Raw genomic sequence first — 128103 nt, forward strand, 5'->3', positions numbered from 1 at the left:
AATTTGCTTCTTTTTTTTTCTGTTGTAAAATAATTTTCGCATATGCAGCACTTGTACAAAAATTTTACACGAAATTTTTTACATAAGACATAAGATCAAACTACTCTAAATAGAGCAGTCATTCATGTAAATTATACAAAAATATTTCTACACGAAAATGTTTGCACAAAAATAAAGTGAATTAGCTATGGGATACTTATTTATTTTGGCAAGAAAGCAAAAAGCCTGTATACTTACATACTCATTATACAAAATAGTACATATTATCTGTCCAATGTGTATCCAGTTTGGCCTTGAAGTTGTTTAAGGCACGTACTTTTTTTTCTTTCTGTGAATGCTATCCCACTAGGGACCTGTGTGTACTTCAATAACATGTTGTGGTAAATTGTTCCATGCATTCACTACATAGTACTGAAGAGAAAAAATTACTTCGTAACAAACAAGAGGAACCGAGAGAGGAACGGTACTTAATTCATGTCCTCTGGTAATTCCTGATGATTGTGTAAATAAATCATTGACATCAATGTCCACTAAGCTGTTGAATGTCTGACATAGGTATATCATATCACCACACCGATGACAATAATTAAGTGAAGGCTCTGCAAGTCTTGTGCCATAGTCACTGATCAATTTAGTTGCTCTACATTGAATGTCTATTAAGTAGTGAGGTCCCCATATTATGTTACTATACTTATTATAGTGCTAAACAGTACTGACCGTATATATAACTGATGATAATAAAAATAACAGATGGTACTTGCAACATGTATTATTCATTTCTTTATAGGGTCCCCCAAAGTGACGGACTCTGTCCATAATGCTACAATTAAAACCACCATAGAAACACAACCCACAACAAAAATCACTTTTCACGATCTTCAAATCCATGCAGCATTAAAAGCCAGGAAATTAATTTTTAAAAACTATCACTAAAACCAGGTTTTTTGAGTAATTTTTATTTATTTATTTTGACTTTACAGCATACAGAATTACAGTGATACATGGTTACAACAAATTAGTAGCTACAGGTATGCTGAAGGTCCACTGGCAACTTGTGCCAGTGGCCTAAAATACTGCCATCATTTCACTGTACAATAACAAACTCACTGGTGACATGTGTCCTTCTGGTTATAGCTACAAGGGCTTCATTATGGATTCTCTGGGTATAATATGTCATGTTCTGAGCTGTCTGAAAATCAAGTTTTAAAAGCAACAGTTTATACTTTTACTCTCCATCAGTATACCATTCACAGTATAATAATATGAATCTTATAAATACGTATACAACACTACATTTATCATTGCACATTAACAATAGTTATCAGACATTTCCATTATTAAATTCTGTAGTAACATGATCATTACATCTGATAGTTCCACCTGGAGTCAAATGTTGAATATTGCACTAATCATTGTGGACAAATCAAATGTCTTGGACTTACCAACGAATTCACTAGCATGAAATTTAGTCAAGTACAAAGTAGTGTGTTTCTACATTAAAACAATGTAAGTAGTAATACACTAAGGAGTAGATGATGAGCATTGTCTTACTGAGGGAGGTGACGGCTTCTTCTTTTCTTCACGGCAAAAGAATTTACGCAGCTGCTGTTTAACCTGTGTGCACAGGTTCATGGATATTTCATATGTGTTGAAAAGCACTAACTTACCTTCTCTTGTCTCAGTATGTATAAGAAAAATATACAGATACCCTACAGTAATAACAGAGTACAGGGGGGTTATTTAGAAGTGCCAAGTGCACAAACCTGTGAGGTATTAAAGACGATAAACAACCATGCAAATACACTTAGATAGTGATGGAATACCAGCAGTCCAAACGTCCATGTTATGCCAAACAGTGGTAATAACAGTATTGTGTCTCTTGCTAAGCCTCTGAAAATCAATGCATGTGATTGTGAATTTCATTTTGTTTTTACTTGGCAATATTAAATTTGCTTATTTCTTCACCAGTTGCTGTAGCTTTTGATCTACGTCCTTTGGTAATAGCTCGTACCCCCAGTATTAAGAATACAATATTTACCTGTATAATTATATGATTATAATTATGAATAACAAGTGCTAAATATAATCGAGATACATGCATTTAGGGAGTGTAGCAACATAAAGATGATGAATATACTAATCACGATCAAAAACAAATGACACTTAATCTAATCTACAGAACATTTTTACTGGTTATACAGTATACACCAACAATATTGTATTATTGAATATATAGTTGCAAGATCCACCCAAAACAGCCTAAATAGAGTCTAAGTTGTCAGACCTTCAGTGCTGGTCACTGTAAAGTAGTAATAATAACAAACACTTAGGTTTAAAAAAGAAAATCTTGGAGGAAAACTGAGTGTGGCCAATGAGCAGCCTGCAGTTCAAATTCTGGGATTGGAGGGTTTTTTCTCTCCTTTCTTTGGCCCATTTCTTTTCACATTATTAGCCATGTTTATTAATGTCAAAGTTGTTAAGTCCTGTTTAGAAGGCTGCAGCACAAGTTGTTGTCAGACTTTCAGTGCTGCATGATCTCTGCAAAGCAGTAATAAAAAAATAATGATTATAATAATAACATTTTCAACAGATAGCACAATAGCTATCATGGGCAAGTATTCTTTTGACTATTTAAGTGTCAGACAAACACAGAGTTTGCTCTAAAATTGAGTTTTGAAAGCTGGTGAAATAGTGATCAGTGCTACCTTAGCTTGTGTAAAAAACAACTGCTAGTTCTCCTGTTTTTCACCATAGTTTCAACTTAGATGGCATGGTGGCATGCATAATCATAAATAATTATGTGTAGTTTACAATATGTCATGATCAATTGGCAGTCTTAATTATCAAGGACATTGCATGTTAGTGTGTAGTTTTGCAAAAGTATAAAAGAATTGAGGACAGATGAAAATCTGATCACTTAATTTGTCTTAAGTAAACAGGATGATTAGATGTTGGACTGTAAAGAAAATCTGTATTATCAGTTGTCAATACAGTGCATTCAGTTGCACTTCCCCATTGTACATGCTTTATAGTACACAACTACACAAGCTTCATATTAGATAACTTACAACAATGATTGCAAGAACTGGAACAACAAAACCCCAAATGGATCCTTCTTCATTTGACAGCCAACAACTACATAAGCACAACATGTGTATGAAATGTGTGTGTTGTCATTACACTGTTAAAACTACAAAGAGTATTCAAAACATCCTGCACATTTCCATGTATTGCAGAAACCTGTGTACCAATTTTCAGACTTACTGGGTGCTTTGTCTTGACACAGCAGCCTTCCAAAGATTGGTTTGATTGTTGGCTACTTTCTAAATAAATATTTTCAATTGTGTGTTACATATCAAAGAAAACTGGCCGTCACTGGACCAATAGTTGGATTAGGTGATTTATAATTTATCGCTTAAATCATATTAGTATTAAAGATGACAAATTCAAATTCAACGCCTGTTGGACTGCAGCAGGGTCGAAAAACTCTAATAGGAGAGTCAAACACTTTTTAAAAAGAGTCAGTCATTTCCATAATTTGTAAATTTTAAACATATTTTTACTTTTGATAAATTTCTGTGGCTGTTACACTAGATTATTTGACTGCTCTTTTAGAGTTTTGGATCCTGCTGCATTATTTTAAGGCTGGCAACAGTAATCTGACAACTTAGGGCTAAACACAATTATCCTTTTTACTTGTTTTAAGTTATAAACAAAGTTGTGTATTCTGATTCTTGACAGTTTGTTTCAACTTACAATTAAAGTTGATAATTATTTAGAAAGTATTTGAGTAGCCCTACAATTTGAAGGGATGCAAATGTTGAATTGGATGCAAGTGTGGTCTGTGAACAGAGGCTGTCTGAGAATTGATCTTTTCCAATCATGTGTATTAATCTTTGGAGGGCTGCTGTATCAAGACAAAGAACCCAGAAAGTCTGACTCTTGGTACAAAAGCTCTGTTACATTGACCTACCTGGAGGTGTGTAGGATGTTTGAATATTCTTTGTACCTTGAGGGAAATCGCATCTGATTGTGGAAACCATACGGTAATAGGTGAATTACTCTAAAAGGCTACAAGGCAAGGTAACTAATGAATTATGAAAGGTTGATGAGAATACAGTCAATAGCAAACTAAGCAATTATTATTATTTGTCTGTAATTATAACAAACTAGCTATGAATTTATAAGGAAATAATCCACTTTAAACCACAATTTATGCACAGAAGCATCTTCACAACTGTTTTATAGTTTGTCTATTGCCATTATCCAATGCAATTTCTTTAAAGCCTCAAGAATTAGTTTCATTCACATACCAAGGGATACCCCCTTTAACTCAAAAGGATGCATTTTCTAGTAGCTTACAAGGCTGGCTATCATGAACCATGATAGTGGGTTCATAATAGTGGAATTTTTGAAAATCCTAATAGAACAGTCACCTAAAACCAGCCTTAGAAAGCAGACTCGAGCATAAAACAACCCTCAGAAGGCTTATTATCAAACACTGAACTCAGAAAATTTGTGATATAGCAGTAAAAATGGTCTACACGAAATTTGAAAACATTCAAAAATTGCGAATTTTACGCGAATTGTTCATATCATGAACCACGATAGTGGGTTCATAATAGGGATCGCCTATGTTTTTTGCAAAAATCCTAATATAATGCACACCTAAAAACCACCTTGAAAAGCATCCTTCAACTCAAAACAACCCTCTGGTGGTTCTTTGCAATGAGTATAGGTCCACTAGTAAGTATCAAGTGAAAAGGAAACAGTATGTGTATTTCAGACAACACTGAAATTTGCCAGTTTGTTCATATTATTTTTAAATATACACACAGCAATGCTGGAATTACAACTAGATGTAAATAAGTTATATCCCACACTTTAGCCAAAAGGTTAGGATTTTAATGTTCTGTCACAAACCGACGTAAAATATGACAGGAACTCAGTAAGACACTCTTCTGCATCTTCGGGATGAGGTTAGCATGATAAATCTGTAATGTTTGTAGTTGATCTTTTAAACCTTCAGGAACAGAGCCAAGGGAACCAATGATAACAGGAGCCACAGATGCTCTTACAGACCACATTTTCTGAATTTCAATTTTCAGGTCACTATAGCGTTGCCGTTTTTCAGAAATCTTTTGGGAAATTCTACTATCTCCTGGTATAGCAACATCAATCAAAAAACAGCAGTTCATTGTGAAATCAAGGCATATTATGTCAGGCCGGTTGTGTGTCAGATGTTTATCTGTCTGAACTGTAAAGTCCCACAAGAGTTTCATTGAATTATTGTGAAGAACGGGCAATGGGCAGTGTTCCCACCACTTGTCATTGATTTCAAAGCCACCTTTTTTTGCCAACTCCCAATGAACCAACTTAGCAACAGCATCATGCCGTTTCTTGTAGAAAGACTGGGCAATGACACTACAACTTGTGAGCAAATGATCGACAGTTTCTTGCTGTGAACCACAAAGACGACAATTAACAGACCCAGGCTGCTGAAAAATTCTAACTTTAATTAAATTAGTAGGAACCGCTTGATCTTGACAAGCAAATATAAATCCTTCAGTTTCCTTTTTAAGATTGCTGGTAGAAAGCCATTTCCATTGAAAATTCATATCAACAGAGTCCAATGTTTCACGAAGGAATTGTCCATGTAATGGTTTGTCTTTCCACATTTCAAGGTTTTCCTGAACACAACGGTGCTTGTAATCATCTGGGGTTTCATTAAGCTCAAACTCACTGCTAATGTAAACTTTTTGAAGCCAGGGTTCAGGGTTAGATGCCAAATATTTACTCAGATTTAACTTCTCCCGGTACATCACTTCTTCCACAGCTAAAAGCCCACGGCCTCCTAATTTTCTTGGGACATACAATCTATGGACATCATCAGTTTTACTGAAGCACTTGTACATTGTTAACAATTTCCTGGTAGACACATCCAAACTTCTCACTTCAGCTTGTGTCCACTTTACTATTCCTGCAGTATAACGCACTAATGGGATCGCCCAAGTGTTGATGGCAATGATGATGTTCTTCCCATTTAGGGCAGATTTCAGGGTTTTCCTCACTCTCTTTTTGTAGTTAGTGATGACTACTGACTTGATTTTGGAGTCCTTAATCACATTATTTTCAAACACTCCTAGGTACTTATAAGACTCAAAAACATCTAAACCTTTTATGGTAACATCATCTGGCAGAGCAATATTGCTGCTTTCAGTAAGTTTGCCCCTTACAACAGAGGCTGTGGCACACTTGTTTAATCCAAAAGACATGCAAATGGAAGTACTGAATATATGGACAATATTCAGCAGGGATTCCAATTCATTCTTTGTCCTTGCAAATAGTTTAAGGTCATCAAGGTATAACAAATGATTCAGCTTTAGCCCATCTTTTTCTAAAATAAACCCTTTGCCAGTGTTGTTTAATACATCAGATAATGGCATTAAGGCCAGAACAAATAACAGCGGGGACAAGCTATCTCCTTGGTAAATGCCTCTCATAATAGTAACCTCTCCATAGTACTGATCTGCACAATATAAGCTCACTTTCCAATATTTCATTACATTTTGAATGAGTTTACAAATCTTAGGGTGCACCTTGTACAGGTCCAGGCAACTTAATATCCAGCTGTGGGGAACTGAGTCAAAAGCTTTTTTATAGTCTATCCAGGCCATAAAAAGATTTTTGGATCTGTGTCTGGCATTGTCCATAATCAACCTGTCCACCAACAAATTATCCTTTGTACCCCTAGACTTCTTGCGACATCCCTTTTGTTCAAAAGGCAACAGATTATGTGTATCCAGATGTGAGTATATCAATTCACTGATCATAAAAGAGAAAAGTTTCCAGTACGTTGGTAGACAAGTTATGGGTCTATAATTCGAAAGTTGTGGGCCAATCCGCTGGTTCTTCATTACTAGTGTGGTCCTTCCCTGTAGAAGCCATGGAGCAATGGTGTTCCCCTTACTGCACAATAAGTCATTAAAATAGCAACGTAAATGATCATGCAGGGATGTTAGGTGTTTAATCCAGTATCCATGTAAACAGTCTAATCCTGTAGATTTCCAATTCTTAATTCTGGAGACTGCATAAGCAAACAACTCGGGAGTTATAATCGGTTCTTCCATTGTTGGAATGTCAGAAATCTTTAAAATATCTTCAAGATTAGTGGGATCATGCTCACAAGGTGAGCCCCAAAGCTGTTTCCAGAACTCTAGTGTAGCATCCACCGGAGGACAGTTTACAGTCTGAGTTTCATTGTTAAGCAAATTAAAAAACTGATGCCTCCTAGAGTTAAACATGCGGTTATGATGGTTGAAACGCTGCCGACTCTCATAACGTTTTAGCCTACATGAGTAGGCCTGAATTTTCTGATGGATAACTTCGCATGTGGTGTTTAGATCTGTAGAGGTGTCTAAATGATACTGGTTGTGTAACCTTAATAGAGTTCGATGGTTGTGTAACCGGTTGTGCTTCAGCTCATTTAATCGACTTAAATCTGCTTGTAGCTGCTTGAGCTTCAACAAAAGCCGGTGTTTCCATGGAGGGGTGTACATTTGGGGCACAGAGCCAGACTGATGTACCTCATACCCACACATTTCTGTTACTAAAACAGCAGTACAATACATAAGGTGATGAAGTTGATCGATACTATTAGTTGGAATGAAAGGTAGTACTTGATTAATCTCAGATAATATTGCACGAAGTTTGTTTCTTGACACAGACTGTAATGTTGGTAATCGTAACTTGTTGGTATCCTTCAATTCCTGGCACAGTGAACTGAGTTTGTCTTTAATGGGCATAAGTTCTGAAGGCAATACGGACACAGAATCATTCACTGAAGAGTCATCCGTCATCGCCATGTCATCAGTTGGTTGAGAACAATTAGTACAGTCAGCATTTCCCTTTGTCGGGGGTACGAGATGACTTGAAGGTACAGCAATTCTCTTAAATTCAGCCAATTCCAGATCTGAGAACACATTTCTACGTAGAACAGAGTTAACCTGGCCAGCCAGTTGTTGTTCTGTACATTGTCTATCTTCTCCCAAATGGCGGTCATTCCACAACTGCAATAAGCGTACTCTAAAACCTCTCTCTGAAGGATTTGCGGCGTAGTAACAGAGTAAAAGTTCTTTATTCTCTTCCCGTGTCCAGCGGTGTCTCGGACGAGTCCCAGCCATGAGTGACAAAATGGTTCAATTCTAAATAACGCCCGTACTCAGAAAAGAACCAAAATAGACAGCTATCTCGGTAAAGTCTCGAAAAAGTTACAAAACTCTTCGCACTTGCTGATGAATAGCATCAACGGCCACTAAATTATAGCAGCTTTAACGGAGCGTGAAATTTCACTCCAACTCGAGATTAAGCGCCTATTATTATTAAGCGCCTATTATTATTATTTTATTATCATTATTCTTATTATTCATAATATTATTATTATTCTTTCACAGGCATAGCAAAGTTTACAAGGGGAATCCTGGGATAAAAAGTAGCAGGGCTTGCTGAATGGATCCTTGTATGTGTCCATGACCTATTTTTGATTTCGTTTTCGGATGGAAACAGCCCAAACCGAGCCATTTCTTCTTTCCAAAATGCCATTACGCTCAAGAAGCCATACAAGATCACGCACATAGTTAAGTTTCTTGGTGTGCGCTACTTGTGGCTAATAGAATCTGTCTTTATTAAACTCAGTATAGGCCTGGAAGCTTAATCTGGGCTGATGACTTTGTTGCAAGGTGGTTTTTTTCGCTCCGTGATTATTGTACGTGGGCGGGTTATCCAGGTTAAATACTCTTATAGAGCAGTAACTTAAATACTCTAATAATGCAGTCAAGTGTGTAGTAGTTTCACCCATGTATTTTAGTTATTGTATTCTAAATAACACCTCCTCCCCTGATCACGTGAATTGTAAGTGTTGCCTCGTGTTTTCTGTGGACACAGTTAAGAGACTCATCGTGCTTATTGTCGTGGATCCGAAACCCGGGACAGACGAGATGGCAAGTAACAGTAGTATTTGTGTGCTGGAACCTTTGCAGCACGAGGACACGAGATCCTGGTTTAAGCGCTTTGAACTGTGCGCTGCTACTAACGAGTGGAATGCCGCCAAACAACTATTGCGCCTCCCGACACTGCTCTGCGGCCGATTGTGGGCTATCTATGAATCCCTTGGCAATGACGACAAGGAGTCTTACGATAAGCTGAAGAAGGCCATTCTGGACAGGTTGAACCCTGACTCAGACGAGCACCGCCTTGCCGCCTGGAGCAACTCTCTCAACGGCAACTCCGTGAGGGGGTAGAGAGCATCGACAAACTAGCCAGGGACCTAGAAAAGCTCCTCGATCAAGCCTCACCAGGGCTTCCAGCAGCTACTCGCGAAGCAGAACTGTGTTTCCACCTTATTAACGCCCTACCGGATGAAGTGTCCTTTCAGCTGAAGCTCCAACCTAGAGGCAACTATTCAGCTACTATTGCCAAGGCACGAGAACTCCAACTGATCTACAGTCGAAACAATGTCCCCCACCCTGTGAGCTCCATCAGAAGTGAAAGTGATCGCCTGGACATAGTGGAGAAGTCTTTGTTACAAGTGACTGAGCAACTGGCCACCCTCACCAGCCATCTAACAGTACCTCAACCAGCTACGTATATGCTGTTTTAATTGTGGTTGACCTGGTCACATGGCAAGGAACTGCCGTTCACGGAGAATGGTCGAATGCTTCAATTGTGGGAAGACAGGACATGTGGCCAGGGAGTGTCGGAGCCAGGGAAACGGACAAGGGGGTGCCCAGATCCCACGAGCAGGGGGCATCCCCCGAGGCCGGCGAGTGCTCACACAGTCACGCATACACCATGCACAAACACACATGTACATACTGTTCCCACACTCACACACAACACCAACAGGGTGGCACACACACATGGCATGCTTAACAATTGTGAGATCCTAATATTGCTTGACTCGAGGGCATCCTGCTCAGTAGTCTCAAGGCTGCATGCTGCCCATGCACACATCACATCTGCACATACAACTAGATTAGTCAATGCTGATGGGAGAGACGTGGAACAGCCACATTGACAATTAGCCTGGGAAAATTCTCCACCACACACACATTTGTAGCTGTTGACCATTTATCCACGCCGGTAATTCTAGGGTGCGACTTCCTGATGAACCATGGTTATGTGTTGGACTTTAAGGAATGTACGTTTAAGTGAGCCCAAAACCCAGAGGAGGTCTTGCAGTTACTGCCCACAAAGACAACTCCTCAGCCGCTCCACACCATAACCATGGATGACGAATGCCCCCAGGCAATCCCTACACCATGCACAGATGGCAGCTTACCCACACTAGACATGCCCACTGACATTCACCCTGCGCTTAAACACATACATGAATATAAGTCCCTTTTTTCACAAGAACTTGGATGCACAAACACTACACAGCACACTATTGACACAGGTACTGCACCACCTGTCAAAGTCCCATCCCGCCCGATTCCATTTCATTATGCTGAACGAGTCCACCAACAACTCCAGGAAATGGCTCAAGAAGGTATCATCAGACCCAGCACCAGTCCTTGGTGTGCTCCTGCAGTCTATGTCCCCAAGCCCTCAGGAGAAGTCAGGATTTGTGTTGACTATGTGCAGTTGAACAGTGTCACCAAGAAGGACTCCTATCCTGTTCCTCATGCCGAAGGGGCCCAACAGAAGCTGGCTGGCAAGAAGGTCTTTTCAAAACTTGACCTCCGCAGTGCCTACTGGCAGTTCCCTATGGAGCCACAATCAATTGAGAAGACCGCATTTTGCCCAGGACCAGGTTACGGATTGTGGGAATTTACCAGAATGCCCTATGGTCTAACTGGTGCAACACAAACCTGCCAGAGAGGCCTAGACAACATCCTGCAGGACTGCAAGGACTGTGTTGACAACTATGTAGATGACTGCATTGTTTTTTCTGATGATATGAGCACACATGTAGCCGACCTTAAGAAAGTCCTCGCCCAGTTATCAAAAGCTGGCTTCACGCTCCGTGGGTCCAAGTGCTTCTTTGGGAAAACCACCACTACCCACCTAGGGTTTGAATACTCAGCTAAGGGCGTAGCTCCCTCCTCAGAGAAATCTGAGACCATCTCAACTTGGCCTGTACCAAAGACCACGAAGGAACTTCGAGCATTCCTTGGTCTAGCAAATTTTTACCGCTGCTTTGTTGCAAACTTTGCACACATTGCTAGTCCCCTTACTGCACTCACAAGCAAACATGTCCAGTTTAAGTGGGAAGACACACACCAACAAGCCTTTGATACACTTAAACATGCATTAGTTAGCCAACCCATACTTGACTACCCCAGGCGTCATGACACGTTCGTGCTCTCCACTGATGCATCAGACACCGGCCTCGGTGCAGTCCTGTCTACTGCCCGGGGCACAGTGATTGAGTATGCTAGTCGTACTTTAGCCAAACCAGAGCGTAGCTACTCAACGACTGAGAAGGAGTGTTTGGCCATTGTCTGGGCAACTCACAAGCTACGACACTACCTGGTTGGAGCACCCTTTATCATTGAGACCGACCACAAGCCCTTAGAGTGGTTGCAGTCAAAGCTACCCAGCCATGCACACTCCCAGAAGCTGGAGAGGTGGGCTCTGCAATTGAGAGGATTTGACTTCTCCATTGTCTATCGTCGGGGACCCAACAATCAACACGCCGATGCTCTCTCCCACAAACCTGTCACCATTGTAGCCATCAGTAATGAACTGGATACCACAGTGATTGCATCAGCTCAACAATCAGACCCAGTACTTAAGACAGTCCTTCAGCAGATGACATCCAAAATAGCTCCAACACTCTCTGGTAACTGGAGAAAGTTCCCTCTCAAGCAATATTACCAGATCTGGTCCCAGCTGACTCTCCATCAGTCTGTATTATACCGTAAAGTGAAGACTCCCACCATACCATCTGAGAAACTACTCCTGGTCATCCCAACTTCATTACGAATACAGCTATTGAAGAATGCCCATGACAAGGCTGGCCACCAGGGCGCTGAGAGAACAATGGCACGACTGTCTGAAGGTGCTTACTGGGTTGGAATAGATAAGGATGTACACAACTACTGCACACATTGTGTCACATGTCAACGCACCAAACAGGTCAGTACCCAACCAGCTCCATTACACCCAGTAGTGGCAAGCCGACCATTGGAACTAGTAGCGGTTGATATTCTTAAGGTGCCAATGTCCCGCCAAGGGAACCAGTACATGCTAGTTGTGCAGGATTACTTCTCCAAGTGGCCATTTGCCATACCCTTGTCAGATCAGACTGCAGGCAAGATTGTGCGTGCCTTGAAGGATCAGGTTTTCACACTGGTTGGTCCTCCCCAGAGGCTGCATTCCGACCAAGGCAAAAACTTTGAGAGCCAGATCCTCAGTGAGCTTTGCAAAGCATTTGGAGTGGCCAAATCCCACACAACACCCTATCATCCCATGGGCGATGGACTAGTGGAGCAAATGAACAGATCGATACTCAACCTGCTCCGTGGTCTGGTTCATAAGGTAGAAGACTGAGAAGAGTACCTTCAGTTGCTCCTATACCTGTACAGAACAACCAAGCATGCCACCACAGGCTTGTCTCCATATGAAATCCTGTTTGGATCAAATCCTCCACCTCTGAACATTCCAACATCCGGCATGATATCACATCTGGATCCACCAGACTACAGTTCTCTTCTTCAGGGGAAGCTATTGGAACTCAGAGAGTTGGTGGAAGCTAATACCATAGAGATGGCCAACAAACAGTTTCAAAGTTACCGAAGTAAGGAACCTGTTAAATTACAACTGGTCAGGAAGTGCTACTGGACAACCCCGCCAGAGGCAAATTAGACCCACGTTGGACTGGACCCTGGATAGTGAGAGAGTGGAGGGGGCCTCTGAATGTGAAGATAAAAATGGACAACAAAGAAAGGGTGGTTCATGTGAACAGAGTGAGACCACTTCTGAGACCTGACTCAAGAACCGAATGCTGTGAACCAGTAGGACAATGGAGCCCCCCATTATTTCAATACTATTGTGATGACCACCCAGCCCCTGCCATTCGTGATGAGTCACCAGCCGCTCCTCAGCCTGGACCACCCATCACTACTAGGAGTGGAAGAGTTGCAAGACCTGTTGACTATTATGGACACTAACACCACACACATTTTCATGCATTTGCACAACATTGTTTATTGTAATAGTGTTTGTTTTAAGGGGGGAGGTATGTAGTAGTTTCACCCATGTATTTTAGTTATTGTATTCTAAATACCGCCTCCTCCCCTGATCACGTGAATTGTAAGTGTTGCTTCGTGTTTTCTGTGGACACAGTTAAGAGACTCATTGTGCTTATTGTCGTGGATCTTACAAGTGTATAACTACAATCCTTGCACTGAATTTGACAGCTATTAAAGGCACCAGTAATGTAAATTGTAGCTCATATTAGGAGACTCTCAGTCTATATGCACATTGCAATTTGATCAGTTTCATGTATGTTTTGAAATGTTGACGGTGTTACTATGCAGAATGCAAAATTACACTATTCACAACAGTCTTTATTATCAATAAAAGAAATATCATAATCCATTACTGGATTATAATTAAAAAGTACACAAACTAGAATTAAAAATTGGAAATTTTAAAATGGAAATAGGAATCGCTGAAAAAAGCCACAAAACAAGAAGGGATCGCTGGGGTGGTAATGTAAACCACAAATCCCTACTCACTTCAAAATGACAGAGCATGTAACTAAAGATTTATGACAGAGTCAAAATAGGGATTTGTGGTTTACATTTTACATTACCACCCTAGCGATCCTTCTTGTTTTGTGGCTTTTTTCAGTGATCCCTATTCCCATTTTAAAATTTCCAATTTTTAATTCATCTTTATTATTCATAATATTATTATTTTGTTTCACTCGTGTACAGCCCAAGGCTTCCATTTTTTTTGCAATAAAAAGCACACAGCCTTACTCACTGAGTCCTTCCGCGTGTCCATTACCCATTAATTAACCCGTACTCCGCAGATCGCTAACCGGCCTCCACCTCGATAAATTTCTAAGTTCTTCTTAGCCATTGCCTGCTGTTCCGTATATGGAAGAAGCCATAGAAGAACAAAATTACGGGATCTTGTGTGCACAGGGATGCGTGTTGTTCAACTATAGTCTTTATAACGTTAACAGATGGCAGATTGAAGTTGTGCAGCACTTTTTTACCTTACAAGATCGCCATAATAGCATTAAATAGGGTCTCTAGTGAGCTTCCCGTCTTCGCTACGAGAAGTCGTTCAAGCGCGTATGCAAGGCATCCGTTTATTCTTCTCAAGTTCCTAGCCATCATAGTGAGTACTTTGTTTGTCCATTGTAGGTGGAAGATAATATCATGGCTGCTTTTCACACGCAAAAAAGGTTGGGTGGAGTGTTTATTACAACCCTACCATTTAAAAATATTTTGTGGTCTAACCACATATCATCAACAACCCTCCCACATGGTATCCATGTCATAAACAACTTAAGGGTGTGAAGCCTGACAGTCTTATATGGGAGGATTGTGTGCTACTGTGCTTATGTCACTGTAACTAGCTACTGTGTACTTTAGCATTCTCTGATCAGCTAGTGACATTAACAGTTGCAAGCATTTATGAACACATGCTAACCAGACTTAAATTTGCTGACTATACCTATGGTGTTCCACTTTATGACACACTGCTGCTAGCAGGCTACACCTAGGCTTTCCAGGGCTAGAGCCCAGTCTAAGTCCTGGCAATTGGAACTCAATATGCCAGTTTAAAGTAGTCTTGCATGGGTATGACTGCCAAATTCCTGGTAATCATGTAAGACTGGCTACGCCACTGGCCACTAGTATAGTGACATTGTGATTTGTACATGCAGACACCGGCATAGGAAGACTTCGGCCAAGTCTAGCCATCTCCTCCTATTTAGCTTGATTAATACCAACTCACACGGTTGCTGCTGCATGTAGCCTTGCATGTTCATATGTGCAACTCGTACGTTTATACAAAGGTGTTGTAAGCGTCATCACTACAATAATAGCACTACAGCTACAATGTATAGCTATCTCTTCACTACCTATTCTGCTAGACAACTCTACACCTATAATGCACATGCTTGATGTATGCATTGTTCTTCTCTTTTTTAAAAAAAAATGGACTCTACAGGAATTATAACACTAACAGTTACCATTCTTATAACTTGTATCATAGAGTTTCATTCTTTTCCTTCTTTTACAATAAACACCTAAGACATCTTGTTCTTCTTCAAGTCTCCTGTGCTGTCATCAACACTGTCTCCTGTATGATAGGTGCACAATCAGTAATTCTTCTGACAGGTAGCTAGCTCGTATAGAAGTGTGTTTTCAGCAATGGCACAAAGTGTGATGATGGTGGCTGAAACACTGAGTAGACTAGGAAGTAACAACGTGCTAAGAATGTTCTAGAATAATTTCACAACACTCACGTGCCTTGTACAATCACGTGCTAATCTATATATGTGACTGGATCTACGAAAACCGTTCTTATCGCCCAAGACAGGAAGTTTGATTTTTTCACACAAACACAAAGCTTAATGAATGCACTATCGAGTTTCACTGCCACAGTCGACCAGAGTAAAGTGGTCTGCTTTTGCTGGCTGCTTTTCTAGAGCACAGTGGCAAGCCGTACGAGTGGTCTGGGGTCTTGATGGAGCCCTGGCCGACCAGGAGATGGCTGTGTGTGGCTGTACAGCTCTGTGGTGTTGGACAATGACTTGTGCTGTAAATTTCCTTTTGGCCTAATTCATCCTAGCACGTCTCTTTTCAATTTTTGAACACCATCTTGCCCTCCTTCCAGGGCCCCCGCCTCCCACCCCTTCTGGAGCTTGCCTGATACAGACAACCTCGGTTTAAAAACTATCTAAAATGGCGGGAAACTTAGCTGTTGACTACTTCTTCAGTGGATGATCAGGAAGGTAAGAAATTGTTGTGAAACGTGTGAAAATTTGGTATGCGTAGCTACCACCATTGGCCAGCTACAACACACAGAATATTTAAAACCGACGTTTCTCGATACTTTTAAATGGGCGATAAGACCGGTTTTCCCAGAGACAGTCACATATTACATCTCCATCATTACAAAAAGGAGTGTGTTACAGGGTACAAGGATGAAAAACCCTTACAGTGCTCTAATCAAATAAGTGAAAGTAGTGCAGTGTGTGCGTATGTTATAGTCACGAAAACTGGTCGGCATATCGAACTGGTGCTCTTATGGTTCTTTGGGAGCGTCTCAGGGCTGGAGCTGATACAACAGAATTAGTGCCACAACTTTCCTCAACTGGTTCATTTGTGTCACTGTCATATGCTTGATCATCTAGGAACTCATCAGTGCTTGTGTTAACCTCTGTTTTACCCATCACCTTTCTTAAGTCCTTTCGGTTTCTACGATAGTATTGCCCTTGTGGTGTCACAATGTTATAGGAGCGTGGAGCTCTTTGACTAATGCTGGTTACTTTGGCTGGCTTCCACGTGCCATCCTTTGATGTCATCAACACTGAGTCACCTATTTTGAGGCTTTTCAATGGTTTTGCCTGGCGGTCGTAAAACATCTTTTGTTGTTTTCTGTGTTTTTGAAGTTCCTCCTGTACTGCAGTTGGGTTAATTGTTGCTGGCTTTAGTAAAGTATTTGCTGTAGGTATGAGAGTCTTTGTCCGCCTCCCCATAAGTCGCTGGGCTGGTGACCCAAGGGTGTCTGACCATGGTGTGTTCCGATACTCTAGCGGTGCTAGGTAGTGGTCATTTCCATCATGTGCTGCCTTCTTCATCAATCGTTTGATGGTTTGTACTGCCTTTTCAGCCATGCCGTTGGACTGTGGATGGTATGGGCTGGATGTACGATGGTCAATCTGGTATTGCTTGATAAACTGTTGGAACTCGTGGCTGGAAAATTGGGGGCCATTGTCGGATATCAAGACATCCGGTATTCCATGACGGGAGAACTGAGATTTGCAATGCTTAATTACTTGCTTTGCTGTGGTGTGAATGAGTAGGTCTAGTTCAACAAATCCTGAGTAATAGTCCACTATCACAAGGTACTGCTTTTGCTGCTGCTCAAAAAGATCAACACCAACTTTGGACCATGGACGGTCTGGGATAGAATGTGGGATGAGAGGCTCCTTATGGTTTTTTCTTTGGTATGTATTGCAAGTGCCACAAGCTGAAACGGTATCTTGGATTTGGGATGACATCCCTGGCCAGTACATTATATCTCGGGCTCGCCGTTTGCATTTCTCTATACCTAAATGGGAACAATGTATCAATTTCAACATCTCTGGCTGCATGGCCTTAGGAATTATGAGCTTTTCCCCTTTTAGAAGAACTCTGTCGCTGGAGGATATTTGATCTCGGAATGACCAATACGGTAAACACTCAGTTGGCACTTGTGACTTGTGATCTGGCCAACCATCCAGTGTTAGTTTCATTAATTGCTTTAGAGCTGAATCAGATTGGGTCATTGATTGAAATTGCTCTAACTTGGTTTTTGATATTGGCAGTGATGCTACTACATTCACTTCAAATTCAAATGATGTGGAGTCATCTGGCTGTTTTGTTAGATACGCTCTGGACAGAGTGTCTGCAATCACTAGCTGTTTACCAGAGCGGTAAATAAGATTGATTTGATACTTTTGTATGGACATAATCATCTTCTGGAGTCGCAGTGGTGCTTGATGTAGTGGCTTCTTGAGTATGGCTTCTAATGGTTTATGGTCAGTCTCTACTTCAACAGACGGCATGCCGAAAATGTACTCATGAAATCTGGTGCATCCAAAAACCACAGCGAGCATTTCTTTCTCAATCTGGGCGTAGTTCTGCTGGCACATAGTGAGGGCTCTGGATGCATAGGCAATGGGGTGATTATCTTGTAGAAGTACAGCTCCCAATCCTTTAGAACTGGCATCGACGGATAGCTTGGTAGGTTTACTAGGGTTGAAATACTTGAGCACAGGGGCAGTGGTGATTGATTTCTTCAAAGATAGAAAACTGTTGGCTTGTTCAGTGTGCCAATGCCATTCCACATTCTTTTCCAATAGGGTTCGTAGAGGCGAAGCTACAGTGGATAAATTTGGTATAAACTTGCCCAGATAAGTTAACATACCTAAGAATCTTTGAAGATCATCTTTGTTCTCTGGACGTGGCATTTTAAGAATGGCATCGGTCTTTTTTGGATCAGGTTTGAGACCATCTTTGCTAAGTATGTGACCGATATAGGTAATGGCATCCTTTCTGATTTGGCACTTGGTTCTATTGAGCTTGAGATTTCTGTGCCGTGCTCTTTCTAAGACTTGTATTAAGCGGGTGTCGTGTTGCTCTTCATTTTCGCCCCATATGAGCAGTCGTCCACAACAACTTCGACTCCTGGTATATCTTGAAACATCTCTGACATTATTTTCTGGAAAATGTCTTGGGAAGACAAGAGCCCGAAAGGAAGACGTTTGAACATGTAGCGTCCAAAGGGTGTGTTAAACGTGCAAAGCTTTGCACTTGGTGTGTCTAATTGGACTTGCCAGAATCCGGAACTGGCATCCAGGACAGAGAAAACCTTGGCATTTGGCATTCTTGTAACGATGTCATCAATTGTGCTCATTGGATAGTAATCACGTTTGACTGCCTTGTTTAAATCGCGTGGGTCTATGCAGATTCTGAGGTTACCATTTGGTTTAACAATTGTTACCATACTATTTACCCAGTCTGTGGGTTCATCAACTTTCTGGATTACATCGAGCTTTTCCATGCGACTGAGTTCCTGTTGAATTTGGGTCTCAAAGTGACTGGAACTTTTCTCGGTGGGTGTACAACAGGCTGGGCATTTTTGTCAATTTTGATGTGGTACAAGGCGTCTGTGATACATCCCAATCCGTCAAAGACATCACTGTAGGCATTGAGAATATCATCAGGTTGGTTGTTGATAGCATCTAATCGTTGCACTAGATTCAGTTCCATACAAGTCGTCAAGCCTACTATGTTGGGAACATTCTGGTTAATCACTTCAAAAACCACAGGGTAACATTTTCCTTTGTGCTGGCAGTTTAGTGTGACCTTACCACATGTGTCGAGTCGTTGGCCACCAAAGGCAACTAGCCTTGCATGAGATTTTTGCAGTGGGGTTGAGCTTAGTTGGAGGTATTTCTGTCTGGAGATGACATTACATTGTGCACCTGTATCAATCTTAAAACTCATTTTCTGGCGATTTACGAGGATTGTTACTTTCCAATCGGGTGACTTTGAGGTAGCACATTGTATCATACCAATAAACATGTCGTCAGGGGAATCGGAGTCTTCATGTGTAACACTGTGCACTTTCTTTTGGTACTTTGTAGCAGTGCGACGTCGACAAACCTTTGCAAAATGGTTTCTACGACCACAATTGTAGCATTCTACGCCTTGTGCTGGACAGGGCTGGTGACGATAGTGTTGATTTCCGCATCGGTCACATCGAGGTTTGGGGTTTGCTTCTTGACTTTGACGTCGTGCTGTAACAGCAAGGACTTCCTGATAGTGTGTTTCTTTACCGGTAGTACTGGAACTAATGGTTTTCAATTGGGTAGATGTAGCTTCGTTCGCTCTACATATGTCGAGGGCCTTCTGAAGAGTTAAGTCGCTTTCTTTTAATAGACGCGCACGGGTCTTATCGCAAATAATGCCACACACAATTCGATCACGAATCAGACCATCCTTCAATTCGGGAAATTCACAAGACTGAGCTTTTGTTTTTAAATCTGTTACATACTGATCAATGGTTTCTCCTGGTTGCTGGTTTCGCGTGTTGAACTTGTGTCTTTCCCATGTAATATTTTTGCGAGGGTTGCAATACTCATCAAACTTTTCTATTATTTTATCCACCTTGTTCTTGTCGTCGGCATTTTGCCATGAGAAAGTATTATAAACTTCCAGTGCCTCCGGTCTGGCCACGTGAAGAAATGCTGCGGCTTGAATTCCCGCGTCTTTTGTAGATAGTCCACTAGCAAGGGAAAATATCCCGAAACGTTGTTTCCATCGTCTCCAGTTGTCAGCAATAGTTCTGTCTAAGTTCAATGCCTCTGGTGGCGAAAGCTGATCCATTTTCGCAAGAAACTTCTGACACTATGTAACAACGTGCTAAGAATGTCCTAGAATGATTTCACAACACTCACGTGCCTTGTACAATCACGTGCTAATCTATATATTACACTATCTTATTATTTTGTGCGTGTACAAATCAGAATGAAAATACAGTCTTTATCATAGATTACAAATTAATATTGCATTAAGATATCTAGTTAATGAGTTAACCTTTTAAACTGAGGAATCTCTGTTAGCTTAGGCTACACTATAATGTGCCAATTAACTTATAATCCATAAATGGATTTGGAAAAAGTCCAAAAAGTAGACATATTAAAAATTAAAAATAATAAGAAATAGGGATCGCTAAAAAAAGCCACGAAACAAGAAGGGATCGCTGGGGTGGTAATGTAAACCACAAATCCCTATTTTGACTCTTTATACTCAAATGGAGCATTTATAGATAGTCAAAATAGGGATTTGTGGTTTACATTACCACCCCAGCGATCCCTTCTTGTTTCGTGGCTTTTTTTAACGATCCCTATTTCTTATTTAAAATTTTTAATATGTCTGTTATTAGCTGTTAACTGTCAGTTGCAACACATACACAAGCCTACATTAAGCAAGGATCACACCCTTTCAAGTAAACATGATGAAAATAGTTTATAAAAAGTTAACCTTCAATAGAGCCTGTAAACAGCTTTTATTCAAGAATGAAGGCTTAGTTTCTGCGCTTGAAGCTTTGCTCATGGAAAGACACATACACATAAACACACTATATTTCCCAAACCAATTTCAGGAAACCTGGCATGCAAAAGTAAACAAGTACAAAGGAATATTAAAAATTTTAAGTTCAATTGTGACCCAGTCTGAGAAAACCGGTCTTATCGCCCATGTCAGCAGATTCGATTTTTCACCCAGGACACAAAGCTACATGAATCAACTATCTAATTCCACAATCAAAATTAGCTAGACTTGAGTGGTCTGGTTTTGCTGGCTGCTTTTCCCAAGCCCAGTGGCAATCCGTACGTGTGGGGGCCTTAATGGAGCTCTGATCAGCCTGGGGATGACTGTATGTGGCTGTACAGCTCTGTGGTGTTGAATAAGTACCTCTGCTGTAAATTTCCTTTCATCTTAGCCAGTTTTGAGACCTCACTGGCCCAAAACTTGGCCTAATTCATCCATTAGCCTTCCTTTTCAATTTTTGAACACCATCTTGCCTGCCTTCCAGGGCCCCCGCCTCCCACCCAATTTGCAGCTCGCCTGATACAGTAAACCTCGGTTTAAAAACTATCTAACATGGCGGGAAACGTAGTTGTTGGCTACATGCACAGTGGATGCCCTGGAAGGTAAGGAGTTGGTGTAAAACGTGTGAAAATTTGGTACACATAGCTTCAACCATTGGCGAGCTACAACACACTAAATACTTAAAACTGGCATTTCTCGATACTTTTAAATAGGCGATAAGCCCAGTTTTCCCAGACTGGGTCACAATTAAGGATCATAGAAATATACACCTGCAGGGGAATCTAACCCATACTTCAGTCATTAAATGTCATCTGCAGGTATAGACAATTTCTTTATTTCAATGATTCCATATCAAACTTAAATTCCTACTGTTTCCCTACACATTACAATGGATAGATAATGTATGCCTTAGTTGCAGGTGCAGTATCTGACAGGCACTATCAGTTTACTAGGACACTTTGTGTAAACTCTTCAGCCTTCACTTTCATTCATTATATTGTAGCTTTTCAATGGTGAATGCTAGTTAGTTAATTCCTGACTGCTCTGTTAGAATATTTGTGATATGACTGTTCTATTAGAGTATTCTGATCAGCAATAGTGCAAAAAGCATTATAAAAATCCATTTTACTAATATAGTCATTTTCATTCTTGCCACCTGTTCTGCTTTTCACTTACCCTGAGTTTCATGTTCAATTATAATGTTATGATGCTATTGTTTTCTTTGATGTACATAAAGAGACTGTATGCAACCAGCTGAGCAAAAACCAGTCATTCTTGTACACTGCTTGAATTCCATCTCATTGCTTCTCTGTTATCAGTGTAACAAAGGAGTGCGCAGCCAAAATTTCAGCCTTTTATGATGAAATAATTATAAGTGCTTAATTCAATTTATCAGCAACAATATGGCAAATAAATTAAATTAAATTATTTAATCAATCACAACTCATGACTGGAACAAGCTACAAAGACAGGGTTGGCTCAATCTGTTCACCATGGCCTGGCAAATCTCAAGGCGTAGCATTTTCCCTGTACTCTCCTCCATATGGACAAAGAAGAAGGCCATTTCAACAAAGGAGTGATGAAGGTAAACTATTTCTATTGCATCACAAATAAGCACCCATAAATACCTCAAGTACCTTGTGCCTTTCACTGTATGAACACTAAACAAGAGATTCTTATACCAAAGTGATTAAAATATTCATAAAGTTTTATGCAACATATGTATTTATTACCCAGTTTATCTCAATACATGCTTATATCAAAATAGAATTTTGTGGAACCAGTTTCGAATAAGTGAAGTGTGAGGAAATCTAGCAAATTATTTAGTACTGACAGTAATAACCACACTGAAACTTGACTATATACTTCAGTCAGTATGCTACAGCTGTAGTTATTTGAAATAGCCAACTGATAGTAAGACTGTAAACCGAATGTCATGAAAATTACTGAAGAAGTGTACATATACAAGCACCATTACAAACTTACTATTCCTCAGTCCCATAGTGGCCATGTGCTAACCCAACAGCAGTGGATACAATAGGAACTGGAATACCTGTATGCAACAATATATCAATGCACTCTAGATTTCCACATTCGGAAGGCCATGAAAATTTTATTAGTATTCAGAGTTTAAATACTGCTCTCTAATTTACCAGAAAACAGAGTTATATGGCATATAAGAAGGTTTGAAATCTTTAGTGAATTAGTATTTTGTAGTTATTTGGGGTAATTACTTATAGAATCAACCTGGCAAATAAAGTTTGGTGAACATAGTTTGATTTTCCACATTCTCCAAAGATATGTATTAATTACAACAAACATTCACTACTTTTAATCTGTGCTTTGTTTAGGCATAAAGCTATTATGCTCAAAAAAATTAAGCATTATGCTTTTGAGCAGTACTCAAAAATAGCCAATTAGCTATTATGCTTTTGAGAGACAGCTATTATCCCCAAAATTATAACATCAGCTTTAGCCAATAATGTCAGTTGTTTCGCTGCTTCAATAAAGTCTTTTATCTTTTAACTGGTTGCTATATTAGAGTATTCCATTATGTGACTGCTTTATTAGAGTAGTGTAATTGTATAAGCATATGATTCTTGATTCCACCTATTATTTCTGAATTACTCTAGCATAATTGCTGCATCACTACCATTAACAGACATATAAAGCTACTGCAATAATGGCTAGACACAAAGTTACATGTATCCTTACCCCATCCCAGTAATAGAAATATCCAACGCTTATTAGTGATTAATGAGCTGAACACCTTCACTAACAACAGATAAATCATTATTCCTTCACACATCATCCAGGTAAACACAGCAGTGAAGAAGTAGTGTAGCAAGATAGCCACAATAGTACAGGCAATCTGGGAACGTTTATAAAATAACCAGTACATGAAGGAAGGAGTGAACTCACATCGCTTTCTGTAGCTGTTTCAATTCCAGCCAGGAAAGTAGTGTAACCCAACAAAAGTGCAATGGATAAATTGAAGTGGACAAAATTGTGCAAGTCTTTGAGTAGTACTTTCCTATTTAAAAAAACCAAACATTACACATGCCTGTATAAACACAAGCAGTTTACTACTGTATGTAGATCCATAGAGTACATACAGTACATACATGTACTAGTTAAGAAACAAGACATTGTTAATGATATTTGATTACACAATAATGTCCTAGAAATCAATCTTTCATTATTAAAATTTGTGTGTTTTGACTACTTTACAGGTATCTATTACAGAGCAAGAAATTAAGGACTAAAAATATTATCCTTCTTTTGGGCTGTGGAGGAGAAATCCTAGTAGTAATTTGCTTGTAAATATGTCAGATGAAAGTTCACCTCAGAGTTCTATAATGATTAGTGAACATCCAATAAACATTGGAGCCCCACAATGTATTCATACTGCATAATAAAATTAATATTAATGCCTTACCAAAATCCTAGAAGTATGGCAACGGTGATTACCAGACAAACCACTGAAATGCTACAACCAATATACGTTGTAATGGAGAGAGCTTTCAATTCCTTTTCTGAAATATTCTATGTTATAAATAAACAATATAAACTACATTACAACAATATTGTTTACCATAATGACAAGAACGTTCAATGAAAGATAAAATTGATGAATTTGACCAAGAGTTCATAATAAATGTATTTATTTGGGGAGATTGTCTAAAGTAACACCTCGATCTGTTAACAAAACAAAGGCTTAATCTCATCAACACCAATCAAAACAGTTTTCTATTATTGGTAGAGGTGTTAATATGATCAAAGGTGAACTTTACACAGAGTGTTTGTACAGGCCATACTGGTAGTTAGATACTATCCCCTATATGAACTCTTGATTTGACAAATCAGTTAAATTTATCAATGTTTACTTCAACAAACGTCCATAAGTGCCTTTAAAGTAAGTGTTTAGATTGACGATTTCTTGATTTTCGTCAACATGTAATAGTCAAAGCGCTAATGAAGTGTGAATTTTCTTCTGTCAAAATTTCCTATCATATAAAGAACGCCTAACACAATTAATTTTAGCTGTGCAAATTCAAACAGTTATATGAATAGGCTTTATACACATCTTTTAAGGCTGTTGGATATGCTTTAGGGACCTGCTGCTTGTGTTGGCATAATAACGAGCATAATAGGGTGCCTGAAAGCATTGAGCATAATAGGCAGAACACTTTGCTTTACCATAAATTCTCATTTATCAAAACACTTATCACAGAAAGACTGATATACTCTAATAGAACAGTCAGTAACTCAAAATAATCAGGTAGCTGACTGTTCTATTAGAGTATGTTGATCTTTTCTGTGACATGCATTTTGACAAGCAAGGATTTACAGTCTGTGCTTCAGCCACTTACTATATTTCCTTTAAAGTTTACTAGAAAAACATGGAAACTCAGGTATATAAATAGTCTTTATAAATATCTTTTAAGGCTATTGGATATGCTTTAAGGACCTGCCGATTGTGCTGGCATAATAATGAGCATAATTTGAACCTAATAGGCAAACTTTTGAGCAGTGCAGCATACCATAATAGGTAAAATAATGAGCATAATTGGCAGGTTCCTAATTTACTTACTTTGCTATATATCACTCTATAAATGAATACATTCTACTGTATGTAACACACTGTATACCCTAAGTGTGCAGTCACTTTTGACTACAAAATGTATTTTATTACTAATCACTCTCAGCACATAACCTGGCTATTACATGCATCTATTCTGAAAACTGACCATATAACAATTTTAAAGTACACCTGTATGCATACACTAGTTAAAGCACTGCCGTGAGTGCAATATGAAAAATAGCATGAGGGCATGGGTGAGAGACTAATACAGCATGAGATGAAAGCAAATGCTGTATTCAGCTCCAGTGTGCTATTTTTCATATTGTACAAGTGTGGCAGTGTTTTAACTGCTTTCTGGTTATCTTTGTCACTGTTGACTCAAACTGCATTGACTTTCAGCCATCAGACAATCGGTATACAATTTTAGTCATAAATCAAACAGATAGCATTGTTTCAGTTACTTCTGGTGATTTAAATTGGTATGCACATGATCAACAGTGCTGTATTATCCATTCAGTGCTGTATAGAAATAACAGCAATCATTTTTGTTTGATTTTCACCCATGCAAGTGCTTTAAATAATAGGATGATATAATTGCATCAAGGGGAATTTTCAAGGGAATAATATCAATAAAAGACAGACTAAGCATTTGTACATAAAACAATAGCCGTCAGTAGACAGACTATTTTAGAGGATAAATATGTAATTTTTGCAACTGTATAAAACCTGTGATCCTATAGCACATATATTATGTATTAATAAAACATTCTAGTCACATAATACAGTGAATATTATTTTTTGCATGTTTTGTATGCCCAGAGTACTGCTAAAAAGCACCACTATGAGCTGATTACAGCCCTCCTTAAAACTCATAAAATATCGACAGAAGTGTATATAGATGGTTTCTGTTTAACAAACCTGATGAGCATTTGTCACATCAACTAACACAGCAAAGCTGGTCAGATGTGTAGAGAGACATTTGATATGAGTATCGTAGGATTGCTCTACTGTAACTCCTTCAGTACTCCAACCTCCACCATCACTGTGTGAGTATATACGTATACTAGCTAGCAGTAGACACTAACATGCTAACCTTTCTTCAAAAAATCCACAAAAGAAATTTTGATTTTTTCCATCATTTTTCTGCAATGTGTGTTGTGCAAACACAATATTATTTAGTGTACTATTCTTTTGACTCACTGTGACTTGAAAATTTAATTCAATAGGATCATCTGTAAATGATCCATCCCCTATTAGCTGAGTGGACAGAATCACTCCAGCTATGCCAACACTATCCTTTGTGTAACTGCAATATTGTAGCAGTATATTATGTAACAAAACAAAAAAAAATTGTATTCTGTACTTGATAGTATTGTTGGGTAGTAATACTGATAATGTTTGATATATAACACTACCAACTGCTACTGATCCATCCTCTGGAAGTAAAAAAAATGTTACAGTGATACATACAATGAGACAGATATGTAGTGTAGACAGATATGCAGTCATCATCTAATGTGTGGCTCAGTGTCTCGGGTCAAACATGATCACTGATACCAACAAAATTTATAGGCAGTATAAGTTATTTCTGTTGTCAAAAGATGCATACAAATATAGTACAAGTCACCATAATTTAACAGTACAGTAATTATGTGTTTCTACCTACCAAAACAGCCATACACATTTAAACTTACCTTTGTCCTTGGTGTCCCATTTTTTCTTAACTGTATACCACATGTAGATGTTAAATAAATTTACAGGAAATGCATCATTGGCTTATTGTGTTGACTACTATGTTTATAAGGGAAATCACTCAAAATTTCTGTAATGATAATTATAGAGGTGCTTTATGTACTGTTCTTTGTTTGTAACATTTTAGACTAGCTGAAATGAGCACAATATGACCATTTCACTTTTATTAAGTGATAGTTGTGGCACGCATTCAGATGTGAAATGATGTATCTAGTGCCAGACCTATGTGCTGGTTCATGAGTCATAAATTCAAGGTACAGTGTAACTGTAAAAAATCATAGAAATAATTTATGAAACAAGGAAGGTCACACACACACACCTGCAGCTGTACCAGTGGACATTTGATCCCTATGGTTTTGCTAATTTCCACAGGTACAGGTGTAGGTGTAGGCAACCTCCTTTTATTTTCATAGTTTGTATTGTTCTGATCATTAAAGTATTTACCTTTATCTTTCACTTGTTACAAAACACAATTGCTATTGCAGAAAACAATTCTTGTGATTACAAGTAGTTAGTTGATTATTATAAAACATACATCATGACTGTTACAACTCATTACAAAGCCATATACAAGTCTACTTACGTGATGATACACTGTTATTTGCTATTAGACTAGCAGGAATTACAATGGAGGCTAATGGTACTCCAAATGCATCAACAAAACTGGTATTGGCCACAGTATCACTTGCAGGAAACTGGATGTCTGAGAACCTATCTGTCTGTACCCTAGTGGATAGGACTAACACACACACACACATACAACATTACACAAAACGCATGTCATTCTGTACCTATATTATCTCGTACAATATCCACATCCTTAACATTTAGTGACACTGTATGATTAGCCAACTGCAAGCTGAACTGTTCTGCATTGCCCAACAACTGCTGACTACTTGTATTATTTATCTACACCACAAAATGAGAAGCACAAAATCATACAGTACAATAGTACTGTAAAGTAGGGACCACAAAGGGGTAGGCATGGCCAAGTAATGACTGTGATGATAGGTTAATTGCAAATATTTAAATAATGACAGTTCAGGTGAATTTGGTGCTGAAACGTGGAGAAGGCAATATAAAATCACCTGAATTTTTGTTATTTTTGCCATATACCTACCATCACAGTCATTTCTCACACACACCCTGGGTTTTTGGGGGCTGCACCCCTTTTCCACAGCTTGGCTGTTTTTGTAGATATATCCATACCAAACTGGCAAAGGTATAAAAAAGAAAGTGGTTTTTAAAAGATGGCAAAGTTGTCAATCAAAGGTGGCAGCCAGGAAATAGTTGCAATGACACTAATACATATGTAAATTACAGCCACCATTAAAATTCTTTAGTGTTAACATCATTGCAGCCATTTCTCCTTTGATTTCACAACTTTCTAGCCTAAGCATGTACATATTTTGAAAGCAGCGCCTTGGTTGCTTTGGGCATAAATCCTCTTAGTCTGGTAGACAGCAAGGCGAAGTTTGCAAAATGGTCTATAGTTTATTTTAATGCACTTTTGGATTGTCCTGTACACCTAAAACAATATTCCACCTGCTGGACAGGTGTCAGCCTTGGGCATTTTGCCATAGCAACCGAAGTTTAATTAGCTGCATGGCAACCATACAAATTTCACAAAATAGCTTCTGTGGGTTTCAGTTTACCCAAAATTGTTTGATAACCTGACCAATTAACAAATCTGAGGTATTACAATTAATGTCAGAAACTAACTGAATAATTAAATAGTCCCATAAACCCCTGAAGGCATCATTATGCATACTGTAGTTATGTATGTCTCAATAACTGTCATAGATCCTGCAGGCACAAACTACATCCTGTCACACAACAGGACATATCTCAGTACTGGAATAAAATATTTGCATTCTGCTACTTGTATTATACAACCAATCAATTGCTTAATACCTGCTTAAATTTTCAAAGCTATAGCCCATTGGTACATTAAGTTATGGGCAATTAAACTTCAAAAAGTAGGCAAATTTTATGTTCTCACTTTCCCTATATTCACAGGCCCAGTCACATTTGCTCCCTTGACTTTCTTTAGTCTGCTTACTTAAAAATGTTTGTATCACCTTAAGCTATACTATATTGGTTACCATTACTTTTAGACTTGAGAGTACACAGTTTTCTGATAGGAAATTTAATTCTGGCCTTTTCTTTTTGAATGCTTCTAAACCATTATGATAGAATCAAGTGTCTCAGTGATAATGATTTGCCTCTTTTTGGTTTTGCTGGTGTAGAAAAGCTCAGTTAAAACACCCTTAAGTCCATGAAGTGCAAACAATTTATCAGGTGCAGTATTACAAAATGTTCCATAACATTGGTACTAAAGATAAAATTTGAGTTTTATTCATAAAAGTTAATGCACGTGCATGCATGTAGATCATCAAATGTAACCTCAAAAACTAGTACTTGCTATATACATGCGGAATATGTCACAAAGCACTCAGTATACAGTGAATAACATATGTGTGTTCTTCATCTATGCTTATTAACTGCCTGGTGTTTAGATTCTTCACACCTGTTCCACTATCATCTAGCTCACCTAGCTTATTTCAAGAAATAATGGAAGTTATGATAGTGGAAATTATGCCTTATTTGGGGCATCATATGTGGTATCCATGCAATACAGTAGCTGCCTCTTGTACCCCTTATATACCCTGAAATGTGGATACCGTGATAACCAGAATATGATTTTGTCTAAGGTCCCATTAGTATAAAACACACATACAATTAAGCCTCTGAGATCAGGACAACTCTCCAATAAAAACAGTATAGTGGGGTCTCAGAATAGTATTGTGAGAGCCTCTAGCTATATTTTATATAACTAGAGGCTCTCACAATACTATTCTGAAGTCTCTGAGATCAGGGCAACTTTCCAATAAGAACAGTATAGTGGAGTCTTAAGGTGTCCAGAATAGTGTTGTGAGAGCCTCTAGCTATATTTTATATAGGATACACACACACGTATGTATGACTGTGTGCTACCTCTTAATCAATATTTTTACATACAGTAAATAGATCATTGTACTGAAGTTATGTCTGTTCTCAATCACTTCTGCTCAATCACTTCTGTCTGTACCTTTTGTTATTTTCACACAAATGGCCATCAAATCAAATTCTTTAAGGTGTGCTGTTCTCCTACACTTACATGCTGCTCCTCTTGCATGAGAATTTTGGTAACCTTACAATTTGGTATGCAAGAGAGAACTTTCAATGATATAAAAGTGCTCAATTCACTAGCCATTTTGTGACCAAATTTGCAAGAAAGGTCTTCCACACACCAAATTTTACCACTTTAATGGTTCATAACTTAATTTAGATTTGAAATAAGTTGCTGATTGAAAATTTGCCAGCTGTAAACCATAACATGGAGCATTGGAAGAAGAAAATTTTCAGAAACAAAGTTATTCATACAATTGGCAATTGTGTGTGGAAGACACAAATCCAGCCTTTAAGAGCATTCATCACATTATATTGCACAAACAAAATTAGACTTAAAAGTCTTTCCTGCTCCCACCTATTTGCTCCACTAATGATTTCTTCTATTGGCATTTATCAATACCATATATTGGGGTCGGCAACAGCCTGCCATATGTATGTGTGTGGCACACATATGCAGTACAAATTTGGCTTTACAAATAATTCATAATAGTGCATGCTGAGTGCACACATGTACCTACATACAGCCGGTGTTCTATGAAATGCAATGATAGACAGGGACAGTGCTTGGTTACAACAAATCCAATACAGTCAAGCTGTGCAAAGGGTGCAGTGGTACTACAACTGTATCATTCAGAGACAGCTATAAACTAAAAGTAAAAAGTATTGGTCTAGCTGAAATTTTAATTATTGGAGCAATCTTTTGGTGATTTACTTCACAGTTTAGCTATTCTGTCTGTAGCTTGGCTATTTTGGCATGGATCCCATCATTTACTACTTTACATGTGCTCTATTCAAGGAAGAAAGTCAAGCTGATGTTGAAAATGGAACTTAGACAATAATATATCTAAAATCATGCAGTGATCCAGTTGGACAGGTTTCATTGTATAGTTGAATATCAGAAGTATTGCACAATCACAAATGCAATAAAATACCAGTAAAGCAAACAGGCATAATACGGAATGTGACCAAAGGAATCAAATGAAACTTGGTGTATAACTTTGACTCATAATGCACTGTCTTTGCACCAATTTTGAAGAAATTTGAAAAGAGTGGATTAACATTTTAATTCTTTGATAATTTAGCATGGAATGACCAAAATACTAGAATTTCCTGAGTTAATATCCCAATTTTCCCAATGCTGACGGTGGTCCAGCAGGTGGTTTTGAGTAGTCCATAGTATGGAGAAATATTTTGTGAGATAAAATAAACTATAGACCATATTGCAAGGTTCAGCCAAAAAAGCCACTTATTCTACCGGTCTATCTACAAATATCTATTTTTATTTATTTTATTTATTTATTAATGCTTTACAGCACAAATTCTGAAGGTCTGTAGGACACCTGGTCCTACAGCCTGCTCAAAGACTTTAGTTACTTAGACTTTAGCTACTTAAGGTGTGTTTGAAAAGTTGGAGAAAGGAGAAAAAATCCATGACTGGACCTAGGTAGCCTCGAACCTGCAGCCATCCGATTTACACTTGAACGCTTACAGGAGTCTACCAGGTGGTCAGGATGTTTTCTCCTTGTTATTTTCATGTAATTATACCCATAGGAATTCTAGAGAGTAACTCATTATCTCTAAGTACCCCAAGTAGAACCAAATGGACACTAGTTTCTTTATTAAAGACACAGTTTTTTGCATGGGCACATTGGTAGCCTAGCTCAAGCAATATCACATATTACTTCTTGGGAGACTACACATTGTTAGACCACAACAAGTTTGATACTGAAATTTCCCAAGTAAAAATCATGCAAGAAAAGCAAAAGTAATCAGAACACACTTAAATAAACTAGTCTGTTATTGTGCCCCTGGGTATCCATGGCCTGACCACAAATTGGAATGCTACAGGTATGATGAAAGACATGTAACAATTAACAGTATATTGGTATAAGGTTTTCAACTCACAGCAGTTGTACTTAACTATGTTAGCAAAATGTATAAGAAACCTATATCAAGAAGTGTTTGGTTTGATTGTGGGTTTCGGTTTATGCTATAATTTTGCAGTGATGATATGGTCACATTTGCATCAAGTTAAATTATGCTGAGCATGTCACAAACCTAACCATGTTTACCAAAATTTTGGGATCTAGGTAGGGTGGTTTATTCTCTGTGAGTGTACTCATTGCAGTGTGGAAAGTGCCATACCAAAGTGGCAAGCAGTTCACTTAAGCTAAGTATAGGCAAATCACAATAAAAACTTATTGTGGGAGTTTCATTAACTCATGCCGAAGTATAGGAACTAAATTTCAACTATGTAATATACAGTATATCTGCAGGTATAGGCAACCTCACTTTGTTTTACTACTTCTAATCTATTCCATTGTTTTACTACTTTGTTTGCTACTTTTTCATCCATAATCCTAAAGATTCACTGCTACAAGGTCTCTTAAAGGATGGAGGGACATGCAATCACAACTTGTTCATTTGACATTAACAGTTACATACACCTCACTGCCTTGAGGTACAGTGTAATGCTTTTACAATTTTGGAATCACTTAAAAAATAGAACGGTGTACTTTTTGAAATACGTAAGTTGATCAAATTAATTCTGGTGATTTTGATGTCTTTCATTATATATATGTTCATACAGGTAATAGACATTAATTTCTGTACAGATATTGTTATTATTGCTTAAATTAAGCACTTAACTTATAACATTGCCTTACTGTAACATGATACCACTTAAAATAAGAAGTTATGTTTGCACTGAGAGCATTTCGCCATCTCTTTTATGAAAAAGAAATTTGATGTTAGAATCTCAGAATTTGTGTACAGTATATAGTTACTGTAAGACACAGGCTGATGGAAGCTAGAAAAATTAGACTAAGCCTCATGAATAGACCCTTGATGTGAGTTTGTACAACTTGAAAACTCATAGCTATAAGACAACAACAATAAAGCCATTTCATACAGTGCAACAACAATAAAAGCATCAGAAGTTTCAAACCTGGTTTGTTTTCACTGAAGAGGTCTGTGCATGTACAATATTTAGACACGGCAAGATATAATAATTTAAACTCAGATATATAGAATTAACATACACACTCATTGATCCCTAACTCTGTTCACTAACTGCATCCCAATGCGTACATACAACTCCCATCAAAGCTGCACATCATAGAAGAAAATAGCTAACCACTTCTGCATATAACTTTAGGGACAAGATTCAACAATTGTCAGTGTCACTATAATGGTCAACGTTCTTTGTGCTAGCATTGCTGCTGCTTCCATAGTATCAACTGCTGCTGCTACTGTTTTAGCTGCAACTTCTTTAACTTCTGCCACATGCTTCGTTAGCTGATATGCTGCTAATGCTGTTGTTATAGCAGCTGCTGCGTTAGCTGCAACAGCTACTGCTTTATCTGCAGCAGCTACTGCTTAGTTGCAGCAGTTCCTGTTTTCGCTACAACAGCTACTACTTTAGTTGCAACAGCTACTGATTAGCTGCTACAGCTGCTGCTTTTGCTGCAACAGGCTACTGATTAGCTGCAACTGCTGCTGCTTTACTGCAGCAGCTACTGCTTAGCTGCAGCAGTTACTGCTTTTGCTGCAACAGCTACTGAATCGAGTACTGATTAGCTGCAACAACTGCTGCTTTATCTGCAACAGCTACTGCAGTTCCTGCTTTTGCTACAACAGCTACTGCTTTAGCTGCAGCAGCTAATGAACAGCTACTGCTTTTAGCTGCAGCAGCTACTATTTTACTGTAGTTGAAATTTCTTTATCTACACTATACTTTTTAGCTTATGCCACTACTGCCGTTTTTATAGCTGCAATTACTTTAGTTGCTATAGCCAACTACTTCTTTAGCTACAGCCACAGCAAGCTGCTATAGCTGCAGCTTCGTTAGCTGCTGTTTTAGCTGGTGCTAATGTACAGCAATTTCTTAGCTGGAGTTTCTTTTGCTGTTGTATAGCAGCTCCTGCTGCTTGTACTACTTAAATTTAGGTGCAACTTATTTTAGCTGTTGCTATTGCTGCTGCTTCAGCTGCTGTCGAATCAACTACTGTTGCTACTACTTAACTACTACTTTACCTATTGTTGTTTAGCTTTGTAGTTTGCTGCATTGCTGCTGATTTAATTTCTTATGCTTTTGCTGCTACTATTAAAGTTGCTTTAGCTGCTGCATTTATAAATTATATGCTACAGTGAAACCACGCTTAGTAGCCACTTCATTAATAAGACCACCTTGTTATAGTGGCCAGGTCTAGAAAGTCCAGATGTATCTTCCATACTATTCCCATTGATTTCATTTTTGTTAATAGCGCCACCTCGTTAAAAATGCCAGTGGCCGCTTAATGGGGCCACCTTTGGGACCCACAATAAGTGACCCTAGTAGTGAGGTGGTCTTATTATTGAAAGCCTCTTTAATCAGGCTATAAACAAAGTGGCTGTATATAAAGGTTTCCAACAAATCAACACCTGGTAATAGCTGCTGTAACAGCTATATTTGTATACTACAGGTTTCATCATAATGTACAGATAGGATTATTCATTACTTGAGGCATATTGGCTGCTAAAAGCATGAAGCACATTGCTGAAACTATTGGCATAGCTTTTGGCAGGTTTTACCATACATAGAAAGGAATCTACAAAAAAAATTATACAATAGCCAGAAAATTGAAGCTTTTTTGTGTATGGATAATATTATGAGAGTCTTTGAGTCTCTTGGAAATTTTCTCAGGTTCCATAAGCTGTAAGCTATTTTCATTGTGTTTTTTAGTTTTAATTTGCAAGCCACTTCTTGCTATTATCATGAAAGTTACTTGCAAGATGTGTCTTGCTATTCACAAGGTAAGATAGTATCTTGAAAGTTACTTGCAAGATATGTCTTGCTAAGATGTTTGTATGCAAGTTACTTGAAAGATTGCTTCAAGATAAATGAAACATGACAAAGTCTTGAAAGATACTTGAAAGACATTTCTGATGGGGTTGATTGCCTGAAAACATGGTCTCTAAATCCGCAGTGCCACGCTCATGTCCAATTCCAATAGTGACCACGTTCTGAGGCGATACGAAACACAGTAAATATGCTCCTGTAACACTGACAATGCATGGGCATTTAAATGGCTAGTAACAGCTGTAATTAGAGGGAGGTGTAATGGTTTGTTTTTAGTAATTGACATTTGACAATACATTTCTTGTTTGCAGGCAACTGTCAACTCAATGTACAATAATGAGTTGTAGTCTAAATAAGTTAGGTGTCAAGAACCAATGGGTTCTACAACCCTCAGGGCGCTACAGCACAGGGCCTTCAGCTTTCTAAATCTCATAGAACCGACGTCTAAGTATTATTTATAGGTGTAATATTGGCTAGCTTTTGGAGGAAAAATTTAACAGAAGGTTGATCATCAAAAGTTTATGCAACTAGCAACTTACATTTAGCAGGTCATGCCAACCGATGATGTTTCTAGTATCAAGGATATTGCTGAACACACTAGCAGTGTCCTAACAAATCAACATGATAGTTAATGATATTACCAATATAACATCAACTACATGCCTCGACAAATTCTTCAGAATCCAATATAGCTGTCTGTGTTGAAGTCATCCTTAGAACAATAAATTATGACTTATATTATTACTAAGTGATATTTACTAACAATAGCAGTGATCCTACAATGTTATTTGTGCTCTGAATGTCCAGTGGTAAAATTGATGTGTTCTTGGTTGGTCGTGTAAGCATAGCCAAGTTACTTGCCACATTAATAGTATCATCAACAGTGGATGGGGCTGTACTAAGCACTACGGTCTGTAGGTTTTCAGTGTAAATACTTAACACAATCAAATACGTACCTTATACAACAAACTAAGATAGGCTGCACTTTGACAATTTGCTACATCGATGGATTGCCATATACTGTCACTGTCACACAACCGAGTAGCACTTGCTACATTACAAATATAAGCACTAGAGACACATATGCAACTTTTTAACATACAAGTAGGTGAACACTCCACAACTGCTATAGTGTCAGCCTGAGTGCTAGGCCAGTTAAGCCCATAATCAGTATCAGTCTCCATCATGCAAAACATAGTACTTGCATCTATAATATACGTATGTAGTATAAAAATACTGTAGTGTTAATATTTCATGTTAACCCACTTACTAAAGATAGTCACTGTGGCAATGTTGGAGTAACTACTACCACTATCATTAGTAGCAACACATATGTAGTTATCAGTATCTACTGGTAGTGGATTATTAATAGTGAGAATAGAAGTATTTACTCCATTAGCATTAGATAGTATACTACCATGCTGTCTCTGCCAGTTGTAGGATGTTGCTCCATCTGCCTCACACGTTAGTGACACAATACTGGTACTACCATCTAACACTAGTGTAATACTTGTTGGATGAACTGTGATTATGGGTAAGTACACAGGGACTGCAGATGAGATATACACAGAAAATAATACAACAGATTATGCAAGCAAAATCATTAAAACAATGAGCAGGTTTAGATGTAAACTTAATTTATGATATCCTGGCACCGATCTTTATTTTGATGCAGGTTGCAAAAAGTAAACAAACAAGTACAAGGAGTTTTATGTTCGATTAGGGTTCATGGAGGTAAAAAGTAGTGAAACAATGAAGGTCCCCTATACCTTCAGATTATACTAGTTGAGATTTTAGTCATGGCTATAGACTGAAGTAAAGGGATTAAATGTCCACTAGTATTAAGGCTGAGCATTTTAGCAATGTATGTGACTGGATTTTTGGAAAACGTCACAAATTACACATTACAAGTTTCGAGATAATGGTTTTAAAGAATTCAAGTCAGCATAACTTTCCAAGGATAACAAGCACGTGTTTCAAATTCACACAAAAGATGCATCAATCTATTACCTTTCAGATCGCTGCTTGTACAGTTTCCCACCAAATAAGATAGAAAATCTGAGCAGTTGGACAAGTGAAATAGTATCATGACTGCTCACAAAGGGGCGGAGGGTGGGGAGTGGTGGGGTGGACAAGAGGTAGACTTCAAAGTGGAGGCAGACTATGATTGGAGTCCACACACGAGATTACAGGGCTGTGCTGGCTTCTTAGTGACTGATATGTAGCAAACTCAACAGAAACAAATGTCTGGCCAACATTATTAGGCCATTCACCAGTAAATCACTGATTCTTGCCAAGCCAAGCCCTCCACAAGGCCAGAAACTGCCATTCAAGCTATCTACACCACCCAGAAAAGAAATCTGTTAAAACCAGCCTCGAGTAGTTTGAACAGTACTGAGGGTCAAAACTAGTAGTGTGATAGTGTAGCTATCCACTGGTGGTATTTTGCTTGATGTGCAATTTGGAGCAGTTTTATAAAATCTGGTCACATATTGTCATGATAATTTTTTTTCTGTAGACAAGGATAACAGTTTGGTGCCACTTATATAGACTATCTGCAGCATTACAATATGTGGGATTGTACGGTATATGTAAGTATTGTAAAGTACCCATTTAAGTAGGGATCACCCAAAATAATTTGTGTGCCGCCCAAAACTCCACCTTTGAAAATCATCCTATGTAGAGGCATCTTAAGAAAATCAGCTTTCCAGAATAGTACTAGTCCATGTAATATACAATACAGCATTAAATATAACAAAACATTTACAGGTGGCTGAATGCAGAAATTTGTTTTTTAAATCGCCAAAACTCAAATTTTAGTCTCACTGCTAGGGACCAGTCTATTTTGCTTTTTTTCTACTTATTTTTCTTTCCAGCAATTCTTTTATTTTTCACCTATTATGCTCCATATTGTGCTCAAGAATTATAAATTTTGCTCAGCACTGATCTTTGTTAATTGAATATTTCCAAGTGCAAAGCTACAGTTTCGCCTTGAAGTGACTGTTCTATTAGAGTATCTCGATCAGAAATTACTTCTAACATGTAAAGCAAGAAGCCAGCTAATATTGCTTAACATGTGTGACTGTTTTATTAGGGTACCTCGATTGTCACTTGTTGTTCCTGTAACAATTAGCTATGCATTGTCGATATTTTAGCATGTCTGACTGTTCTATTAGAGTATCTCGATCGTTTGTGCAATTTTTATGTCCACTTCACAAAAAATTGCACCTATTATACCAGCATTTTGCTCATTGCTTTTACCCAACCATTATGCCAAAGCTTTTGCTGGCGAAATCGACGGGTCCCTACTCACTGCCTGACTGACTGCTGAACACAGTCGCAAGGCTAGAGGCTAAACGAAGCAGTGCACAGCCACCATTTTATGCCACAATACAAAACTCACCAGTGGGATGTGCCTTTTGGGGTTCTGATGAGTGTGTGTCCTCTGCATCTTGTCTTTTCTTTTATATTCAATTAGTCTTCTTCGTCATCCAACGAAACCACATCGAGGTATTATCAACACTTTCTTTCAGCAGCATATTTAAATGCCACAGAATTATTTCAGAGCTGGATTTCAGAAGCGCTTCAGTACCGGTGCTACTATAAGAGGTGTACTAGCTAGATATCATTGCAACTCTGAAATTGGGATCCTGTTCACGATAGGTTCACAACCACACCCATCAAATAAAGATCTAGGTTAACTAATAGCAATAGAGTACAAAGACCACACCTCTTAATAATCTAGCTATTTACTTAACAGTAGACAAGATGACCTCACCCCATATTGGTCTAGCTAGCTGCCCCGTTGGCTGACTCAAGATACTCTAATACAACAGTCACTATAATATAACAGTCATGTGTGATAATTGAATAGAACAGTCACAAGGTACACTGTAGCTAACTGTACTACAACAAAAAACTAAACAAACTAGTATTAAAAAATGTTAATTTAAAAATGAAGTAGGGGTCTACGTATGTAATAAAAAGTAGTGAAACAAGAGATGAATGATGGTATTACAGCATAGCGTGATGGGTACATTAGCTATATTAGCTACATTAGCTATAAAGTCCCTACTTTGGCACATTAGCTATAACAATTATTTTGTTCATTGCTACAGTAGGGATCGAGCTATGCTATAATACTATCATTCATCTCTTGTTTCACTACCTTTTATTCCATAGATCCCTATTTCATTTTTAAATTAACAATTTAAAAAAATACTAGTTCAGTATCATGAATAGTTGGTTTAGTATCAACTGTGATGCTAAAATGGCAATATCACTCAACTCTAACTAATACTAACTAGTATATCTGCAGGTGTATGTGAGGAATAGAGGGCACATCCTTCCTCTCCTAAACAAGATTGAGATACTCTAATAGAGCAGCCAGTCAAATACTCTAATAGAACAGTCATCACATATAACACTTAAGAATCCACCACAGTGATATATGAGTTTAAAAACTTTCATCTGCAGTACCATCCCATAGGTACACTTATGTAGCTATATAGCCTAACATTTGTTTTGCAAATTAAATGCACATGGTCCTTTGTAAGACAATAGCCACATAACTACCTTTCACCGATCCCTACAGCTCTTGATCAATGTAGGTCACTTAGAAAAGTATCATAATATTTAGATATCTGTGCATAAAACTACTCTACACAAAAAATTCAGTCCTGGAACATATAACATATCTTTAGCTTCTGGGGACTGTGCCCAGACCCTCTGCTCAATATACTACTCTTGTACATACCCCTTACCAAACCCTGGATCTGCATTTGCAACCTCCCTTTTTTTTCACTACTTCTATATCTATGATCCCCGATCACATAATTATAATTCCTTGTAGTTGCAACATCGCATTAAACAATTTTACAGGATTTTGCTACTGAATTTGTCACAAATTGACTTTATCCTATTTCCAACTGGATTCATCACTTTTGCAGTAGAACTTGTTGCCATGGCAAATAAATTTGGTGTGCTTGTAATAGAGAATTATAATTTATCACATTTGCAGGAAACTTCATCATGACTGATCAGTGAGTCCATCATGACTGATCAGTGAGTACCTGGAGCACCATGTGAAGCAACTGAATGATACCTCAGTGGAAAAAGGGGATAAGTGACATTTTTACAATTTTTCTACTCTGTTGTGCGAAACAAACTTCAAGTATCAGAGAACATCTATACAAAATTTCGTGAGCAAACTCAATCGATAAGGTAATAAATTTTTACGTAAAACGCATGGTATCACGTGAGCAAAAATTTCAAACGAGTTAAGATGGCGTCCGTAAGTTTGTCTAGACAGTGCGGAAGGAAACGTTTGCGCTTCGAATCCGAGTGGAAAAGGAAGAAAATAAAGTTATCGAAAGATAGTGGAAAGACCTACCAAACGTATTGTGGTGCGCTTCAGCCTTTGAAAACTATAAGGGATTTAACGTGCAGGTGCCAGTATCAATGCGGTCGGAAGTTGGATGAAGAAGAGCGACAAAGATTGTTTACTGAGTTTTACAAGCTGGGCGCTCATGATGAACAAAATAAGTACCTGTTCGGTTTACTTAGCAAGGAGGAAGTAAAGAGGCACACGCGAAATGAAAGCGCGACAACACGCCGGACAAATACTATTGTTTATCATGTTGGATTGAAGGATGGTACTCGTGTACGAGTGTGCAAGAAATCATTTTGTGACCTCTTTGCTATTGGAAAACGTCGAGTAGAAAATCTTACGGAGAAAGTCTTAAGTGGAGTTTTAATAGCTGGAGATCAACGAGGGAGGCATTTAAATCGTCCTCATGCAATTCAGGAAGAACGGAAGGCCAAAGTGCGTGAGCACATCAATTCCATTCCACGAAGAGAGAGTCATTATTCATTCACAAGAAACAAAGGAAAGGAATTCCTCCCAGCAGAGCTTAGTATTTCTCGCATGTATGATATGTATCTGGACAAATATGAACCACAAGCTAAAGATTCTGAATCAAAGCCACATGTAAGTCACTTTATTGAGTATCCTACGTACTTTGTTGCTTACCAGTATACACACTTCTTTTTTGCTATAGGTTAAAGAGTGGCTTTATCGAAAAATCTTTAATGAAGAGTTTAATCTGGGATTTGGATTCCCACGCTCTGACACTTGTGAAATCTGTGATCAGCTACATATGGCAGCCTGAAATGCGATGTCTAACCAAGAAAGGGAATGTCTTCAAAAGGAACTAGCAACTCACCAAGAAACGGCAGGTCAAGGGTACCAATCATTACACAAGGACAAAGAAGCTGTAAAAAAAGCAAGTAATAGTACGATAATCACATTTGATATGATGCAAAATCTGCCAGTGCCTACTCTCACTCATAACTCTATGTTTTATTTACGTCAGTTATGGGAATACAACTTCGGTGTTCATGACTGTACAACTGATTCTGCTACAATGTATATGTGGAGTGAACTAGTTGCCAAGAGAGGAGCCGATGAAATTTGTTCTTGTCTAATGCAGTACATATCCAATCTCCCACTTCAAGTGAAGAAGCTTACTTGTTACTCAGACAGTTGTTTTGGGGCAAAACAAAAACTTTGAAATGATATGCTTCTGGAATTGGCAAATAGTGCAGGGTCGCTTTAGCCAAATCGACCACAAATTCCTCGTCAGAGGCCACACCTACCTTCCAAATGACCGTGACTTTAGTCACATTGAGAAGAAAAAGGACACAGCTGTGGTATACATACCTACTCACTGGGAAGAGTTGGTTCGGAAGGTTTGTCGTCAGAAACCCTATACAGTGAAAAGTATGGTCGGATCTGAATTTAAAGATTTTTCAGATCTGGTAGAACAGCACACACGCAGGCGAAAAGATAGTAACAAAAAGGACGTATTGATCAGTAAGGCAAGATGGATGAACTTTGGGCAGGGTGTTGATCAACATGGAAGGGAGGTAAAACACCTCAATGAGGTGTGGCTTTGCTACTCATATAGCTTAGACGAATCTTGGAGTAAAGTAAGCCTTCTTAAAGGAAGGAAGAAAATTCCACCTGCTACTTCTATATCCTTACCTATTAAGTATCCAAATGGACACTCCATTTTAAAAACAAAAGTCCAGGACCTGAAGAAGATGATTCCTTACCTCCCGGAGGAACATACGCAATTTTACATTGATCTTAGGGAACAATCAGATTCTGAAGACTCTGACGCTTGACATAAAAGGATCCATAGTTCATGTTGTATTTGCATATATATGTGTAAATGATTATGTACACATTCTATACTCATGTGTAAGTAATTTTACCAAGTTTAATGATCGTACAAAAATAAAAAGAAAAATGGCACATATTTAAAGATTTAAATCCATTTTTCTCAAAAGTAACTTAATGTTACTTATCCCCTTTTTCCACTGAGGTCTTCGATTGTTGACTTGCATTATGCCATCAGGAGTGCACCAGGACCTCTGTAACTATACTATATATATACACAGGAAAACCAGTACAACGATACGGAGTGTAACGGAGCCAAACAGATCCTCAGTAATCTCCAAGCTAACGGTCAGTAGAAGTGTAGCACAGTGATTCAGTGCAAACTGCTATAGTTTCACTCCATGTCGCTGAATACTCAGCAGCACAAAGGCCATATGTAGTCCATTGAACCTGTATTAAGCGCGTTTATAATAATAATTAAAAGCACATTGATGCGTCTAACTTGAAATTTAAATACCAGCCATCATATGCTCTTCGTGAGAGAAAACCATCTTAATGATGTATGAACAGTCATGAATTATATAAATGAAATTTAGTGCATCCTCAGATTCACGTGACCACATATTGATAATTGCCAAAGGTGGGCATGGCAAGGAAATTACAAAAGTGTAATTAAAGTATTACTAATGGCTAGTTGTAGGTCCAGTCCCTAGCTAAAAATACTTTCCTTGAAGCGGAGATAGAAATTCCTGCATCAGAGAGGTCTCCAGCACTGTGACTACGAATCAGATCTGATTGAAGATGTTCACAATATGAACCTTGTATATACACGATGTCAGAAATATCAAACAATGGACATCAGTGATTACATTTTACAATAGGCCACTAGAGACCACAACTTTCACACTAGCAACCAGATGGTGAAGGATTTCTCTACATACATACAGCAAGCAACCTGTTTAAGTACAGTACATGCCTACCTTTGGAGTTCTTCATCCTTGGAAATAAACAAACAGCATTATGCTAGCTGCCAATGCGGGCGAAGTAATGAAGTACCCTCATTAAGCATCAAGGTGTTTCACCGAGAAGGCTTATTGCCCTTACCACAATACGAAATTGACCCATTGGGATCATCTTCAAACTTTCTGAGAAATGTGTACACTCGTGCAGTGTGCCTCGTGTTAAAAAATGGCTGTATTGTGTGACAGCAGTGTGAATCAATGATTGTTTGTCAGCTGCCATGGGTTGTGCACAAAAGCACTGTTGTTTGTGACTAGAAAACACAACGGTGTGGGTTGGTCTGGACTACTAGTGATGCTCTTGCTGACTTTGGTTTTGCAACATTGAAATTATGATAGCCGAGCAAGACTAATAAATATGGTGTTTCCCTGAGTGATTGGTCAGTGTTCATCGTGACAACCCCAAGTCAGTATGAAAGATGACAGAGTGATTTATGCTCTTATTGCGTTTTACATCCTGAGTTAGTTCACCAGCTTCAACGCTGAGACTGTTGAACAATGGAAAGTGACAGAGTGATACTTCATTGTGGCAACCCTGAGTTAGTTTTCCAGGTTGAATGAATACTGTTAGTGAGCAATGGAAGGTAGCAGATTATTATTTAATGATGTTATTTTATGGAGTTATTGCTGACTACAAGTGTATTGGGGCATCTTCTTCAGATTGAATGAAGTCAGTCAATGAACAATGGAAGGTGACGGTGATTTTCTGACTGTTTGAAGTGGTAACGTCAAGTCGATGAATAATGGAAGGTGACAGGGTGATTATCTGTCTGTCTGAAGCTCACCTTGGCAACCCTGAGTTCATTCTCCAGGTTGCATGACAACAGTCGATGAACAATTGAAGGTGACGAGTGATTATTTAATATTGTTATTTAATGTGCATTGTGCAATATTAGCCAGCTGTTTGAAGCTGATTGTGGCAACTCTGAGTTGCTTCTCCCGATTGAACAACAACAACAGTTGATGAACAGTGGAAGGTGACAGAATGATTTGAAGTTGTTCATGGTAACCCGAGTTAGCTCTCAAGGTTGGATGACAACAGTCAATGAACAATTAAAGGTGACAAGTGATTATTTAATATTGTTATTTAATTTGTATGATGTAGTATTAGCCAACTGTTTGAAGTTGATTGTGGCAATCCTGAGTTGGTTCTCTAGATTGAACGATGATAGTCAATGAATAATGGAAGGTGACAGGGTGATTATCTGACTGTCTAAAGTTCACCATGGCAACACTGAGTTCGTTCTCCAGGTTGAATGACAACAGTTGGTGAACAATTGAAGGTGACGAGTGATTATCCATCTGTTTGAAGTTGATCATGGTAAACCCAAGTTAGTTCTCAAGGTTGGATGGCAGCAGTTGTTGAACAATGGAAGGTAACAGGAGTGATTATTTAATCTTACCATTATATCTGTATTATGTAATATTAGCCAACTGTTTGAAGTTGATCATGGCAACCCTGAGTTAGTTCTCCAGATTAAATGATGATAGTCGATGAATAATGGACGGTGACAGGTTGATTTTCTGACTGTCTGAAATTCATTGTGGCAACCCTGAGTTAGTTCTCCCAGTTTAAAGCCAGTAGTCGATGAACAATTGAAGGTGACGAGTGATTATTTAATGGCGTTATTTTATTTTTATTGTGCAATATTAGCCAACTGCTTGAAGTTGATCGTGGCAACCCAGAGTTAGTTATCCTGTTTGAATGACACCAGTCAATGAACAATGGAAAGTGACAGGGTGATTTTCTGACTGTTTAAAGTTCATCGTGGCAACCCTGAGTTAGTTCTCTAGGTTGAATGACAGCAGTTGTTTAACAATAGTAGGTAACAGGAGTGATTATTTAATGTTCTTGTTTTATTTGTGTTATGTAATATTATTAGCCAACTGTTTGAAGTTGATCGTGGCAACCCTGAGTTAGTTCTCCAGATTGAATGACAACAGTCGATGGTGACAGGGTGATTTTCTGACTGTTTGAAGTTCATCGCGGTAATACTGAATTAGTTCTCCAGGTTGAATGACAGCAGTTATTGAACAATTGCAGTGACGAGTGATTATTTAATGTTGTTATTTTATTTTTATTATGTAATATTAGCCAACTGTTTGAGGTTGGTCATGGAAATCCCGAGTTAGTTCCTGGATTGAATGACGACAGTCGAAATATGGAAAGTAACAGAGTGACTGTTTCATGTTGCTATTTTATTAGTGTAATTTAAAATTAGCTGACTGAGGTTCATTGTGGCCACCCAGAGTTGAATGATGACAGTTGATGAACAATGACAGGTAATGCAGTGATTATTTCATGTTGGTATGGTTTGTTGGTGTGATTTAATATTAGGTGACTGTTTGAAGTTCATCATGGCAACCTCAAGTTAGTTCTCCAGGTTGAGTGACAGCAGTTGATGAAACATGTAAGGAAACAGATTTCAAGTTCAACATCATAACTTTCTAAGTGGAATGTTGATATAGCCAACAGACAATATAAGGTTAAAAATTACACTTTGTGGTGTTATTTAGGGAATTTATTTTTAGGTTATGGAATGGCATGGTGCTTCTTCAGTTCAATTGGAGGACAAAGCTTAACTTTCACAGAGAATTTACAAGTGTTAAGTATTATATTCTATTTCATGTATATCTGTGTGCACATTAAATCGAATCGTCGCTTTAAAGCATTAGAAGCGTAAAACTGCTAAACAAAGTGGAGACTGAAGTACCCCGGACTGTTTTGAGAATGTCACTAGTCACAGAGAACCAACGGCCAGTGAAGCTGAGCTGAGTGTTACTTCCAGCTATACTGCCACTCCGAGTGATTTTTGTGCCACTATACTGAAGGTCTACAGCTCTGTCGGTAGCCGGCAAAACGGCGAACGTATGGTCTAGATGTTATCCAATTAAGCAGACTGTTACTGTCACAAATATTGGCCCATTCTTTCGATGTGCTTTTCCTGTGATAGATATCCAATAATTTCTTAATAAATGGCTTTACATAGCCATAGATGTACTGTATGCTGACAGAGAAACTTACTTACGGCTATCTTTGCCTGTAAATCAAACTATTAGCTGTGACAGAATTTGTAATGAATTCTAATGCAATAGCACCTAATTCTCCTGCAAGTGCATATTCAATTGTCAAGGCAGCAAAATCTATTGCAAAAGCAATGAATTTTACTCCAAAAGTAACGAATTTAACTGTAAACAAGAAGTCAAAGTAACAAATACAATAGCAAAAGCCTGTATTAAGCCTGCAAAATATTTCCCTATTCACAATGTGTAACTTACCTCTACTTTGTAGTTTGTAGTGCTGTACACACTACCAAATGTTTGCTGTATGCATAAGTACATACGTATATGTACAGTACAAATACATACCTAGTTACATACATACGTATAAACATACATTGTGTATGCATATATTATACGAATATAATTATGACTGTCTCAGCAAAAATCTACCTAGTTCGTGTAACTTCTGAAATTTATTTATTTTCTCAGCATTATCTCTAGTGTCCAAGAAATGGATCACCAAGGTTTCAGCCTATTGTGGCAAATAGTTCTGGAATTTCAGCGGGAAAAACAAGTAAATCAAATTTGTACAGTGGCTATACTGGAAATAAACTACAGGTGCTTACATTCGCAGCCATAACTTCCATTTGCATTAGTCTACAGCATTAGGGTTTGGATTAACTAGGGATTGGTAAATCTATCAAGGTATAGGTGTATTTACATATGAAGGTGGTTTTATAGAAGAAATGATGCCAATCTTGCTTTCTTTACATTTATTGCATGGTAAACAAATGCTTGTGACGTGTTGGAGCTACACAAAGATGTTCAAACTCTCCTGAGCAGATGGCATAGATTTAATCAATTTGAGTCTTACTTTTCTGAGTAATGGCCCAATTAAAACTTGTGTATGTTTCTTTGTTAGCATGCATAATTTTACAAATTTTTCTCAAAATGCATTCTTGTGCAAATTAGGCAAGTCTTTGCAGAGACAATCACAATTAATATATATCTTTGCATAAACACATACACACTAATATTTTCTTACCCTCTACATAAACGTGTATGTTCCTAAAACTCTCAGTACCATCATTTGTAACTGTGATATTGTGTACACACAAACTTGGCTAAACATTATATAGCAGGGATTTTTACACATACCAACAAACAAAGTATAGTCACCATCAACTTGTGGACTTGCTTGAGATATTGTTAGATTGTACCCATTGTCATTAGCTGTCAAATTATACTGATCACTGACATCAAATAATGTGATGTTTCTTGTTGAACTGTTTGATGAACTGGTGAATAGTACCCAGATGTGACTAATAGTTCCTAAATCATTAGAATATCCAGTTGAATTGACAGCAACATAGTAAGTTAAAGTGAGAGTGTTTCCAACCTCAGTTATGATATTTGAATCCTGTACATACACAAAGGTGGTACCTAAAGTATGTAAAAGAAAAAACATCTACATTAATTTTTATCTTGCAAGGATGCATTTGTAATCTAAACAGTAGCTTGCAAAGAATAGTATTTTCACACAATGTTTACTGGCTTTAGAGATAGTTTGCTAACAATTTACAGATGTGCATAAGTAGCAATAGCTCCTACATTATTATGTAACTGAAGTGATTGTTTTACATGTTGCATACAGCTAAACTGAAAATCTAATTTGAAATGCAAAACAGCCAGATGCAATGTAGTATATAGCAAAGGCAATGTGGGCAAATGACTGCTTTATTATTAGAGCAGTGTCATAACAGTATGTACACTAACCCAGTAGTAATCAAAGAAAATACAGAGATGTAAAAATACAGGCAGTCATTCAATTTTCTTATAATGCATTTTCAATACAATTAAAACATCATACACATGTGTATATAGTCACTGTACATGCATGTACAAACTCACTAGATGTTAATATAATGGTGATAACTTCTCCAGACTGTCTGGAGCGACATAAGAGTGATACAAAGTAGGATACTCCAACTGATACCTTAATGCTCACAGCAGAATTGTAATTCATAGTGACTGAGTTAAAATAGTCTGTTATGAGTCCATACTGTAAAGACAACATTGGTTGGGTGTCTCCTTGTAGATCAACACATAACAGGTGTAATGTGGTATTAGTATTATCACTATTGATGATGGCTACTGTGAGCTGTTGAGCTTGGTTGTAGTAAAATGAAAATGGCTCTATATTAACACAATAATACTATGTACAAAAATAAACGTCTTTAACTCACTAGTAAGTAAAACTAACTCAGTGAACACATTATAATAAATTGGGTGATCAACAAAGGTACAATAGAATACACTTCTAATATGATTCATAGTAGCATTGAAGGAGACTAGTTGTTGTGAGGAGAAGTAACTGATATCAGAAGAGTCTTCTTCTTGGTACCACTCCAATGTGTTATTATTATGACTTGACCAACACGACAATGTGATGGTGTCTCCAACAAGACCCACTGTGTACCTCTCTGGACTTATTACAATAGTTGTATCTAGAAAAGAAAAAAATATAGGATCATAAGGAGTCTAGTCTGTTTCAGTCATCTTGCTATTTTGCGAAAAACTGACTTTTACGAAAGCTTGAGATAGAGATATATAACTATTATGTAACACAGGTTGTTCAAACAACTTGCAGATATTAAATACACACAAAAACAGCCAAGCTGCATAAAAGGGTGCGGTCTTCAAAACTCCTGGGTGAAGAAAGTTGTGAAATTAAGGTGGTGGCCACGAAATGGTTGCAATGATGTTGATGATAATAAATTTAATAGTGGATTATTATAATTTATTATTGTTAACATTACTGCAGCCATTTCATGGCCGCCAACTTTGATTTTATGACTTTTTCACCCAGGATTTTTGAAGGCCACACCCTTTTTATACAGCTCAGCTTGGCTGTTTTTGTGAGGATTTTACTTTTTTTGTAGATTAAATACATACCCACAGAGCCAACCATATACGGACTTTGAGGTTTGTTTTGACACAAATCATTGTTATTTTTATTTACAGATGCAATGAAAATGACATTGAGGGGTCTGCAACTGGTAAAAACCCTGTGCAAGATTCGTATTTTTAACTTTTCCCAAGATTTCAAAGAGTTTATAGCAAGATTTCAAAATTTCAAAGCAAAGGGTTTTGTAGTATCTGGATCACGAGATGCTTAGTACCCACAAATGTACTGAAACTTTCAGATTGAAAAATGGAAAATTTTAGTTCAGATTTTGAAATCTCTTGAAGCCATATGAGAGTTCTGGACCAATGTAAGGCGTAGCACACATAATGCTATATTTACAAAAGTATACATAAAATATACAGAATTTTACAATTTTCAAGATTTCAGATTTCAAAATCAGCTAAGATTTGAGATTTCAACAAGGATTTCAAAGAGGTTGCATGAGATTTCAAAGGAGTTGCGGACCCCTTGGATGATATAAGACAAACTACTCTACCAATACAGAAAAATATCTACCAATCTGTTAGACTCTATTTAGGCTGTTTTGGGTGGGTAATAAATCTCATATACTCCGCCTTGTTTTCTAATATTCTCCATGCCTTCAGGCACAATATAACATATGTTCAAAATCTAGGTTTATGCTATGCATTGTTCACGTGCAGTGATTTAACAAGCGCTATTATTTTGTCACGTGAGGACGCATAGTTGCCATGGAACTAGTATTATCACAAGAAAACCAGCTGCTTTTGCTGAGGCTACAGCAAAAACAGCCAAGGATGAGGTAAGCAATCTGAGTGTAAGCAGTTATACGGGCACAATGTGGAGTCTACGAAATTTATAAACCCTCAGGCCTTTAGTAGCGCCCTTGCTTTGCTCGTGCGCTACAGCCTGGGCCTTTGGCTTTATAAATTTCATAGACTCCACATTGTGCCCGTATAACTATTATATACCAAAGCCTATTTGTATATATACTGTTAGACTCTATTTAGGTGGGTAATAAATCTCATATACTCCACCTTGTTTTCTAATATACTCCATGCCTTCAGGTACAATATAACATATGCTTAAAATCTAGGTTTATCCAATCGCCATGCATTGTTCACGTGCAGTGATTTAATGAGGCATGATTATTTTGTCACATGAGGATGCATAGTTGCCATGGCGCTAGTATTATCGCAAGAAAACCAGCCGCTTTTGCCAAGCATACAGCAGAAACAGCCGTGGATGAGGTAAGTAATCTGAGTGTAATGTTAAATAGAGTATAAAGCAGTTACATGGGCACACTGTGGAGTCTATGAAATTTATAAACCCTCAGGCCCTTAGTAGCGCCCCCGCTTCGCTCGTGCGCTACAGCCTGGGCCTTCGGTTTTATAAATTTCATAGACTCCACATTGTGCCCGTATAACTATTATATATAATTTTGTGCTTGCTGGTTCATGGCTATAAGTTGTATTATAGTGCCTGTATTTGTTTGCAATAGTGTTTTATAACAAAGTAAGTTCCTTCCAAGCTATTGTACTTTTTCTATTAGTATTTTGTAATGACTGTTTTATTAGAGTATTTTAATTTTGCATGCAAAATGTGATTGGTCAAGTTTTAACAAAGTAAATCCTGCACCTTTTATGCTAGAATACAATTTCCAGCCTTTTGTCACAAAGCCGTACCATTTTTTCACAGCTTGGCTGTTTTGTGTGGATTTCACTTCTTTGGGGTTTGTTTTACTCACATTTCTACAGGCATAATGATGATTTTTAAAGACAGACTTATACTGTATTGTATTGCATAAATTACTTCAATATTAGGTAATACTATTGTAATAGAGTGCACATTTTTTGAGGATTTCTAACAGAACATACATAAAATGAATCTAGTACTTCTATTACAAATGCTTATTTATAAGCAGTAGAATAGCAGAAATTGAGTGAGGTGATCAGCCAAGATAACAGTGGTTCAGTGGTTAAGGATGTGGGTGTTAGGTATTGAATTCTCTGGTTCAAACTGTGGTTTTTTCTCTCGACATTTTTGTGCACCTTTTTAACCCCACAGTGACCACTCTATTAGAGTATCTCAATCACTTTGCTTTGATTTTACACTTTGCTTTGATTTTACACTTTGCTTTATAACTTTGTAGCTCTATTGCTATTCAAACTATCAAAAGGTACTGCTATGATAATCAGCCTATGTACACACCAACTTTCCCATTCCTGGTTTACCCTATAGCCATGAAAAAAGTTTGATTTTGTTGAATAAACACTCATAACTCCATCAGATTCACAGCAAACTTGGTACATGAATCCACCTTTATACGCTCTTCATTTGAGCTAAAGATTGAGGCAATCAAGTTATGCATTTTCGTTTTATATAGCATTTTTTGAATAAATCAATGTCCCCGTAGCACCCCCATATGGCATAAGAAGAAAAAGCAAAGAAATTAAAATGAAATTTTAAATGTCCATATCTCACAAATGGCTGTTGCAAATTTGATCAAATTTGTAGTCTACCCTACCTAGTGGGCAGCTATAATGCAAAATGGTACGCTTTGGAGAAGGGGCCATGGAGCTGTGCATGAATAAGAAAGCTGTTTTCTTTCTTCTTGTCAATAATACTCACGGCGTGGCACGCCAGATTTCTTAGCTGCACAACACACTACTGTGTGTCTTGATTACCGCACAGTGTGTATTATTAATTTTTTTTAGCATTAACATCATTGCAGCCATTTCTTGGCTGCCACTTTTGATTTCACAACTTTTTTCATTCAAGCTATTTAAGGCCACACCATTTTTCACAGCTTAGCCGTTTTTGTGTGGATCTCACTTCTTTTTGTACTTTATAATGCCCCAAAACCAGCCTATGGCTGACTTTGAGGTTTGTTTTTACTCACATTTCTTCTTTTTTTATGTAGATACAATGATGATTATTGAAGACATATTTATAAGGGACCATCCATAATTTTCAGTCTTTATGCAAGCGTACAAAGAGTACTCTTATTTCTAACCCCCTCCCTCCTTCACAAAGCATACTGTATAAATGTTGATACTATGTACAGTATATACACGATGATTATTCATCATTTTATAAGCGTATGTGTGATTTAACCCCCTCCCCCCTAGAATACTCTTTGTACTCTTGTGTAAAGGCTGAAAATGATGGATGACCCCTAAATGTATTTCATAGCACGATTTAATTCAATAGTTGATAATATTATTGTAATACTCTAATAGAGTGCACATTTTTTTTGAGGACTTCTAATAGAACATACATAGAATGTTCTAGAACAATCTAGTACTTCTATTGGTAGATCTATGAAATTACAAACATGTGATTATAAGCAGATTTTAACTAGAAATTTCATTTATATAGCAGAAATTAAGTGAGGTGATCAGCCAAGGTAGCAGTGGTTCAGTGGTTAAGGATGCAGGTGTTAGGTATGGAGGTCCATGGTTCAAACTCTGGTAAGTTTTTTTTTGACATTTTTTGCACATCTTTTTTACCCCGCGGTGACTGCTCTATTAGAATATCTTGATCCCATGATTTTACACTTACTTGGTTTTTGCTTTATAACTTTGTTGCTGTAACACTATTGCTATTCAAACTAGCTAAAGGCACTGCTACGATGATCAGCCTATCTACACACCAATTTTCTGGTTATTTCTATACTCAGTTTACCCTGTAGCCGTGACAGAAGTTTGGTCTTTTTTTATGTGAATTAACACTCACAACTCCTTGAATATTCCTCATATTCACAACAAACTTGGTACGTGAATTCACCGTTACACACTCTTCATTCGTGCCAAAGATCGAAGCAATCAAGTCACATGTTTGCACTTTATAGCAATTTTTGCAAAGTGTGTGAAAATAAATCAAAGCCCCTGTAGTCCCCGTATGGCATAAGAAGAAAAAAACGAAGAAATTAAAATGAAATGTTGAACGCCCATATCTCACAAATGGTTGTTGCGAGTTTAATCAAATTTGCTGTGTGGCGTACCCTACCTGGGGGACAGCTATAATGCAAAAATGGTGTGATTTGGAGAAGGGGCCATGGAGCTATGCACGCATGAAAAGCTGTTTTCTTTCTCCCTGTCAATATACTCACGGTGTAGTTACTGGCTTTCTTGGCCACACGACACACTACCATGTGTCTTAATGAACTTTTACTTTTGAGTAGATTTGAGCTAGAATGTTCATTAAATTAAGTTAGGTGAACAACTGTGATAGCAGTGGCTCAGAAGTTAAGGATTTGAGTGTTCAGTATGGAGGTCTCCCGTTAAAATGCTGGTAATGTTTTTCATGCACTTTTTTACCCTACAGTGACTGTTCTTTTAGAGTATTTTGATCCCGCGTTTTACAGTTGTTTAGTTTTTTTCTTATAACTCTATAGCTGTCAATACGGTTTTTTTTAAACCACAAAAGGTTTGAGCTATGATGATTAGCCTATACACATACAAAGTTATTCCCATAATTGGTTCGCCCTGTAGGCATGACAACAAGTCAGTCTTTTTAATGCAAATAGATAGATTTTCTTGACCTTTGGTCACTTTAAGAACATATCGCATACTAAATTTGGTGCAAATCTAATTAATAGTCATAGAGCTATGGATGATTCTACGCATTTGCATTTATAATGGGTTTTGTAAAGAGTGCAAAAAGAATAAACTAAGCCCTTAAATGAAGAAAAGAAACGAAGAAATTAAGCTGAGTTTTGCACGCTTATATTTCACAATTGCAAAGCAATCTTGCTCAAATTTGGTAAGTCAGGTACTGAAGGTGGCAGGCGTTTGCAGTACAAAAATGACTTGAATTCGAGAAGGGAGCATGGAGCTACATGTGCGTAAATGTCGTGTTTTGTTTCTTCTTGTAAATGTACTCACAGTATGGTGCACCAGCTTTCTTGGCTGCACGACACACTACCATGTGTCTTGATATGTGGCATATTTGGTGACAAATTGAAGTTGGTAAATTGGCAATACGTGTATCTGCCAAAATAAAAAAAGGAGTTCAACTACAAACAAGTCACTATTTACTTCACCATGCCTACCAGCCACTAGAGGTGTACCGATATGGGTTTTTGGCATGTACCGATATCCGATATTGGTGCCACCAAAAGAGGCCGATACCGATAGTCGATCTGATATTTGCATTATAGTACATTTTATCTACCCTACAACAACATGTGCATGTATTCATTGCTATACTCTGCCTGTGGTGGTATACAGCTTGGGTTTCTATTGTGCAATCCAGACAATTAGGCACCCACAAACATTTTTATGTATACTCCCATGAAGCCTTATACGGATATTTCTGCATTCTAATGGTTTGTGAGAAAGCTGGTACAGCAAGTTTCCTTGGTTATCCTGTGACCCTTCTTTTTATTACAATAGCTACTCTATAACTGCTTCATTTATAAAGACTGTGTCTGTGATAAGCTTTCCAGCAACAGACAGTAGAATCGCGTGTATTTATATGGTTTCTCGTAGCGTAGCGCTTGTTTCAGAGTGAACAATAAGCCACTGGCACTAAAGAGCCACATGAATAATGTAGAAAACCAATGCACAATCTGTTTATGTACAAACTATTGCTACTGTATAAATATCGGTAGCGATATCGGTCCTCCTGCTGTTCTGTACCGATACCGATATTGGTAAAAACTGCCATATCGGTGGCCGATATTGTAGCCGATCCGATTATCGGTACACCTCTACCAGCCACCACGAAGAATACGGACAATTCGCATGCCCCAACTATCAATAATATTACTGACTCAAAAGTAGGGCTGGGACGAAGCTTCGAGCTCAAAAGTTAAGTAACATAAACTTTGAATTATAAAAGTATCCTTCGAAACCTCGTAATGCACTCATAGGTATCGGTATCTTTATTGCAGCTGCTTACTCATCTTGCGTGATTGATGTTTGTCTTTTCGCGATTGATCTTCGTGTGCCACACCCATTTTAAAACCATCGCAGTTTAGCTTGCTACCATAGTGGTAGCCTTAAAACACCTTATAAAGTGATAGATAATGCATGGAAAACATCCTTTTAGCCATTAGTTGGTGTTTACCTATGCACGATTGCAGTATAGCGGACACACTCACTTGCAATTGATCTATTGTGTCATACAGTACTGCTGCTATGCACTTTCCAAATGTCCACAAACTTAGTAAATAGGATCACAAAGATAAAACTTTACAAAGGATGTGCATAAATACAAGAAAACCTTGAACTTGAAAGCTAACACTGAAACTTCAAACATTTTATTAGTGAATGATCGAAGGTAAATTTCAATATTCGTCCCACCCTACTTGAAAGTGAAGTAGCTTTTACGCTTTGCTTTCATCTATTTTCAGCAACTTACACAGTGTTACAAATGAAGACGTCTCTGCATGCAATCAATCCAGTCACCACAGCAAATATGAACGATTCCCATTTACAAACAGGAAGCCATATGCATTGTGCTACCAGGAATTGACACCTTGGACAGTCAGCAGAAATTGGACACAAAGTAGGTAAGTCTATGATGTGTGTGCATTTTACGTATTGCGGTATGCCAAAAGGTACATCTATGGATGAAGCAGTGAAAAAATCAAGCCCGTAGCCTTAGCTATTATTGAGTTATGCTTGTCTGAAGGCATCAGGCAGGCAGGCAGACGGGCGGGTGGGTGGGTGGGTTGGCGGGCGGGCGGGCAGGCAGGCAGGCAGGAAGCTGGTTTTGGGTGATATTTAAGGCCAGAAAAACCCAAACCTCCATGATCCTAATATACAGACAGTACTACCATACTGTATGATGTGTGACTAGATAGCTTAGCACGTCAGCTATGATCATTTACTAGGTTAAATACCACAGTTTTTCCACAGTTCATGTTAATCACGTGGTGTTAAATCAAGTAACATAACTACAACATGATGGTGCATGATATGGCAACAGTAAAACAAACACTACCATTCCTATAGTCATACAGATCTGTGACTATTCATCTGATATATAATGCTACTTCCACTACTGTATGTTTTCTGATTAACCACTGGATATATATTGCAGTAAGCATGCCAAAAGTGCATCCACTGGTTGCAATGTGGTCCATTCAACTACAGCCAGCCAAAACCAGATATAGATTGTTTAAACTCCTTTGCTTAATAGAAACATTCTGAAATGTAAATTCTTCCACTCTTTCACATGAGAGTTTAGCCATGTTTCAAGTTATGTACCTCAGGTAACCATAGTCACCTGCCCACGTAGTTAACAAGTCACCCTGTACAGAGACTTCAGCTATATACTGTACTTAACGAGTCACCCTGTAGAGAGTTTGGCTATATGCAGACAAGTCACCATGTAGAGAATTCAGTCATATAGCTATTATCAAATGGTAAGCATTACCAAAATTAACACACTAAGTGAACGATAAAGGCTAACTAAAGACTTAATGAGCTGTTATAGTAATGACCAACAATATAATAGTTTCCTTCAGCAGTTTCTATTGGTAAAGCGCTTGTAGATATGTGGCAGCGTGAAGTGAAATAAAAATTACAATAATTTTGATAAACATCTATAACTTCTGACCACAGCAACACATGTATTTCCAATTTGTACCATTTAGTAGAGAATACTTTGTTCTGCTTGAGTCCAAAGTTTAAGTTAAACTGAACCAGTACCTCAAGTTATGAGCAAAATGGTAGTGCCTATAACAACCATGGCATCAGTCTGACTTGAATACCTATCTCAGTAAATTTTTTGTTACAGGTTACTATCCAGTAGTAACTGAGTAGTTGGATATCCCTCAAATTGACAAGATAACTTTCTAGTATGTAAGTCACTGATTGGAATGTGTGAACTGTTTAAATATTGGTCAGTGAGTGAAGTACTGCTGTTTGATAATACATACCTGTGTTTAAGGAGTGGAAAAGAGTAGGTTCTACTGTTTCATGCACAACTCAGTATGTACCTATGCTAACAAGTTGCATGTCCACAGTTCAGCTACAAGTCATCTGTACAGAGTTTAGCCATGTAACAAATAGAGTTCAGCTATGAACAAGTCACACTGTAGAGAGTTTAGCTACTTTACAAGTCACCCTGGAGAGAGTTCAGCTACATTAACTAACAATTGATGTATGTGTATGTGTCTTCTTTCTTTTGTGTGTGTGTGTGTGTGTGTGTGTGTGTGTGTGTGTGTGTGTGTGTGTGTGTGTGTGTGTGTGTGTGTGTGTGTGTGTGTGTGTGTGTGTGTGTGTGTGTGTGTGTGTGTGTGTGTACAGGTATATCAAAACTATGTTGGGTATTCTAATGGAGGAGCACATATTATCAGCCACAATAAAAAGACAATGGGCTGATGTAGAGACTATAGCCACCAAGTCGAGAAGATATCGATTGGAGTGGCTGGGACATGTAGCAAGAATGGATGATCATCGTTTACCATGAGTTTGTTTGTTTAGGTGGCTACCTTAAGTGTGGCCATTTCATGGACCCAAGAGAATATGGAGAGATGTGTTGAAGTCAGATTTGCAATCTCTTGGAATTAGTGATGGCTGTTGGTATGATAAAGCAAGGGATAGGAAGCAGTGGCAACAACTGTATCTTCAAGCTATACACAATAATGAGCAGGAATACCTACGTGCAGCTCAGATGTGGACTGTGCAGTGTGCAACAGCGTTGAAACCGGGTCGGGTTATCCAGGTCATCCGGGTCACATTTTCTCCGGGTCATCCGGGTCTGACCCGGATTGGATCACGTGAGAAACGAAATTGTTCGTTTGACGACGTGGAAACTCATAAACGCTATCGCGTAGCTCTTTTGTGAGCCACGCCCACTTATTGCATTACCAACATACTTATTATTATTATTATAATAATTGCAAGACCTCGCACAGCGAGTATAAATGTAATATACAAATCAAAATATATAGCTACAGCTAACTAATTACAATTTTACAGTTCATTTATAAGAAGGTTGTTAAACACGGTGATAGATGAAGCTTCAACAGTCTCTGGTTGCAAGTTGTTCCATAGTATAGCAGTGGAAGGAAAGAAGCTGAATTTATATGTGTCAATTCTAGTGAATGGCAGGGTAAGTTTGTACTCATGACCCCAGGTAATTCCTCTATTAAAAGTGATACATTCTGGTAGAGTAAGGTCCACAATACGATGAATAATTTTGTACATCATTTGGAGTCTTAACATATTTCAACGATAATTTAAACTGTTCCATTTCAAGGTAGTTAGCATTTGTGTTACACTGCTGGTGGAGCGAAAATCTCCAATAACAAATCTGGCTGTGCGCCTTTGAACAGCTTCTAGCTTGTCAATATTACGCGAGGGTAGCTATTGTCAGTAGGTGAAGACCTTTTTTTTTTTTTTTTTTTTGGTCTTCAATCTACAGCTAGGCTGAAGTTGCAATATTTACTCAACATGAATTGAACGCTCAGAATGTAGACTCGTTCGCTCGCTCGAGACTAGCCGAAACATGTCTCGGCTTTAATTAATCTGGGTCAATCCGGGTCATATCCGGGTCAGCAGTAGTGACCCGGTTTCAACGTTGGTGTGCAATATGTCAGAGGTATTTTCGGACTGAGGGTGGTAAGGCTCGTCACAAATGTACTGCAGAACGAAAGCTACCTATAGAGGACTGACAGTCTGGTGCAGTTCAATGTCAAAGATGTGAACGCTGGTTCAGGAGTTGAGGAGGATTAGCTGTACACAAATGTGAGACAAGTGAACATTCTACACCCAGTTTTCCCCATAAATAATCTATTCATTGTAATGATTGTGTTAGAAGTTTTAGGAGGCCTGGAGATCTGAAAAGACACAAGTGTGTAACAGAATGAGCTAAGCCCATCTTTGGTGGAGCTGTTCAATTGTCATCATTGGATGAAGGTCCTGAAAGTCCACCTAAAGAAGTGTGTTCCACCAATGTGACAACAAGTTCTTGCTTCCTCTGCTGTGGTGAAGGAACACATGACCCAAATAGGCAGTATCAAGACAAGACAAGTGTGTGTGTGTGTGTGTGTGTGTGTGTGTGTGTGTGTGTGTGTGTGTGTGTGTGTGTGTGTGTGTGTGTGTGTGTGTGTGTGTGTGTGTGTGTGTGTGTGTGTGTGTGTAGGTTTGCCTTGCCAGTGCTTTAAAGCTCCTTGGTGCTCCTGCTTATTTATTCTTCGTACATTTGTCTTAAGCCATAAGACATATCAATCAAATAAGTCACCCTGTCCAGCTACAAACAATTCACCCTATTGCGAGTTCAGCTACGATACAAATAAACCAATAGAGAAGCAAATCACCCTGTACAGTGTTCAGCTGCATAACAAGTCACCCAGTGCTGACCCAGATGACTCACTGATCTGGATAGGCCAGACTTGGATTTGATCATCACAGTATCAGGTGTTAAAAAGTAAACATTACAAAATAGAATTAGTGATGAATATACAATATAATTGTATGTCATTGTCACACACACACATACTAGTACATACCAGCGTTGAAACCGGGTCGGGTCATCCGGGTCATCCGGGTCACATTTTCTCCGGGTCATCCGGGTCTGACCCGGTTTACAATTTATCCGGGTCTGACCCGGATTGGATCACGTGAGAAACGAAATTGTTCGTTTGACGACATGGAAACTTATAAACGCTATCGTGTAGCTCTTTCGTGAGCCACGCTCACTTATCGCATTACCAACATATGCTCAGCCACGCCCATTTGTTAGTAAGTGTAGTATGTAGCACGAAACTGAGGGTATCTATGGTGAGGGGTAGCTATTGTCAGTAGGTGAAGACTTTTTTTTTTTTTTTGGTCTTCAACCTACAGCTAGGCTGAAGTTGCAATATTTACTCAACACGAATGGAACGCTCAAAATGTAGACTCGTTCGCTCGCTCGAGACTAGCTGAAACACGTCTCGGCTTTAATTAATCCGGGTCACATCCGGGTCAATCCGGGTCAGTGGGTCATCCGGGTCAGCAGTAGTGACCCGGTTTCAACGTTGGTACATACCATACTATACCACACAAGTAGGAATGCATAAAAAAGCATAGGTGGCTGTTATTACTGTTTGTTTGCCAGTCAATTTGGAAGCATTATAACCTTGTCAAAAAGTAGGTATACAAAATGGTGCTATTTCATACAAAAGCACAGTATATTTGTGCATGTGTAACTTAAAGATAGACTTTGAACAATGCAGGTAGCTAATAAACATAAATGACAGACTCTTTCTCTTAATACTACTTACCTTTATATAAGATGTTGGTAGCTTCTCCATCACCACAATCATTCTCAGCATGTACTGATACAAACACAAATGGAGTAGTAAACCCAGTGACGGCAGAATCTGTCCTTCCATGTTCAGTTAAGAGACCTTGAAACTGCCTGTCCACACCATACCAGGTTATAGTGTAACTGGTAACTGGTGGTTTATTGGTGGAGGAAACAGCATCCCATCTAGCTGTGAAGGAACTTGATGTAACATTATCTATTATGAAATTCTTTGGTCTGTCCAGTAACTCTAAATAATATACGTAACAACCACCATCAACATAATATCTAATTCATTCTACAACAAACATTATCTACGTATACATCATATATCATATATTGAGATGATTTTCACTACACAAACTAGTAACATGAAGATGTCCATGTGTAACTTACCATAGACTAATATTGTCACTGAATTACTAACATTATCACCATCACTACAAGTAATCACAGCACCATTATCATATTGTGTTAAACCTCTTATTGTCAAGATCTCATTTACGGAATTGTTAAGTGTTTCCGTAGAAACTTTATTTCTATCAGAAGGATAGACAACGCTACTTCCATTTCTCCATATAGAACCATTTGAATCCCAGTACAGGTAAAATTATAAGTTTGATCACTAGGACATTCTGTATCTTTTAGTGTAGATGTCAGCAATTGTGCTAAAATATAATGTCATGCACTCATAAAACTACAGACCATTAGAACTATGAATGGGCCAAACATGTAACACAAGTATGTGGAGGTACAAGTGATTGTTATTGTTGGTAATTAGATTTAAATACTCACACATTGCAGTTAGGCTGAGAAATAGCATTGATGCAAGATGACATCTTCTATCCATCATTACACCTACAAATAATAGATATAATGACCTGTATCCTGAACACATGAAATAATAATCATATAGCTATTGTTGTAACAGTACTGATACAGCCTACATACACCAGTTAATGCCCACAACTTCAGTTATGTATACACTTTATAATAGCCATAACCACAAATGGTATAATACCCACACACTGACAATCATATAAGTGAAACTTATGTATTTATCTATAGGTTAACATAGATAACATGTTGAACTATATAGAGGTAATTACAGAAATCAAAATATAATGCAACTGGCAATGTGAAAAGCTTGATGCTTTACGTCTGTACCAAGCTATGTGATGGGTCATAGTAATCTGGGGGTAGCTAAAAGATATTAATTACTGATATAGCATCTGGCTGTACCATATTGCGGCAGACTTTCAGCTGAATCTATGAAGGTGATAAGTCAGTGCATCTTTATATCTTTACTGACTCACATGTTCGGAAACTCTACCATAAAAGTGCTTTTCTTTTCTTTCTTCCTTTTCTTAGTTAGCTCAGTGTATTTCAGAGATGACTGCAAAATCTGCTAATGTATGCTGTGAATGGCTGTAGTTTCCTGCGGAACCCCTAGCCTCGATATGTTCACGGTTTTACAGCGGCTGGAGCAATGGAAGTAATGGAAAAAAATAGTGACATAGACTATAGTATAATCTGTGCCGGGCAGTAGCCATGAAGTGAGCCGGGTCCCACCGGCCGGGCTGATCCTGAACATCAAACGTGGAACCGCCTTTCGATTAGCTACCAGGCCGATGCCGAGCTACTACTACCTCCCCAAGTTAGCTAGCTAAACGACGATCAGTTTCATTTCAAACCAAGCAGCGGAGGACTAGCAGAGGTCAACATCATAATGAGTCGCCTCCACCTCTATTTCGCCCTCGCTCTATTTTCTACCCGAATTTATAAACGTATATACTCACCTGCTTACAACTGTAAGGTCTTTAACTTAACACGATGTATGACCCCCCATCAGTAATAGGTAGCCTGTGTCCGTACCGTTAGCCTCACGTGCTCTCAGACGACGTCAGTGTGTAAGGTCTCGCGTGCGATAATCGCTCGTGGCAAAAACACTCGCAAAAAACAGCATTGATCAATGGACGACAGGTATTTTTTGTACTTATTCTAAATGCTGTTGTGTTGTAGTCATGCCTGTAGTAGAAATGTTGTCTTTTATACAGCGCGTAGGTATCATCAGTATAGAATTCTAAACGGAAAATATGTACGAGAATATTATCTATGTCTAAACGAATCGTGTAATGTGTAAAAGTCTTATCATATACAAATTTTAACATTTAAGATTTTCTTGGTTGCGTTTACAGATATAGTGCGCTTATATTTGGATTCAATAATGTCTATTGCTCAGCTGATTAAATGGAGCATCCCCTTCCATTCGCCATAATTACATTGAACAGCTGATTTATATTTTATGCAATAGTTATATCATAGGCCCGAGTGGTTTCCCTGATATGTAGAGACCCAAGCTTGAGGGCGTGTGGGTGTACATATCAGGCAAATCACAAGGGCTCTTGATACAACTGATATGTACCAATTGCAGGCTAAGAGTCCACGTGTGGTTAATCATCCAAACCAATACAAGACTGACCACTGAATTTAATAACTAGACCAACTTGTGAAATTCGATTATGGGTCAGCAGCAACTAACGTTTTGACTTGGTACAGTCCTAAGGGTATCACGGAAAAGTTTCATTAAGCGTTTTTACAAGTATTTTAAAGCCACTGCATTGTTTTACAGACTGTTTAAACATCTATAGGGGTAAGCTTCGCTGTAGATTGTTTATCTCGTGTTGCTTGAAAAGTGGGCGTGTCTATTTAAAAAATGTGGTGAACCACTTGTGAATATGCTGTAGCACTAGTTCTCACCTTAAACCAACGTTTCTCAACTCATAGGATGGCAAGGGTGACAAATCGCTTCTGTCTGAGTACTGTAGGATGTAAAACCAGATGCATGGTTTTATTACGTGACCAATAATAAGTTATAGTTAAACCCCACCACAAGTAGGATATTGTAGTTATCAACCCGAGGCCAAGATATCCTACGAGTAGAGGTGGGGTTTCACTGGCTTCTATCCCACACTTTGAAGCAGTCAAGTTCACAAAAAGCTGTCAGTAAGGCTAGACAAGCATGTCAGTTGTGTATGGCTTCAATATTTGCTGAACTTGTAGTTTTATTAGTATCGTCCCCAGTTGCCCATGCAATCGATCACATGATTCACATAATCTAATGCGTGGGCAGCTTGGGACAAGACAAATTTTTACAATTGTGTATGGTTTCAATTGTTGCTGAGTTTGTAGTTTTATATGTGGGCTTCAATTTACTTTGATTGCACTTCTTTCAATTGAAGGTGTGAATATATGTTGTCTTCCATATATGCACTGGGGTTTAACTATCATTCCCAGGATTTAACTACCATATACTCCCACTTTTTAACTTTGATGTTGGGCTTCAGTGGGATAGAAATTCCCATAATTGATTTTGGTTTGAGTTTTATATAAAGAAATCGGCAGTACTGCTGCCACATCAAGGCCATAGTACATTTACTATGTACCATGACCAGCCAGAGTTTATAAGATATGTACCCTGAAATTTGCCTTTAAAGTGTGGTACATTTAGTGATTATACACAGAACCTCACATATGTGTGCGTGCGTGCGTGTGTGTGTGTGTGTGTGTGTGTGCATGTACAAATTATTCAGTTTGTCAGTAAACTTATCTGAACTAGAAGAGTTAACTACATCAGCTGGCAGAGAATTCCTGTCACGGATTGTGGCTGGCAAAAAATAAGTGAGTTAATTCTTGTTTGTATGCCACAATGTATTTATCTGCTGAGCCTCCCCTCAACCTTTGAATGGTGAGTCTCTCTCCCTCAATACTGCAAATTGTGATGTCGGTGCTCGCCTAGATATCTGGCTTCTGGGGTTGTCTACTTTTTTCGATGTTAGAATATTTAACCCGTATCCCTCCTCTAACTGTTCCAACCTCTACCACCAACATGAGCATCGTACAAGGAGAGAGTTTGAGAGATCGAATATTTCTGTCATTTTCTCCACTTGAGGAGGCATGGGTGCCTCCACCACCATAGCCTATACAGGCCTTGTGGTTTGCGAAGTTCTTACAAATTCCGTAGTCAAATGTTTGCACATGTGCATCATTGTTCTTACATTTATCCCGAGATGAATGTCGTCTGCTACAATTGCACCTAACCATAATGTCGTGTGCCTAGGAATTTGAACTGCATTGTATGCGCATGTGCAGAGTTTGAATTACGAGGTGACAGATCTGTGTCTACATGAACTACTACTGTACTGTGTTATGTTTGAATACCTACCAGTAGATACGAATAGGCAGTTCTATAGTACGTTCGCGTTGAGCTGAACCCTCAAAAACGATTAATAACTTACGATTGCTACATCGCATGGGCCTCCTGTATTGCTCGATACATAGCGCTTCTCGATCCGCTAAAAATATATTAAAAGCGTTTCATTCGAATATAAGACACTCCAGTTATGACACTGTAAAGTTTCGCCATACATTTTCAATGGGGAAGCCTCTAAAGCGCGGCCCTTTGATGGTCATGTTGACACATGTTTGTGGCGAAGCCAGACGTCACACACCCACCCTCAACACGCATTCACCATCCGTTATGTAAGAGGCTGTAATACACTTTACAAGAAAAATAAAACAGATTTTGTGTGTGTAAAACAGAGTTGCATAAGTAGAAGAGCTGGGGCCACTGTTGCACTATATTTAGAAGATAAGTGGCCTGCTTATATTCAGGTAAAAAACTTCTTCAGCCACAAAAGAGAAAAAAACCAAATTACAACAGCTCAAAATCTGTTATGCAGCATTGGTGTTCCTGCAAGTGAGCCAAACAACATGTATTTTACTTCACATTCACCACAGCTGACTATCGTCTTCTGTTCCCATTTAGTCAATTTGTCATTTTAATCCTTTTCTCATCACTTCGCCACACATGTACGCAGTTTTTCCAGCCAGCATTTTGTTTTTGAAGTTACATTCCCAAAAAACTCTAAAAGTTTCAACAAATGAAATAATACTGTTTGTATGAATTTGGGCTGATAGTACCTGTAGTGACTTCCAAACACTCCTGCACTGATTTAATATACAAGGGATGGTATGTTCAACTTCTGCTAGCACAATAAAGCAATAATATTTTTTATTAAAGTGCACACACTTACACTTCATCTGTATTTTCATGTACTTCACAGAGTTTAATCCCAGCTACCTGATGACTCCTGGGGAACAAAATCAAGTTGTAACACCAATGCTGCAAATATCAAACAATCTTACATCAGATGAAATAAGCCCAGAAGAAGACTTGGACCCACTGCTGCTAGTGGAAGATTCATTAATACCACCATCACCATCTTCACTATCACTGCTGATTTGGATGAGGAATTGCTCTAGAAGTTCTTCATTACCCAAGTCTCATCCAAATATACAACCGGTCTTCCTTCAGTTCTGTTGCACCTCGTTCGTCTTTAATATTTATGATGCTGATGGACTGTGCAGGGCTGCTCATAGCATACCCTGCATATACGTGTAGTAACATTAAAGCACAAACAGTTTCAATGCTAACCTCTTCTCATTAATCGTCTTGTACTTAAATCCCATATCACTCAACACTCTTTAAAGTAATGTTCTACCCCCAGAGAAAACACCATCATTCTTAAGTTTGGCCTAAGATGGAGTACGTGACAAAGTTCCAGGTTTCAAAATTTAACTTACCAAAATCTTTGAGAGCGATAGATTTCCTTCCTTCCATACAATGAATGGATCTTGTCTGATAGTATCTGGGTCAAAACTGTCTGCATCAACATGGACTCGTGAACATTTGTACCTGACGATTACAATTGAGCGGGCTTGTGCAAAGTGCATTTTGTACCTTTTTCTTGGCGTAAATAAACCACCTTTCTTGCGGTGCTCCATTCTAATGGATGTCCTTGAAATCCCTGCGTGGCGTAATGTATGCCAAAACCCAGCAAAGAAGGCATTACATACAATACCGGTGGCATTCGAGATTCTCTCCGTGATGTTGATAGAAATTTTACATTTCTTCGCTTCTTGCTTAAAGTACTCCCATAGTTTCATAAGTAGGTACTTCGTTTGGCTGTTTAACTTCTTTCCAAGGGGGTTTCGTTCCGCACTCGCTGACGGTGCACTGGACGCCATATTCTCAACAATTTAGTGCGCGCCTGTAACATGGGCTTACGAATAAATGCGTCATAAACATTATGTTTAAAGCCTATGGCTTCTTAATCAACAACCCAGGATTCAGCTCAATGCGAACGTACTATAGTAGACAATACTCGTGTTTATGGAGATTACTCTTGAGATTATTGTAAGAACAATAATGCGCATGTGCAAACGTTTGAGTTACAGAATTTGCAAGAACTTTGTAAACCCCTGTATGCATCTGTGTCTTGCAAGTGAAAAATTTCATATTGTAATGTGATGAGCTGGCTTTGTTGCTGTCTTGGTTTTTCCCTGCCATTATGTGCATCAGGGGGTTGTTGTTCCTCCTTCTGTTATCCCCTAAAGGGTCATGTTCCAGCCTCAGTTGATCTAGCACTGGGAGAGGGACATCTTGGGGATGTCTTTGTTCCATTTTCATTTCTCTCTTCTCTTCTTTGTTCTGTAGGTTCTGTTGTTTTAGTTCTGTAAGTGTAGGTATAGGTAAAACTTTTTAAATAGAGCATCTTAACTTAGAGTTACAGTGTGGTGGATGGGTGTGTCATTAGGGCTGGTTCTTCTTTTAAAAAATATATATATATATAGTCTACCTTTAACAATAATGTGATTATTGAAAATTGCACATCACTCTCAATTCTAAAGAAGTATGCATCAATTAGGAAGTGTGCAACAATTTTAGTACTAAAAGTTTTATCAATAGCCATTGTACCTTCTAATAGACGTATTATATACAAATAGCACAAAAGTTCACCCATTAGAATCCATAATTTACCAACAAACCGTACATAAAAGCATGGACCTTATATAACGAAATCCGAACTTTTGTTGGTAATGTTTTTATAGGGCAGTTATTCACAGTTGATTCCTCCATAATGTGTACTCGATACAATTTTCTATTGGAGAAATTAGTTGCCTCAGACTCCTCAGTATGCAAACCTCAAAAGTGTGCCATGTTGTCCCTAATAAATAATTTGGTCTCATTTTAGTAGTTGGAACAAATCCACCCAAACTTAGGGCTTAACCAGCCATTTTACAAAGGTATATCACAAAACATACGTAAAAACTAGGCTTTTTTCACTGTAATATTCTGTACCAGACATGTAAGTTTGCCATACAAAGCCTTTTCCTCTCTTTTCACAAAATGTGCACATTTCATCAAGGATTCTTATAGACTAAACTCCATCTTAATAAACTGAAGTTAGCCGAAGTTATGGTTCTTTGTTGAAAGACAGTGTTATTTTCCGTGATAGCTAATTGTGACTGGATCTGGGAAAACCGGTCTTATCGCTCTATCAGCAGATTGGATTTTTCACAAGAACACACAACTACATGTCTAATTTCAGAATCAAAATCAGCTTGCTGGCTGCTTTTCCCAAGCCCAGTGGTGATCCGTACGTGTGGTGTGGGGCCTTAATGGAGCTCTGGTCAGCCTGGGGATGGCTGTGTGTGGCTGTACAACTCTGTGGTGTTGAATAAACACTTGTGCTGTGAATTTCCTTTCTTTAAAGCCAGTTTTGAGACCTGAATGGCCCACAACTTGGCGTAGTTCATCCTAATGCCTTCCTTTTCAATTTTTTGAACAGCCTCTTGCCCTCCTTCCAGGCCCCCGCCTCCCTCCCCTTTTGGAGCTTGCCTGATACAGCCAACCTCGGTTTTAAAATTATCTAAAGTGGCTGGAAACTTAGCTGCTGGATACTTGCACAGTGGGTGCCCTGGAAGGTAAGGAATTGGTATAAAACGTGTGAAACTTTGGTGCACATACCTTCAACCTTTGGCGAACTACAACACACCAAATACATAAAACCGGCGTTTCTTGATACTCTTAAATAGACAATAAGACTCTTTTTCCCAGACTGGGTCACAATTGTTAAATTGACACATTTTTTATATGTAAGGTCATACTATAGATTCATTTTTCGCTTTCAGGCTGGGGAGGGGTGTGTGGCTAGATAGATTCAGGAGGGGATCTCTGAGCTGGGTGAAAGTACATAATCCCCCTAAAGTTCACATTTGACTCTGCACATCCTACAGCTGTAGCATTCATACATAAAATATGTGCAATTAAAGTAAGCATGATGTGTGTATCTAGTTACTCAGTTTATTGTCTAGCTTCCTGGTATACAGTATTATGAATGATGGAGCTGTTGTTCATCACACTCCTTCCTGACCGAGTTGAAAAACTACTGAAAGTAACCCCTGTATTACTCCGTAATTCATACTGTGGGGAGTTCAATTTATTCTGTGATTTCTGGGCGAGGTCCTGAGTGATATCACATGACCACATTTTGGGGCAGGGTCAAATATATTACCACAAAAGAAAAGTACTGGCAGTAAACATTACGTTATATAGAAGATTGTACGTGTATTTTCTGTCGGTTGAACAAAGTGAATTAGACAGAAAATAACCTCCAACCGGAATCGGAAGTTGTCGCACATGCCGGGCACGTGCGGGTAGTAGGGTATTTAAATGTGTAAGGTGCGAATGCATGTCAATTCTACGCTGCGTATTTCAAGGTGTAGGCTACCCCCACCCACCCACCCTTGCAAGTGGTGATGAATGTACTTGTGATTGACATGTTTGTTGGAATCCTTATCAGTTGTAGACCATTATGATTATCAAGGTGTTGAATTTGTTGACTGGATGCATACAGTACAGTTTTGTTGTTTTAGAGGGTGGAATTGCACTTTGGTTTTTTCCTGATGGGCAAAAAAAAAAAAAAAAGTAAAGCTCATTGGGTTTTTTCCCTTAGACTCACTTGGGCACAGAGAGTCTAAAATTTTGCACTGTGCAGGCCCCCACCCTCTACTAGGTCATACATTATTAAATTTAGACTTTGTTTTGTAGTAGGTATAGTTTCATATATTGTGGTTTGTAAGCTGGTGGTACTTTCTACATGGTATTAAGTAAACTGGTAGCCGCGCTTGGCAGCTACATACCAATATGAATGTATATGGTGCAGGGTGTGTGGGTATGGGTACTAGATGAGGGTGGAGAGATCAGACCTGTACAACAATATTATCAGTGACTAGAAATGCCATTGCTTCCTTGCATTTCCAGTCGCAGTAAGTGTGTGTGTCTTCCGTTTTTAAGCAATCCGTATCACGTGCGCTATTATCACGTAATGCTATAATTGTAGTCAGATTGCTAGTGCTGTGAAACCTTACCGGGTAGCCTCTCCAGTTATCTTTCATATCCAAATAATCGGTCTCTCTCTCTAAGGTAGTTGCTACGTTTTGAGTACTTTTCTTTTGTTTTAGCACTGATATCACACTTGTAGTAATCTTTGGCCACTATAAGGATAATCTGACAAACTATTGTATTTTAAGGGTACATATAGCTTACATGCTAAGTGCAGGAAATGTCAGTTAACCAGATAGTTGACACTTATGACCTGCTCAGTAACCGGTTATGGTATTCTGTCCAGTTTACTGATTGCTTTATTAGAGTAGTTTGTGACTGCTCTATTAGAGTATATCAATCTTTTGCGTTCTATTGCTTTCCTCCTTGCAATTTCCCTCCTAGATTTCCTGTTCAACCTAAGGGGGTCTTGAGACCCCAAAGACTGGGTCTGCCTTTGGTTTTGTGGGAAAGAAAGCCAGACACAAAAGGGGGTTTGGCCACACAGCACTAGTGGCCATGCTACTATATGTCTGATTTTTTTATATCCTTTGTGTTGCATTAATGATGTCTGCTGAGAGAAATAAACAGCAAGCTAATAACTTTTACTGCCATAATTTAGCAACTGGAAATTTTGCTGCATGCCTTATTCAACTAGTGCAATTATTTAAAGGATTCCAGTGGTAAAAAGTAGCAAAACAAGAAATATGAAAGATGGGAATCCCTACATTGGTACGTTACCACCATCTGCTCAATGCCAAAGTAGGGATTTCCCACATACGTAGCTATGTTGTAATGGCTACCATCATTCATATTTCTTGTTTCACTACTTTTTATCATTGGAACCCTACTTAATTTTTAGATTTAAATTGCACTACTTTGCTGTTGACTTTTTTGTTTAGCAGCATAGCTATGATGTACATGTATCAGAGGCGTAGCATCACTAAGTGCCAGGGGGGGTTACCTTTGTCACAAGCTTACCAGTAACTGATTGAGACGTAAATGACTAGAATTATGTGAGCTACTACATGGGGTTGCTAGTGAATGCGCACACAACATTTAACTCGTTTGTGAATCCACCAAACAAGAATTATAGACACACTTCCATATTTAGCCTAATTACTCACGTGATAGAGCATTTTTCGAACCCAAAAAGATAAGTGTCCCACTCAAAGTGACTGGGCTCAAAACTCACAAGTGAGTGAAAGTAACTTGAACCAGGCAGATGACACTACAAACCTACTGTCTACGAGGTGATAAAGTGTTAAATGTAAGTTAACTTACCAAGTTTATTTTCTTGAGTCAATCACACTGGCTAGATCTTCATATGGCGGTGCAGTGGCATGCCTGTCTAAATATTTTTTTTACTTTGTCAGTCAGGTGAATCTGTCACAAGCTTAAAAGTTCTACTAGCAAGACAGGTCATGAACTGGGAATTCATGCCATACATGGTATTTGAATTTCACTGGCTGAAGTGAATGAACACGTCATACTGTCAGTGTGCTAGGACTGCAGCATAGGCTGTGACTAACATAAGTAATTGTGATACATTGTATTTACACTAAAATATTCATAATATAGTTCTACCGGATTGTGGACAAATTTGTTGGAGTACAGTTGTGGCACGTGCGATTATGCTCGATGAATATACCTCCATTGATAAGTGCTAACTGATAGCAATCAGTAATGCAGTAATGAAAAATAGTTACGTAGGTAGTTATGTAAGCTGTAATACAACACCGTATGTTGGCTAGCCCACCATTGGGTCATTAGCCTTTTTTGCGAGCATGAACGATTTTGGGTGTTTCGTGGGGGCATGCCTCCATCACCTGGCGGCTAGCTACGCCCCTGACACATGTGGATGTGACTGCTTTATTAGAGTATCTTGATATTCCTGCTTATCTCAAGTAGCTATGCAATAGATTAAAGTGCATGGTTTCCATGTCTTGTTTCTACAACAAAACTGTAGCTGATTGCAGCTAGATCATTAAGAGAAGCTCTGTTGTTTAAGGTTGTGTCAGCATGTCTTGACCACTTAAGGGATGTGGTAACAATACGGTCATTTTATAAGTGCAAATACAGGTATCTGTTCCCTGTTACAGTAGCATAAGCACTTCAAATAGTTTTGTGGCATCTAAATATGCCCCTTTAAGGAAACTGTCAATATAGAAAACTAACATCCCAGTATGGTTTCTTTGCATGAAGAAGAAGACAACCATGTGATTGAAGATAAAAAGGAAATGCAAAGTGCAAAAGTAAGCTAGATACTTGTCAAAACCAGAAAAGGTACATACATGCCACTGGTGAGTTTGTTAGAAACGATAGCTGTGCACTACTTCGTTTGGCCTCTAGCCTTGTGGCTGTGGTCAAGCAGGCAGGTTGGCGGGCCAAATCAGGTTGAGGCGATTCAAATTTGCCATGGCCTTCTTTGTTTTCTTGTTTTTAACACTGGACTTGTAACTGGCTGCAGTATAAGTTCTTATTGTATTCTAGTTCTTCTGTTTACCTGTAGGAAAAAAAAGATAGACGGATGCCAGCATAGCTATACAAGGAATGATATCAAATCCAAAACAGCCAAGCTGTGAAAAAGGGTTCAGACTTCCAAAAATAGACTAATATGATGTAATATCAACAAGCAATGATTTGTATTATGTCAATTAATTTGTAATGTTACAATCAATACAAAATAAGTGACAGTACAATACCGTCCAGAGATAACGCTACAATCCCTCATGAGTGCTCAAATCCAGGCCACGACTTGACATGACACATGACTGGAATACATCACATGCAAAGGCACGCGGTTACTGGAGCAGTCACCCGAGGGAGCTTGCCTATCATGGCTACAGGTAGTGAGTTGGTTAGCACACACATGCCAAAGAAATTGCGGGTTGAAAATTGGCTACACGAGTGTCAACTGCTTGCTAGTGTAATGTTACCTCTGGGCGGTACTGTATATCATTACAGCCCTTGGCTGCCACTTTTGATATCACTTTTTGTTTTTCATATTAGCCTATTTATGGAATGCCACACCTTTTTCACAACTTGAATTAGATTGAAATAGCATGGTATGATGCAGTTCATTACCAACTAATATGCTAAAATGTAAATATTATATTGCCCCAAATTATTGCTGGTCCCATATAAACGCTTGGTCCTGTTGGGTCACCGTGGGTATAGAACTTTACAACAAAAATAAATGCAGGATTTTGAACAAACAACCAGTTTCAAATGAATACCTAGAGTATAGGTCTTACACTTACTAGTACAGGGATTTGACTAAAAGTATGTACCTCAAGATCCAATCTTGAGATAGCCATTTTCAAAAATTTTCTATTTGGTGGTCTACTCTTTGTTTAGAAATTGCCTCACAATCCAACTATAGTTTTATTTTTTTTCTTACAGTCCACTATAAAATATAATTGCATTAAAACAAGTTGATGTTGTGCTACTTCTAAAAACCAGGCGGCAGGCACCATGCAGCTAGCTAACTCATCTGGAATTAACTATAGACAGTATATGCTACTATGAATTAACCAACTATGTATTACTACTTTACAATAGGGTAGTTTTGGGTTGTGCAATAATATTATTAGCTAATTCTCGTATTTCGTAATTCATGAAATATTCGTAATTCGTTCAATTGAATTGCTATGCACTGCTAAGGAAGCGTTTGTTAAACAAATCACTTTTACCAACATATTATGCACAGAAGTATCTTCTAAACTGTTTTATAGTGTGACTAATGTGTTTTTCCCACAAATTTTCTCAACAAAGCCTCAAAGCTGCTCTTCATTTTCGTTCGTGTACGTAAGGGATACGCCCCCTTTCAACTCGCAGCGATAGGCTATTCCTGGTAGTGTACGAGGCCTGCACCATTGTTTTTCATTTGCTAAACGCCTGAAAACCCCAAGGGGAAGGTGGTCTGAGGAAAGTCGCCACACCCGCATTTCAATCCGCCGAAAAGAAACCACCTCAGAGCAAAGTTCACCTGTGCAGAAGTTTAATACAGACTTCATTTCACTTTTACTTCTTACGTAAAAGCTGCTTTTACCATTATTAAACGATTTAGCTCACGTGGGTGCGTACGGACAAACATAGATAGATAGGTAGATATGTAGATAGGTACACACACACACACTTTTACGAAAACAATTTCAGTAAACCAGGCATGCGCCCACGGCCGGCTGTGGGCGCGCGCCTGGTTTAAAAAATAAAGTGAAGCTTGAATGTATGTTAATTATATATACGTATGTATGTAGTTCTTATTTTTAAACTTTGTCCCTTCAGCTTTCTAGCTATTTACTTGCAAATCTTAATCATTTCTCTAAAATTCTTCCAGGTTTAATCTCGGCACACATATGTTTCAAAAGTTTCTCTGAAGGAGTGTGTCCCAGATCCTACTAGTTGGTCAGAAATCCCTCTTTACTGGCACTTTGTCACTACAAGCCCTCTCTTAACTTTAGCTGTTTGAAAAATCACGATAATAAACAGCACAAGAACACAAGAAACAGGAAGTACTTACTTCAAACACTATTTGTACTCCCCCCTCTTCCAGTCTCATGTTTGGGGTAGTTGTAAAGAAAAAGTTTTTAACCACTGCGTGAAAATGAAGCATAATGGCCACTTCAGTTTTCAGTAGTTGATGGTTGGGGTACGCATTCAGATACTAAACTAATTATGCGTAGGAATCATTAGGGATCATAGAAGTAAAAAGTAGTGAAACAAGGGAGCTGCAGATATACTGGTGGACTTTTAATCTCTAATTCAGTCATGGTTACAATGAAGTAGGGATTAAATGTCCACTAGTATATCTGCAGGTGTGGTTGACCTTGTCTCACTAATTTTTACAGTAATTCTATGATCCCTAATCAAACATAACATTTTCCCTTGTACTCTTTTGTTTACCTTTTTTGGACATATTGTGACTGGTGAACCCATGCATGCCACATCAAAAGAAAGAATGGCACTTAGCATAATCATAATTATTTTGCATCCGAAAGCATGCTCCAACCATCTATTACTGAAAAGTGAAGTGACTTTCAGGTATGCTCAGCCAGCCAGTTACACAGTACTAGTGTTATAAGTGAAGAATAATATGAGAAGTGCCTCTGGAAGCAATCCAGTTAGTCACTCTATGGAAATTACAACTGAACGTATGCTCTGACATCAGTTAATTAAGGTGGTCATTCCATGTTCTCAGGTATGTTCTACCAGTTTTACAGTGTTACAAATGAACAACGGTACAAGAAGCACCTCTACAATCAATCCACTGACTATGGAAATTCTCATCATAGCCAGCACTGCATGAAGCCATGACATATTACCACAAATCAACACCTTCATGATGGTGGAGAAAGAAGTGGGACACAAAGGTAAGTCCATGATCCATGCACTGTAGCTGTTGCTGTTGGCAAAAAAGTATGTTTTGGGCTGAAGTGATATTGAACAGTGAAGAAATCAAGCCCGTAACATTAACACTGTTATGTTGACTGGAGGCATCATGTTCATGACAAATTATAGCATTTTTTAACAATTAACGATGTCAAGATTTTGTTCAGGATACCTGGATAACAAAATTGCTATCCTAATAGATCCCTAATAGCAATCTGGGTATATTATCACTGTGTCTTCTATACTTCTTTACTCTTCTTTGTGCTAGCAGTAAATCATACATCAAATTGAGAATGTTTCATTACCACACTTTTATAAAGTGGCCAAAAGAAGTTGGTCATGTGCCATATGTATGATTGCACAACCCAGTATGGTGTCCAGTGTTGAGTTTTGCTTCCTAGCTAGGAGATCAGTACATTGTGTTAAGGTGGATGATAGAAGATACTGTGTGTAAGTTAAGGTTCTGGGATTGCATATGACATGATGTACACTTTGTGCATATACATACTTTGGTATCAATCTGAAGTATATATCAGTTGTACCTCAACATCTGTTTGAGGTAGTGAGATATTTGATGCATGTGACTACCTTCAGCATTGTGGAAGATATGCATATGGTTTCTGTGATGAGACATCTGACATAGTAGTAGACACACTCTTAATCAAATCACCATCCTCCTTATTAAGGGATGTAACATGGGTGAAGAGCTAGAATTAATTAGCCATGTAGTTTTGGGTGTGGCATTGCAAGTACACAAGACCCTACAAATTTCACGTAGGAGACTATGACTAGCCCTACATTTATAGCACATATTGTAGAGGTCACTGCACTATAGGAAGGATCAGGATAACGTAAACATGTAGCTATGTGTGAAGTGAGCATACACATAAATCTGCAAGCAACACAATTCCAGTAGCTGCATGGGCATGGTTCAATGCCTATGAAGAGCAATGCGCAATCCCAGTGAGTGAGCATGTATATGCCTAAATACAGCAATGCATGGCTTCATTTAGGAGAGGGAACTTAAGCACCCCCCCCATTGACAAACTCCCACTTCCCCATAAATTTTAAGCAAAAGCAAAGGTGAGAAAATGTACCTGAGAAAGCACCAGAAAGTAGAGGTGTGCGATATATCGAAAATTTATCGATATCGTGATAATTTTCCGTTATTATTATCGTATCGAATTCGATATTGCAAATGCTGATCTCGGTATTTTATTGATTAATCAAAAATTTTGATAAAGTAACAGTATTTTGGTCTGTGATTGCACAATCGTGCTAGAAACAGAGGTCAGTTATGTGCAATTTAGCCATTTTAAAAGCTTATCTACCAGTTTCCTAGGCTTGTTAGTAGTACTACATAATGGTTTTAGTGGATTTATTGCATTTAAAGCACATCTAAATATTGGCCGCCCACGCAATTAAACCACCCGCACTATTTAATTAATTATCAAAATCGAATCGATATCGCGATATTTTAGTAATTATCTATCGATATCGTATCGAAATCGAAATCCTGATATCGCACACCCCTACCAGAAAGAGTCATTACTTGTGGTAATTTTCAGGTACCTGAGGATATACCAGAAGTAATCTAAGAGAGTCTAAATACAAACAAAATTTATGGTAGAACATGCCCCCAGACCCCTATAGATGCCTGAAAATCCTGATAAGCAGATGTTGCTCCACTTTTCTTGTCGAATGAGTACTAATCAATATAATAAAGTTTGCTATAATTTTATTATTACACATTGTCTGATATTCTATAAAGCAGCACTTAACACAGACGCAATGTGACCAAATAATCATTGATGACCCAAACAACTTTCTGCTTAGGTGTATTTCATATTTTCAGCCATTTCGCAAGTGTACAAACTGTACGCTAGGATGGGAGGGGGGGGGGGGGGGAGGGGGAAATCACATGTACGCTTTTAAAAAATGCTGATCACGTGAGTTGATAAGGTGCAGTGATAATTAAGGCTCTAGTAAGCCCTACTGCTTCTTCATGCAATTCAGTGTCCAATTAAACAGTGGACTAAGCGAGCTCATGCTGTTAGGGCCCAAGCCAACACGTGTACTTTGGCGAACTCTGGAAAACAGTGCCAGGGCTAGCTAGCTAGCTACCAATGAAATGGCCTAATATTAACAGCTTGAGGTTCCAGCTATATTGTAAGTATTGTGAACAATATTCTGTTGGTAAACATAGACATACAATAGATATTTGTAAGGCATTATTCCCATGGAATACAAGGCTCGGTGCATAGTGTAAGATATACATGATGTGTTCTTATGGTATCCGTGACCAAAAGCTAGTGCTGAATTCTTTGTGTACACATTTGTTTTGTGTCCAGTTTGTACATGTACATAATGTATCCCTTTATACCATTCAGACAAGAAGAAAGTAGTTGTGTTAAATCTGCTAGTGATTCAGAATCAGACACTACTAACAGTGAACAGATCAAAGAAATTTCAGGGATGGGTACTGAGTCTTTGAAAGATGTTCAGTTAAAAGGTGTGGTAGATCTAGAGACTGAATTGGGTCGAGGAGCTTATGGTGCTGTAAAGGAAGTGTCAGTACATGGATATGGAAATCATTGTGCTGCCAAAGTTGTCCATGAAGTTCTAATAACCCATGTTGGCAAAGATGAATACAAGAGGCTGAATGAAATGTTTATTCAAGAGTGCATGCATGCCAGTAAATTGCGTCATCCCAATTTAGTCCAGTTCCTAGGTGTTTACTATCCTAATGAAAAGGCAAGCTTCCCTTGGCTTATTATGGAAAAATTGCATACCAGCCTGACAAGTTTGTTGAAAAGGTACACTCGTGAACAAATTTCTTCTACCACCAAGATGTCCATTATGCAAGATATTACACTTGGTATTCAGTACCTTCATTCCCATGAAATAGTGCATAGAGATCTTTCATCAAACAATGTGATATTAACAAAGCATTTAGTTGCAAAACTGGCCGATTTTGGGGTGGCAAAAATGATTGATCCACAGAAAGCCAAAACACACACACAAGTCCCAGGCACCATGATATTTATGCCTCCTGAAGCCCTGTCAGTTAACCCACGTTATGGCAAACCAGTTGACGTGTTCTCATTTGGGTGTGTGATGGTTCATATGATAAGTCACCAGTGGCCCGTTCCTGATGATCAAGTAACAGAGAATATGAGAGCCTTGAGCGAGATTGAAAGGAGAAAGAAGTACTTATCTGAGATGAAAGTACCACCATCAATGACCATACTCATTGCTTATTGTCTCAAGAATGTACCAGAACAGAGACCGGCTATTGGTGAGGTACTGAAGAATTTGGAGAAGATCTCTAAAGAGCAATCATTGCTTAGTTATGAAAACATTGTTGAATTTGAGAAGATGCTAAAGATTCAAAATGTGGCAGATTCTGTGCCTACATGTAAATCAGTAGAGAAAGTAAGCCATACACATAAGTACAAACTGTGTGGTTTATGGTTTTATGTTTTTTGTGTGGTCAATTGCATGTATATATGTAAGTATAGAAAAAATAGGAGGTGACTAAATCACGGAACAGACTGGAAAACAGACTTACAAACGGACTAGGAGGAGCTTGCTTGGAGACATTTATTTGTCATAAAAACTCACTGAATAGTTGCTAGAAAGAATATAAACACAACAACTGCCTAAAACAAACATTTGAACATAACCTCGAAGCATGTTCGTAAGCCCTGCTCTTAAACTTAGTATTAAATATTAGTAGTTTTGTGATTTAATTAAAAAGAGCACTCTCCGTTACAAGACAAGACACAAGCTTGAAGGCTGTGTATAAAGACACGTTGTTGTTTGAATTTTGTGTTCTGAAATCAGTTTGGCCTCTGCTCTTCAGTTTTACATGTGACAGGTGAAGGTACATAGTTAGGCTTCACCATGTTGTGTTTGATCAGCTGGAAAGTCGCTGGCTACTACAAATACAGTCTGTGTTATCATACAGTACGATAGTGCTGTATAGTAGAGACCACAACGGTTTGGGGATGGCCCACAAAAATAAAAACATCACCCCAAAACCAGCCTCTGGCAACAGTGAGGCAGTATTGGTTAGGTAAAACTAAGCCCAAACAAGCTTTCAGATTGACCCGAAACATTTTCAACAAGTTGCTACGGAAAAATTATTAAACAAAATTTTCTGCTGATTGACTGACTGAGTGAGTAGCTGACTGAGTGATACCTTCAGATAAGTGTAACTTGATATCGGCTAAAGCTACAAGCTTGATTTTTTCACTGTTCAACGTCGTTTCAGCGGGACACGTGCCTTTTGGTATACCGCAGTACGTACAATGCATTCTTCATGGACTTACCAGTGTCCTCCTTTTGTGTCCATCCATCTTTGCTGACAGCGAAAGGTGTTGATTTGGCAGTAGCACATGATAACATGATAGCTTCCCTTCTTTACAGAAATCGTCCGTATTTTTCGTAGTGGTTACTTTGGTGCTTTTCGAACAGTTCTTGATTCATTATGCTGTGAACAGATTGAACATAGCTGACAACGAAGCATAATGGATACTTCACTTTTCAGACGATAATTGATAGCCAGGGGCACAGCACCATTTCTTTCTTTTGATGCGGTACACGTGGGTTCACCAGTCATAATAATTTTATTTTACAAAAAGTTAACAAACAAGTACTCAAAAAATTTCAAATTTTCAACTAGAGTAGGGACCATATATAGCATATCAATAAATAGTACTGAAACAAGCTGGAGTAGTGCACGATACTAAATCACAGTAAAACAATAAGAAGTGTTATATCCCTACTGTGCTCAAGATACCATAATGGAAGGATATAACACTTCTTATTGATTTAATATTGCACACTACTCCAGCTTGTTTCAGTACTTCATGTTGATGTGCTACGGTCCCTACTCTAGTTGAAAACTCCAATTTGTTTTGTGTACTTGTTCTGTAAATAACCATGCTTTTGTAAATTAATAACCATGCTTTTCCGAAATAACCATGCGTATTCTACAGTTATTTGTAAATGACCGTGAAATGTATGTAAATAACCATGAAAAACACAATGTCTAAGAAAAGTGGAGTTTTGACACAAACAGCACCCTATATTATGCATATGAAACACAAGATATGGATGATGGTATTACAACATAGATATGCACTTTGGAGGAAGCCACCCTTGTAGTTGCTGATTACAACACACATTTCTTCAGTGTGATACCCATGGATGCTAACTAGGACTGGTGGTGGTTTTTATACTGTCTTTGACTAAAGTTTTTACTAACTGTGTTGTTTTTCTCATGTTAATCTTTTGTGTAATAGATGTAACACGGGCATGAGGGCTTTGTCTGATATGTGTGCCTGACAACCTGAGGGCCGCAGGTCCGAGGGCAGAGAGCATATGTATCAGGCAAAGTCCGAATGCCCCATGTTATAGCTAATCTAATCCAAAACAGCCAAGCTGTAAAAAAAGTGTGCGGCCCTCAGAAAGGCTATGGTGAAAAAAGATGTGAAATCCAAGGTGGCGGCCAAGAAATGGCTGTGATGGTAGGTTAATGGTAAAAATTTTAATAATGACAATTCAGGTAAATTTTGTGAAGCGGCACAAAAATTCACCTGAATTGTCGTTATTAAAATTTTTACCATTAACCTACCATCACAGCCATTTCTTGGCCGCCACCTTGGATTTCACATCTTTTTTCACCATAGCCTTTCTGAGGGCCGCACACTTTTTTTACAGCTTGGCTGTTTTGGATTAGATTTCATTTCTTTTTGTATTTGTATACCCCAAAGCCGGCCTATGGCCAGCTTTGGGACTTTTTTAACCTATGTTTTTTTCTTTACTACAGGAAGACGAAAAGATGAAGTAGATGTACTTTAAATATTTTATCAGTAAATGTACAAATTATATATATAATACATATGTGATCGGATTTGCGAAAAGGGGTCTTCCACACACATCCAATTTGCCAACTTTGACAATTGATAACTTCAGATTGGAAAGAGCTATTGCCTTGAAATTTGGACAGTGGTGATTTCTTTGCAGCTGAACTCTCTACATGATAGTTTCTTTGTAGCTGAACTCTCTACAAGGTAATTTCTTCTAGCTGATCTCTCTACAGGGAGATTTTTTGTAGCTGAACTATCTACAAGGTAACTTCTTCTAGCTGATCTCTCTACAGGGTGATTTGTTTGTAGCTGAATTCTTTACAGGTGATTTGTTTGCAGCTGAGCTCTTTACAGAATGGTTTCTTTGTAGCTGAACTCTCTACAAAGTAACTTCTTCTAACTGATCTTTCTACAGGGTGATTTGTTTGTAGCTGAACTATCTACAAAGTAACTTCTTCTAGCTGATCTCTCTACAGGGAGATTTGTTTGTAGCTGAACTCTCTACAGGTGATTTGTATGTAGCTGAATTCTGTACAGGTGATTTGTTTGTAGCTGAATTCTGTACAGGTGGTTTCTTTGTAGCTGAACTCTCTAAAAGGTAACTTTTTCTAACTGATCTTTCTACAGGGCAATTTGTTTCTGGCAGAATTTTCTACAGGGTGATTTCTTTGCAGCTGAACTCTCTACATGATGGTTTCTTTGTAGCTGAACTATCTACAAGGTAACTTCTTCTAGCTGATCTCTCTACAGGATGATTTGTTTGTAGCTTAACTATCTACAAGGTAACTTCTTCTAGCTGATCTCTCTACAGGATGATTTGTTTGCAGCTGAGCTCTTTACAGAATGGTTTCTTTGTAGCTGAACTCTCTACAAGGTAACTTTTCTAGCTGATGTCTCTACAAGGTAGCTAGTTTGTAACTGAACTCTCTACATGGTGGTTTCTTTGTAACAGAACTTTCTACAAGGTGACTTCTTCTAGCTGATCTTTCAATAGGGTGATTTGTTTGTAGCTTCACTCTCTACAAGGTAACTTCTTCTAGCTGATCTCTCTACAGGGAGATTTGTTTGTAACTGGAATGATGGTTTCTTTGTAGCTGAACTCTCTACAAGTTAACTTCTTCTAGCTGATCTCTCTGCAGGGTGATTTGTTTGTAGCTGAATTCTGTACAGGTGATTTGTTTGCAGCTGAGCTCTTTACAGAATGGTTTCTTTGTAGCTGAACTCTCTACAAGGTAACTTCTTCTAACTGATCTTTCTACAGGGCAATTTGTTTCTGGCAGAATTTTCTACAGGGTGATTTCTTTGCAGCTGAACTCTCTACATGGTGTTTTCTTTGTAGCTGAACTCTCTACAAGGTAACTTCTTCTAGCTGATCTCTCTACAGGGTGACTTGTTCATAGCTGAACGATCTACAAGGTAACTTCTTCTAGCTGATCTCTCTACAGGGAGATTTGTTTGTAGCTGAACTCTCTACAGGTGATTTGTTTGAAGCTGAACTCTCTAAATGATGGTTTCTTTGTAGCTGAACTCTCTACAAGTTAACTTCTTCTAGCTGATCTCTCTACATGGTGATTTGTTTGTAGCTGAACTATCTACGAGGTAACTTCTTCTAACTGATCTTTCTACAGGGCAATTTGTTCGTGGCAGAATTTTATACAGGGTGATTTCTTTGCAGCTGAACTCTCTACATTGTGGTTTCTTTGTTGCTGAACTCTCTACAAGGTAACTTCTTCTAGCTGATCTCTCTACAGGTTGATTTGTTTGTAGCTGAACGATCTACAAGGTAACTTCTTCTAGCTGATCTCTCTACAGGGAGTTTTTTTGTAGCTGAACTCTCTACAGGTGATTTGTTTGAAGCTGAACTCTCTAAATGATGGTTTCTTTGTAGCTGAACTCTCTACAAGTTAACTTCTTCTAGCTGATCTCTCTACATGGTGATTTGTTTGTAGCTGAATTCTGTATAGGTGATTTGTTTGCAGCTGAGCTCTTTAAATAAAGGTTTCTTTGTAGCTGAACTCTCTCAAGGTAACTTCTTCTAGCTGATGTCTTTACAGGGTCACTAGTTTGTAGCTGAATTCTCTACATGGTGGTTTCTTTGTAACTGAACTCTCTACAAGGTAACTTTTTCTAGCTCATCTTTCTACAGGGTGATTTATTTGTAGCTGAATTCTGTACAGGTGGTTTGTTTGCAGCTGAACTCTTTAAAGAATGGTTTCTTTGTAGCTGAACTCTCTACAAGGTAACTTCTTCTAGCTGATGTCTCTACAATGTCACTAGTTTGTAGTTGAGCTCTCTACATGGTGGTTTTTTTGTAACTGAACTCTCTACAAGGTGACCTCTTCTAGCTGATCTTTCTACAGGGTGATTTGTTTGAAGCTGAACTCTCTACAAGGTAACTTCTTCTAGCTGATCTCTCTACAGGTAGATTTGTTTGTAGCTGAACTCTCTACATGATGGTTTCTTTGTAGTTGAACTCTCTCAAGGTAACTTCTTCTAGCTGATGTCTTTACAGGGTCACTAGTTTGTAGCTGAATTCTCTACATGGTGGTTTCTTTGTAACTGAACTCTCTACAAGGTAACTTTTTCTAGCTCATCTTTCTACAGGGTGATTTATTTGTAGCTGAATTCTGTACAGGTGGTTTGTTTGCAGCTGAACTCTTTAAAGAATGGTTTCTTTGTAGCTGAACTCTCTACAAGGTAACTTCTTCTAGCTGATGTCTCTACAATGTCACTAGTTTGTAGTTGAGCTCTCTACATGGTGGTTTTTTTGTAACTGAACTCTCTACAAGGTGACCTCTTCTAGCTGATCTTTCTACAGGGTGATTTGTTTGAAGCTGAACTCTCTACAAGGTAACTTCTTCTAGCTGATCTCTCTACAGGTAGATTTGTTTGTAGCTGAACTCTCTACATGATGGTTTCTTTGTAGTTGAACTCTCTCAAGGTAACTTCTTCTAGCTGATGTCTTTACAGGGTCACTAGTTTGTAGCTGAATTCTCTACATGGTGGTTTCTTTGTAACTGAACTCTCTACAAGGTAACTTTTTCTAGCTCATCTTTCTACAGGGTGATTTATTTGTAGCTGAATTCTGTACAGGTGGTTTGTTTGCAGCTGAGCTCTTTAAAGAATGGTTTCTTTGTAGCTGAACTTTCTACAAGGTAACTTCTTCTAGCTGATGTCTCGACAAGGTCACTAGTTTGTAGCTGAGCTCTCTACATGGTGGTTTTTTTGTAACTGAACTCTCTACAAGGTGACCTCTTCTAGCTGATCTTTCTACAGGGTGATTTGTTTGAAGCTGAACTCTCTACAAGGTAACTTCTTCTAGCTGATCTCTCTACAGGGAGATTTGTTTGTAGCTGAACTCTCTATAAGGTGATTTGTTTGTAGTTGATCTCTCTGCAGGTTGATTTGGTTTAGCTGAACTCTCTACAGGCTGATTTGTTTGTAGCCGATCTCTCTACAGGGTAATTTGTTTGTAGCTGAACTCTCTACAAGTTGATTTATGTGTAGCTGATCTCTCTGCAGGTTGATTTGTTTGTAGCCGATCTCTCTACAGGGCAATTTGTTTGTAGCTGATCTCTCTACAGGATGATTTTTTTGTAGCTGACCTCTCTTCAGGGTGATTTGTTTCTAGCTGATCTCTCTACAGGGTGATTTTTGTAGCTGACCTCTCTTCAGGGTGATTTGTTTCTAGCTGATTGCTCTACAGGTTGATTTGTTTGTAGATGAACTGTCTACAGGGTAATTTGCTTGTAGCTGAACTCCTTACTTTGTGTCTAGTTTGTAGCTGATCTCTCTACAGGGTGATTTGTTTGTAGCTGAACTCCTTACATTGTGTGTAGTTTCTAGCTGATCTTTCTACAGGGTGATTTGTTTGTAGCTGATCTGTCTACAAGTTGATTTGTGTGTATGTAGATGATCTCTCTGCAGGTTGATTTGTTTGTAGCCGATCTCTCTACAGGTAATCTGTTTGTAGCTGAACTCTCTATAAGGTGATTTGTTTGTAGTTGATCTCTCTGCAGGTTGATTTGTTTTAGCTGAACTCTCTACAGGGTGATTGCTTGTAGCTGAACTCCTTACATTGTGTCTAGTTTCTAGCTGATGTCTCTACAGGGTGATTTTTTGTAGCTGAACTCTCTTCAGGGTGATTTGTTTCTAGCTGATCTCTCTACAGGTAGATTTGTGTTGATTTGTTCATTGCTGATCGCTCTAAAGGTAATTGATTTGTTGCAGTTGAACACCCTGCAAAGTGTTTTGTTTATAGCTGATCACTCTAAAGGGTAATTTGTTTGTAGCTGAACTCTCTCCACAGTGACTTGTGTGTAGCAGAATTCTGTGTAACTGAATTCTCTAGAGAGTGACTTAATTGTAGCTGAATTCTCTACACAGTGCATGACTTGTTTATAGCTGAACTTTCTTCAGTGTGACTTGTAATGTTCTGAATCTCTATAGTGGTATATTTGCTTAACTCTCCACATGGTGACTGTCTTCTTGCTGAACTGTCTATAAGATTAACCGTTTGCAGCTGAACTCCCTACAGAATAACTTGTGATGTAATAAAATTCTATAATGGAGTAAATAAATTAGCCGAATGCTCTATTAGGGTGACTGTTCTATTAGAGTATCTCGATCTCGCATTTGCTACACGGAGTTGGCTTTCGAATCATAACTCAGTGGTTTGTAATCCGATTCTTCTGTACTACTGCAAGGACTTTCTATGAAGATTATTCCAGCTATACACCGATTTTCAGCTCATTGCTCTAAGCGGTTTGCCTAGTAGGCGTGAAAACTAATACTTTTTTATTCATAAAAATCGATCGCGTAATTGTGACACAGGTTGGGTTTTGTGTCATATCTCCGTGGTCTTTATCTCGATTCCTTTCAAACCACCAAAAGGCACTCCTACGATGGTTACTCCATCTACATAGCAATTTTCAACTCATTCCATGAAGCGGTTTACCCTGTAGGCGTGACAACAAATCGATCTTGTTTTACGCGAATAATCGGTCATAACTCCTGAACCATTCATCGGATTTGTACCAAAGTTGATGCTAGGATTCGCCTTTGGACTCCCTTTCTGTGTGCCAAATTTCAAGGCGATCGGAGTACGCGTTTGCTTGTTATAGCAATTTTTGCAAGTGTGCGAAAAGACGAAGAAGAAGAAAAAAAAAACGAAGAAAAAAAAACGAAACTTTGGCAGCTCGTATCTCGGAAATGGCTGGAGCGATTTCCTTCAAATTTGGAATGTAGACTCCCTTGGCTGGCGGGCAACTGTGTAGCAAATTTGGTTCCAATCAGATAAGTGATCACCGAGATACAAAGGTGTGAAAATGACGTTTTCGTTCTTCCTGTCAATATACTCACGGTGTGGCGCGCCGGCTACTTGGGCCGCACCACACACTACCGTGTGTCTTGATATGTAACACTTTCTCCATCTGTATCAGACTGATAGCCTCTACAAGGTGATCAATCAGTCAAGCCAATATGACTGCAGCCACTGGTTATATTATTTATACATACCTAAAATTTTGACTATGGGTCAGCAGCTAATACGTTCTGGTTACGTTTGGTTACGATGAATGGACAATCCTAGAGATATCACGGAGAATTTTGGTTACACAAGTTTAATGTTTTAATCAGTGCTATTGAATCGTTTGTGGAATAATTACGTTTACTAAAGGCTTAGATAAGTAAGCTTGCTTGTAGAGTGGTTACTCCTGCAGAGTGGTAACTTCGTGATGGGGCATATCCATATTTGAAAATGTGTGGAAATGATTGGTGAATAAGTTATAGCACTAGTTCTCACCTTAGCCCAACATTTTTTAGCTCATAGGATGGCAAGGATAGCAAAACTCTCTCCATCTGTGTGGTTTTCATGGTGAAATCCAAGTTGTGCATCCTAAAAACATGAGTATTAATCAATCCACACAATTGATTTTGGCCTTAATGTCTATATAATCGCTGCCCAGATGTTAACCTTGTCAACATTTTGTATGTGGCCTGCCTAACTGGGCTACATATGAAATATAGCCCAGGCGGCTTCTTTTATCTGAGGTGTGAAAGAGTTACATTGTTATTGTTGTGCACTTGTGAACCAAGGATTAACTTAAAGTAACCATACTGCGTGCTATGTACTCCACAACTGTGCAGGGATGTGGTAAATACATATCATATATGATATACTGGCAGAACCTGAAATTATGATCAGACATCTGCCTTTTCCAACTATTTCTGGCTAATGTTTGACCACATTTAGAAAGTTTTTGTATAGTACTATTGAGTATGTCTGACCACAAAACAGGTTTTGTCAGATCATTTCCAAAATATAATTTCAGGCCCTGGTAGATTTCACCATGTACAACCATGAACTGCTTTCCTTGTACCGATCATAACTGCATTATTGTATCTTGTACCAGGTAGCTATAAAATCTTGCATGTGTTTTTTTTTTGTTAATACTAAAATGTCTAACAAATTAGTCCATAAATGAATTTAGAAAAAGGCTTATAGACTAGTATGAGGAAAACAGGGGCAAAAGATATATATAGTTGGAAACTTGAGTCTATGTTTTAAAATGTAATGAACACATGTGATGAACACATGTGATGCAAGAGTGGAAGGCAAGCACAAATCATTGATTCCCATCAGGATATCTGACAGAAGAGATTTGAAGTTTTGTTGTGAGAGAGGGATGTTGCTTGCCACTTTGAATGAACAGAAGGCACATGCTGCCAAATATGGTAACAAGGCTGTGACTAGACACAGTGAAGAATCAGTTTTACCTAGGCACAAACAGATGCTCTGAAGAAATGGGTCAGTATTAGATTGTTTGATGAACAACCAAACCTTTGATGAGGAATGATGATTATCTAAGGCTCAATCGGTGAGAGACAGATGGACTTTTTTTTGATGGTCAGCTCCCTGACTCAGAGGAAACCAAAAATGCTATGCGGCAAGCAGCCCAAAGCATAATACTGTTGTAAGTTGTTGGTGCATCTGAGAGTACTGAGTAGATATGCTTCATTATTTCGACTGTAATAGGGAGCACTTTGGCAGTTTTTCTGATTGATTCTTCTTTATCCCATGCAAGTCTTGCCCTAGTCGTGGTGTAAGTGCCCTGATGTAAGCTGCATGACATCCAGCAGTCACTTGCAAATTCCGTACTGCAGAAAAGGTAAGCCTTAATTGTACTATAAGTCAATCCAGCAGATGCCAGGTGCACTGAAAACAGCAGCAAAGCATGTTCAGAAGTAGGGGTATGAGTTTGATGTTACTGGAAGCAAAAATCTAAGTAGTGTTGTTGATCGGCAATGTAAGTTTTATGAGTGGATACTGCTAAACCTTCTGTGTAATAGTAGGAACTCTGGTGAGGTCCAGGCTATAATAGTCTCCCCACAGGAGTTGGAATTGGAGTGGGTGTAGGAGCAACCTGTGGGTTAAGAATAAAGAAAGAGTGAAAGTTATTTCTTGACAAATAATCAGTTGAACAATTTACCACTACTACTATATGCCTACATTTTATATCAATATCAAAATAGGCTGCAAAAAAACCAAAGGCAACAAAGCATGTGCATGACTAAAGCTGCTTGGAAGATTGTTTGTTAATGGCGAGTACAACACTGGAATTGTCACATTCAAATAAGACCCTCTTTCTAGAAATTTGTGAACCCCAGAGTACACAAATCAAGAGAATTGGTGCAAGCTCCTTAGCCTTGATTGGTATTAATAGGTGACCACTCAGGAGCCCATTTCCACTGAAACCAATAGCCGTTGACTATTGAACCACAGCCCCATGATCCTAATGCATCAGTTTGCAGAACACAATGTGGGAGCCAGTTTCTACCACTCCATTGGAAAAGGCTCACCCCGTTTCATAATGAGAGGAAAGAAGTGTGCCACCATGCAAGATCTGAGTGGAAATCATGGGTTAGCCTAGTGTAGTAATGCAGTTTCTGTACTTTAGCTACAGTAGAATGCATGCGTGCAACAAATGCTCCTTACCACCTTGCTGTCCTTACCACCTTGGTGGCATGCTGAAGGAGGCCCACAAGTGATAGGATTTGTCTCTTGTTGCATTGTCTTTTACCAGCCACTGTGAAACCTCTTGCTTAAGTCTCTGCAGCTTTTCTGGTGGCAAGTGGGCTTCCATTTTTTGTGCATCTAGTAGTATGCCTAGGAAGGTCAATGAGGTGGAAGGGCCTTCTACCGTCTCTAAAGCTAATGGAACTCCAGTTAGCTGACACACTACAACTATGGTTTCCAGATTTCTTTGACAAATAGGGGCTGCTGGAGGACTAACCATCAAGAAATCATCAAGGTATTGGATTAGGAAAGTAATGTCACGCTGTTTCAAAATCCATACAAGTAATTCAGCTAGTGTCAAACAACTTGGGACAGATCGTAGACCAAAGGGTAGACAAGTATCTATATAGACTCCCCTATCCCTCTGCAAGGCAAGTAAGTGTGTGTCTGCTGGGTGGGCAAATGATAGGCGAAAAGCACTTTTTATGTCCAACTTTGCTAGACGTGCACCCAGACCTAACTGGATTATTTCCTGAATTGCATGGTCTCAGTAATGTATTTCAAAGAGCACAGAGATTTAGGAATGTTGTCACTGACACTTCTGTTTTTTTTGGGTGTGACAAGTCCACTATCAGCCTCCATTTTCCCAGTTGGTTGCCCTTGGTGATAACTCCAAAGCGATTTACATGTATCATAGGCATCTCAGTGGGAAGGAATGGGCCTATCACCCTGCATGAAGATATTTCTGTGGCTAGGTACTGCTGGGTGCTCAAGAGCCATTGAAGAGCGCTATCCATATGTTTATGTGCTCATCTTAGGGATTTGCCCTGTGGGATAAAGCCAATCTTATAACTACAAGAAATGCCTTCCAGGAAGAACTGCACCAGGCATCTGTCTGGGTGTCCCAGCAGCAACAGACTCCACCCAGACACTGAAAAAGGTGTGTTTATTGCTGTAGCTATTCTTGACACACGCAGGTCCCCATTGGTTGACTGCAGGCGGTAACTCCAATCTCCTATCCGTGATAAGAATAGCATGGGTGGATCCAGCTGATGATTCTCCAAATCCCAGTGTTCCGGAGGAGCTCAAGAACTGTAGGGGGAAACAAAGGAAAGGGAGGGGGTGGTTATGCTTTTGTAGGAAATATGTTTAGACACATGATTATTTGCTAGCTATGTGAAATACAATACTGAGGATACCATGTTATGTAACCTTGATCAGTTAATTACTATTCCATGCACCATATCATATTAGTAATCACAGTGCTACATTAGAACACATGATAAACTAGAAGAAAGTGATGGTGTGACATGAGGACAGAGCTGCCTGTGAGGTGAAAAATGACTTAATAATTAGGGGATGGAATACCACGACAGTATATGTGAACCATGTGAAAGTAACAGTTTGCCTAATAAATGCAATAGTCCAACTAATAAATGTTCTGTGGTTTATTTCCAAAAGTGGAGGTGGTCTTACTTTTTTGGCTTGTGTGGGCATTGGATAGCCTTGTGGTACACATCTGTCACATCTAAGTCTTTGGAGCAGTACCAGCATATGTGATCAAATCTGTAGCCCGGGTATGAGCAAAGAACTCTCGGGGTGAAGTTCCATTCTTTGATGACAACAAGGCCTTGGAGTTTCAGTTGGACGGTTAATTTCTAAGCCCTTATCAGTGGAAGGGCAGTCAGTGGCATGACTGCAGTCTGCTGAGGAGTGAGTGACTCCAAAACAGTATATGCAGCAGGCACGGCATTTTGTACCAGGGAAAGCCAAGATACTATCGATTCTAGCCCATGGTTCTCCAGGGGTTGTAGACTGGAAGAATTGATGGTTATAGCCAAGCCAATCTTCACCCTCAAATTCCATGTGGGCCTCCAGGATTAGATAAAGATAACCCATCATGTCATAGATCCGCGTGGGATGAGACTGAGCAATCACTGATGTGTAATTGGTAAAACACTGGTGTTACGGTACTGACCATGTACTCGACTCTAAACAATGCTGAGGGGCACGCGCACTAAATATTATTGTAATCTCATCACACACCCAGCATAAAAAGAGGGTCAGTACAACAAGAAAAATGGTCTAGATACAACAGTGTGAACCATATAGAAAATATTACACATGTGGACCTAAAAATAAGTCTTACAAGCCAAAAGTGATTATCACAAAAATTTGCAATACATCTGGAGTCAGTCCTCTTGACAAAACGTCCGCGACAACATTACGCTTTCCTGGGATGTGGTGTGTGTTGAGGGTGTACTCTTGTAGCATCAAACTCCACCTCAATAGACTTTGGTTCCTGTGCTTTGCACGATTAAGAAAAATCAGTAGATTGTGGTCAATAAAGACATCTATGGGATACTGTGCTGGAGTTAAGTAGAATCTGAACTGCTGCAGAGCTGATATCAGTCCTAAAGCCTCTTTCTCACTGGTGGAGTAGTTTCTCTGAACACTATTAAACTTTCTTGAGAAATAGCAGATTGGGTGCTCTAACTTATGAACATCCTCCTGCATGAGAATAGCTCCCACCCCCAAATTACTTGCACCCACATGTATAATAAAAGGCTTCTTAAAGTCAGGCATAGCCAATATTGGTGCAGTGGTGAGTAGCATCTTAATCTTAGAGAAAGCTTGTTGCTGATCATCTTTCCAAGCAAAGTTGTGTTATTTCTGAATAAGTCCCGTCAGAGGCTCTGCTACCATTACAAATTTCTTGCAGAACTTGCAATGAAAACCCACCATCCCCAGGAATCTCATTAGCTGATTCTTACTAGTGGGAATGGGAAAATTCATTATCGCCTCTACCTTAGCATGAATGGGCTTGATGCCCCCTTTACCAACAACATGTCCTAAATAAGTGATGCATGCCTGCCCAAACTCACTCTTTGCCAAGTTGATGGTCAGCTGAACTTGCCTTAGGCATGTCTAAAACTGCTTCATCTGCTGTAGTGCTGCTCCCATGTGACACTAAAGATGACAATATCGTCAATGTACCCCTCACATCCTTCCAGGCCTGCAAGAACTTGGTGTATCATCCGTTGAAAGGTGGCTGGTGCATTTTTCAACCCGAAAGGCATCACTTTGTACTGATAGAATCCAGTAGGAGTGACAAAAGCAGTTACTTCCTTGGACAGAGGTGTTAAGAGAACCTGCCAATAACCCTTCAAAAGGTCGAATTTACTGACATACTCTGCACTGCCAATCTTATCGATACAATCCTCAGCCCGGGGAATGGGATATGAGTCCGTCTTCGTTATCATATTCACCTTGCGGAAATCTGTGCAAAACCTGTAGCTCCCATCACTCTTTGGAACCAGCACACATGGGGAACTCCACTGGCTCTTGCTTGATTCACTAATATCATTAGCAAACATGTACTCCACTTCTTTTCTCATTACTTCAAGCTTCAGAGGGTTAATACGATAGGGGTGCTGCTTAACCCTTAAACCTGCAGAAAACTTTTCGGAAATGCGTGTTTACACAATATGGGCATGCATGGCGACACTAGGTGGGGTAACTTATTACAGCCTACAAATACACATAGATTAAAAGTGTGTTTATTGGGCTACTTGGAGAAGGTTAAATGAACACTGTAACTACAGTGGCTTACTTGTTATTGAAGCGGTGAACAGCAACGAGTCACGTCTCCGTGTTTCTAAATTCTTGTCACGTGTTTAATTTCGATTGTGGGTTTACTCACATGAGTCATATATGGCCTGATGCAGAATTTCACACAGAGTTGAATGAAGATTGTTGCAGAGCGATAGGATCAACTACCATCGAGTTATCGACCATTTTATTAGGGTATGTAAAGGGTTTGCGTGTTTCCTTACCAAAAAGTTATTTTTACGGCTAGTTTTGGCTTGCGTTAGGGTAAAACTCTAGATATCATTTTGATCCTTGCTACATCGCACGTAGAATGACATAAATTGTATAGCCGTAGGATGGACGCTTTGAAAGTTACAGCGCTTTGTGCAAAGCATGCATATTTATTAAGTGTAAATCCAGTTTTCTGGATTATGCGGGTTTAAGGGTTAATGGGTTTTGCATTTCCAACCTCCATATTATGTAATGTCAAGGTAGTCTGTTTCGGTACATCTGGAAATATGTCCGCAAACTCATTGACCAAGGAAGAAAGCTGAACCTGCCTTGAGGCTGAAAGGTGCTGCATCTTAGATTATAAGTTGGCTAAAACAGTCAGTTTAACACTGTCACCGGCCATGTCACTATAAAAAGGGAATTCATCCTGTTCTGTTGACTTCTCCAATGCTACCAATAACATTGGATGAACACCTTGGTCCTGTGCTGTGGCTTTCTCCCTATATGGTTTTAACATGTTCACATGGCACAGACGATGGGTTTTATGTCTGTCATGGGTACTAATAACATATTCAACATCATTTACTTTCTTTGAGACTAAATAAGGACCATAATACCTGACCTGAAGTGTGTGATTCTGAAGTGACAACAACACCAATACTTTGTCGCCTACCTGGAACTTGCGTAGCTTAGCCTTCTTTTCGTACCACAGCTTCATTTCATTCTGAGCAGATTTCAAGTTCTTCCAAGCAAGTTTACCAGCAGCTGTCAGCCTGGTACGGAGAGCCGAAACTTGATCCAACAGGTTTGTGGGAGGTTCTTCTGTTAGCCAGCTCTCCTTCAATAGCTTCAAAGGGCCACGGACAGTACGGCCAAAAACAAGTTCAAAAGGGCTGAAACCCAGTGATTCTTGGACTGCTTCTTTTACGGCAAAAAGCAACAAATGAATACCCTGGTCCCATTGCTTCTCATATTGCAGGCAGTACATACGAATCATATTCTTCAGGGTCTGATGGAAGCGTTCAAGTGCTCCCTGGGTCTCGGGATGGTATGTGGATGATTTGTGTTGTTTTATCCCTAACTGATATGTCACCTGTTGCATAAGACTAGACATAAAATTGGAGCCCTGATCAGACTGTATCAAGGACGGCAACCCAACAAGAGTGAAGAACTTAACAAGGGCATCTGCTATACGGGATGCCTTAATGTTTCGAAGAGGGATAGCCTCTGGAAAGCCAGTGAATCTACACATAATTGTAAACAAATACAGGTTGCCAGATGTTGTCTTAGGTAGAAGGCCAACACAATCAATTATGATTTGGCTGAAAGGTTGATTACAAACTGGAATGGGCTTAAGAGGTGCCACTGGAATAGTCTGGTTAGGTTTTGCCAACTTTCTGACATACATGACAGCACTTTCAAAATTCTGAGACATCCTTCCGTAGGTGTGGCCAATAAAGGTGGTTCAGTATCTTGGAGTATGTCTTGTTGACCTCCAAATGGCCTGCCATGGGTGACTTGTGTGCTAAACTTAGTATTTCTCCTCAGTACTTCCTGGGCACAACTATCTGGTGAACGACCTGCCACTCCTCATCAGCAGGGGCATCACTAGGTCGCCATTTCCTCATCAGTACACCAGACTTAAGGTAGAAACATTGTGCTTGGTGGTCAGCCTCCTCCTTGTTAACAGAAAATTGAGCCAATTGGTTAACCTCTTCATCACTCTCCTGATCAGCGATGAGTTGTCTACGAGACAAAGAAAGGTTACCAACACTTTGTACCTCACCTACATCCTGCACTGTTGGTTGATTCTTGGGCTGAGTCCTGTGCCCCATCACTTAAAGTAACTGATTGGCTCGAAGACGACAAATTCTCCTGCATCTGAGCACATTGAGCTGTTGCTCTGGTCACCACACATGTAGGGAAAGTGTCAGAAAGTCCATCAACAGCAGGAGAGGGACACAGTATCTGCTCGGTGCTGTTAACAATCTGTAAATTTGGCTGAACCTCGCCACCTGCCAAGTCATTGCCGAGGATTAGAGAGACACCATTCACTGGTAAACTAGGTCTGACTCCAGCCAGATACCAAGTCTGACTGAAGGAAGGTGTATGTGATGAAGTGGCACTCTAATCACATCCATTCCTACTCCCTGGATGAGCACACTTGCACCAGCTGATGTCTGATCAGACAACGACAAAACATGGGAAGCAATAAGAGACTGTGTGGCACCGGTGTCACATATCTTCACAGCTACAGTGGCTCCACCCTCTGTAAGGGATGCATACCCTTCGGATACAAATAGATGATAATTACTCAAATCCTCAGGCTTGGGAGTAGGAAGGGAGTCTTTCTCACAGCTTGAACTAAAGAGTGGCCAGTAGGGTTGTTCCTCCACTTTTCCAGTGTGTGACACTCAGATATCACATGACCTCTTTGTTTGCAGTAGTTACAAATTGGTCCTCCAGACATGCCTCTTCATAGGGTTCTCTAAAAATCTTCTGCATTACCAGCTGACTTAGGATCACTAACAGGGATATTACGATGGTTGGCATCACTGTGTGATAGTTTACTCTGTGAACTACCTGACATTGCAAAAGAACCATGATGTGTCAAAGAATAGTCATCAGCAAGCACTGCTGCCTGTTGCAGGCTGTCTGCCTTTTGTTCGTCAATGTAGGTTTTGATGTTACTAGGTAAGCAGCTCTTAAATTCCTCTACTAATATGAGCCAGAGAACTTTTTCAAAATCTTTAACTACTTCCTTGGAAGCACACCAATTATTGAATAAGGCTTTCTTATCCCTGGCAAATTCTGTTTGTTTTGTTTCCTACAGTTCCGAAAGTTCTGGCTATAAGCCTCTGGAACAAGCTCGTATGCTTTCAAAACAGCTTGTTTGACGTGGTCGTATTGTGAGCTCTGTTCCACTGTCATGGCTGAATACACCTCCCACAAGTACACTCTGTAGTAATACCATCCATACGTCCTTAGGCCACGTCAAACTAGTGACAACGTTTTCAAAATGAAGGAAGTATTTATCCACTTCCTTTTCTTGAAACAGTAGTACAAATCTTATATGCTTGCTGACATCAAAAGGCGCAGGAGGTCCTGGTGGAGATGGTGGAGAGGTAGTGTTGGGCGATATTACCTTTCCGATAATCTAGATTACCGTTTTAAAAATAATCTTGATTTTCGATTAAATCTCGATATCTAGTTAACTGAAGTATGCAATGTACCTCTCTGCATCAAAGCATTCAGCAAGGTCTCTATCAATCATGATGGTTGTTTTGTTTGTCAACAAGCTCAAATTGTTAGTATGCTAAGCCCTTTCTATGACCAAAGAAACTTTCACAAGACCAAATCTAGTAAGGCTGGGGTTAGACTAATCTGTACTATAGTCATGCTCCACCTGCTTATTGCAGCAAAATTGATGTTTGCTACTTGACAAGATGTAAAATGGATTAGTGACTAATATCTAGATTAGTGATCGATCATTGATTTAATCAATTAATTGCTTAACACTATGGAAGGATAGCAGTGGCTTTCTCTAGTTCCTTCAATTTGAGTTGCAGTGACAATTCCTTCTCTTGTAGTTCTAGCTCACAAAGTTTCACCTTAGCTTCCTGTTCTCGTTCACGGTCTTGTGGTTCTAAATGCTTTAGCTCTACCACATTATTATCTACAACAGAAGGATTCAGTTCTTCGATTTCATGTTCCGATACTAATGCTTCGTCTATTAAATGTTGTATAACTAACCAAGAAATCTTGTCTTTTCTAGTAGAGGTGGTGAATGTCAGCTTGAAGTGTGTCGCTATTTTCTGTATTTGAGATTTCTTCAGCGACTTAAGCACCTGGAGTTAAGGGTTGCTTACGAATGATTCTAGATTAAATTCTGACATGGAGCGGGTGTCAATGACAAAATCCTACAGAAAGAAACCAGAGCGCAACATGAACAATAGGATGACAAAGAATACCTTTACAGGTGCCTATAAACCCGGCACCAAGGACTTTGAGCAGCTGGTTAAGAAAAAAAATGGCGGATGCTTTGGAAGAATCCGCTCTAATCAGTGGCAATATTAATGTCTCGCTGTCAGTAAAAGTTGTAAAGGCTTCACTATCACCTTCTTTTGTCGTTAGGTAGGGTTGCAAGGTTGATAATCAATGCATCCTCTCCCAGACAAGCCCCCAGATTTGTTACAGTACTGACCATGTACTCGACTCCAAATAACGCTCAACCACCCTGAGGGGCGTGCGCACTAAATATTATTCACACTGGACCCATTCCAAAATTGATGTGATGGGTCGACACCTTGAACTCTTAACTCTGCTCCCATCTTCTTGCAGTGGGCCCCTGAGAAGGCTCTACCATGTCAACAAAGCTACCAGTTTGAATAAGCTGAGCAAGCATGTTTGGAATGGGTGGTAAGCCTGCCTGATGCGGGAAGGTTTATGAGCAGTGGGCATGGTCCCTAGGCTGTGCCCTACCACAGGTGTGATGATTGAAGTCACAGATGTGCCAGAAGATAGACAGCTCCTTGAGTTCAGTGGTATGAGTGGTGGACAAACTGGTGTAGATGTTGGAATATGGCATATGGAGCCAGGTGGTGAGTAGTGTCTAATAACTGTAAGAAGAAAAGTGGTGGAAGGTGCATGTGAATAAGACATAAGTGTGCATTTGTGTATGGAAAGGTTTGGGGAGGGGAGGAGAGGGGGAGGGATGCACATATAGTGGAAGCAACTGTCTATGATAATGTACAGTATATTTTTTATGATACCCACATTATTATCCATTCGTAAGCACTGCTTGCTCGAATCATACATCGTTTAATGACACACTCATACTCACATGTCACCACCAGCATAATTAACACTGCCATCTAGGGGTGCTGCATATACTCTTTACATTGAGACTTGAGACAGAGCCTATACTAGTGACAAGACTGGAGCTCCCCTGGTTCCCAGAGTGGAGCACTGAGGAACTACAACTAACTGGGGATTTAGACCCATAGGGAAACCAAGGAATAGACAGCAGAGGTGCCACTCTGCTCCAGGTATGTTAGAAAGTGGGAATTACAGCTAATTAACCATGACGAGCAAGGTTTCTGGCTGCAAGAGACTGGGAAGGTTAACCACAGACATTCATACAATCAATTAGTGAGGCGACAATAACGAATAGATTAGTTTTTGCACAAACAGCATGTACATGTATGATCATACTAATAAATAGCATGAGCACAACAGCATGTGCAAATAGTGGGCGGTTGAACCGCCCGTATAGAGCGTCACTGCTAGCTACAACACACAATAGCAATACGTACAGCGTATCTGGAATAGACAGTTGTTGAAGATAAGATGTAGGAACCATCAGTGAGGATGTTGAAACAAAGGCTGGCAATAAAGACGCTGGAATCACCGACAAAGGTGTAACTATGGGAAATGCCTCAGGAGACACAGACGTCACAACGGTCAATGTAGATGTCACAACAGGATGGCCCTGTAATCAGTAATCCAGTACCTCCACAAGTTCAGTTATATCACCTTGAGTAAGCGCCACTCACTGTGCGTTCTGATCCATGGGATCTCCTTCCTCTGGATGACTATACGGTTTAGCTCTTCCACATTTTGAGTGGCTTCTGTTTGATTGACTTCTGCATTTCATCATGAAAAATGTGATCTATTGAGTTGATCTATCTCTTGTAGTTAAACACTTCTGACCATCCAGCAGCTGTCTTCACACTATTGTTATTTTCGCATGTTCACATGGGTGATTACTTGACACCTTTCATGTGACCGTTTCACCATTAACTTTGTTAACCAGTTAAACTCTGTTTACCTGCACTATGACAGCCATTTTCCTAAATGTGACGACAAATTAATGTCATTGCAGATATTGTCCATTTTAATAGAACCAACTTGATTGTTGACATAAAGATATGACGTTTCTGTAATGTAAGTGTTATGTAACATTATAGTGATCTGCACTGTCATATAAAAAACAATGGTGATGGTAACAGGCAGCTTGGCAGTATTGGTTAGGCATAACCAAGCCTGACCCCAAACCATTCCAACAAGTTGTTTTTTTTGCTTAATTGAATTTTCTGTTGACTGACTGACTTATTAAAAATTTAAAAACGAAGTAGCATCCAAATGATAAAATTAGTGAAACAAGAGGTGAATGATCGTATTACAGCTTAGCTCAGTGGGAAAATCCCAACTTTGGCATGTCTATTGCTTGGATCCCTACTTTATTTTAAAATTGATAATTTTTAATATGCTAGTCTTTCGTTTCTCACACATAAAACGATGTTGATTGCATCAAGAGTTCATAATATAAAGTAATAATAAAGTAGTAATTTTGTATATTATAAATTCTTGATTGCATGTATAAACATTTCAAAGTCTACAGTGCTTAGTTGATATATTTACCTATGCTGCTTTGAAGTACATGTAAGCTTTACTCTGAGGTGGTGTCTTCTTATCAGGTTGTAACTTGCAACACAGGTGTAGTTACTTTCAAGAAACTTGGTGGACCCTTCCTGATGGGCACTACGAGTGTTTAATGGCTGAAAACCTATATGTGACAGGCCACTTAGTCTACTAGGAATAGCTAGGGTATCCCTTTTACATGATTGATATTTCCAACAAGAAAAATTTATTTGCACATACATACTAAAATATTTTTGTCATTGGGCATATAAGGTCATGAGATATCTGTGAAAAACAAGAAGGATTGTTTTCTAGTGCAATTAAAAGTACTCTAAAGAGAAAAATTGTGGTAAAGAAGATAGTTTTGTAAGCTGACCATGGAATTTGGCACAGTGACCTCAAACTGCTTATATCATGTTCAGTTACAATATCCCCATTGAACTGCTCCATATCTATTGGTTGTAAATGTGTGTATTGCTTTCATACGGATAGTATACACAATTAACAAATTTCCCTATTTATTAAGGGATGGGTGTCTGGTACATCTATTACTTAACAGTTATAGAAACTTATCAGAAGCATTTTGCATTGCTTTGAAGCTGTGTTTGGGTTTAATCGTACCCAACCAATACTGTACTTACACAAGTTGCTGTGAAGGTAATATGAAGTTCAATTATGAGTAACTTTTATTGGCTGGAAATAATCTTATTTAGTACTGTGCTACTATAATTTAATAGGCAGGTACTGCAACGAAAAGGTTTGCTAAATTAATGGTTCATAAGTGCACAGTGATTTGTGAAAAATTTGTGTCAATTTCAATGGTATAGTATTGTAAATAGATTGCATGTAATAACTCTGTGTATTCATAGTAAATACCTGTTTTCCTCATAGGTTTGCTGTGCCCCAAAGTGTTCCAGATTACTACTGTGCTCGTCTGAAGAGATAAGTTTTCAGCCATCAGAATCCTTTGCAAAAGTTTTGGAGAACTTTAAGCTCCCTGGCAGTGTCATCTCAGATGGATCTCACTTCCTGTACTACCATGATAATAAACTGTTTGTACTCAGTGATCTGAAGAAATGGTACAGCATGATGGGACGATATGTACTTGTGCTTGATCTTCAAAATGATACAGTTGATTATCTTGATTTAGAAGTGAGCAGATTCTGTGCACTTAAAGATGGCTTTATTGCACTTGAGCGTGACCCCAAATCACCAGGAGAAAAATTTAACACTTTAGATATGTCTAGTTGTAAGTGGGTGCTCTCTTCGATCCCACCTCTTTCAAAGCGTAATGTCAAATATCCAGTATTCCTCACCTACTCTACTTTGCTGCTAGTGTTTAGTGGTAACCATGTACAGGTCCTTGAGTTGAACACAAATAAATGGTTTGTTTTTGAGTTATCAACCCCTGGTGGTCTCCTTCAACCTGCACGTAGCACAAACTATGCTATTTTGGGTGATCAGCTTTTTTTGTGTTGTGCTAAGACAACGAAGCTTTACTGTGCTGACATGCAACAAATCATTGATGCTGTCATGGTCCAGTCACAACCAGTAAGTGATCTTAAATTACGCCTCAATTGCATTCTTTGTCCAGTGAACTGCATCTTTGTTCACGAAGACGTTCTTGTTGCTCTGTACATATTAGAAGATGGCTATAGCAAGTTCCTTAACCGAGCATGGTACTACAGTGGTCAGTGTGACCACTGGCACAACATAACTACTTGTGACCCATACATTGACGGGCAATGGTTTATGATGGAGAATGGGAAAGCTGCTGTGGCCAAGTTGTCTGCTAGTTGGAGTTACATGTGGAGAACATGGAGTATCACTGCCAAGATTCATCAGGTTCAGCTAGAAACAGAACAAATGAAAATATGACTAATTGATTTTCATATGAACCATCATTTATACACACAATCGTGTATTTGATTTTTCAGGCCCATTATATATGTACAGTGTATCATCATGTCTTTAATAATGTTACTTATCTTAGTGAATTGTATGATTTATGGTGTTGCAACTGGATTTAGTAATCTAAAATGCACATCTACGTATTTAAAGATAGATGATTTTGAAGTTATAATACCTCCACATGAAAACATTATCACAAAAATGTGTGAATTTAATGTCTGTTAAAGCATTCCCTGTACTGAGATATAGCTGGTAAGTTTTCTACTATTTTAGAAGATAAAAATGGTGGGTGGCCAAGATGCAGCATAGAATTTGGTTAGCTGTGTAAGCATATAGTAGACCCTCGGTTATCCAAATTCCATTGTGTTTCAGGCAATGGCTAGTGTTCAGATAAGTGAATTGTTCACAACTGAAAGTCCATACATTTACACACAGCTTTGTTGAAATACTCCAATAGAACATATATTTGTACTCAAAACAATCTAATAGAACAGTCGTTTGCAATTTCGGATAACTGAGAGTCTCCTGTAATTGTAACTAATTAAGGTTTCAAGATTATAATAGTGCTAAAGTTAAGAGAACTAATATTATGTTTATTATGTACTCCTGGCAAATGTAGACAAATTTAAATCGGCCAACTGACCTGCAGCACTGTAAAATTTATGTGTGTGCGTGTGTCATTCTAATGGAGTTGTGCAATAAGACAGGAAGTACATAGTAGACTAAATAATCTGATTAATGCAAGGAGCTTTATTTGTTCTTTGCATGCTGTGAATGCAGTAAAGTGCAAGATCAAGGTACCAGCCTTCATTTTGAGGATCACACTATATACGTACTACTTAATTTAGTTATGGTGAGCTCTTGGAGTTGGAAATCAACAGCTTCAAAACTGTTACACGACTCTGCTGATCACTGAGAAGTAAATGGAATGAGTCTAAATGATCACAAAGCAAACAAATTTGTGCAACGAAGTAATGTCACCAAATTTGAAGTTGCTCTGTGGGTACTGCCAAAAATAACTTATTTAGTTCTTTATCACCCATATGCATGAAGATTGTTTGATTTTTCACCACAAACACATGAATACACTATAATAATAATTTCACTGTCAAAATCAGCCAGCTGCAGGTTTACTTTTGTTTGCTGCTTTTACCAAGCCCAGTTATATGAGCAGTCTGGGGCTTTAATGGAGCTCTGGAAAACCTGGGGATGGCTGCATGTAGCTGTATGCAGCTCCATGTGTTGATCATAATTTAAGAATTGCCTGTAATTTCCTCTCATTTTAGTGGACATCTGAATGGCCCATAATTTGTCATAATTCATGCCTACACATTCCTCTTTGATTTTGTAAGCCTCCCCTCCACCACCCCTATAGAGCTTGCAATTGCCTGATACAGTCAACCCAAAACTTAGACTAAAAGCGGTTTTACCTTAAGTACTTTTAGTTTAAGTTATTGTAAACATTTTGTAATATTTTTAGTTTTAGTATAAATTTCAATGTAGTTATAGTTTTAGTCTTTTGAAAATCATAAAAACTTCAGTTTAGTTTTAATTTCAGATAACTGAAAGTAAAAGCCTCAGTAACGGTAAGTATGCTATTTCTGGGACTAGTTTGGTCGCTCTTTGTTGATTTTTTTCCAGTTTATCAATGTCTCTGGCCAGATACGGACTCCAAATTGACCGAGCTCGAAATTGACACACAGCCGTACTCTAAATGTGGGCGGATATAAGTTTTATATAGAAGCAGGAAGGATTTACTGGTCAAGTGATTAAGGGACTGCATGCATTGCTTTTGCAGAGGTTTTAGCTAAATAGTGCAGATAGTGTGGCGGTGTTGATGGTAAGATGCAGTGTTTATTCTAGGATTTCTCCTTTGGGGGGGGGGGGAAATCAGGAATTTGGGGGGTGACCAAGTGAAAGTCTGCTATATACTTGTCCAAGTTCACAACTATGTTAAACACTTGAAATAGTTGCCAAACACTAGTTAGTCATTTAATGTTGTGTCATGAGTGTTGATTTTAATATTTGTGATTTGGTGAAGCCAGATTGTATGATCAGGCTTTCTGAGATTAAATCTGGTGAGTATTTGTGGTGACTGTGCATGCCATTTTGAAAGTAGAAATTTTATTACACTTTCTGAGATTGAATTTAAGGACAATTTTCAGAGCCAGTTAAGCCATGCTAGTTGGAAAAAACTGGGTAGACTTGGGCTCTCAGATATTGAATAGCCATCACTATATGCATGAAATTTAGTTAGTTGAATATGTATCCTAGCAGATTTTTTAAAAATTGATACTGAATCTGAGAGCATTTTAAGGTTGCATTTGCAATTTTTAACCTGGGAAAATTATTCATAGCTATTAACCACTCTGAGATTGAATCTGAGATTGAATCTGAGAGCATGTTTGGTGAGCCGTCAAACTTAACCTATAAGTATAGTGTAGTAGTCACTCACAATTTTAGGGGGTGAGTCTGAGATTTAAGGGGGGGAAAGTTCCCCCCCTAACAGCCCTAGAATAAACATTGGTAAGATGGCATCCGAGGCCGCATCCGATGCAATTTATTCTTAATTTAATCTGTTGTACTATATACTCCATATGGAGGTTTCTGTACAGTAAACAAATAATAATAATGACGTGCCAATTTTCTCTACTATACCTACCGTACGCAGAACTAAATGGAGTGTACACGGCATTCCGGATACTTTAATTGTCACTAATTTAATAGAGTCATTGAAATGCTTCGCAAAAATGGATGCCACCTGAATGAGCTGTGCAAGCTAATATAAAAGTTTTAAAGGAGTTCCGACTTAACGTGATTCAGATTTGTTTTGTTTCCCGGCCGGTTTCGCACATGTGTAGAGGATCACAGGCGAGCACCACAGTGGAATAACTTTGAAATAAACTAAACGATGGTTGAAAGGTAGTGTTGTACCTGCCATGCACGTTAGATCATGAATATTAAATTGTCTCCCTTACGTCCCTTCAATGCCACCGATTTCGTAAGTGGGCGTGGCTGATAAGGGGTGTGACACCAAACGGGGGGAATGGATTAAAACCAGGAAAAATAAACTGGTCCACTATTATTGTGACTCCATTGTAAGATTGGAAGCTTTTCAGACAATTAGTTACCTGGCCCTCATCTTATAAGTTGCAGGAATACACCAAGGCGAGTTTGTGCTAACTTGATAACACACTGACATGTGGGGTGGCACCCTTACAAGACTTATTGTATAGTATGCAAGAAAAGCTGGAAAGTAATGGAAGAATATGGAATGTTTTAGTACTGACAGTAAACAGATACAGGCAGTAGGTGGAAAACAATATAATTATATGGAGTAGCCTTAATTGTGGCATGTAGGGAAAATCACACATTCAGCCTAAAACGTCTTGGTGACTAAGCCATGCTTATTGATTTCCCTTCAAAATATTGCACGATGTAGAATATTTGCCTATCATGATTACTGTACTCGTAATTATGATAAAAATTATGAAGCATGACAATGAATTACTGACAAATGTATCACTAAACTATCTAACCCAACCTAACGTACTGGAAATGTCTATTACACAAAACAAAATTTAATATTGTATTACTGTCTGTATTATAAGACTAATATTTGTTTTTGTTTTTCTTTTGAAATATAAACACTTATCTCAAGTTGTTAAATATGTAGTGCTCCATTTCATGCTAGGCCTATTCTTACCTCTGTTGATTGTCCAGCATGCACTGGTGGTTTTTGAGATGCTAATTCAAAATCCAAAGGTGTGTGTTATACGTCACTATTCCATGGAGTATTGTAGCTATTAACATGGCATTGGTACAATACCATAAATATTGAAGTGGTTCAATGGAGCAGTTGCAGTGTCAGTCAATTACACTTAACCACAACATCTACTACAATGGATAGACAGTCATCCAAACCACTACACTGTTATATTTGCCTATCATAAGGTACTAACAAACTGTACTAGAAGGAACGAGGTATACTATCTGATATTGCAATAAAATTCCATGCATTGGCTGCTATAGGGCTTCCCAGAGACTTTAGGGGGGCCAGGAACAAATACGAAGGAGTTCCTACAGCATGAGGAAGTTGAGCAAAAAGGGTTCCCAACAAGGCGGGGCCCAGGGCAAACTGCCCCAATCCCCCCTCTGTGGGCAGCTCTTTATGATACATAGCCAGCCGGGCACGTATTTACCTCTTCATTTTTATGACTGTGCTTTCTGACCCAGTGGTGAAGAAAGAAAGCAGTTTAGCCTCACCAATCCAACTCATTACTAAAATGCTGAAGTGGTCTTTTCACTGTGTAATCGGAATACGGACTCAAATATATCATGCAGTAGTACCGTATATTAGGAATCATGGAAGTTTTCACTTTCTCACAGAAATATTGATCAGAAATCAGTTTCACAATACCTTCACGACACCTTGGCAGTATTGAGTCAAGCCCTAAAGTGCCTTCAGAACGGCTACGAATTTTTTTAGCAGAATTTTTACTGACTGACTAACTTCCTGCCTGCCTAGTTAATTAACCTATGCAAGGCTATCGGTCCGGTTTTAGACATTGCAATGTAACAAAGGACATAGCTATAGTCTCGTGTACAAGAATGGACATGAGACTGTTGCAGCACCCTATTCTGCAATGCGTTTGAATGTAATGTTTCTTTTCTAGGGGGCGGGTCATGTGTCTGTCCAAATTAATAGTTTGTACATGTGATGTGTTATTTGGTGTAGGATCATTAAAACTCTAGCCATTTCATTTGTGCCATAATTTGTATTATAGTTTGTTATGATGATATCTTGCCCTGTATGCTGTGTTTTGTTGTCAATTTGTACACACAATATTTATACAGGCAAGATGATAGCAGTAGTTATGAAACTGCCACTGACTCAGAATCAGACACTGTGTGTGATACACAAGTTAAACTCAAAGCAAGGTAATATTTTGATTATTGTATTTCATCCGCACATTTTATAGAATCCATGTTAGGTTCTAAGACAGGGCTACATGATTTTCTGCGATTGTTTCTGTGTGTGCATGCATGCGTGCGTGCATGCGTACATGTGTGTATGTGTCTGTGTGTTTATGTGCATATGTGTATATGTTTGTCAATATTCATGTTGAATTCAAGAATGGCCAGTTTCTCTGTGTATTTGATATAAAATGAAAATATAGTTTGGTAGCAAATTTGGTTTTTATTAAAGTGTGATATTTAAGTCATTGTTTATTGGTTTATTGTGTACATATTTTGTGTTGTAGTGCACAAAAAAAGTCTAAGGCCAAGGCTGCTGAAATGTCAAGGATGGGCGTGAAGGCCTTGATAGATTTACAGTTAAAAGATGTGGTGGATCTAGGCATTGAAATGGGTAGAGGAGCTTATGGTGCTGTAAAGGAAGTGTCAGTACATGGATATGGAATTCCTTGTGCTGCCAAAGTTGTCCATGAAATATTATTGAGCCATGTAAGTAAAGAGGAATATGAGAGGCTAAAGAAAATGTTTACTCAAGAGTGCGTACATACCAGTAAGCTGCGTCATCCCAATTTAGTCCAGTTCCTTGGTGTTTACTATCCTAATGAACAGACAGACTTCCCTTGGCTTATTATGGAGAAATTACATACCAGCCTGACAGGTCTGCTGGAAAGGTACACTCGTGAACAAATTTCTTCTACGACCAAGATGTCCATTATGCAAGATATTACACTTGGTATTCAGTACCTTCATTCCCATGAAATAATACATAGAGACCTTTCATCAAACAATGTAATATTGACAAAGAATTTGGTTGCCAAACTGGCTGATTTTGGGGTGGCTAAAATGATTGATCCACAGACAGCCAGAACACACACACAAGTCCCAGGCACCATGATATTTATGCCTCCTGAGGCACTGTCAGTTAACCCACGTTATGGCAAACCAGTTGATGTGTTCTCATTTGGGTGTGTGATGGTTCATATGATAAGTCACCAGTGGCCCATTCCTGATGATCAAGTAACAAAGACCTTAAGAGCTTTGACTGAGATTGAAAGGAGAAAAAAGTATTTACGTGAAATGAAGGTACCTTCGTCAGTGATGACACTTCTTGGTAGCTGTCTCAAGAATGCACCAGAACAGAGACCAGCTATTGGTGAGGTATTGGATACTCTGAGGAACATCTGTGTACAGCAGTCGTGGTGTGCTTTTGATAATATTATTGAGTTTGAAGAGATGCTTAAGATTCAAAATATAGATATTTTCGAGCAGAAACCAGTTCAGAAGGTAAAGTTATTGTTGCAGTTGTGTACTGTGTGTGTAGAATTATGTATGGATAAAAATACATGAGTTTTAACTAGTGGTGGTTACTAGACACTTATGTTTTTGAGGTGAAAATCAATGGTTCCTATGAGAGAAAATGAAACTTTACACAACTGTACACAATTGAAGAGAAAAATTTGCAATTGATATATTGCATTGCTGTGTGATTTACCTATGTTTGCAGCCAATTTAAGAGCAGGAATAAAGTTTGGGTACTTAGGTCAGCTCCGTGTTACAAATCAACAAACAGCTGCAGTTAAATGGTTCAACTACAGTTTAATGGTTCATATCCCCAAGCCAGTGATTGTCTTGAAAAATTTAGCATTATGCGTAAAATCAAATGGATACCTTGTATATGTGCATGTGATCTGATACAGTTATGATGTAAACATACAATTGCATTTAGAAATCAACCAGTGTGTCATACATAGCGCTAGCATGCATTCACAAGTGTGTTTACATTACTGAAAGCTGTGGATTCCAAGTTTATCACAAGCGTGTGTTGCAGTGCTGAAACTGGATTGGCTGGGTTAGTATTACAAGTAGCTGTATATAATCTCAAAGTGAATTTTAATTTGCAACACCACAACAAGATTAAGTTAATGCACATTAGTCTGATTGTATTCGTGATGTGTGTATCATATAGTCTGGCTACATTATAATTGTTTTTAATTTTTTTATTTGTGACCGTCTCAGCAAAAACCCACCTAGTTCACACAACTTCTTAGTTTCCTTTTATTTTCTCAGCATTATCTACGGTGTCCTAGGAATGGATCACCAAAGTTTCAGCTTATTGTGGTGAGTAGTTTTGGAATTATAGGAGACAGTAAGAAGAGCAAGGAATCAATTTGTACAACAACTATACTAAGAATGTACCATAGGTACTAACGCATACACATCCATAACTTCTGTTTGAATTGGTTTGCAGCATTTGGATTTGGCTTAAAATGTTCACCATGGATTGGCAAATCAATGAAGACATGGCTTTAGCCTTGTAGTCACACATATGAAGGCAGTTCATTGAATATATGACGATTCTGTTTAAGCGTTTTTACATGTACTGCATCATAAACAAACACACATGACATGCATACAATTAGGGCTACCAAATCGAAACCAAAAAGTTTCAAATTTTCCATGAGCGGGTGAATAAGATGGTGTATAAGGTTGAGACTGGCTTCCCTAAGTAGTGGCTTGATTATTTTTCCTTTGTAACATGCGTAATTTCACCAATATTTTAAAAGTTTTTTTTCCTCAAACACATGCTTGTGTGAACTAGGCAGTTTTTTTGCTGAGGCAATCAAATTAATGTGACTATCTTTTGAATTGACGCAAGTGAGGTAGTTAACAAGTTTCTAACAGCTACAATGGCCTGTAATCCTTACTTTTAAAACACAATCTTGAGATGCACCTTAATCGTTTAAGTTTTTGCCATCTGTATCACAGACCCCTAACCAGTATCAGCCCTAATTTATGTTAAATGGTATTATTTATTCCATTTATGTACATACACAGGTATTGAAGGTTTGTCCTGCCTCAAAGTGTTCCAGATTGATGATACGTTTAACTGAAGAGAAAACTTTGCAGCCATCTGAATCTCTCACACAGGTATTGGAAAACATGAAACTACCTGGTAGTGGCCTCATAGATGGGTCTCACTTCCTGTACTACCTTGATAATAAACTGTTTGTTCTCAGTGATCTGAAGAAATGGTACAACATGATGGGACGATACGTACTTGTACTTGATATGCAAAGTGGTACAATTGATTATCTTGATACACAAGTAAGGAGGTTTTGTCCGTTTGAAGATGGCTTTCTTTCACTTGAGCTTGACCCTAAATCACCAGGTACAACATTCAATACTTTAGATACATCCGGATGTAAGTGGGTACGCTCTTCCATTCCACCTCTTCTGAATCGTGATGCTAAATTTCCAGTGTTCCTCGCTTACTCTACTCTACTGCTAGCTTTCAGTGGTAACCATGTACAAGTACTTGAATTGAACACTAGAAGGTGGCATTTGTTTGTGTTTTCCACTCCCAGTGGTCCACTTGAGCCTGCACTTAGCACAAACTATGCTATTTTGGGTGACCAGCTATTTCTGTGTTATGCTGAGATAACAGAGCTTTACTGTGCTGACATGCAACAAATCATTGATGCTGTCATGGCCGAGGCACAGCCAACCAGCGATCTTACAATCTGTTTCACTCGTGTTCTACGTCCAGTAAACTGCATCTTTGTCCACAAAGATGTTCTTGTGGCACTATACATAAAACAAGATGGCTCTATGCAGTGCATTGACCGAGCATGGTACCACAGAAGTCAATGTGACCACTGGCACAACATAACCCCTTGTTACCCATATATTGATGGACAATGGTTTATGATGGAGAATGGGAAAGCTGCTGTTGCTGAGTTGTCTGCTAGTTGGAGTTATGTGTGGAGGTCCTGGTGTATCACTGCCAAGATTCATGAGATTCAACTAGAGGCTGAATAAACATACTGCACACTTGCTTTACATTGTAGATTATGCATGTAGTTGTTATAGTGATAATAGTAGTCAATCACTAATAATAGTAGTCAATCACTAAAAATGCTATAGTAATGGCATTCATGGTTGTAATAGTCCAGGTTTTACTCTAACATAGATGTATGTAAAGTTATGATATTTCATTTTATTTCAGTTTTATTTGATTTCCAGTTGTCCTATTCGTTGTGAAGCTAAAAGATTGATTTTATCTGCCCAGGTATGATAAGCTTCTATAGATCCTCGTTTAGTATAACACATATTTGGTGGCCAGCAGGAGAATGTATATGATACAGTCATCTAATCAAACAATGTTCTGTGATGAAGTTGTTAGTATATGTAAATAAGAAAGAGGATGGGTCCAATCCGTTGAATAAAAGCCAAATGATCCATTGTAGTTATCTGTGTTCTCATGTTTGTAAAATGGGACGAAAAACTCATGTACTCATTCACAGACTTCAATTGTACAGTGAAACCTTGATTATCCAAACTAATTGGGGGAAGGTACATAAAATCGAACTTCCATACATTTATGTAAAAATTTGGAATTTTAAGTTTGATTAGGGATTATAGAAAAAAGTAGGGAAACAAGGGAGGTCGCCTACACCTGCAGATATACTAGTGAGAATTTTATCCCTAACTCAGTCTATATATATATATATATATATATATATATATATATATATATATACCCAAGACCAAGACTGAATTAGGGATAAAATGCTCACTAGTATATCTGCGGACATCAGACTGCTAACAAAATATAGCTGCAAAATCCTTTCAACCCAGCGACTGCAGTTATGTTTCCACAGATACTCAGTCGTACAATGAAAAAAAATCAAGATAGCCTTAGCCATTATTGAGTTACACTTGCTTGAAGGCAGGCAGGCAGGCAGTTAGTCAGTAGAAAATTCCATTGAGCAAAAAGTTTGTAACAGTTTATTGGAAATCTTTAGGATCGTACTGAAAGCACTTTTTGGCTTGGTTATGCCTAACCAATACTGCCAAGGTGCCAGGATGGTGTTGTGAAGCTGCTTTTTGGGTGATTTTTTTGGCCAGAAAAACCAAATCTCCATGATCCCTAATATACAGAGCTTTGTTCAACTACTCTAATAAAGCATACACTTGTTGACAAAATACTCTAATTGAGCAGTCGATTTGGTGTTTGGATAATCAAGAGTTCGGTTAATTGGTGTTTGGATAATTGAGGTTCCACTGTATGATGATTCAGGCAGAAAAAATGATTTGTTTTATGCTGTTGTGCATACAAATTACATGTATACGTATATAGCAGAAACAGATATAATAATAATTACTTTTAGCTTGTGAGCAACTAAATAAGTGGAAGTAATTTTGAGTTCTGACTAAAAGTCATGTCCTATATACAAAGTTACTGACTGTTCTATTAGAGTATGCATATCTTTTTTGTAACATGCAACTTTTAAAAGCAAATATTTGTGATAGGGTATACTAGCTTATTATGCTAGCATTATGCAGGAACCTATTAATTATTTCAAAATTATCATAATTTTGAAATAATTAATAGGTTCCTGCCGTGATGTGAGCATAATTGGCAGATGCCTGTAGTTTAAAATTCTACTATATATATATACTCGTAGTTTCATAGCTGGAGATTCCCCACTATTATAATAACTACATATCTATACATTGGCTAATTTGCATGGGAAAGGCTATATAAGTTCTTCTAAAAGGTGGTAAAATTATATTGTTAGAAGTAGTTATAAGGCTTTAAGATAACAAGTATGAAGAAAATTAGGAATTTTAGGTTCACTTCTATCCCACTGAAGTCCTACATCAAAGTAAAAAAGCAGGAGGATATGGTAGTTAAACCCCAGGAATGGAAGTTAAACCCCAGTAGGTCAGAATCCTTTAATATGAACTGAAGGACAAGCTGATTTATACATTCAGTTGGATCAAAAGAAACACAAAGCCATATCATACAATACTGAGCTGCAAGCACAGTAAAATTGAAACCATACACAACTTTACTAGCCTCATTGTAGTTCTTTATGAAGTGAAATGCTTCAAAGTGTGGGATAGATGCCATGTCATAACATGCTATCAACACCACAATTTAGCAATTGTCACATTGTTTATGAAGCAAATGCTTTAAATCGTGGGATAGAAGCCAATTAAACCACACCTGCACTTGTAGGATATTTGTTGTCGACACCTTGACCTTGGCTTTGTGACTTTGTCTCAGCCTCAGGTTGATAACAGCAATATCCTAGTTGTGGTAGGGTTTAACTATAATTTACTTTGTGTTTATCTGTTTAGGTAAGGTGAGTACAAAAGGCAAACACCTATAGGAGTATCACCTATGAAAACACAAGGTACAAGAATAAACACAGCACAACAAATATTACAAGCACAACAATACAAAAACATATATAACTGAACAGATGCTAGAATTTACACAATACATGTCTAAAAGGGGATCACGCAATGAGGTACAGAGAGCCATATTACACAGCACACAATGGCCATAAAAAGATACTGTTAACAAAAACAAAGATCTATATATATAAAGCTGTCTGTCTGTCTGACGGTCACGCTGCTTACTCACCAGACTTGGCGCGAATCGACATAGTCTGTGCTGATAATGAAGCGCTCATCATCCGCCTACTCTAAGATTGTTATCACGAGTTCACGCGTGCTTCCGTTCGGTCTCTACAGCGCGTAGAAGGCCAAGGTGTAGAGAAAACTTGAGCAACATTCCTTTGAAAACCACAGCACATACTGTTCAAGTGGTAGAACGCCTGACTAGCGTGTAAGAGGTCGTGGGTTCAAATCCACGTGTTGACAGATTTTTTTTCTTTCTACTCAGTACCTTTTTGGGAACACCTTTTTAAAACACGACTTTTAGCTCATCATATCTTGGCATGCAAAGCACGTATCGAGGCGGGACTTTAGCGAAATTAAACGCCCATCATCTGGCAACTCGAGTGTTGTTGTAGCAAATCAATACGTGCTTTTGTTCGCTCTTTATAGGGCGATGAAGGCTCTGGTATAGGGAAGGATCACTGAAAAGTTGAGCTACATTCCTGTCAAAACCACTGATAAACAACTGTGGCGATTTGTGCACCTCCCTTAACCCCAAGTTATTATAACCAGCCAGGATTCAATCCCCGCCTAGGTCATAACTTTTTTTTTCACTTTTGGGACCTTTTTGATGCACCTTTTTGCTCTATCTGTTCCATGCAAGTCTTCATCTACAAACTCTTATGATCAGTTTTTCAGCACTGGCACAGAATTACCTCACATAATAGGGACTCTTATAGCACTTTTGGGACAGGGCAGACAAATTGCCAACATATTTGTCCATCTGTGTGTTGGTCCAGTGCATGTGTTGTATTAGAGTAGGTAAAAGCTTCTTTCACCAGTATCCAGAATATCTACATTTTTGTTTTAAGCACATAGGTGTGCACTGACATGAAAAACTGTTTGTTCAGACTTACCCCAATACTGCTGTAGTAATAGGCAGCTTGCATGATTGAACAAATACTACCGTGCATCTGAAAAATGATAATACTGGAACCATACAGATCCATAGTTTACACCGAGGAACTGCATCTGACCTGACACAACTGTTTCACTATCCTGCTTACATGCTTTCACTCTAAAGATTCATACATTACCTTATTGGTCAATTACACTGCAGGAGTTTCAAAACTGGGTTTTTGTATGGCAAGAGGTATATGTGTCACTGCAACATCATGACAAGTTCTGAACTTTTGCTTGCCATGCAGTAACTATAACTGCAAATTGTGTTGACTTTAAATTATGCTCAAGTTCATTTCTCTTTGTGACAGTCGGTAAGGTAAACATCAAAATGTAGAAACTGAAACTGTACCGTGTGTACACAACCTGTATGTAATGTAGGGTATACTGTATACAATTGCCTTAGCTCGCATGCAGTTTAACTAATTAGCTAGCCTTGTATGCATGCTTCACTATAAATTATTATGTACTGCATAAGGATCATGTACTTTAAAGCACTATCGACATACATGCTACACAGCAAATATAGGACACTAATATTTATGCTTGGTTCCCAATATATTAATTATTGTTGCATTAGTTCTCATGTAAAGCAGCAAAGGTTCCGTTTGTTCTATACAGCATGTTGAAGTCACTGGTAGGGAAGATGCACTGAATAATTAAACTACATTCCTGACAAAACCACAAACAATAAACTTTAGTGTTTTGCATCATTAATGACATAAGAAAACCTCATGCTCTTTAAAAAATGTGACATCACCATGTACCCTACATAGCTACATTAGCAGTGCTGGTGTTTAATGCTTAGTCCCTCTTCGTGGCATTAAAATGTTTAATGTGGAGATGGTCCTGCACATAGGGCAGGTACCAATGCTAGTAACCTATAAGGGTTAATTGATGAATGTTTACACAGTAACGAGAGCGAGTGGGATCTTGTGGGAGAATTGAAAAATGTAAAGTAACTGGAAAAGGTCAAGGAAATGTGACAGTGAAAGCTATAGAAAGTGTTACATATCAGCTAAAATATGACCATGTTTGGGATTTGTCTCATATGTACATCCTTGCCCTCTGGGACTGCACAACCTTGGACATCAGGTAATCATATCAGGCAAACCCCTTGCCGCTGTGTTTTAACCACATTATGAAAAATTCTCAAGTTAATAATGCAACATTGTTAGCCATGCAAACCCACTTCCATATGCATGTGGCCTGTGGGTAGCACTTCTACAATCATTTTAGTAGAAGCTACAGCATAAGATGGAAAGAGGCATACACCCACAGATATAGTGGACATTAAATCCTAATTCAGTCATGGATATAGACTGAATAAAGGATTAAATGTCCACTAACATATTTTCAGGTATAGGTGACCATGCTACTTTTTGTTTCTTTGATCCCTAATCAAACATAAAAATCCAATTTTTTCCTTGTACTTGTTTGTTTACTTTTTTGTTAACATTGTTATGACTGGTGAACCCACACATACCACATTAGAAGAAAGAGAGGTGCCAGGCTTATATTTTTTCATCTGAATGTGCACTGCAACTATCAATTACTGAAATAGTGAAGTGGTGATTATATAATTATGCTTTGTTTTCAGCTATGTTCAGCCCATTACACAGTGTTAAAACAAAACACTACGAGACTGACCTCCACAATCAATCCAGTCACAACAGAAAACTCAGCCAATTTCCATTACAAACATAGGGAAGCCATCACACAACACTACTACAAGTTGACATGCACCTTGCACTGTCAGCAAAGATAAACAGGACACAAAGGAGGACACAGTTGAGTTCATGAAACATGCATTGCATGTACTACAGTAACCTGTTGAGCTCAAGCAACATTGAACAGTGAAAAATTCAAGCCTGTATCAGGGGCGGATCCAGGAGCTGGCAAGGGGAGGGGCACAAACAGGCCAAATTGTAGGTGGTTGGGGAGAGCCAGATTCTCTAGTTCAGTGATGCATTTTTGAAGCAGCAAATGATCACCTCTTAGTAGTGTCCCACTGTTGTTTTTGCCACTTCAGGTCATGTGGTTGTGAAGTCTTAAAAACTGTGTAAAGGTTAAAGACTCTGAATGTCTTTTAAAACAGCAACACGATAATTGTTTCTAGAGGCACTTAGTATGCAAGAATGTGCTGGGTGACAATCTCAGAGTATTTTGACTGGTTCGCTTTGGTTTCAAGTGAATTTGTAATAAATGGTAATAAAATGTGCTTACTTTCATGAGTTTATAAACTGATGTTGGCCTGACATAAACTAGTATTCTAATTAGAAGTGTATGGCTGGCTCCTCACAAGGTGAGGAGGGAGGGGGGGGGGGGCATTTGCCCCAAATGCCCCACCCTGGATCCGCCATTGTGTATGTAGCCTTAACCAATAACCATTATTGAGTGGTGCTATACATTAATATCCAGTTAGGGAAGTATAAATTAACTGCAGTGCATAACAGGTCTTTCAATACAGCTGGTCAAATTGCACTGTACCTAGATATCTTCACTCTGTAAGACAAACTTGGCATGACCTTGTTGCGAGTGGTTATTGGAGGTATACATTCCCATACAGCAATAATAGGCTACAAAATTCTACTGCACATCACAGCATAATTCTTTATATCTCTTGAGCCCATTGTGGTCCTGCCACAAAATTTTATCAAACTCTACTGCATGCCACAAAATACTTCTTAATATCTCTTGAGGTCCCACCATCAAACATAGACCATGATACAATTATCATTCACAAAATTTTTGAAGAATTTCAAGCAACATTTCTTTGTAATATAAATAATTAAAGTTTCCAATGCAGTACTTTTGGACCATAATTAAGTAGATATCCCATAATTTAAGGATCACTTGAAAGGTCAATTAACAGTCTTCCATTGTGCTTAAAAGTATTTACGCAGTGTAAAGTTACAGTTGATTTTGTATAATAGAGATGGACCAATTTTCATGAAATATTCAAAATATTTGTGGTCATACATCAGAAACTATGGGGCGTATGGAGGCATGAGTGATAAGTACCACAGGTACTACAAGCACACCAAGTTTTGTCAAAATCCAAGAGGTGACCTTAAATTCCTTGTTGATCTGACATGGTATGACCCTAAAAAATCTTCTCTTTTTTAAATTGGTGACTGTCTGAGCAATACCTCACCTAAGTTGTACAACGTCCAGCATCATTTACAGTGTCCAAGGAATGGATCACCAAAGTTTCAGCTTTGTGGTGAGTAGTTTGAAATTATAGTGTATAGACAGAAGGAAGAGCAAGGAATCCATTTGAACAGCAAGTATACAGAAAATAAACTACAGGTACTTACATTTGCATCCATAATAATTTCTGTCTGCATTAATCTGCATTGGGCAAATTAACGAAGGTATGGCTTTAGTTCTGTAGTCACTTGCACACACACACACGCACGCACAAGCACACACACACATATATGAAGACAGTTTTCAAAGAAATGATAACAATTTTGTTTACGTGTACTGCATCATAAACACACATGACAAGCACTACAAAAATGGAACAAAAAAATTTCAAATATTCCATGAGCAGGCGAATAAGATGGTGTATAGGTTAAATTGATTTGAGACTGGCTTCTCTCAAGTAATGGTTTGATTAAATCTTGCATATCTTTTCCTTTATAATATTTTTAATTTTATTATTTTTCAAAACACATGCTTGTGCAAACTGGGAAGGGTTTTGCTGAGACATTCACTTTTATGTGACTACCTTTTGAATTGACACAAATGAGATAGTTAACAAGTTTCAAACCTACAATGGCCTGCAATCCTTTCTCTTAAAACACAGTCTTGAGATGCATCTTAATCATTTTAGTTTTTTTTGCCTCAAACCATTACACAGTTTCAGCCCTAAATTGTATTATTTATTCCATTTATGTACACGTACAGGTGTTGAAGGTATGTCCTGCCTCAAAGTGTTCCAGATTGACGATACATGTAACTGAGGAGAAAACTTTGCAACCATCTGAATCTCTTACACAGGTATTGGAGAACATGAAACTACCTGGCAGTGTCCTCACTGATGGATCTCACTTCCTGTACTACCTTGATAATAAACTGTTTGCTCTTGGTGATTTAAAGAAGTAGTACAACATGATGGGATGATATGTACTTGTACTGGATATGCAAAGTGCAGTGGTACAGTTGATTAACTCAATACACAAGTAAGGAGGTTTTGTCCGTTTGAAGATGGCTTTCTTTCACTTGAGCTTGACCCTAAATCACCAGGTACAACATTCAATACTTTAGATACATTCGGATGTAAGTGGGTACGCTCTTCCATTCCACCTCTTCTGAATCGTGATGCTAAATTTCCTGTGTTCCTCTCTTACTCTACTCTACTGCTAGCTTTCAGTGGTAATCATGTACAAGTGCTTGAATTGAACACTAGAAAGTGGCATTTGTTTGTGTTTTCCACTCCCAGTGGTCCACTTGAGCCTGCACTTAGCACAAAGTATGCTATTTTGGGTGACCAGCTATTTCTGTGTTATGCTGAGACAGTAGAGCTTTACTGTGCTGATACGCAACAAATCATTGATGCTGTCATGCCCCAGGCACAACCAACCAATGATCTTACAGTCTATTTCACTCATGTTCTGCATCCAGTAAACTGCATCTTTGTCCACAAAGATGTTCTTGTTGCACTATACATAAAACAAGATGGCTCTATGCAGTGCATTGACCGAGCATGGTACCACAGAAGTCAATGTGACCACTGGCACAACATAACCCCTTGCTACCCATATATTGATGGACGATGGTTTATGATGGAGAATGGGAAAGCTACTGTTGCTGAGTTGTCTGCTAGTTGGAGTTATTTGTGGAGGTCCTGGAGTGTCATTGCCAAGATTAGGCACCAGCCTATTATACTTTTAATTTAGCCTATTATGCTATGCTGCAGTGCTCAAAATTTTTGCCTATTATGCTCATAATTATGCTCAAAAGTTTTGCCACAATTCCAACATTTTGTTACTTTCTATGGATAGTAACAAACTTTGGTTTATGAACAACTGGTTAAGTACTCGCTGTGCATTAAGAATTTGGCTGCATTGTAAACTATAATAACAGTCATGTCAGGTAACTACTTAATGCCATATAAGTAAGTCAACCTTATTCTGTGGTATCAAGAGTAAATAATGGAAGAGAGAGTATCCAACTGCCATATACTGCATCAAAAATGAGCATGTCAAGTAGAGAAGCCATCCTGTAGTGCTTTCAAAGGCAGTGCTGAATGAAGTAATAAACACCTGCTAGCTCAGACTGTTTGAAGTGTCCAGGCATGATTTGAAGTCAAACAGTCTGAGCTAGAAGGTGTTTATTACTTCATTCAACACTGCCTTTGAAAGCACTACAGGATGGCTTCTCTACTTGATGTGCTCATTTTTGATGCAGTATATGGCAGTTGGATACTCTCTCTTCCATTATTTACTCTTGGTGGTATGCATTTATGCTTACAGTATGACAATTATTCTGCCTATTATGTTAGCATTATGCTTGATGCTTTCAGGCATCTATTATGCTCAAAGTTATGCCGGTATAATAGGCTGGTGCCTAGCCAAGATTCATGAAATTCAACTAGAGGCTGAATAAATATACTGCACACTTGCTTTATACTGTAGATTTATATGTAGTTGTAATAATGGTGAGGTTAAATCCCTTCACATCCTTAAAATGCTATAGTAATGGCATTCATGGTTGTGGCAATGTAATAGCCCTGCCAATGTCATGGAGTATTAGAAATGCATTCCAACATTTAACACTAGAAGTTCTTACAATGTAACAATAGTAGCTACATATATTTATATAGTCTTGTGTGACCATGCAGACCACTATTTTTCTTTTCTTGTAAATGATACTTATAGTCTCAGTGGCCAGACCACTTTTCATTCAGTTATCCCTAATTTAATGAAAAAAGAAAAAAAGGTGATTTGGCCATGCAAAACTAGATGTATGTGTTGTGCATATTTACTGCATGTCTTATCAGAGGCATATTGGTTTCTGGTCAATACTTCTGTGAGAAAGTACAAACCTTCACCTAGTATAGTAATATGAGTCTTTGCTTGTAACAATTAAGATTGTTTTTAAGAGGTGGCCATTTTACTCTAGCATAGATGTGCAAGCTTTTGATATTTAAGGGGCACAGTACTAATTCGTATGGTTTCACATGCAAATTTTCATTGGTCTGTACTTGCTTTCCATCCCCTTTTGTATCAGATGTATTTGTGGTAATTAAAAACCTAAAGAATGGGAATTCTACAAATTTTGGATCTAGTCTCACAGTTTTAGTCCTACACTTCTCAAACTTTGTCATCTGCTACCTAAAACAAAAGTATTGAAGTAGTTTTTTGAAGTACTTGATCAAATGAGTTGTTAAACTCTCTAAATTGTCCATGAAAAACCAGCAGTAATCTTTTCTTTTGAAGCCATAGTAGTCATACATAAAAATCTGTTCCGATACTTTTATTAAAGATAATACTGTTACAGGCCACTGCAAGAATTTTTGGAGTTTCACAATTAGCTGTAGGAGGAGAATCAATTTTAGTATTTAAATTACAGTGTTTTGTAATCATGTCATAATTTGTATGTACTTTAGAGGATTTCACTCAGATTTGGACTAAACAGAAGTTCAATGTCACACGTTTTATTCATCAGGTGGAGAATAGTTGGTTTTACAGCTTCAAATACAACACATAATTTTATATACAGAAGCCGTAGGACATAGTTTCTTGCCCCCTTATTATAATAATAATGGCTTTGTGACATAATCAGAAGGTACATGGGGCAGACAGTAATAGTACGGGAGGTAAAAAAAAAATTATAATTGCATCAAAGGTCTGTTGGTATCCAGTACCAAGAGCCCAACTACTTACTTACATTATGAATGCAACTGCAGTAAATACAAAATTAATTACATAGTTTACAGGTGAAAAAATTATAGTTTAAATTACATTATTTACATTAGTTTCATAGGTGGTTAAAATTTATTAGCTGTAGGAGGCTTTCTTAGTTGACAAGATGAACATAAACATAGATAATGTAATGTTTTCTGTAACAACTTTAAATAGGCTATAGGACCAGGTATCCTACAGACCTTCAGCACTTGTGCGTAAAACATTAATAAATAAATAAATAAATAAAATGTGCATGGATTATAGTATGTTCACGTTGAGCTGAATGCTCAAAAACATTTAATAACTTATGGATGCAATGACACTCAACCTTGATTTGGCTCACTTGTAGTAGCTACTGCTTGGCCGGCCTGCTAAAAATATTTCAAAATCTTTTTGTTCAAATGCTTGACATAATATTTACAGCCAGTCAAAATTTTCACAATACTTTTCCTATGGGGAAGCCATATAAGTACAGTGTCCATTACCGAACTTACAATGGAGTCAAACGGTATGTCTGTTGTTGACACCTTTCCTGTTACCACTAATCATCTGGTTGGCTGAAATGTTAACTCTGTTGAGAAAAAATCCACTTTTAATTTTTAGCTGTATTTCAGGATTCAGCTTAACGTGAACATACTATAATGGCAACAAAATTTCAACAAAATGATTCCAGAAATGTTTGATTTAATAGTTTGATTATTAAGGTCAATTTATAGGGAGTGCATTCCAGAGGTTAGGTAGGCAATAGAAGTATGAATGTCTTGTAGAAAAGTTCTGACTAAAAAGTCATGCCATACAAAGTTACTGATTGTTCTATTATATCAGGAGTCCATAAGTGCCACAAGGCACAAAGGAGTGTTTAACTAGTATAACACACCTTTGGTGAATTTTTGTAACCAGCATCACCTTATTCAGCCAACCAATAATTAGATCTAATTTGTGGTGTATTTTATTGGTTTCAATGGTGATGGCTTCTTGATAAAATTGTGGGCTAATCTTCACAATTGAGCATGATTGTGTCAAAACAAATCCACAAATAATAATGGGGTGGATACAGTGTTGAAGAATGCTACATCTTGTAGTGCACACTTACAGATGATACAAATACACCGTTATAACCAATGAAACCATGCCATAACATTAATGTAATTCACAACCATCCTTATAAGCCAGTGTGCATTTAGCTGAGGACAGTAAAAATTTACTCCTTTGCGCTTTGTGGCATCCTGATTATATGCAGATCTTTTTCTGTGAAAGCATTTGCAGGAACCTATTAATTATGTAAAAATTATGATTTGAGCATAATTGGCAGGTGCATATAGTTTAAAATTCTACTATATACTTGTAGTTTTATAGCTGAGGATTCCTCACTATAACAATTACATATCTATACATTGGCTAATTTGCATGGGTAAGGAAGTTAGCCAGCTAGGAAGTGTTACATACCAGCTGCAACATAGACGTGCTTGAGATTTGCCTCATGTATACATCCTTGCCCTCACAACCTTGGGCATCAGGTGATCATATCAGGCAAACCCCTCACCGCTGTATACAACACAAGATATTTTCAAGTTAATAAAAACCACATACAACCTTGTTAGCCATGTTTGGATCAAAAGAAATGAAATAGTGAAAGGGAGGATTAAAGAAATAAAAATAGTGAGTAAAGATTGCCTATATACATGTATTATATTTAAATCCTAATTCAGTCATGCATGGCTATATATTATATTAGTGGTCATGCAGTTTTGGGCTTTCTTGCCCAAAAACATAACCCTAAAACCAGCTTTCATAACAGCTTGGCAGTATTGGTTAGGCATAGCCAAGCCCAAAAATACCTTCGGATTGACTCCAAACCAGTCCAAAAAGTTTCTATGGAATTTTAAAATTTTTCTATTTAACAGAATTTTATTCTGACTAACGAACCAACCAACCGACCGATGCCTTCAGCCAAGCATAACTCGACAATGGATAAGGCCACACCAAGTCAAACCTTAGTTTCTGGTCACCCGCCCGCATGGCAAACCTGAAACCCTAGTTTATGAGGACTATTATTATAATATTACAGGTGCTTAAGTGCACGTGACCAAGCAAGACACTTATTTTTTACTGCAAAAGATCGATATACTCTAATAGAGCATTCAGGGATTCCAATAGAGCAGTCACACTACTCTTAACTCTAATATTAGGTATATGCCACACTAATAAAATGTTTCTAACTATAGCTAGTTTTGTCCTTGATTATATAGCTGTTCAGATTATAACTGTTACTATTGCTTCTGTAACCAAAGTAATTTCAGTAGCATTAACTACTAGTCCATGCAGATGGGCCATAGCTTTAACTTTATAATTCAAATGTACTCCTCTAATGATTAGTCTAGTAACTTCAAATTCCTTATCACTGAACACTACAGGAGTATGGAAAGCCAGCAACATTCGGTGAGCTTAAACTTAAACTTTTCCATAACTAAAATTAGATTGGCAAGTAGAAACCCTTATAGTTTAAACATTCCAAGATGATCACTAAAAAACACTAGTCTGGAGCACTCAATGACTCAAAACTTTGACAGATACTTTTCTCAAGGTTACTGAATAGAAGGCTGGAAACACATAGCTAGTGGGCTAAGACTTCACATTTGAATGAAGAATTTCTGATGTGAAAATAGAAATTAAATTTCATTGTGTATCATGATCATTTGAACAACTTAGCTATAAGTCATAGTAATACTTTCCTGACATAGCTAATGAGACATTTATTTCACTTGGAAAGCATAAGTAGCTACATGAGCAAAACATTTCCTATAGTATATTCTAAATAAATAAATAAATATACTTAAATGCTATACATCAGTGTATAGCTAGCCATGATCCATCAACAACTTTCCTAGTGCATTTTTTGCCGAAGCACAACTACTTATGTTGTTGGTTAAGTTTGACTAAAAACAAAATCAACATGAATTTGCTAAATTGAGCAAATAATAACACCATACAGTATATTGTCACAGTAGAGTCTATAGTCCTAAAGTCCTGATCATCCGCCCGCCCGCATCCATTTGTAGGCTTGGGAGTGACCAGAAACTAAGGTATGACTTGGAGTGGCCTAAGGCTGATGGGCTTGATTTTTTCACTGTTCGACATCGCTTCGTGCTGAGGCATTTCTTTTCGCCAACCGCAGTACGCACAATGCACGTATCAGGGACTTACCTTTGTCCTCCTTTGTGTTCCAGTTCTTTTGCTGACAATGCAAGGTGTCGATTTGCAATAGCGCGATATGGCTTCCCTCTGGCTGTGTCATGCTTTTTGCCCGCATTTTCTGTAGCGACTGGATTCATCGCAGTATAGTTTCTTGTACTGTTCTTCGTTTGTAATGCTGTGTAACGAGCAGAGCATAGTGTACAAATGAAGTGAAATGGCCACCTCACTTTTCGGTGCGCAATTGATACTGGGACGCACATTCTGACGCACAATTATTTTACGGAATTCCAGGCACCATTCTTTCTTTTAATGTGGTGCACGTGGATTCAGTAGTCATAATTGTGTTGTTAAAAAAAGGTAAAAAAAAAAACAAGTAGAAGGAAAATTAGGATCAAAGAACAAAAAAAGTAGGGAAATTAGGGAACAGCTATAAAGTTGTGAAACAAGGGAGGTTGCCTATACCTGCAGATACACTAGTGCACATGTAATCCCTACTCTTCAGCCTATAACCATCCCTTGTTGGCTTTTTTGTTCTTTGATCCCTAATCCAGATTAAAATTCCTAATTTTTCCTTTTACTTGTATGGAATTAAGAATACGTAAATGTTCACTAATATACAGTATCTTCAGGTGCAAGCAACCTCCCTTGTTTCTCTACAATATTTATTACTTTGATCCCTTAAAATTCCAAATTTCTCCTTGTGCTTGCCTTTTTTGATAACATTACTATCATAACATCACTCGGGCCTGCGACCCTCATGCTTTGGGTTTATATATCAGCAAAGTTCCTCATTAGTATTAGTATTATTAATTACCGGTAAAGGCACTGCCTGTATACTGGGTACCAGTGAAGGCACTGCCTGTATACCTCATAGTTGTGGTATAGCTATTACACATACTCAGGGCCGCCCAGAGAAACTAAGGGGCCCAGGGCAAAGAGTTAAAGTGGGGCCCCAGAGGCAAGGAGGTTTCCATTCTGAATCACAACTTCACCCAAACTGTAAGCTGAAGACCAAAAAAAAAAGGTCATGACCTGCTCACAATGACAATAACTACCCCTCACCAACCATATCTCCGTATCTATAAGCTTGCTACACTGCTTCTCTGAAGAATACTGTGACTGCTCTATTAGAGTATTTAGAACTGACTGCTCTATTAGAGTATATCGATCTTTTAAACAGGTATTCATGGAGTCTCCTGGGGTCCTTCATGGGGCCTCCTGGGGCCCCTTTCAGGCTGGAGCCTGAGGCAAAATGCCCCAGTTGCCCAGTGGGCTGCACATACTATAGATTTTATAACGAGGAGGTATAGATGCACAAAATAACCAGCACTTGACAATAACATCAATTATCACAAACAGAATCTATTTTGCAACATTCAACTAACATATACACTAAAAACTACTTATCAGTATTGTAGCTATTACACATTCTCACATCCAATTGCAAGTTCATAACGTGTAGAAATTTCCACATGATATCATATCATGCTATGTACTTATCACATAAAATACTATTAGTTATGGCAATTTCCATATGGATGATCATGATGAAAAGTCTATAATTTACCCTTTCATTTTCTCACATATGGCATACCACTACGAATTCTGAGGGATAGGACTGGTATTCCATTTAACTTGAGTGTACTTTACTTGGCCTATGTTTCTTGCTTTTGTATGGGATCTCATAGTACTTTTAGATATTTTTGAGATTACTGTTTTGGCTTGTGTACGTGGTTTTGTTATTGGTGCTACGTTTGATTCAGTAATGCATATTGTGGAGGCCAACTAACAACTTTTTCATCCATTTTTTTCTGCTGTTCTATATTATTTTGATAAGATCTTGGTGGTGGCTTTGGTGGTGCAGCAGGAGACTTGATTATTAGGCGACCGGTTGATCTGTCAGAATTAAAATTGCTCATTTCTCCTCTAAATTATAGCTGGTGATATTGCTGTTCACCCTGGTCAAGCTTCAGGCTGCTGGTTTGTTTGATGCTGATAAAGTCACTTCAGCATTGACCTGTTGTGTTAATAGATGGGAATGATAAAATGATGAGTAAATTACAACTGTAAGTCTTACCTGGTGTATGAATATTTTTATCATAGTTCATCATGCCAAGTCTGAACTTGGTTTGAAATAAAAGATTCAACAAAATCATCAGTGCCAATAGCAAAACCCCAATACCTTCATACATCACTACAAACATTAACTTAACTCCTATACCTTGAAATAATTCAGTACCTGCAGGGAAACTATCCTTCAGTAGTAAAAAAAAACACTTAGAAGCATTAATAAAATATCCATAGTCAGGACCAAGAGACACCAAATCGTACCACTGATGAAGATCTTGAAGAGAGCCATTAGCACAAACATCATCACCATAGCAAATTTGTGTAACAGAATGGGCATCCAACTTACGGATTAAAGGAAAAACACCCAAAGCATACATTGTCATGCACATTGGGTCCCCCTGAGTAGTGCCTTCAGTTGAAAAAATGAGACAGCATGAATGGCAGCTTCACAACCTGAATCTTGCCCTGTGCACAGTTGGGACACACCGGCTGCTTGTAATATATCAAACTGAAGTACTGAAAGAATTGCCTTGCTCATAATTCTTTGAACAGTTTCCCGATGCCTATAGGACACCTCCCAGGGAATTTATATCCTGAGCAATTAATCTGCATACCACAAAGGCAGACAAACAACTAGGATCAACATAAGACACATGTAAATGATGAATAGCAGCTGCAATTGCAGAACACAGATCATTAGAGGCTGTACATGTCCAGGACCGCCCACAGGGGTGGGGGGGGCAACTGGGGAATTTTTCCCCAGGCCCCAGCCTGAAAGGGGCCCCAGGTGGCCCCATGAAGGGCCCCTTGAATACCTGTTTAAAAGATCGATATACTTTAATACTAGTAATAGAGCAGTCAGATCTAAATACTCTAATAGAGCAGTCACAGTATTCTTCAGAGTAGCATTGTAGTAAGCTTATAGATAAGGAGATATGGTAGCTATTGTCATTGTTAGCAGGTCATGACCTTTTTTTTTTTTTGGTCATCAACTTACAGCTTGGGTAAAGTTGTGATTCAGAATGGAACCTCCTTGCCTCTGGGGCCCCACTTTAACTCTTTGCCCTGGGCCCCTTAATTTCTCTGGGCGGCCCTGTACATGTCTTAAAGGATGAACTGGCAAAGTTGCTCCCACTCTGAAGCAGTTACACCAGAAGGACCGTGAACACCCATGCACTTAAGAGCCACCTTTTGGATTAAACCAGCAAGTAGCTGTATATAATCTCACAGCAAATTTTAATTTGGCAACACCACAACAAGTATGATTGTATTCATGATGACCATATTTTGGAAAACCATACATTTGGGCACATGAAAAGTTTGCGGGAATGCTCAATTGAAAATTTCAGCAAATTTTTCAAAGTTTATTTTTTTGCATAATCTGATAAAGCAACCTTCTTGCTGTGGTCAAGTGTGTCGTGCGGCCCAAGAAGCCGGCGCGCCATACCGTGGGTATATTGACAGGAAGAAAGAAAACGTCATTTTCACACTTTTCTCGGTGATCCATTATCCGATTGGAACCAAATTTGCTAAAGAGTTTCCCGCCAGCCAGGGGAGACTACATACCAAATGTGAAGGAAATCGCTCCAGCCATTTCCGAGATACGAGCTGCCAAAGTTTCGGTTTTCTTTCTTAGTTTTTTTTTCTTCGTGTTTTCGCACACTTGCAAAAATTGCTATAAAACGCAAACTCGTGCTCCGATCGCCTTGAAATTTGGCACACAGAAAGGGAGTCCAAAGGCGAATTCTAGCATCAAATTTGGTGCAAAACCGATGAATTGTACGGGAGTTATGACCGATTATTCGCGTAAAACAAGATCGATTTGTTGTCACGCCTACAGGGTAAACCGTAGTCTCGTGTAGCCAGACCCTATTTCTTCGCACGGCGCTTATCGATTGGAAATTATAAGCGCCTGCTTCGAAAGGGTTTGGGGACTCTACAATAGAAAAGTTCTGCCAACAAATCACCTCTGGATGGGTGAGCGTTGATTGGCCCTAGACCACTTTCATAAGAGGTGTGGATGACCACAGTTGGCTTCATCCTCAGCTAAAGACAAGGCTTCAGTCTGTTCAGACTCTACAACCAAGGAATAAGAGCTATTAAATTTGCTTGTAACGGAGCAGGCGCTTATAATTTCCAATCGATAAGCGCCGTGCGGAGAAATAGGGTCTGGCTACGCGAGACTAGTGTAACACTCTGAGTGTAACATATGCGAGATCGAGATACTCTAATAGAACAGTCACCCTAATAGAGCATTCGGCTAATTTATTTACTCCATTATAGAATTCTATTACATTAC

The 128103-nt window shown here is 38.5% G+C and overlaps 4 protein-coding genes and 1 long non-coding RNA gene across 8 annotated transcripts; 3 read left to right on the forward strand and 2 right to left on the reverse strand.

Moving 5' to 3' along the window:
* Nucleotides 1–1177: 1177 nt before the first annotated feature.
* LOC136261981 (adhesion G protein-coupled receptor L3-like) lies at nucleotides 1178–61202 on the reverse strand. The gene is made up of 29 exons (XM_066056088.1): nucleotides 60999–61202; nucleotides 60580–60852; nucleotides 48655–48915; nucleotides 48320–48604; nucleotides 47567–47851; nucleotides 47454–47504; nucleotides 36474–36752; nucleotides 36306–36410; nucleotides 36160–36254; nucleotides 35967–36115; nucleotides 35867–35915; nucleotides 35743–35811; nucleotides 27981–28098; nucleotides 27773–27928; nucleotides 26801–26873; nucleotides 26638–26743; nucleotides 26531–26580; nucleotides 26356–26479; nucleotides 24292–24398; nucleotides 23775–23886; nucleotides 23568–23724; nucleotides 22839–22905; nucleotides 3069–3135; nucleotides 1935–2038; nucleotides 1764–1890; nucleotides 1668–1709; nucleotides 1552–1614; nucleotides 1443–1491; nucleotides 1178–1380 (listed from the first exon to the last, which is right to left on the reverse strand). Exons 3-29 carry the CDS (start codon nucleotides 48740–48742, stop codon nucleotides 1322–1324), a joined length of 3036 nt encoding a protein of 1011 aa, XP_065912160.1. The 5' UTR covers nucleotides 48743–48915; nucleotides 60580–60852; nucleotides 60999–61202; the 3' UTR covers nucleotides 1178–1321.
* Nucleotides 40477–42586, forward strand: LOC136260820 (uncharacterized). The gene is made up of 2 exons (XM_066054695.1): nucleotides 40477–41192; nucleotides 41263–42586. The coding sequence occupies exons 1-2, from the start codon at nucleotides 40488–40490 to the stop codon at nucleotides 41371–41373; spliced, it is 816 nt and encodes a 271-aa protein (XP_065910767.1). The 5' UTR covers nucleotides 40477–40487; the 3' UTR covers nucleotides 41374–42586.
* A 1262-nt stretch (nucleotides 61203–62464) lies between the features above and the next one.
* LOC136261983 (uncharacterized) lies at nucleotides 62465–101368 on the forward strand. The gene is made up of 3 exons (XM_066056091.1): nucleotides 62465–62585; nucleotides 77616–78660; nucleotides 100255–101368. Exons 1-3 carry the CDS (start codon nucleotides 62575–62577, stop codon nucleotides 101239–101241), a joined length of 2043 nt encoding a protein of 680 aa, XP_065912163.1. The 5' UTR covers nucleotides 62465–62574; the 3' UTR covers nucleotides 101242–101368.
* Nucleotides 65141–66731, reverse strand: LOC136261807 (uncharacterized). 3 transcript variants are annotated; one of them, XR_010704023.1, is made up of 8 exons: nucleotides 66527–66731; nucleotides 66406–66472; nucleotides 66249–66360; nucleotides 66100–66188; nucleotides 65811–66050; nucleotides 65699–65755; nucleotides 65586–65647; nucleotides 65141–65529 (listed from the first exon to the last, which is right to left on the reverse strand). It is a non-coding gene; the product is annotated as an uncharacterized lncRNA (long non-coding RNA). The 3 variants fall into 3 exon arrangements; XR_010704025.1 differs by having other exon boundaries at nucleotides 65586–65650; XR_010704024.1 differs by having other exon boundaries at nucleotides 66100–66200.
* A 2630-nt stretch (nucleotides 101369–103998) lies between the features above and the next one.
* LOC136261365 (uncharacterized) lies at nucleotides 103999–110282 on the forward strand. Of its 2 annotated transcripts, none has more exons than XM_066055357.1 (4): nucleotides 103999–104196; nucleotides 106132–106215; nucleotides 106539–107535; nucleotides 109087–110282. In XM_066055357.1, exons 1-4 carry the CDS (start codon nucleotides 104186–104188, stop codon nucleotides 110068–110070), a joined length of 2076 nt encoding a protein of 691 aa, XP_065911429.1. In that variant the 5' UTR covers nucleotides 103999–104185; the 3' UTR covers nucleotides 110071–110282. The 2 variants fall into 2 exon arrangements, with proteins under 2 accessions (XP_065911429.1, XP_065911430.1); XM_066055358.1 differs by lacking the exon at nucleotides 103999–104196 and adding an exon at nucleotides 105109–105228.
* The last annotated feature ends 17821 nt before the right edge of the window (nucleotides 110283–128103 follow it).

This window comes from Dysidea avara, chromosome 7 (assembly GCF_963678975.1).
Source record: "Dysidea avara chromosome 7, odDysAvar1.4, whole genome shotgun sequence".
Taxonomy (NCBI): Eukaryota; Metazoa; Porifera; class Demospongiae; order Dictyoceratida; family Dysideidae; genus Dysidea; species Dysidea avara.

Coding starts and splice junctions, on each gene's coding strand:
- LOC136260820 (XM_066054695.1), top strand. CDS start 40,488: ATGGCGTCCGTAAGTTTGTCTAGACAGTGCGGAAGGAAACGTTTGCGC. Junction 41,193..41,262: donor ATTCTGAATCAAAGCCACAT/GTAAGTCACTTT, acceptor TTTTTGCTATAG/GTTAAAGAGTGGCTTTATCG.
- LOC136261981 (XM_066056088.1), bottom strand. CDS start 48,742: ATGAATCATATTAGAAGTGTATTCTATTGTACCTTTGTTGATCACCCA. Junction 47,852..48,319: donor CACCATTATATTAACATCTA/GTGAGTTTGTAC, acceptor TACATACTTTAG/GTACCACCTTTGTGTATGTA. Junction 27,929..27,980: donor TATTGTACGAGATAATATAG/GTACAGAATGAC, acceptor TGTGTGTGTTAG/TCCTATCCACTAGGGTACAG.
- LOC136261983 (XM_066056091.1), top strand. Junction 78,661..100,254: donor CATGTAAATCAGTAGAGAAA/GTAAGCCATACA, acceptor TTTTCCTCATAG/GTTTGCTGTGCCCCAAAGTG.
- LOC136261365 (XM_066055357.1), top strand. Junction 106,216..106,538: donor CAAGTTAAACTCAAAGCAAG/GTAATATTTTGA, acceptor TTTGTGTTGTAG/TGCACAAAAAAAGTCTAAGG. Junction 107,536..109,086: donor AGCAGAAACCAGTTCAGAAG/GTAAAGTTATTG, acceptor GTACATACACAG/GTATTGAAGGTTTGTCCTGC.